The sequence below is a fragment of the Patella vulgata genome, chromosome 9, assembly GCF_932274485.2.
Source record: "Patella vulgata chromosome 9, xgPatVulg1.2, whole genome shotgun sequence".
NCBI classification, from domain to species: Eukaryota; Metazoa; Mollusca; class Gastropoda; family Patellidae; genus Patella; species Patella vulgata.
Window position 1 is genome coordinate 22,816,877 of NC_065887.2, and position 140,493 is coordinate 22,957,369.

Below are 140,493 nucleotides of genomic sequence, written 5' to 3' on the forward strand. Positions count from 1 at the left end.
ATAAGATGAATGATCTTTAAGTTCACGTACAGTATCATAGAAATATATAAATATATATTTCTATGTACAGTATAGGTCTACGAATGACGTCACAGCATATAACGTCGATAACACGTGTATTGTTTTTTCATTGAAAATATACCCACACCGGTTCGCAGAATTGCTGCTATTTACTCATTTTACGCCTTCGCGTACTATTTTATGTACCCATTTACACTAAATAGGAAATATTTTTTTCATGTACTTGTTCTTATAATTCTTAAAAAATTGTTTTAGAATTTAATTTGCAAAAGTAAAAAAGTTAATATTATGAGGTAACTGACTCGCTCCTATGTCATCCCTTTCAGTAGTAGTAACGGCCCAGCGAATATTTACTGCTGATCACTCCCAGAGTTTGTTTTTTTATCGCGGCTTTAAAGAGGCATTCGCACTCTAAATGCAATTAAATTTGGATATATTATGTTCAAAATAAGCCTAGCCTCTTCTACTTTGCATAAAATCTAATTTAACGTACACGATGCAAACCATACAGTGAAATAAAACCTGACATGACCTCCAAAACGACAATGCCTTCCGAAACTTTCATCCGGAAGTGTCCAGGGTGATCATAAATATAATCAGAAGTTACATATTTAAATCAATTTAATATCTGAAATATTCTCGTAGGCCTATATTACTATATACATGTATTTTCAATGTTAATACGACTATATACACGAGTCGATTGATTTCAATCGTGGACAAGAAATCCAAGATAGAAATCGAAGCTGATAACACCATTTTAATTAAATTCTAACACCGCCTTTTAATGTAAATATATTCTATACTTCAATAGTAAACAACTCTCTATTTCACACTCCCTGGGAGTATAAATGTGGGAATAGAAGCTCTGATAAGGATTTGAAAGGCGCGCTGCCCCCCCCCCCTACAGTCCCCAGATGTGGTATGTTTAAATGGTATCATATCAATTATTTGTGGAAATCTTATCTATATTGAGAGAGAGGGGAGTGCCATGAAATAAAATGGGGTTTAGCTCCTACTTTTCTGCACCGACTTCGCTCATGTAGACGGGTGTAATACGCCATGCAGAGTGCTATATGAGGGACTTTTTGTCCGGGCAGCTGCACTGCGATCTACTCTTGTTTCGAATTCAAACTGGCAATGGTTCTTTTACGTGTACGCCAACTGGACACAAATTCGGTTATTTCCGGACTAACATATGGTATATGGGTCTTTAGCAGTGTTAAAATATTGAATATAGAAGACGAAAATTGTTGAACTTTAGCTAAAATGCAGGATTTGGAAGCGGGGGTCCCGTACATTGTTTTACGCCCCTTCTGAAAGACTAGGCACGAACTTCTCGTCAGCCCCACAGCCGACACTACTGAAATATCCAAAATGACAGATATAAAGTAATTGACAGGCATACAGTGCTTATTTACAGTAGATTTTAAGGTCACGAGATGTAAACAGGGCTAGGGCACGTGATTGTTACCGAGGATTGTGGGTTACGGTTAGGGTAAGGCTTAGAGCTAGGTCTTGGGTAAGGGTTAGCGCTAGCCCTGTTTACATCTTGTGACCTTGAGGAAATATGCAGGTGGCCTTGATAAAGAGATCTAACCGTGAAATATGGATATCTCTTTGATAATGCCAACTTCAGGTTTGGTCAACGGTTACGAGATGTAAACAGGGCTATAGCGCTAATCCCAACCCTAGCCCTGGACCTAGCCCCAGTGTTTACTTTAACCCTAAGCTACAATCTCTCCAACAATCACGTGCCCTAACTTTATTTACATCTCAGTGATCTTGACGAAAATTGAGCTGGCCTCAAGATTCAGCCGTCAAATGTCAAACCATACTTCCGGTGTAGACTGGGCTAACCTGGGGTGAGCGACTAAAAGTATTTGGGGTTTTTTTTACCTATTTTTTTCCATTTTAGATTTTAAAGAATATATGTGTTTAGCTCCTTTAATTTAAATTTAAAGTCGGGTATTATTTTCATTCCGCGTATTCTAAAGGTCACTCCACTAACGATTAAAAACAAGTTTTACACGTCCGTTGTCCTGAGCCTGTGAAAAGAGCGCAATAATACAAACGCCATGATAATCAAATCATTTTAAAAGATGTTGTGGAATTGTCTGTATTTATCACGGGTCTGTATCTGACCTGCACATTACTGGTCGATTGTTGGAGTCACGATTGGCTCCGTGAGTATAACACCCTCATTGACCAGGAGGTCCAAGGTGTTGGCTGAAAAAGCTCTTTGGAATTTCCTAGATAACAAACCTCATCTCTCAACCCTCCGTGTTTCGAGATAACAGATGGTGCTATATAGTTCCACGTAGCAAATCCCAACGCAAATCACATCGGGCCTCAGTAAGCAAAATTGACAATATTTTTCATCAAAACAACGATTGATTATTGTTATTTATAATAGTTCGGCCACATCCAACTACAATTAAGTATATAGTCCTACCTGAAACGGGTATAAATCATCGTATTTAAAATCGAGGCGTTATAAGCCGTTACTAGGAACGCTATTTTTAAACGGAAGATGTATGACGGTGTATGTCGGATTAAAACAATTTAATTTAAACGCGAATATTTTGAGTTAGGCGATAGTTGTGCCACTATATTGGTCTCTGTAAGTTTAATTAGTCATAATGGTATAAAATTATCTTATTTTTAAGATGTTACATGCATTAATAAAGAAACTGGGTTTGTCATTTGGAACTAAAGGCACCCAATCGTAGCTAAAAAAAATAAGCACATCAGTATATCTCAAAGTTTTTAGTTACGTACTCGTAGCTAGAATTTCCCGGTCTGGTTTTCCCCTTATCTGTAGCAAAGGGGGGCTGGCCTCGCAAGTAAAATCTTATAGTTCTTTGGATGGGGGTTCCGCGTTAAACATAATTCATTTGTCACTTTGTTACTTGGATTTTGTTTACTGTGAAGATCTCCAATATTGTGCTGGAAAAGTCTAGTCATGCAGAAGCCATATTGACATTTCAGATCTTGTATTCTTCCCTGTTCATAAAAATATGTATATTTTTGTTTACCTGAACTAAGGGGTACACTAAAGTATTAGTGCCACTGGCCATGCAATTGTTTAATTAGTCTCAACATAATCAAAGAGTTTCCAAAACACGTAGCCCATTTCAATTTATTTTCACTGACTTTCGTGGCTGTATTACAAAATATGGCAACAAGATATAGTTGGACGACCATTTCGTGATATTGTTCATAGAGTGTGTTTTGGGGTTTAGCGGATGTGCTATTTTACATATATTTAATAAGGCGGTCCAGATTTCCTGTCGGCCATATTTTGGATTGAAATGGAAATTAGAACCATAAAAATAATATTAATTCTACATAATTTCTATAGCAGCCTTTGTTGGACAATAATTGTTTCCAGTTTCGTGAGTAAAAGTTGGATCACCCATTGATAATGTTAACCTCCCATTATGTGGTCAATTTAAACCATGAGATGCCCAAGGAACCACTGTAACATAGTGTGAAGAAAGTCCTTTTCATTTTAAACTTCATAAATTACATCCCCGTTCTCCACGGGGCAATATGTCAACAGGAAAAGTGTAGGCATTGAATATTCATCATGCACAGCATCATCACAATTGTATAATACAATTGAAAACAAATACTGAACTCGCGCCATCGGGTATAAAATGAAATGAAATGGGTTCAACGTCCTACCACTCAGGCATAGAATTGACCTACCATGGGCGTGGATTTAGGGGGGTGACGCCCCTCCCCCTTGGAATCGGAAGGGGGGGGGGGGGGGGCGAATAGGTCTCTCCCCCCCCCCCCCCCATGATTTTGATCGCCAGGACGGATTTTCAGGTTTATATCCACAATGAATGTCCCGTTCTGAAGGCTACCTAACCACTGCCTTGGGTCTCGCCACAGTAATTCATCTTCACGATATCTTCCTCCTTAATTGTAGGTAGTAAATTTTACCATATCGTCATCATATTACCCCTATAGTGACAGTTTTCATCGAAATACCACCGGTAAACTGTTCGTAATTATTATTTTGGTTTGGTAATGAAAGGTTCCAGGGTTCGTCCGCCCCCCCCCCCCCAAAAGTTATGACACATCCACGCCCCTGTGACCTACACAGCAAGCATAAATTAATGTGCTACTGCAACATTAAAGTTTCAAATGAAAATCATTCCCAGATTTTTATATTACTTTAATTTTATATTTATCATGCCCATCCCACCCCCACCCCATCCCATCCCGTATACGCCTTCTTACCCTCACCCATACACAGCCTCATGCTTCTTATATTTTCAATAAAATAAGTATGACCTCCCTAAATTTTTTGATGATTAAGATTATTGTTAAGATCTGTAGATTTAAACTCAAAGCTAATATTATATATGACTAATAAGTTTATAAATAAATGCTATGTTCATATTTTATGAATCTTAATTTTCAAATAGTCAGATAAAGGTGTAGGCCCTTATTATCTCAAGATAAGAATTATTATAGTTTGGTAAGACACCATATACATTTCGCAACTTCTGGTTAACTGGGCTTTACTTTTATTTATTTATTTTTCATATACCAGTTCTTCCCTTACAAAGTGAATCGTTTGGCCCAAAGAAGCCAAATGGACGGAAAGCGATATTTTACCTGACCATATAGTCTGCCAAAAATAGTTCTAACCAATCAATAATAAATGTTCCATATATGGATAATAATAACACCCGACATCCAATCAAAATATAGTAGCTATTTCGGGAGACGTTTGTATTGATAGATACTATTGGCTAAAAGGTGACGATATATGAGAAAAGAAATTTGATTGGATGGGGTGATTGCATTCTCACCGATGCGAAGTATCTGTCATGCATGGCGGCTCGAGGCAGACGAAAAGAGTGTCGATATCGCGTGTGGGTTTGTAGGAGTATTTTCATGAATGAGCGAATATAGAACTAGAAACCACTTATATGTATAAGTTTAGTTGACAAAAAGGTACCGGTTTCAAAACCCGGTTTTTAGAAAGTGACAGTCTTAAAAATGGATATTTTACCGAGTGGAAACATATTTCGGGAACTGCAAGTAGTCCATGATACGGGCTATTTTTCAGCTCAACCATCGTTGGAGGACCGATGGCAGCAGGTTTGTACGCTTTTTATGTCAAAATTAAAAATATAACGTGCATAATACAACAATAAAGTACAGAGAACTGATAATGGTTTAGACCTAGACAAAGTCGATAAATACGCTAACCCGTATCGAAATGTCAAACACGGAAAACAAATTCTCTAAATTGTCGATTATTACAACTAAGCCTATCAATCGGCTAAATTTCCTGAGTGACAGACATGAGTCACACAACATTTGGCGTACAAATCTAACTAATAAGAACAACATAGCATGTTTAATGACATATATATCCCCGTTTGACTAGATGTTAGCATCACTCTTGATATTCTAATATATACTTCTTTTATACATGTATGCATGAAGTCGACTTCTTGCTCCGCTTGTAGACCAAAGAAAACGAAGCAAGTTTATAGCTAGGGTCTATCTGTCAAAGCCTTCACACTGTGTGTGTGTGTGTGTGTATGTACTTGCAAGGGCTTCACGTGCTGTTAAATTAGCGGAATTCCTAACTCCAGGAATTCTAAAATCTTCAATTTAATCTCACAGTGAAAATGGCCACTGTCATGGTAAATGATCGATACCATTCATGCCTGATCATCCATTTAGGAGATAAAAGTCTAGAGTTCCCTGCTAAATGATATTTCATTAAGGGTAAAATTAACCAATATATGTACATTTAACATGGTAGCTATTGGCATCACAAAACTGCTGGTAAAAAAATTGTTTTGGCTGTGTATGTGATTCAGGATTTCATAATAATATTTAGTTGTTCTAAATATTGCAATTAATATGAATTTAAAGTTGTGGTCTATTACAAGTACTGCACATTTGGCGCTCATGATTTATAGAATCCTCAGGCAATACAAATTTTTATGTACATCCAGTATTGCACCATGATTAATATAGCTGTGGAATGCAGAGATATTAGCAATAATGTAGTAAAGATATTGCACAATTACTAAATGTGAAACCACACATCCTTCCAACAGGTACATGTACAAACCAACTTTGCACAGTTCTTTTTGAACATTTATTCAACATTTGCTGACAGTCCTGTGCAACATTAATCCATTCCACTCACCATCAAAAAAAGATGACACAAAACCAGACAACATACACTGCTTGCACAAATATTTCACATCAGTCATAAAATATATATCCCCAACAAGCAATGTCCTTCATCTATAATTATTATTACAATGGCCAACAGTACAGGCTTGTGTTTGGAATGTATTATTATGGTGTATAATTACGGATAATTAGTCAAACATCCTTTCATTATATGTTATAGTATTATATAATATAATATAAGGATGGTGTTGTTATATGAATATGATATATACACCAGTATACATGTAAATGTATCATTATCTTGACTTCCCAGAATATTTTGTTCATTTCTATAATATACAATTCCTAATTTGGTGTTGATAACCATGATATTGTCTTTGAGTTTGAATTATGAAGATAAGAAATATTGGTATAATGATCTTGCTGCTCTTACATGAACTTGAAATTTTAAAAGTTACAAATGATGGGACTAAAAATAAGAGCATACATAATTTTAAATATGTAGAAAAGTACAGCTATTATACATGTACTGTATGTAATGTACATGGACATACATGTAGATATAGGCCAGACTAGATCTATATATTGTCAGTATATGTTATGTATATACTCCTAGTGTTTATTATATATAGGATATTAAACACTTGAATTGTGTATTTCATGTATAGATGTTTATGACCTCTAATAATTTGATATGATATTGAACATTTATTTTGAATATCCAGTTATTCACATATTTTTCATGACCCTAAAATATATGAATTGACTGATAGTGCAGTAAAACTAGGATAACATACCGGTAATAAGGTTATAGGCTTTATACCTAGAAACGTGGAGTATTTTAAGTCCTATTTACATTAATAAAAGATAGTGACAATAGAAAGAATTTTACAATATACAGTTAAACAAATGGGCTCGACTTTCCACATTTAACAAAATTTGATTATAGTGAAGCTTGTTCCAGAAAGGGTAAGCATACCCTGTTTCTTTTATGAGACCTGTCACTACTGTGAAAACATTGAATTAATTGATTTATAAATTAATAAAATGCTAAAAATATTTCATTTTAATGCCTTGCTACCGTAATCTGCAATAAATAGAAATATCTTGTTTTCTGTACATGCAGTTGAGAAATTTGGATGGACCTACATGTATCCACTTGAAAATGTACAACAGGTTCCTCATGTTTATATTATATTTAATGTCACACATTGATGTATAAAAAATGCAGTAAAATTCTCCCCAAGGGTTTTAAATACAGTTTTAGTCTGTCCTTTTTAATAATATTATTTACACTCTATATAGCCAGCCATTAGTTATTTATGAGCCAATACTGCCTACAGCTTACAAGTACACAGTCACAAATGTGATCATATTGAGATAACTCTGTCATCTCAATGAAGCGGTTATGTGATTGAGTGTTGAAAACATGGTTAATTGTGGGAGCTTTAATGAAAGGAATAGTTTTTCAAGTTGAGGGAAAAAACCCAACAACATGGAGGTCATTTGTAGTAGGCATTATTTTGTTTTGTTTTTCCATAGTGTACATAGGGGCAATACATAGGGGTACAGTGAATATTCCAAAATATTCTTGGTACAAAGATTTAGACATTGTCATCAGAGTTCAGTTTAATTACATGTACATGTAGAAGAGGTCAGTCTAATATCAGTTTCAGTGGCTTGTTATAAGTTCTTGAGTAGAATGAAAGGTAATAATCACGTACTGTTACTACATGTACAAGGTTTGAAAGTTGTTTTCTGTTTGGCCCTGTCAGCCACCCATTTAATCCACCCTGTCAGTCAGTGTTTTATTGAATATCTTACAATTTTACAATTTTATTTTATTTTACTTTAGATTTCTTTATGAAAAAGACAGGATACATGTACATGTATGTGCCACATGGTGTTTTTTTCACAGCTATGGAATAAAAATTGTGGTTACGTTTGTACCAAAATGTAAGGTTCCTTATAATAGTTTGGTATGTTAGAACTAAACCTCCTGTTATCTGTCAAGTACAGTACCTACCATGAGGTGCTTTTTAATAGCAGCAGACAGTATGATATAGATAATATTACTGAGATCCTAGTTTCTTGTCTAACATTGTATTGGCAGTTTGCCGGCTACAAACCAGACAGTTTACATGACTGAATGATGGACAGTTATAACAGGGAAACGTACAATGATTTTATGAATCAGCTCTTCTGGCAAGTAAAATTTATAGGATTGAATGGGTAGACATCTTATTGCATATCTCTGTTTTCAAATATTTATCACTTTAAGACTTCCGTACTGAAAATTACAATTCATATTGACTCTACAGTACATTGACACATGAGGTATTTGCCATTGGAGCCTCTGGGTGTCAAATTCCTCTATGTAACCAAGATATTTTAGTTCAAATCTAATTTTATAGTACACACAGGAGAATCTATAAACTAACAATATGTGTAGATCAGAAACATTAATAAAACAATGTAGAGTACATGTACATACATGTACATACCAGGCGGTAGCTGTAGTATATAGTATATAATTAGATTAGACATATTGTTATCTCTAGTGTCAACACCTTTCCCTCACCACCCACACATCCTCCAGTCACCAAATCCATAATTATCAGCAACATCAGTATAGCCCTGATCAGTGATTATTTCTCTCTAATGTTTAAAAATAAAATGAAGTCGTTGAGCTAGTTGTTTTGACTATGATACTTGTACTCACTCAATTCCCTCATTGAAACAATTTAAAAAATGTCCTCAATTAAATATAATGGCATATATCAAATAAAATAAATTATCAGTTCTAAACAAAAATGACTTGAATTTAACCACAAAATGGTGAAGTGTCACTTTAATCTGCATTAGCTGCATGTATATCTATTATAACTAGGATGTGTAGAAACAAATGGCGTTAACAGAAATTGCATTGATTTCCATGATGTTAACGGGTGAACTTAGGTACAACCTTGTGCTTCGCGTATTATGCAAGACGACAAACAGTTAGAATCAATAGAACCAGCTTATCAACAGGTTGACTTAAGCACAAAAATATCAATAAAGTCATTGAGTTAATCATGTCAGGCATTGTAAAATTACATACATTCTTTGTGTTGTAGATCAAAATAGAAATGATCTTTTTTGAGCTGATTGATGTACATGAATGTGTGTGTGTGTGTCAGAGAGAGAGAGAGAGAGTGAGAGTTTAACAGACTTCAACACAAACTAGGTCATTTTGGTACTATAAAATGGTTCAATTTTATTTCAATAATATGCTTTGCACATAGGGTTTTTTAGCTGCAGGAGGAAACCGGAGGACCAGGAGAAAACCGATGTATTTGGACAGGTGACCCTACTCCTTGTCACATACAAGCGGGGAATCGAAACCACGCCGCTTGACTTAATTACAGACCTTTTGATTTCATTTGCAGGGGTAAAACCACTAAGTGAGAAATTACATAATGTAGTTAAAACATTTATTATAAGCTTAGTTTGGGGAATAAAAACATTCTGTATATAACTGATGTCAGACTGTATTTGTTGACAAAAGATAGAAATACAACAGTTTGTGAGTATTGATGGGGTACTTCTAGAGTCTATATTGCCTGAGGTAAATAGATTACAATTGTGTTATCTTACAGTTGACATTACATCACAACTGTATTACTACACCAGATCACTTTAAAGATTAATATACACATATACCACTGTTCTTTATGTTTTCAATGACCCTCATTTTTCTTACCTTGGATGGATATCTCAATTATAAATTTTTCCAGATGAGATATTGTCCAAACAAATTCTGATATTGGTCTGAAAACATTACCATCACTGATAGGGCTGGTACAGTGGCACATGGTCACCTTGTCCAATAGGACCTAGGAATCGAAACAAATAATTAAATAAATAGATAACATTACAAAATTGTTTTGGGATTACATACTGAGTGAAATGAAATACAAATGTACTACCTGTATTTGTAGATGTTAGTATTTATAATAAAAATACCTATTTATATATTGGATTAAGTTTGTTTGTATTTTGATTTAATCTGATTTAACATCTCTCTTGTCAATATATCAAATCTCTATGGTCAATATTATTTAAACACCATACATGGTAAGAGAGTAACAATACACTTTAGGTAACTACATGTATTTCACAATTTACCAATATGAAGTAATATTTTATTTACAATTTGCAAACATTATGCAATTTTCAAATTAAGGCATATTTTAGATTTTATTTAAAGCTGACTTGTTCATGAAAGCTAGACAAATAGAAAATTTTAGCTTGGACACATCTAAGACTCTATGTCATAGTTAGACATAATCTATTCTTCAGTCTGTCTTGAGTATTAAATCAACAGAAAGTAATGCCAACTTTAAATGGCCATAACTTATTTTCACATTGATTAAATTTGATGTTTGGCCTGATGCTTTTTGGTAAGGTTACTTTTTATTATGTATGCTCTGAAAGTCTATATTTATCTAGTCTGGAATGTTTGGGCTTAAAATTGAAAATCTCATATTTTTCCAGACAAATTTATTAAGGATTGTTTTGGGTTTGGTATTCTTAAGTAAGTTTACTCCCATCATTTATAAAATTTATATGAATATCAATTTAAGGTGTGTTTCTTTGACATAAGTCATCCTAAATTATATAATATATATGTATACATGTATATCTACTGCTTAAAAATATATTTGCTCAACCTCTTTTCAACATTATGAAAATTTCTATACATATTAATTTTAAAATGCAGGCATTATGAGTGATTCAACACTTGCTGAGTGATGCGACAACGGCTGACGTTTACATCTATTGTACCAGACAACGCCTCGTTTATTGAGGTGCTGTTTTATTGAATTTTGCATAGATACACCTTTTCGTCATAAGGTGATGACCCCTTCATAGTCAGTTTATTAAGTAAATTATGTTTGTTATATGACACACATAAGGTGTCCTCTTTCTATATCTCTATTAAGATACATTTAGGTATAATAAAGCATATCTATATTATAAGGTAAACATAAGGTAGTCAGTTACTTGGCGATGCTAAATATACATAAATAATATTTTCTTGGCTATGCTAAATATACATAAATTAATTTTTCTTGAACACCAAATCCACCTATAAGCATGCTCATAGCGCTTTTGAAAGCAATGTATGGAAATGATCTAATGAATTTGATAGGAACATTCAAGAAGATAAAATTAGTTCAACAATACAGGTTGTATTGTGTTTTTCATGGTAACGTTATATAATCTTTTAGATATTTTTGCCAGGGCAGCTGCATTATTGCAAAATGTTTAGTCTTTTCCAAGAATACCAAAAAGAATAACATTATCAAAGATATTGTTATCGGAATTCCAACCATTAAAACATAAGTATAATAGTTCTCTGAATGTGCAACTACCTAAGCCCTTTAAACATTGATGCATGATATATGTATGTATACGTGTACAGTGACTGAGCTACACATGTGCATTTGAAACATTAGATGCAGCACACATTTATTGATGATCAACTTAAAACATACTGATCAATGTAGTGTACTTACTATAAAACTTTGTGTGATTTGAGTCAGTAAAATATTGATGTTGGCTTTTCACATATCAATATACATGTAGGCATAGAGATGTTTGTATGTTATGACATATTGACACAAGAACTACAAACTCATGCATTTCATCTATTTGAAGAAAAAAAATGTTTAAAGGTCTGTTAGGTTTCTTTTCCTAAGAAGAGAGGGGGAGAAATAGAGTTTAACGAGGACTTGAAATTAATAACCATATTATTTCAGGACTATACAGTAGCATACTGTATTTATTTCAATACTTGTCTTGCAAACAGGGGTCTTTAGTAGGAGGAAATCTAGAGAAAAACTCAGATGTTGTTTTAGATGAGGTCTTTGTTGGAAGCCTTTTCTGATACATGATTATTAGATATATGTACATTGTAGGTCCCTCAAAGTTTATTTGGACATGGAAAGTTGTACCATTATCAGCATCAAATGTTGTCATGAATTGCATTTAATAATAGAATCTGCCTACTGGCCATTCGGAATAATGGCTCTGAATAAATGGAAACTGATCATGGACATTGTACCCTCAATATATAAGCTTGCTGTAAAAAGATTTTAAAATTCAATTAAAGCAATTTACATAATAACCTCAGGCATTTTAGTCCACCTAGATTAAGGTTTGTAGTTGTACAACCTTTAGACCATTACAATCAATATATTGCATATGTTTTCAGTACAACCAATATTGAATGTGTGGCCATTCACCTCAAAAAAGAAATTCCTCAGGTGGTTGATGTACTTTCATTGATTGAAAATCTAAGATATTAAGTTATAAAAAAATTCCAAAGGAAATTGAGTACTATAGAGTGGTATTATCTTCAATCAGTCATGGATGACTTCACTGGTGTAATTTATTTCATGAAGGAGTTTAAAGTTAACCTCATGGATTTTTTTGTATTATATTGTTTATTGTTGGGTTAAAATCAGCTTAATCTCACAGGTTGTGAATTTAGCTTGCAGAAAATCTTCAGAGCTCCAGATGGTTGTGATTGTTGTGTGTATGCTAAATCAATTATTTTCGGAAAAGATCATAATTTTATCTAAGACTATTTGATTAGCATAAATCTTTGGAATATTTTTGGATGGCAACGTGAGATATGTGACTAAGTGTGTTACAGATGTGTCTGATGTTTATTGGTAGGATAATTCCCAGGGGCTGATAAGAGTTGCTACATTATCTTGTTTATGTTGGAGATGCAGCAAATGTATTGTATCACTTTTATGTTCATCAAGTTGGTGTTCACAGATGACTTGCTTCTTAAATTGTCATTTGGGGTCTCCCAGTGGAGGGCTGTTGTGATTGAGAGTAAAAATGATAAAAGGTCAAGGTAGTGTTAGTGTCTAACACCCCATGAACATCTCCTCCTTACTGTCACTTAAAAAAGTTTCTGATTGTGAAATAAGCTGAGGACTCATATCATTTATGATGATAAGAAATATGTTTTTATCTATGTCTAAAGAACTTTTGCATATGAATCTGACTCATTTTATATAATAATACTTACATATTTCTTGTCACTTAAGTTTCTACATAACTAAAGTAAATAAAGGGTGGATTAAATAAACTATTTATTTATATAAGGTTGTTTGAATCTTACAGTTTTCAAAATTAATATTTTATATAAATAAAGGCTTGAGTGCATAGAATATTGACACTTCATATGAATGCAGAGACATGGATTATTGGATTACATGTACTACTATACACATGTTAGAGCATCAACTATTTTAATTGAAATTATAAACCACATAAGATTTGCCATAATGTTATATCTTGTAGATTTTTATACGCCCACATTGAAATGTGGTCGTATATTGTCGTCGCCCCCGTCCGGCGGTCCGGCGTCCACAAGCTCTAGAGGCTAAAGTTAATATCTGATTGACTTTAAATTTATACACGGTGTTTAAGGTCTTGAGACGAAGAAGCCTATTGATTTTCAGCAATTTCCGATAATTACTGCCAGAGTTATGGCCCTTGATCACTTTGAAAAATCTTGTGGACGCTCTAGAGGCCAAAGTTAATATCCAATTGACCTTAAATTTATACACAGTGTTTGAGGTCATGAGACGAAGAAGTCTATTGATTTTCAACGATTTCCGATAATTACTGCCAAAGTTATGGCCCTTGATCACTTTGCAAAATCTTGTGATGCTCTAAAGGCTAAAGTTATAATCCGATTGACTTCAGATTGATACACAGAGTTTAAGATCTTGAGACGAACAAGTATATTGATTTTCAATGAATTTTTATGACTTAAACAGTTAAATCCATGATATTAAAAGATTTGCATACAAAACGTTAGCATGGGGCAGAACTTTATAAAAACCAAACAAATTCAAATAGTTTTCTGATAATTACTTCGTGAGTTGTTGCTCTTAATCAGATTTTAGTGTATTATAAATGTTTCATTACCGAAAAAAGTAAAAATATGCGACAACCCTTGTTGACTGCCCGGACGATTTAGTTGCTGTGGGCGTATGTTTCGTTGCCTGGCAACCTATCTTTGTTTTATGTGTAGTGCGGTCCTCCTGCACTTACTAATACAGTAAATTCTTATTAGGGTTTGCCATAATGCTACAGGAGATCTGCAACATTAAAAAATGTTGAGCCCTTTCCTCTTGCTGGTACTGTATATGGCCTATACTATACGCTATTCAATGTTCTTTCTCTCTTTCGACTGGCATGGTTTCGAATCAGCGGTTGTACGTGACAAGGAGCAGGGTCGCCTGTCCAACCTCATGGGTTTTTCTCCGGGTCCTCCGGTTTCCTCCCACTGCTAAAGACCCCTATGCGCAAGCGAATTATTGAAATAAAATTAAACCATATGTTAGTCCCGAAATGACCTAGTTTGTGTCAAGTGGATGTTAAACCCCATTTCTATCTCTTTCTCGCTTGTATCTGTTGTACTGTCCCCCTAATTTTTCTTTTAATTGAGTCTGGGCAGTTATTATCGGTACACAGTATATAAACCATGTTTCTTATAATTGAATGTTGTTTGTTGTCATTAGCAATTAAATATAATATTTGTATGATAATTATTATAGTAATAATAGTCCAGTAGTTCATTATGTTGAGTAATTATAGGAATACATGTATGACAAAATGAATATCTTATACAAAATCAAAAGTAGGAAGATAATGTTTCGAGATAGGTATGTTTATTGCACAAGATCTGAAATAGAAATCTTATATAAAGAAATGATAAGTATTTTGTTAATGTTGAATATGAAAAACAATAACACAATATTACCACCCAGCTCCATGTAGATGTATTGATATATTAAACTTTTGTCCATTTAGTCTCAGGTCTTCATTAGCCAGGTTGGTGTAGTCTCCGCTTACCATGAAATGTATCTCCAGGCTTATAACTTGATGAGATATTAACAATGAGATAGCAGCCTTCAATGAGAGGTGTAAGATTAACAAATGTGAAAAACTAAATCCTATGTTAAGACATTAAGCTCAAAATGACCACATAAACTAGAAAATACATCTATTTACAGAGAGGCATGTATAATAATATGTTACTTTCACATCTCTTTTCATTTCCTTCAAGGTCTTCCGTGATTTTTTATCTTAAAATATATATGAAACTGTACACACCTGCTAAAAATACTAAATCAAATTGGCAATATACTGAACTCTTACACAGTAGCTTGGCAATTCAATTTTATACAGATCTGTAATTTTGTCTTCCTGCATATGATAAGCAAAATGTTCAATTATTATTTAATGTTGGTTGACATCCTTTGTTGATGCCAAATTCTCATGACATTAGAAATTATCAATGTCTGTTGCTATGATTCCTTAGAGAATTGTCTGAGACTTCGCCAGTCGGTTTTGTATGACTAGATTCAGAATGTCATGGATATAGGAAATGAGGACATTGTTAATATATGATAGACTTCAGAATATAAATGAATTCTCCCACCTCTGGACATCATAATACTGCATACTGGATTATATATCATATACATATAATAACTAGAAATATTTGAAAATAGTAAATGTAGAGTACATGATTACCATATATGCAAATAAAATGATAAAATATAATTAATAAATTTGTATGGAGTTTAACATCTCGTTAACACAATACTGTTGTCATTATTACAAAATGTGCTATGTTAAGCATTTCCTCTTACTCTAATGAACTACCCCAAAACACAGTATTAGAAGGTAGAACCAATCAACTACCCCAAAATACAATATTAGAATGGTAGAACCAATCAACTATCCAGAACAGAATTTTAGAATGGTAGAACCAATCAACTACCCAGAACACAATATTAGAATGGTGCAACTAATCAACTACCGGTACCCAAAACACAGTATTAGGAGGTACATGTAGAACCAATTAACTACCCCAAAACACAATATTAGAATGGTAGAACCAATCAACTACCAAAACACAATATTAGAATGGTAGAACTCAATCAACTACCCACAACACAATATTAGAATGATAGAACCAATCAACTACCCAGAACACAATATTAGAATAGTAAAACCAGTGAACTACCAAAAACACTGAAATGATTGTAAAATTGACATGGAAAAATTCAATAATCAGGTTACCCAATTTTATTTGTAGGACAATCTGAAATCAATATAATCATTCAGTTTACAACCAAACAAGTGATGACGTGAAGTAAAAATAGATATTTAGTCAATATAAATTACATGATTTGAAATCAAATTACTATACTGTGACATAAATATTCAATGGATGAATCCCCAGTTTAATCCAACTGAAGGAAAACTCAAATGTATGCTTCGTCCATTGAATATTTATGATTTCCTGTAGTTGTGATGAGTCACATTTTTCAGCTTCCAACATTCCGTACAGTGATTACTTGACCAGTAGAGATCAACACAAATAATTGACCAGTCATAAGCAGGTAGTTTTATCAAAATAATCTCCCATGATCCCTCTACAATGACCACTACACTTGTCCACTGTTGATTTAGGCCATTGTCCAGCTTTTAAAAACCACCAACATTACAATAGCAGCTTAACCCGGCTTGCACTCATGTTAAATTTGGACAGAAAATACAGAAAAAGCCGATGAGAGGATGAGCTTTGCTTTATTGACGTAGATCTTCCCACAAAATTACAATATATTCCTTTAAAGTGGAGTTCTTCAGGGAATTTATATTGGCTACCTACCGAATACTAAGTGTTTTCACAACTTTTCCAACAACACAGACCAAAAGCTTTGTTCAGTCTTTGTCACTTTTACTTTGTTGTTTTGGGTTAAAGCCAAATATCATACATGTAATTCAATTCATTGTGTATGAATATAACCAGTAAATCTTAAATTTATTGTATAATGGGTCCGTAATTATTAAGAAATATTGGAATAAGACTTATTCACATTTGCCTGAGAAAATGTATTCGGTAGTGATAGTTGACATTATATTACTGGAAGTACGGAAACTTAATCTTTAAATTTAACAAAAGCAACATTAGAGAAGAATTAATAACCAAACAGGCATCATGTTTATTAAGTTCAGGCTTTCGGTTAAGATGAGCCAGTGGAAATTCAAAAGGTCTGGTTCAATTCCAGTGATTCATTTGTGAAAGTTTACATACAAATAGTATTAGGATTGAATGTTTCACATTTTCTGTCACAATACAATAAGTATAAAAGAGCCATTAGGCTTTTAAACACAGTAATTTAAGTTTTTCTATTATTCATATTTTAATGTATCTTAATGTATCGTGTAGCTAATGAGGGGAACTAATCTTTATCTACTATTTATTTTAAAACTACAGAGAGATTACACTACCTCATTTATATAGATTCTATAAAGCCAACATACATTTATTAGCAAGTATTTAATAGTTGATTAACACAAATGGTTATATTTCAAATGGCCAAACTAGGAAAGGGAAACATTATCTGGTTTGATGGCTATTCTGGGTTATATGGTGTTGTGTTTTGTGTCATGGTTATATTCTGGTAATCAAAACTCAACACTAGATCATGGAGTTTATGGGTTTATCAAGGGGGATTATCGTCTTTATGGTTCTGTAAAGGGTTTCTAACACTTCTAGTATAAAATTCATGGTTAGACATTTGCGTTGGCGTTTTTATAGGTTTGACTCTGAAGATTAGATTTTTATCTGAAGAAAAAAAAGTAATTGTAAAAATAATCGACATTTGTTTTATTTGCATTACTGAATAGCTTTCCCAAATGTGTGCGTGTATGGTAGATATATCCCTGGTTGCATGTGTGTAATCTTTAATGGATATGTATTACGTATTAATTAATGCGTGTACATAAAAAAGAGGGTTGGTTGTGAATTAATAAGTTATTGTATATATACATGTATACTAAAGGGGTGTTAATGTGAGTGTTAATAGTTGGGGGAAAGTGATAATAACACCACTCATTTAATAAATGAGCACATAATTTTTTGTTTTGACTAAATATGCAACACTAACTAGAAGACCATGACATATTTTAGTTGGAGTCTTGTAGAAGTGGAAGGAAACTGAACCAATCCTACTTCTTGTGACGTACAAGCCCGGGCTTGTAGAAAACAGGTCTTATGATCTACAGCACACACACACACACGGACCACACAGATCCCCACCCAACCTCCTCTCTTATGGAAGCAGCGAACATTGCTGTGGTAGATAAGATTTGATTGATGTGTTTAAATGATTGTATGGTAAGATTAGACAGTGTCCAGTATGTATACTATGATATGTAATGACCTAAAGACCTGTATTTAGAAGGTGATAAGTGAAAGAGGAAGCCCCATAAATTCTTGACCTTCCTCTTCAAGGTGACATCTGTCATCTTATCTCTGTTGATTGACAGCTTTCTATTAATAGCCTAATACATCAACCTACACTGATAAGTATTTGGAGACTAACATACTTATTTCTTGGTATTTTCCCATGTGCTGTGCAAACTGTAATCCTGCAAGGGCAGTTGAAATTCTTGGACTGATAAATTTCTGTTTTTATTGTACATTATGTGGTCACTCATACAATTATTGTTATTTAAAGTTTCATCAATTCCATTTAGATTATTATGTTGTATGTATTATTATATACTATTCAAAAAAAGTAGGGGATATTTGATTTTTAAGTGTTATTAAAGTCACCTAATGAAACTGACGAAGAAACAAATGACAAAATGAAATGAAGTTCACATTCATCGATTTATTCCAAATGATCATTAGACTAAGTAAGGCACAGACTGACCTTTATAAGGGTAAAATGATACCCGGGGTCAAACAGCAAAGTTACCACAGTATCACAACCAAGTCAGTAACGGGTAAATCCTCCTCTGTTTGCCAAACAAGCATTGATCCGACGTGGCATACTCCTAATGAGACGTCTAAGGTCATTTTGGTCCAGATTGTCCCATTCCTGTTGCAACGCAGCAGCAAGTTCTTGGACATTGGCAGGACGTTGTTGACGTTGACGTAACCTCTGTCCAAGCATGTCCCAGACATGCTCGATGGGGGAGAGGTCGGGACTCAGTGCTGGCCAAGGTAATGTGGTGATGTTCTGTTGTTGGAGGTAACCTGTAACGATCCTGGCCCTGTGACATCTTGCGTTGTCATCCTGGAAGATGAAACGGCGGCCATGACGTCGTGCGAACGGCACAACATGGACTGCCAAGATGTTGTCCCGGTAGTACTGGCCTGTAACACGCCCTGCAACAACATGTAAAGCCGTTCTTCCAGCAACAGTGATGCCTCCCCACACCATAACAGAACCACCCCCAAATCGATCATGTCTGATGACGTTAACGTCTTGAAAGCGCTCGTTTCGACGACGCCACACCCTCCTACGTCTGTCCAAAAAATCAACAGTGAACATTGACTCATCTGAAAACATCACATTGCTCCAGCGTCGATTATCCCAGTGTTGACGATCCCTACACCAACGACGTCTTGCCTGAATGTGATGATCTCTCAAACAAGGGATCACGCGAGGACGTCGGGCGTGAAGGTGACCCCTATGCAGTCGATTCCGAATCGTCTGGCCACTAACTCTCACACCAGTGTCTGTTTGAAGACGAGCGCTGATCTGATTTGCTGTGATGACACGATTTCTCAAGGCCAAGGTACGGATAAATCGATCCTGGGCTTGAGTTGTCGTCCTTGGTCGACCTGAGCGTGGTCTGTCCTGTACAGATTGTGTATCACGGTATCTGGACCATAGCCTGCTTATGACAGACTGAGAAACATTCATCGTCCGCGCCACAACCGCCTGTGTTGTGCCGATCTGTAGCATGCCAAGGGCACGTAACCTTTCATTTTGGGTAAGCCGACGCATATCAAAATTTGTTTTCTGGTCACTAAAACAATTAAACTGATGTTTCCACCCTGGAATTCAATGCCACAATGACTGTAACATTCAAAGTCAGAGTCGTGCAAATCTTGGGTTGGACCCCCATGATGATCCCAAGCATCACCTGCATTCCATGCGGTAGCTATTGGTGCGTTTGGGCGTCACATGTAACTGGAAATGTTTCTTCTGTTAGGTTCTATAGTGACTTTTTTCGTAGTCATTTGCATATTTTAGTATTATGCCCCCAAAATCAAATATCCCCTACTTTTTTTGAATAGTATATCATTGGAAAAAAAACCCTGAATCTTTCAATAGGATTATACATGATCAAAAGATTAGACAAGTCAATACGAATATGTCTGTGTACCGTAGTATGTACATGTATATATTGACAAGTCTATAAAGTACTTCTATTTAACAGATAAAATTTAAGAGTGCATGTTAAACTCAGATTGATATGTATTTGATATGTGCAATAAAATCTTAAATATTTTAATAATTTACTTTTGAGACTAACATGGATATTTTTTGGTAATGTGTGGAATGCTAGTGTGGCTGCATTTCATGTACTCTTCTCTGATTTCAGACTATCAAAAATTATTTTATGTACAGCAGTATGTTTATGTATACAAATGGACCTTTGAGCATCTAAGGCACACTTTTCTAGTCAGCTGCGTGTGAAAAATATATCTCTAGCCATGTTGTAATACATAGAATGTACATAGTATATACAATGACCTGATTTAACCTGTCGCATATAATTCATATTTTATGACAAGTACAATTATATATACTAGTAAGAATAGTACCAGTGAGTGCCACTAGAATCATTATTGACAGGACTGGTCCCGCTTGAGTGACCTTGACAGACAGCTTCCTACTATCCATCACTCAGATACTGGCACTTCAAAAAGATCCTGCATATACTATTTCTATAACTGGACCCACAAAGGTATACTGTGAAAGATGTCAGAGATTGTGACCCATTGCTTGGTCCATACTTATCTCTTTTACTTAGATCTTAATCTGTAACAAAACTTCTCCACTTTTACTTGTACCAGCCGTTTAATACATTAACTATGCTTACTGGACCAATAGATAGCATCTCCTTTTCTCTTTACATGTACATGTACCTTTTATTGCCAGTCAATGGGTTTTCAGGTGGAATCTGTAAATACATGTATGCTGCGTACATGTATCTAAAGAGTTCTACTAAAACTGATGAATTTATAAGATATTGTTGGATGCATGACTCATGAATGTCATTGATGTGATCATATCTTACATATGGAGTAAAAGTAGTTTGTTAGTATATATTTGAACTTTGATTCCACAACATAGCTTCCCCAGTCCACATTCAAGTCTATAAATACATCAAAATTCAATAATTTTCTAGAATCCAAATACATGTATATCTTATTTCTCTGAAACAACAAAAAATTCCTGTACTCTTGATTCATGGGGAAATCGTCATTAAACATACAATTAAACACTTAAATAAAGGAAATTTTCAATTGAATTTGGTAAATACAACATGGAGAATTGTGATTACAAGGGACTGGGTGGGAGTTGCAGTTGATAACTGGCACAACATTATATAAGGTACCCTTATAATTGATTGAATACAGTATGCGAAATGTTGAAATATCATTAAATCCCATTTTCTTCCTCTTGGAATTTGCACATCCTTGACTTTGAGGTTCACAATCCTATTGCTTGAATGAAAAAAGAAAATGCCAAATTTATTTGTGAAAAACTTCCTTTGATACAGCTGTATCTTTAATGGCTTGAGGTTGAACTGGTTATTGGTGTAAGATCAAACATCAAAAAGATTCAAGTCAAGTTCAGTAGTCAATCAATAATTCTCTATCCTAGGATAAGGTGCTGCAGTGTTTGGTATATTGAATATAAAGTAGAACTAACCATCGCTTTATCTCAATTCTTCATCAATATCTTATTCCCCACTTTTTGATCTCACACCATCTTTTTTGTTCACTCAAGCCAATAATTTTCTTTCATCAAAAGGCTAATATCGATTACATATATTCCCCTCTTATATAACTGATTAGGTTATGGACAAGAATTTCAAGAACTTATAACATTTTCATGAGGGGAAAATAGACAATTTAATTCAATTATTTTTATTTTTACACAATGTTCGAGAGAGCAGACTTTTTGTGACATTTTAAGATGTCTCAACTATAACATGTTATAGATGTAATATGATTAGGTTATTTTCTATTTTAGAAATATAAACATCTGTATACAATATGACATAAATTTTAAAGAGAAAAGATTTCAAGCGATCATCAGCTATATCTACCCCTAACATACATGTCTGGTACATGTACATGTATCTAGCTCAATAATGCACTTTAAACATTGAAAAAAGTGAAGCATATATATATATCCAAGCTTTATTCCTGCATAGTTAATATCTTGTTCTATAATATCGGACATTAAAATAATAAATCAGTTTGTCCTCTGAGCAAAATATTACTTTACTGGTAGTATTTGTCACAAAAACTTCACTTAAGCTCTTGAACAGTATTACCGGGTACACTTTGTCCTGTGAAATGAAATGAAATGGGTATCTACATGTATGTATTTTGATATTATGTAAATTCATGAATTTTACTAACAGCATCACATGACATCTGCTGTACTGCATTAAGGATACATATATCATATATCAAATCCCTTGTCTAAATGTAATAAAATAACTGACAGAATATGTCAACACTTCAAAAGCTGTACCTATAGACTATAATCTTATTAGGTGCAAAGATGTATGTCAGATACATCTTATTTATGACATATAGGCACTTAGTAAATATTTCAAATAATGCATGGTACTTGATGGTGCATTCCAACAATGAACTAATAAATTTCTCGTATGGGCTTTACAGTCTGTCCACCACTCAGATTGTGTTACATACTGGTCACTCCAGGTCAGGTATAATTGTAGAAAAAATTATTGAACAGATTCTGTAATAGCTCCCATTTGTCAATTCAGAATTCATAAATATTTACAGATCTACGTAAAATACCTCATAAAGCACACAGAGATGCATCAAATTTATAGTTATATTAGAGAATAGATTTCAAGCGGAGCTAACCTTAGACAGGCAGCCTAAGTTTAGGATGAAGATACCACAGCAATTGAATGAACAGCCACACATCTTTGTTATTCCCCAAGGACAAGTATTTGTGCATATCTTTAAGGATCCTTTGATGTCTACAATTACTATACCGTACACATATATTTATTCATCAATTAATAAAAGTTGGTTAATGGATGGGTATCACTCACTTACCATTGGGCGACAATATAATAATAGTTACCAATAATTGGCATTAATCAAGATATGATGAGTGGTTTTAAATATTTATCTTATGACCAGTCAGTATTTGTTGTCAAAACTCGAGGGAGAACTCGATCTCTTTATTACTGATCACTGCCCATCAAGCATGAAATCGTCTGGATCTGTCATTTATACACAATTCTTATGATCATTTAAGCCTAGCTTATGTCGCCCTACGACGCGATAAAACTTACGGCGACTCGAAATCGGCAACTGGTTTACGATCAAGTGGAACTGATCAGTCGTGACTACCTGGGCGGCCTGAGTGCTCTTACGACTGGTGTAAGTCGGACGGCAACCAGTCGCCGTCTAATCGTCTCCTGTTTCTCTGAGTCGCACATGTTCTACTCCTACGACTGGAGACAACTAGTTGTCCACAGTCGCAAGTGACATGAGCGCAACTACAACTCACTTGAGCCGGTGACTCGCTGATGCAGCCAATAAGATTCGATTATTTAGTCATGTGGTTCCCAGGGGGCGGTAACAACCATTTGGGGATAGCGTGAAATGAGACCATTTTGAAGGTTATCACGTGACGCCGGGCAACATGAGCGTGCTTACAACTATGATCAACTGGTTGCTCATGATTGCGTCCAGTTGTGTCAGTTGCCGTTAGTTGCCGTCAGTTTTATCACGTGGTAGGGGCGACATAGGCTAGGCTTAATACACCACAGGATTCCCAAGAATAATTGGCCAAAAATTCAGACTCCACTTTTGGCAACCTTTAGACTTGGAGTTTCAAAATACGTACCTGGGTATTTGTCATCAGACCAATATGTCAATCAGTGTAGCATTATTAAAAGTAGTAAAATATATTGCACATGTATAAGGCATTTCAATTCAAAGTCTAGAATTAAAAGAAGTCACCAGGTACATGTGTTATGGTATGTCAAAGTAACTGGTGACCCAATCATGAATTTGTATAAGGTATTTCAAAAAGAGTGAGCATACTCTGCCTCCCAGGTGACACACACACCACAGCTAGAAAAATAATATGTACATGTAAGTTGTCTACATATTTATGCAATTCTTCTTAGACAAACTAATGTTTTTGAATGCAGTTAGATGTAAGATAACACTGTCTTCGTAATTTAATTACCGCCTTCATAATTTGAATGGAAAACATGCAAATTTCAACAATGTGAACTCCAACATCATTAAGATGATAGTAATTTATCTTATTTAAACAATACTTATAATGTTTTGTCAAAATTTAATATGAAACAAATAAGTAATTCATGCCAAAAATTGTTCAGTTTTAAATCTTTTCATATTAGCTGTTACATAAAATAAATTATCTTGGGCATATTACATTTTATTTATGAGTGTCTTGTGACTACTCATGTGACTAATGTACATGTAAAATACTGAAATGTAATTAGTATGCCATCCGTAGTGACACTGACATGAAACAATGTAGACATGACACATAACATAAAATCTCTATGTACATTTTAGTTAGATTCAACTTAGTTGTAAAATGCTATGTCATTTTAGTCTATGTTAATAATACACAATAAGTTGTACATAAACATTCACTGTCTCTCTAAATGCCATTCAACTTAATTTACTGTTGATTCAGTGGGTGTTTATAAAAAAGAATATTTAATGCCTCTTAATATGTAATGAATTAATCTCAAGGTTTAGTTCAAGGCAGTATCTTGAGTGTTTGCCCTACCATTATTGTCTACCAAATATTTTTACCACTGCATTTTCATTTTACATCCAATTTATTTCCTGAAGGCACTAATTCTCAAGATTCCTGTTTCACCTGATGTCAAATAAAATATATATAAAACTCAATAGATAAATTCCAATATTTGAAAACAAATAATTACGAAAGAGTTACACAGCAACTGGTACTAGGGCCAAAACAGTTTAATTTTTAGTTCCTTGGAGTCTTGACCAATAAAAGGTTATTTGTGTCTTATGGAAAATGTTTTATTTAGATTTTCAAAACTTGAAAATGTGGAAGTAAAAGTTTTTGAGAAGAGCAACCTGCTATTTTTGTTTTTTTTAGATCATTATTTTTTTCACCCAAGAAATATGAGTAACTATTGTAGTAGGTATTCCCGAATTGGTATGGCCTGATTATAATCAACTGAGATTAGGTTATAGATCTCCATTTTGTGACAACTTGTAAATAGAAAGAAATACACAGGGGAATTTTATGAGCTGAATGTACAACCTATAATCAGATGTATTGACAGGGGTTTGATTATCATCAGTGGGTCGTACTTTGCAATGGTCAGATTAACCTCAACATGACCAGTTGTTGCAGATCAATAAATGACTATTAGAGATTATCCTCAAGGGAAAGGAAAGATAACCTTTTTACTCTTGTACCTTATTTTAAAGTGGTTATCATTGCTTAAAAAAAAATATGTAATAAAACAAAACTGGATAAGTGACTTGAAGATACAGTAATGTCAGTGTGTGTGTGGGGGGTGGGAGTGGGGGGTGGACCCCTTAAAAAAAATTGTAAAACAACACTTTTATGAGAAAAGTGTTAAGTTTGTGTGCTTTATCCTTTATCATCAGAGAGATGAGATGATGATTATAGACTGTAATGTTACAATTAATATTTGTGCAGTTTCATTAAGGGCTGTGTTACACAGTTAGAAATTAAGCCATTGCATATTCTTAACAGGTTATTTATTATTAAAATAGTTTTACCGGTAGCCTTGCTCAACCCAAAGTATAGTCACTAATTCACACACCAGACATAATGTTACAAGAGGGTAACTGTCATCCTCTGTAAACAAACAAAGCAGCTCACATACATTTACTGTAATAGTAGCCTACAGAGTAATAAATATTTTAATACATTAAAATATTATAGAATATGCACATTGATTTGTTTATAAACAGTGACTAACAGTTACCCTAATGAAATAACAGCCAGTGTCTTAATTTGTTAATTAAAGGCAGTATGAATTGCAATTGAAGTTTTATATTTTGGGAACTATTTTATTACTAGATAATAAATAAAAATGACAGGGCTTCTTAAAAGAACTGATGGCCACGGCATGTACCGGTAAACATTTCTGTTAAGATATTGTTAATAAATAATAATTATTTTGATTTATTTTTTATTTTTTCTACACTTTTTTAACCACTAAATATAATTAATCTAGACATGATTAATATTTATCCTTTTTATAGTCTTTTATCAATCAAACTATTTCTTCAACTGTATGTCACTGATCTTCATGTGATTGAATTACAAGATACATGTAATCATACATGATCTTTTTAAAGGTTAAAAATTAATTATTCACCACTTTCCAACCCATGGACTTGATACTAGAATTAACTTGAAACTTTCATAGCCATAGAGATTTCAAATCTTAAATCATAATTTACAACAAAAATAGCATGCACAGGGGCAAACTGAATGAATTCTGTTTCAATTACTTCAATTATTTCAATCACTTGAATAAATTCTGTTTCAATTACTAACTGAAAATGTTCCTTATTTTAAACAAGATTATTTTCTATGTTTTGAATAAAAATTTCAATGGCAGAAGATTATGGACTGAAATCTTGTATCAACATATTCATAGCTATCAACATACTTTAATGGGAATGTACACACACAAATATTAATGATAATAATGTATAATGAACATTAATAATTGAATGACTCAATAATCTGCAATGCCCTCTCCAGTCCCTTTAATAAGAATAATGCTAATGAACATAAAAGGTGTTATATGGTTTAAGGTTACTCATTAATAATCCTGAGATATTATAATCAGTCTGCGTCAGAGCAAAGAAGTAAATAAAATTGATATATCCAAGTCCGTGGCTTCTAAAATTACATCCTTGCCTACTACGCATGCAATTGCAAGTAATACATGAATGCATATGCATATCTGTGTCACTACAAACCCGGGACTGTACAGCGCAGTGGACGCTTACGGCTAGCCCCCGGAACCATTCACTTTTTTTTTTATTTGAATTGTTTGTTTGTGTTTTTCTGAGTATGATGTCTTGTCCGTGTATTTGTTTTTGTGTAAATTTTGTGAACTGCAGTCCCCCTGCACTTACTATTTGTATAAATGGACAACAGGATTAATCTGAATTTTCTAATCTTAAGTATTTGCACTTTGTGATTGATCTTAAACCTCTCGTCAAGAATAGTTACAGGATAGAACTGTTAGTGTAAAATATCTTTCTACCCTCCAACCTTCTACATGATTTATACACAGGATGAATAAATCCCTAGACCTAACCCTTGTATTAAATTGCTCCCCCTTCCTCCGAAAATATATATTTGGAGATATCACCCCTTTTTTTAAGCTAATCCTGCATCAGTTTAGTTGATGAAAAACTTCTTAAAAAACTGTTTCCTGAATTGAGATTACAGAAACTGGTGATGATTCAATGTACACTTTAATTTTGTAAATAGTTACAGACAGTATAAGAGTAGACAAGTTCTTCCTGTTTAATAAAGCATACAGTATCTCTACACCTGAAAATAGCCAGGATGTATTCTGAAATAAACGCTTGTGTACGTTAACCCCATAATGATATATACAGATAGTTCCTAACACCAGGCTTAAAACATACACTGTAAATTTAGCTGTGGTTAAGCCACTAAAATAATGGTCTATTTAGCATTCCTCAACTTTGTAACAGACTTGTGTTGGAATTTGTTATATTTCTCTCTTCACGCACTGACTGCCACATGTAAACATTGCATATCACTGTTTTATTTATTCATTGTTCGGAAATTGTAAAAAATGATATTAAAATTGAACCTGGCACAAAAATAGACATTCACTAAAATACTGTTCTATTTTGAGATTGTTTTTCAAGTTCATAATCAAAGGTAGATTTATGAAGCTGGGGAATCAGGACGAGAAATGTAGTTGTCATTTCCTTATTGGTGAATATTTCAAAGGTGTATTAAAAATGAAACATGAGTAAAAAGTTTATTTGGTTACACCTTTGAATTACACATACTTACTGCTCTTTTTTGCAACTTTACATACATGTATAAACATAATATTAGGTATTGTTTGTCTGTTTGTTTTTGATGGTGAAATTCTTTAAATGTTTACATTTAAGTTATATTAAAAAAAATCATATCCTGAATGCAAAATGGGTGTGGAAGAAAAATGTATGAGCATAATTAATTACCCTTGTTTCATAAACATCTTCATGTTAATCGTGTCCTTTACCGTTGGATGAGAATGCACAAATTTTCAGGTTTTAGTTAAAAAGATGTGTCATTATCTGTGATTTAAATTAAATTTGGTTGTAAGAATAGCATAATGACATAATTCACTAAAAGCTATTGAAAGAAAATTGCCAAAGGGCAAGAGAAAAAAACAACTTTTGAAAAGCTCCTTTCATTCACATTTTGTATACTCGATATGTATTCAATGATGACATGAGTATTTATTTTCTGACAATGTGAGTCACTGTAAATTATGGCGATGTTATAATACCACACAGGTATTAAGAAATGGTGTACAAAAGAATGATTTATTTACGTTTCTCATAATAAAAAAAATAGCCCTTTCTAGAACACCCTGTTGAACTGCCCTCAAAGTGCCTGGTCATATTACATATTTACTTTGTCCATAGTACAAACTTCTATAGTATAATGAAAAGAGTTTTGATGAAAAGATGAACAAACAGTACTCTAAAGTTGTCTTCAAATAATGCCCAAATTCCCCTCTTTCAGATTGTTATGGGACAAATATGTAAATTAAACATGTACTTTATTTACTTACTATGAAAACAGTTTTGATGCTGAATAGGAATCTGAATTAGGTATGTTATACAAAATATTGCTTGTTAGTAGAAGTGTTATTGTACACAGTTATGTACTCAGGATCTTTTTTTTGTATTAAATAACGCCCTAAGATGCCAGAATAAAAGTTAAATATAGAATTTAAGACCATAGGCCCTACACAATAAAAGGTATTTCAAATTGATCATTTCTAACTAAGATATGTCCATTTAAAGTTTGTATTGGTGTCTACTGATTAGACAACTTGATGTGTTTTATAAGTTATAATTAGACAAATACATTAATACCTGTAAATCTATATGTTCATTATGGATTTTTGATACAGATTTATGACTATTCTGATGTGAACAGTCTGGCTTTTGTCTTTAAAGAAATACTATTAATCATAAAAGAAAAGAAACCAGTTATGTTTGCATGCAGATGTAATAAAGCATTGGTTAGAAGACTTCATCGTATTGAAAGTCTTCTTAGTTTGGAAGTTTCAGAAATTTTCATTCTCATTCTCCTCAGTCTGTTAAAGTAGCTAAGTCTTTAATTCAATATCATCCATAGTCTTCGACATTGAAAACACAAATTATTTGTCATTTCACCATTTGTAGACAAATCGTGTACCAGAATGCGTTTCAGCGCCATTTGTAACAAGGGACTTGAAAAACAAGGCTAGACATATCCCACAAGTCATGTCAAACGGTGACGTCATATTCTTATCTGGAGAGCATGCGAAATAAATACTAACGATATAAACTAGCATAACCAGGTGCTAGAGATTGCCATTCGATTGAGACTTCTCGCATATTTCACTGAACATAATTGGTAAGAAGAAATTAGAGTAAAAACTGAAACAATTGAATGTAAATAAGCTTATATACATTCATATATTATTATATGTGCTGCGACCCATTTGTGCCAATTTCTAGGTCCCAAATATTAGCGATTTAGCTCCTTTAAATAATATAGTGTGAGCAACTATGTTAAAATGTTGAAATGTAAATAGTAAGTGTTTGAAGAAACACTTTGGGCGAAGACAACAGGCGATGTATTGTGTCAAGCTTGTTAAGGATAGTAGATAGAGGATGTCCTTTTATCATTTACAATAGATTTTTGTCAACACTCTCTCCTTTCTTATCACTTAATACATGTATGGTACTTGTTCAGACCCCTCTAATTAAATATAGAATGGTGATAAAAAAATTGTTTTGGGAAGGAAGAAACTGTTCTTTAGATGCGTGAACCAATTTGACATGAAGTCTATTCTAAGAGTCAAACAGGGCTTGTAGGTTGTAGATTTATATTGATAGGAAGAACTCTAACCAATATTTTGTTCATTAAAAACTCATGTCTCTTAAACTCTATTATAACTTAAAATCTATATTTCATGACATAGATAAGGCAGGAGAACTGCATAACAAAACAGACAAAACCAGTTTGGATGCATATTTTCAGAATAGAGATACAATTTAAAGAGAGAAAACTTAACAACTTTAATGCATTTGTTTTCCGAATCTAACCTTTAGATGTGTTTTTTTGATTTTGGAAGAGTAAAATTGTGTTTCATATATAGGCTTGTGTGATTAATATAAATTCGGCAATTAACACATATTTACTACTTCATCTAGCCTATATAATACAATGGTAAATGTTTGAATACAGTAGGATATAAATATATCAATATTAACATTCTGCGTTTCTAGATTTTGTAAAGGTCTCTGTGTAATGTGATTCATGGTCAATTTTAGACCAAGTATGAATAACAATTTATCATTGCTACATATGGTGATTTTGTGTTCAGTATACTTTTGTAGATATTGATTTGCTTTGACTTTAAAGATAATTAGAAATAGGTTACTAGTTAAAACTGGTCACTCAGAAAATATTACATTTACTATATATATAAACATTGAGATCATGAAATCGTTTGAAATTTGGCTACATAAAAATAACTGGGACCTAACTACAGGTACAATGAGCATTAGCTTGAATTTGTTCCACCAAGAGCGGCATTCCAGACACACTACAAACCAAACACACTTACACTGTTAAAAAATTGTAATGTTTTCGTGAAAAATAAAATTGTATCAGGCATCTTGTATCCTTATACTGTTCTGACAGAGAAATGTTAAAGATCAAAAAGAGACGCCCTCCAAAAAGCAGTGCCTGGGTTGTGTGCCTCCGCCTTTTCCCACTCTAGCTAGCTACACTACTGACAAGGCAAGGTCTCACTGTAATGCTGGTGGATATCAGTGGGCCAGTATATGTTGCCATCATATATTTTGAAAACATTTTGGATTTTGATTACTATAGTAACTTCAGTTGTTGATAATGATAGATCAATTTTTATCTTTTGATTCTATGAGATCAGTTTGTATCTTTTGATTCTATGAGATCTATATCATACATTTTTCAAATACATACATGTAAAAAAAAAGCAAACACCTAATCAACTATGCACTTATTCAAGTATCCCTGATTATTTTGACCTCATTAACCTTCATTTATTAACTCATAAAACTATATTAGATGTCAAATGTTTTAGGTGGAGACGATGTATTTTAAACCCAGTTTCAATTCACGTCACAATATTAAAAGGTGGAGTGATTTTAACACATTCCTATGAAACTTGGGACATAAAATGGTTTATTTTTATGAATTAAACCTATGAACCGATGTTAATATTTAAGCTTTGAAGGTGGAGTTATTTTGAAATACTCAATCTATAAATGATTTATGATTAACGACTAAAAAATAGATTTATAGAGATGTTTTACTTATCATTTCGTGTAGATAATTAATTTGTCAACATCTTGTGTTTGAGTTATTGCTGTGTGAATATTTTATATCAGGCAATGTTAAAGAGACAGCCAATTGACTCTGCATGAATTCAGTACAAACAACTGGTACAACTTCCTACTTGATATGTTGGTGAGAAATCCATATGGCTGATATTTTTTGTTATACTTAAAATTTTCATGTATAGAACTTTTGCGGAAGAGAAATGGGTTTTTGTGTCAATTTGACATAGCAGGGTTGATTTCAGTAAATCACCTCTAGTACATCCCAGGATTAATGTAGACCATTCAGTAAACCACATCAATGATACCCCACCCAACACCACCTGGTTGATATATAGATAAAATTAATAATTGTAATGCTAGCTAAGATAGATACTTTTTACTATCCAATGCACATAATATGTTATTTAGAACCCAATACACATAGTTAGTTTGAACAATATTTTATTCAATAAACTGTATTGGATTGAACAACAGGCAAATGCCTATATCAGTTATTTACATATAGAACTTAATACACATAAGTTGTTAAGAACCCAATACTCATTTATAGTTAATAAAAACCTAATACACATCAGTTGTGTAAAACCCAATACACATCAGTTATTTACATATAGAACCCAATACACATAAGTTAATACTAAGGGGCCAAAGCACATGATTTATTTGGAACCCAATACACATAATCTATTTAGAACCCAATACACATTAGTTATTAGAACCGGATTTAGTTATTTTGATATAAAACTCAATACAGACCTTATTTAGTACAAAATACACGTGAATTATTTTGTCTCTTTAACTACCTCAATTATTAAGCTGTTTGAATATAAGAAATGAATATCAGTCAGTAAATAATCAACAGAAACTTATAGCAATCAGCGTTGCATCAACATACATAATTTATTTTTTTCTGATCAGTGTGTACTTTATAATATATGATTGTATTACATGTATGTATTTTTTTACTAAAATCTAAATTCTTATGTATTTTGTACATTCAAGATTTCATTGAATACTTGTAAATTGTAAATCTATCCATAGATTTAAAAGGCACAAATTAATACTCCTTACTTCCCAATATTCAAAATTATTCTTGTATTTGAAAGAAATAATGCAAATAATATATGTGCATTTGTCTTACATTGTTGACATGCCTGAGATTCATATGTACTGGCGTATATACTGGTAGATTATATAAATTACTATCCCAAAATATGATGCTTTATTATAGAGATTGCCAAACCTGTAGTCAAACATGTATGTATACTTAACAGGAAACAGACTTTCAATTAACATACACAGTACCATATAACCTATAAAGTGCACATACATTATTTCCCTTACAAACTCAACATCAAAAGAATTTTAAAAAGTGACAAGGCCAGTAATTACTTCCCACAAATTAATAAATCAAAATGTGTTTTTCTGTTAGATGTGCATTATGTACATGATACAGGATAAAATTTTAATGTGCAAAAGTGTAAAACTATAAGGGTTTTTTTTTTTGCTTAAAATTTATCAGGATCTATGGAACAAAACTTTACAAGTAAAGGATGCCTTTTATTAATCATATCACTACACTGTCAAAATAAACATCATATTTCAGTTAAGTATGATAAATTTTATGAAGTGATAATTTTCAATTATTTTATTTATTTGATACATAGTGTATTAATGAGCTGACTAAATTATATAGTAAGTAGATATAGTTTAAATCTGGCATTATATAACCTTAACTTGTACTCAGTTTGCATAAAAAAAATATTATTGCAGTATGTACATGTAATTAGTGAGGAAATACTCTGTTCTATAATATACACGAAATGTTAAGTAGAATTAATGGTTTACTGTGTTATTTTATAGAACAAACCGTAATGGTCTGTTCACATAAGCAGCTTAACATAGCCACTTGATCGCATATGCTAACAGGAAAAATCTATTGGAATGAGGAAAAATTCAGTGAATGAAAGGCCGATGGCATCAATATTGTCAGGAAATACAGGAGGTCATTATTACTTTAGAATATTAATTTTTCTGAACTGATTATGGGTAGTAACTCAAGCTATATGAAACCTGTATCAGACTAATTCTAGTTGATGAATGTTATAAAGATTATATTTATATTGGTAATATATTTATATTGAGACAACCTCAGCATTTGACCAAGCCTATTTTAAGTAGTGACATGTGCTCACTCTGGCATGTAGGCCTATTAAAGATGGGTTGGAGATCCAAAGATATGTTTTTTTTAGTTTGCATTATTGAACCGTAGCACAGTCTCCTGTGAGATGCTATAAAAATATTGATATTGTGTAGAAGACAGTAAGGACTGGAACATATTCAATTAGCTCTATTGATTACATAGAACCTACGACGAGGGATGTTGGCTGAAGTAACCATAACAAAATAGTGAAATGAAGTGGTTCCAGTAGAGTCATGTCTTCTTCTGTACACTCAAACATGGCCGAGATTTGACATGATTTCTTGTGAATAAAGCGGGTCAATACATGAATCAAGACGTGCGTGCCATTTATTTCTGATTCTACCTCAGACAAAAATCCTGACTAAATTGTTAATTAAATAAACGAGAGACTTGACTAGGGTTGAAACTCGATGAGACACTTTGTCAGAAAACTTTTAACTAAATTTGATTGTTCGACATAATATTTTATGATACTAATATTTGCATTCATGAAGCATCCAAATTGGGAAATTGTAAAAAATCCTCCATTATGACCTCTGTATTTGGCCTACTGGTATAATGTTTTGTTTATTTTATTCAGTATACCAATGTTGCCAGTTCTATGCTTTGGAGAAGTGTTTCAATTCAGAATTCATTAATCCATGCCATTCACAAGAAAATGGCTTAAACCAGAATAAAGTTTAGAAATTTGTTGTTTAAGGCACTGTCAATTTTCTGTTGGTCGGATGTGTCCAGTCTTAAATGATTAATCCATGCCACAGACAGTCTCCACTCTAGTTACAGATATTCTGAATTGGCGCCTTAAGAGTGCCTGATACTCCTGGTATATTCTGTGGCACATACTGAAGTCTCTAATAGAATTGCTTTTCAAATGAGATTGGTGGAGTCTATTACTGGCTGATCTTTTCTCACCATTCAGTTTTGTAATATTATCGACAACTCCAGACAGAGGGATTTACAGTCTTTTCAAAAAATCTATTAATCCAGTTTGCTGGACATTTCTTTTCTATCTTATTTTTGATACAACATCTCACAGTTTCTGATGTAGACAAAATGTAGAAACTGGTTTTGAGTGGTTAAAACTTCACACTCCATATTTATGCCAATTTTTCTTGTTTGTAAAATTGATCCACAAGACAATATCCATCTCCTTCTAACAAGTGTTATCAGGTATTCTGTAAATAATAAGCATTACATGCATCATGGATGATACCCGAAAAACATTTTGTACCTAACTGGATAACTTGATTATTAATTCAGTTCATTTATAGGGGTTTTTTTTATTGAAATTATATCAAGATGTTTAATTGAATCATGCGATTCAATATCATCTTTCTTTTTCTTGACAAGCCCAGGGATTTTAATTGGCTTATTATTGTCGGCTTCAGCCACTTGATGTTTGAAAAAGTTGATTGATACATGTAAAACAATGAACCGGTCACTAGCAATGCTAGATTTAGTTTTAAATAGCATATTACAATCGTTTCGCTTTATCCATTGAATAATATAAATGAGGACAGTAATTTATTCAGGAATATTACTGACGTGGACTTCAAGCCGGTAGTGAATTAAATAAGGAACATTTTCAGAAAGGTGTATCCATTTGTTGTTATTTTTGTGGTAGTCACATATATATATATTAGCCTATTCAGAATACAACATTCTCCATAACAAATTACAATGTACTAAGAATTATTTTTGTTGACTAGTTATATTAATGGGAATGGCAGCTTGTAATTATGATTACCCTTTTTCCTACCAGGACTTCATTTGACCCAATTCTGCCTGGTTTGTTTCAAAATGGATTAAGAACCCTGGACAATCGTATCAGTGAACTAATTAATAACAGTATATTTTTAGTTATTGATTGAAATTAAAAGTATAGATTGGTTTTATTATCTCAGGTGATTCTTGACAATTCAATCTGTGACCTGTTGGATGCATAGATAATTTTATAACAGTTTATAAACTAGAAACTATTATAAACTAATAATCATTAAGCAAAATAAATAGGGCACTGCCCTTTTTTTACTGATTAGTTTACTGATTCTTATTGAAGAATAGAATAACTATGTTGCGGTTGTCTGATATTTTTGTGAGTTTAATCAGGTAGTAAAAAATCTGTGTTTACGCACATCAATCATCTGGGACATGTTTAATTAGGGCAATATTTCCAACATTTTCTATAGGTCTCTTGATTTACTACTCAATCTAACTGCCGAGAAAATAATAAATCTCATTCATTAATAGTTAATTCCTAATTTCTCCCCACCGGCATTCTAAATAGCTTAAATCGACAAGATATTAATCAGCCTCAGAACTGGGTTTGAACAATCCAGAATGCGAATTGCACAGTAGACAAAAAATGTGCAAGTGGCATTTATTGGTGGTAAGCATGGCAGAGTATGTTTGCCTATGTGATACCACTTAAAAACATTTATACTAAATCATCATTCTTTGCATGAAAGACATTTAATCAATTTTAAGGATAAAACTTACTAATTTGTTAGTCTCGGTAGGTTCTTTATTTGACTTAATTTGATTTTGAAATTTAAATTGTAATTAAGATCTTAGAAATAATTGATTTGTCAGTGAGACATTTTGTGTACATGTAATGAATTAAAAGATACTTCTCAGATTTTGATGAGTGTATTACAGTAGGTATATTACCATGAAGTAAAATGATACTCTGTGAAACTAAAGGCCATGGTTTATACAGGTTGTTATTGATTCATTAAGACTGATGTAAAGGTTGACAGTAGGGGGATGTTGTCAACAGGTAATAACAGATAGTATTCAATAGGTGTATCAGTTACCTTTACACCTCATTACTTCTCCTTAAAGCCTTACCTTTAATACATGTGTTGTAAATAGTCATAGGATATTGTTATTTTTCTCTCTACAGCAGTGGACATTTTTGAAATGACAATACCGAAATGAAATGAAATGAAATGGGGTTTAACGTCCTACTGTTCTGCTCCTAAACTGGGCTAATGAAGACGAGCATATGCCATACAGTGTGCTATGAGGGAAATTTTGCCCGGGCAGCGGCACTATCGCCTACTCTTATATCAAATTCCAACTGCCAAGGGATCTTTTACGTGCATTCCAATGTATACACGGGACCTCGGTTTTTTGTCTCATCCAAAGGGCTAGACAGCTGTCCTTGTCAGGCTCTCCGTCCTGCATCACTGACAAGGGGGAACCACGCCGGAAAATCTGGATGAACTTTCTCGGCCAAAGCAGGGATCGAACACCCGACCTCCAGGCTAGCGAGCCAGAGTCTTACCCACTTAGCCGAATGAAGAGATTCTGATCTTTTGAACACCTTTCCTCTATAGTCAAGGGATTATCTTTAAAATATGCTAAGGAATTCTGTTACTGGTACATACAGTATCAAGATGTAGATATACATGTACATATTTGTGATGGGGGCAGTATTTGGTTATTCCTGCGTCAGAACAGAATTAATTGTACATATTTGTGGTGGGGGGCAGTATTTGGTTGTTCCTTTGCATCAGAACAGAATTAACTTCTGAATTCTGACCAAAATGTTTTATACTGCTCTTTCTTTCAAAATGCCATAGCTCAATTAATTTCCTTGATGAGCCATTTAGTTTATAGAGACATCAAACTGTGTCTCATCATTGAAATCTATTCTATTTAAATGTCGAAGAGGACAATCAATTACTCTTTTTTCTTGATGTCAAAATATCATTTGATCTTGGGTTTGTTTGATGGGGCCAAACTTCTATTAGTAAAATTCTCAACAAAAGATAAGCCATGAATAAAATTTGATTTTATTTGGAACACAATAGGGAGCTGTTAAGAGTAATAATACAGGTATTATGATGGTCGCCAAGACAAATCTTGTGGTGCACATATCAACTTTGATCCCAGCATCCAAAATCCTCAGCATTGTCACACACTGAAAAAATCCAAGCATAATATTGAATCTAATGCGACTATTATAATTAGTTTAGGACGCATTTCATTTCACCAAAAATCTTTGCAAAATGTCCTTGACAAATATATAATAAATGGTCATTGTGTAGTTGTTTTAGGAATACTTTTCTGTTTAATTCTGTTTAATCACCACATATTTGACCATACAATGCTTCAAGATGTTATCAATTTCATGTCTGAGACATCAGACAAGAAAGTCAACCATTAAATTTCTGCCTTCAGTCATTGGAATAATACAAATTGTATAACTGTCTATAGTCTGGAAATAGAAATCTCACAGAGGAATATTTGAATTCGTAAGAAATTGTGGTTATTATTAGAAGATTTACCTTATTCTATGTAATAACTTGCCATGTTGTTAGAGTGGCTCCCGATGGTATGTTGAATACCCTTTGGCAGGAAGTAAGCTTGCACATCCAAGTTAATCAACTGTTATTGCTGTTATTAAATGATGGTGATTTAAAGCTGTTGACCATGTTATTGAATCTTATTACTTCAGAAAATGAAATCTGTTATGTTATTTAAGTTGAATTGTTCTATAATCCCACTATCTAATTTGCGATTTGTTATAATACCTGCCCCAGTCTAGTGAGAGAAATGAAGAACCACAGCACTTATTATCTCAAGTATGGTATGTTCGTTTTGGATATTCTAGTATGATAATTAAGAAAGGTCTTCGAAATATTGATCAATATCAATGTTTACCTGATGGTTTATAATATCAATATTAATTATTTCAAGTTCCACTCAAGAGTTCTATATGAATAAATTTAACCTTTTAGATATTGATCAAAAGTAACTCTCAATAAACTTGTATATTTATGAGATGCAGAGTTGAACTTAGAAGATTAAGCCTTGAAATCATTCAGATTTTAAAAAAAATATCATTAAATTTGAAAAAAAAGAACAAGAATAAAGGTATTTTGGAAAGAGTTTGCATGTGCTTGTTGTATTAAGAAAGTTGAATTATATCTAGAACTGGCAGTCAAAAAATAGAGGAGTTAGTGATGCGTTACGCATCTGTTTAAAAATGAAAATTTGGACATGAATTGACCATTGCTTAATACCTAGACTCCCATTTCCAAATTACCGTGTTCAAGTATATTAACTCGTGTTTAAGTGAGCGATAGTTTTTCAATGTGAGAATTGACCAGTGTTTAAGTAAATGATACTTCAAGAGAATCGTTAGGCAATTGTAATTACAAGATAGCTAGAGAAGTGGACTCAAGTGACTTAGTGAACAATTGTTATTACAATAATTACCAGTGAAGCAAAATAAAGTGTCCATGAAAGATCTACTTTAAAGACTGTGATTTTTGTACATGGTCAACCCAGTCAATTATTATTTATAGATTTCAGCTTTAATTGGTCACCAAACGGTTTCTGTCTGTGTCAGTACATTGTATATCTACCGTAATCAAGGTCTTCTGTAAGATGTCTCGATATCTCCAGGTTATTTTTGAAATTAATGCAAATTTTCCCAAAACAATTTATTAGAATGCCATCGCTGTCTGAAATGTGATAAAGGTAGCCATTTATAAATTCACTTAGAATCAAGTAATTTTACTGAAATTTTCAATTAATTCATTTTGCATTAACTATTTTTGAACTGTTATAGCACGGACGGCAATCTCTTTCTCCAAATCTTACATAAGGCATCTTTAATTGAGTTTTCATCTCTATTTTTAAAGAAATACATTCTGATTGGTTCATGAAATATTGTAAATAGAAAAGAATGTGTAGGAGAATTGAATTTTGAATGTTTAATCTTCGCTGCAAAGTAAACAACCCATAATCTTTAAAGAATTGGTAAATAAAGACGATGGGTTTCATTTTAAAATGTTATTTTGAATGTTACCTACTATCGCCTCCTCTCACTGGTGTATAGGCTTGGTCACACAAACACAATATACACCTAGGTGGGGCTTATTTTAACAGAAATAAAGCATAGACATACAACTCCCAGTGACTCATACATCGAAAATCCTAAAATACCGGTAATAATAATACAGAAACATTTTCGTCACTTATGAATGAACAGAAATTAAAAACCTAGTAAAGATGAATACACAGCAATGGTCGATTTTAGAAGTAATGATTTATTGCTTTTAAGATATTATCGAAGGAAGCTTGTATCTGGGATGTTTTAATAGTTCTAGATTATTCTTAATAAGATGGTACTCAACGATAAGATTTTACTTACATAAAAGCATTTTTTAGATACGAAAATCAGGTCACGTCAAGTGTTTAAGCAATCATCATCATTTTCACACTCAATTGAAGTCTTAGTGTGATAGAAATATAGATGAAAGTTATGCTAGAATGACTTTGATATTACAATTATAACAGCAAATTAACCTGGCACAAATGTACACATTTAGTAAAAGATTTGAGAGTACTCATGTTTTTTTTAGGGGAAATAAGGTATTTTAATGGCAGAAAGGGAACATTAATTGTAACGTAAATGTCAAGTAACTTAAATTATGTCAAAAAGGATTGCCTTTTTATGATTTAAAGAAAAAGTTATTTAAAGTTTGGAAATGACACTTTTAAGATGCTTCAGTAAACACAGACAGTTGCTATCAAATTTCTGAGGTGAAAGGTCAAGGAAGTTGAAACGGATCATCTAATAATTTAATTATACCATCATAATATGTTATATAACATGAAAATCTGCTTATTCACTTCAGGACATTAGTACTTACGTAATTTAAAAGTTTTATCTAATACTTCGGGTTATTTTGAGACATATTATCTATTACGGGTACTCAAAACCAAATTGAAACTATCAAGACACCTTACACCATAATACATATAGTAATATGAGGTGTTTCATAAGGTCTGATATTGTCAATCATACTAGCTACCATTGACATTTCTAGCTTTTGATACACATTGTCTCTACAAATTACAGACATTTCAATCCTTTCCTCACAGAAGAAGTTGTCCCACACATGTTTTTACATCAGTCATAATTAATTATAAAACAAGATATATATATGTCTTAACACTCTGCCTGTCATATATCTAACAAATATTTATTAATTTGTCAAAAGTAAACAAACAATGATACATGTTTAATTTTAACCAATTAATTAATGCCACCCCATCTTGACTTTTAAGTCATCAAATGGTACACGCGCTTCAAATATCTGTTTTAGTCTAGATCAATAGACCAATATCCTAAGGACTCGTCTAGTCCCAAAATTCATTTTGTAGATATGGCTGGACTGGATGATGGAGTCTAACCATCTGATTAACTAGAAGACATTTTGTCTGCCCCCTCTCCATTATGTAATGTAATAATGCATTTATAGGAAGCCTGTAATCCTGCATGATTTGCTGCTCAGTCATGCCAGCAAACAGGATGTTCTATTCGGAATGTCATTCTGTTAGATACAGATAAGACATGTCTTAGTTCATTGATTCACTCATTCTCCATATTGGCATTACAAATAAAAAAAACATGTTGTATTTGACATGGGTTTGTACTAATGGAATGTAAATGGTGAAATGAGAGTAAATAACATGGTGTTTAGAATTGAAGCAGAATTGGCAAATATTTCATTGAGCTAATATAGTCATTGATTTGTTGCTGTATTGATGGGTTCAGGGATTTATTCAAGGATGAATTGTGATAAACGCTCAATAATCAGTTATTGTCTGCCAAGTAATTGATGCTTTTACTAACGTGATTACTCATGAAAACAATTGTCAACAGAATATTTGTATTAAATATTTGTATGTTTGTATGATTTGTAATTACTTAACAAGCTGTTGTAGGATTTTAAGTGGTACTTTGGTAAATAATACTATTTGTGTTCTGTGAAACATTTAATATTGTTCATTTTTTAAGAAACCATCAGGTTTAACACCAGTAATTAGAAAAATATTTGTCAGTAATACTTAATGGTATGACATAATTGATAAGTGTTCTTTCACATATCTTTACTGACATCATATTGATAAATATTTCTCATTCACATTGTGGCCGCTGTCTTGGGGTTATCCACTACCAATGGCCTTTGGAGTTCAGAAATCCAGATCTGAATCATTGCTCTGGTTAGATAGAAATAGTTACATGTAATATTTTCATGCATAAGACATAGATAGTTATGGCTGTTATGCATGATGCAGGATTTGAATGCTCGAACATATCCATTACTAGTTCTCATTTGAGGCATTCACATGTAGCTAACATATTTTTTAGATAACACATGCTTACATTTTACAATAGAATTTGCTTATCAGAATTGTTAAACTTTAATGCCTCAAATAACATTTTATGTACCTGGTCATGCATCTTGTTTATTCATTTTTTAAAGTAGAAATCAATTGAAATGTCACACAGTATAATAAGGAAACTTGATCATGTTTGAAAAAAAACCCAATAAAATTTAGCCACCAGAGAGGATTGTTTGAGTTTATTTATTGTTTTATTGAATATAAAATTTATGCTTTGCTGAACACAAGATCTTTTAATGATTTGTTTGAAAGATGGTCAAAATTGAGATTAAGAATTTCTATTGGTTCACACTACATGTACATGTACATAGCAACATCTTTGATCTAACATGTTGATAGATGAAAGGAGAAGGTCTATCTGTAGTATAGACTGGGTCAGCTTTTAGAAACATTCAAAGTGAATTACAATGTACATATTATTCCAAAATTGAAAGAATTAGCCCATGTGACCTCTCTTGTAAAAGTGGATTCAGGTAGCAGTTTTTCTAACTAATGTTAGAATATAGAACTAGGTGAACGCTATTGAAAGGTCTCGTATGACAAATATTACTTACCTCAGAGTCTGATATCAATGATAAATTTTTTTGAATTCGATTATTTAAGGCCTAAATTAAATAGAGCAAGATAACTAATTAAGTACCTGAACTATACCTACATTAATTATAGATTAAGAAAGTGGCACACCTATAGAAGCATAATTTTTAAAAAGTAAGCTGCTAAAGGTTTCCCAGTGAGGACCGTTTTACAAAAACATGGATAATAATAAAGACTGTAGATAAGGCCGAAAGCGATTAGAATAGTTCAATAAATTGCCAACTCAGCAGGTTTCTATCCAAATTATTAAAAACAAAGGTCACATAACTCTAGTCGTTAATTCATTAGTTGTAATACAGAGTTATTTATAGTTATATTATATTTATTAAATCAGATACTGACATTTAAAGCACCATAGTAGATAGGCTACAAGTAGGTTGAAAATGCAATGAGTCAAATCATTCTTATCTTTAAATGGCAAAATGTGCAAATTTTAGTGAGGTATGATTTTTGGAATTGCCTCGTGGATCTTAAATCATGGGTTCGATCCCATACTTGTTTTTTGGGGGGTTGACAGCATAACCTAGGGGGTTTTCTCTTGGCACACCACTTCTAAAGACCCTTGCAGGAATTATTGAAATAAAGAATATACTACAGACGGAAAATCACTCATGAAATTTGCTGGAGCAAAGCAATGTCACAAGTTCTGATCTCACCATGTTGGTATCATTTTATGCAGGGATTTCAAGGAAAATTGACAGTTATTGAGCTAAATGTGTTTAATTGTTCTCTAATGTATTTATATAGGAGATTAATTAATAGATATACATTCAGTTAAATTAAATAATAACATATTTCCTCCGAATTTAAGAGTAAGGATACAAATTAACTCACAGAATGTGAACAATTTATTCATTGATATTAGAGCTGATCTGGGTTTATACAATGGCAGTAATTCTCTTTTAGTGATTATTAACCCCCAGTAAAAATTAACTTTCAATTTTGTTTAAAGTTGTTTAATTGTTATAAATAGGAAATGGATTGAATGAAAATAAACATTATGTCAATGTGTATTTACCAGATGCATTGAATGAATACCAGATAATTCCATTGAAGAGTAGAGGGATTTGTAATTCCAATCTCCTATTTATTCAATTTAGGATACTGTGTATACAATGTATCTGTAAGCTTATATTATGAGAATTCTTTACTTATGTTAACAAGAGTAGAGTATATATATCATATTTAGACAGTCAAGTTATAAAGATGTCATTAAATATTTATTTGAACATATATTATATGTTTCAACCTAGTGTGTCATAATGTAGATTAGATAGATAATAAAATCTGTTAATTCAGAAACTCATGTCAATACTGGTCTGGAATGGTGAACCCAGTTAAGTCCAGCGCAGCAACTAATTCAGACCATTGCATTCAAACATTTTTTGGTGTGTTTATTTTTTTGTAGAGCAAGGTGGGGACAAATTTAATTTCTTTGGTTGTAATGTGAAATTTGTTCCGGACAACTGCATTCTGTTTACACTTCAGAGAAGCTCTTTTGATTCAGAAATTTGAGGTGCATTCATATGAAAATGTCCTTCCTGAATCTGTTGAAAGTCATTTACAAACGTACTTGACCCATACTAATGTTTAAACTGAGGGTTTAAAAAATATTCTGCAAACTAAAAACTGGACTAAATTGTCTTATTTGAACCGTAAATTAACTGAAAGGGTGCACATCTCAATTTTTACTGGTTGATAGCTTCACTTTTCCTTTCATTAGTCATATACCTTCCATACTTGAATATTTTATAATGCATATGAATAACGGACTATTTAAAATATGATAATATTAATTCACTATCCATGAAACATAACAACATAAACAGCACTATAAAATCTCTGTCCAAGCAGATCAAACAGAAAAGATTAACTGAAGTGGATAATTTACTCTATATAACTGTTCAGTGGTCAGTGGACTGAATCGTTTTTATTGCTGACCGCTCCAGGCTGAATGTTGACCCCATGCACTACCATTAATAACAGTTAATCTTTGAATTGAACATGTACATGGGGGGGGCTTCATGTGAATTTTCGCCTATCCGGATAAAATTATATATAATTAATTTCCTAATGACATCCCATCATTTATAAAACTAACATTCTGAAAATTGTAGGATTCTTTAATATTGGCTTTAGTTCCTAAAAATGTTAATTTACATAGTCATGTGTACTACATTTAGATAATCTAATTATGAAAAACAAATTCTGCTCAGATCTACCCAAATTACCCTTATCTCTGTAATTTGGCATGACTGTCCTCTAATTAAATACAATTCAAATAAAATGTATTGCCAATAGTGTGAATAACTCAATCAATTGGACATTGCATTGTAATATCCTATCCTGGTCAGAAGTATGGTTATGAGGCATAGTAAATTAGCAGACCAATAAACAGAGAAACCAACAGGACCAAGACATGTTCTGAAAACAATGAGTTCATTGAAACCTTGACAGTATGAAGCATGGCTAACAGCCAATTCCTTTTAACCAGATAATTGCTCAATTATATGACAATTTATCAGGAACTAAACAAAGGTAATGAGGTTCTACCAGATTACATTTTGACAAATAGCGTAGAAGACTTCATTTTATCTACGATAGTATGTAGCAGGATATAACAAGAAATTAATTTGGTATTATATTAATTGTATTCAATTTATGTCACATTTTGTCAGAAATCATTTTAATTTTATGCTGCCTAAATATATTGTGGTTCATTCTCCTGATTTATTGTCATGTGTATTTTATGCTGCCTTTTCTTAAAGTGGGTGGCTAAGTGGGTAAGACGCTGGCTTGCTAGTCAGGAGGTCGCCTGTTCCATCCCTGCATGGCGAGAAAGTGTACACATTGGCATGCACGTAAAAGATCCATTGGCAGATGGAATTCGATATAAGAGTAGGCCATAGTGCCGCTGCCCGGGCTATTTTTCCCTCATAGCACACTCTATGGCATGATATGCCAGTCTTCATTAGCCCAGTCTGAGTAGGACGTTGAACCCAATTCATTTCATTTTTTTAAAACTGTGTTCACATATGCGTTCTTTCTCCTACAATGTTTTTCTAGATATCATAGCCTAAACCCTAAGGCAAGATGACCAAGTTTATTGTGGTTGACCAATTTTTTAAAATCTTTATTTATTCAATGGGTGATCATTTGAAGTAAATTATTAAGTGGCCATTCATCAGAAAATCTCTTATTTATTCAAATACAAAAGGACAAGAAAACTTTCAAAAGACACGACTCTTTGATGGTGAAGTAGGGACTATGTTGTTTTCATCTTTCTGTATTTGATGATGTTTGACTACTGCCAATATGTTTCTTTTGACCTTAAAGGGGACTGACTTGGAAAAAAGAGACAAATTCTGAAACCAAGTTTTATTCAGATTACATCCCTTGGTTTAATGGGGTTTAACATCCTACTATTCTGCACCATCCAGGCTAATGAGGGGAAAGCACAATTGAAAATCCTGGGGTATTTCCCCAGCCAACACTGGGATCGAATCCTACACCCCTTGGTTTAGTGAGCCAGCATCTTTCTGAGCCAACACATCCCCCATCCCTTGGTCAATTACACCTACCAATACTTTAAAACTTTATAGTTTAATGGTGCAACATGCTAGATTGTTCACATATATCTCAAATGTTGAATATGTGCACTATTTGAAATGTTTTTGATACAATTTTTTGACTGACACAATTGTACTATCACTTTAGCTCTACACTTGATTCATCCTAACGCATACATGTAGGCGTGATAATTGAGACAGGTGGGACAGTAGTTTGTTTGATATCATCTACAATGTATTCCATGTTTTACCATATAGTGATGTATCCTTTTTATTGATCTCTTCATTTAGCCAAACACAAACAAAATTTTAACAAGTGCATCCAATTACTTTGTAACTGTCCATGTGTCAATAAAAGCTATGTAGAAATAAGGTCAATTACAAGCGGATCGAGTCCAGCCTAGTCAACAATATTCCTAACTGTCAATTTTCTTCTATTATTGATCTTTTTGATGAATGACTAACAGTGGAGAGGAGGACCAGGATTCTAAAGCCAATATTCCTGATTTCTGAGATTCTTCGTATTAAAACAATTCTATAGGTCAGAATTCAAGAGTTCTATGAATGGTGATGTAAACTGAGCTTATTTTGCCAATATTCATGATTCTAAGAGTTGTTTCTAAGAGTTGTTGGAGTCAGAGATGATGCAAACCACAATTCTAATTTCTGAATAGTGATACAATAACTCTTTAGCAGTTTGCTACAATAGTTGGATTTGTATTCAGAGAAGAGATTACATTATCTGCATTAAACATCAATCTTTTATGTATTCACTGTGCCAGGAATTAAAGTATTAAAATGTAGATGTATCTATTGTGTCTCTGTCACATTGAATTAAAGTATATATTTATTGCATTAATTTGTATGCGTAAAGTAGTTTTAGCTGTAAAGTAGTTTTAGCTGTGTGATTAGGAGGTAATTAGATAATTTTAAAGGAACAAGTAAATTTGACAATTCCAATTAGGTATATCGGATGGTAGGTTCTGTGTTTGAAGTAGGGTACACTTCTCCTGTCTAGAACACCTGATGCCACTTATTGATTCAGAAAGCTCAACAATTTGTTGTACATGTTATTTTATTTATAGCTGTAAGCATCAGTACATGTACAATCGATATAGAATAGTATATTCATATGTATTCAATATTGAATTCTAACACTATTGTGTAAATTCCCACTTTAATTCCTAATGTTTAAACAATGGGTGTGATATAACTTTAATTGTTGTTTCTCACTTATGATGTACTTTATTTTGTGTTCTGGAAAAATCGATATTAATTGTGCCATCATTGATTTCAAAGTAGCTTAAAGCCTATCAATATTGATTATGGTACAATACTATTTGTTAAGGGAGAGACGGGGGTTGTTGATGTTTTTTTTTTTAAATTGCTGTTCAAACTATTATTGATACATGTGCAAGTAAATAAATAGAAAGTAAAAGTCTAAATAATGATTGGTTCACCATGCCATGTTAATATCTGTTTTATAACGGTAAAGGTATTTCTTGCCACATTATATTATACTTTATATTCTATTGTCAAAGTCATTCACACCTAGACCTATATACAATTATTATCAAATACAAATGTACTTTTCACATTTTAAAGGAACACAGTCATGTCAATCCTTTAACTTTTGATTTAAAATCGACAGAAGTATTTTCACCTACATGCATTTCATTGGACAATGCAAAGTTTCTGTAAATATTAACTTATTGGTCTAAATAAAGCATAAATTTATATTTGGGTTTATATTCACAGCATAGGCGTACAGGGAAATTTTTGACTGGGGGGGGGGCGGTGGTGGTTGGTGCCCAAAAAATGTAGTTAGGTTCTTAGTATGTTACATAATAATAATAAATTCGCTGTTAAATTGGACACATTCAAGAACACAATATCTTTTTTTATACAACTTTTACAAAATACAATTGTGTGCTCAAATTTTCCCAGCATTTGGTGCCCAAAATGGGGGGGGGCAGCCGCCCCCCCAGCTCGTACGCCTATGATTCACAGGGCAAACAAGGCTGTCCATTTTTTTCAATTTCCAAATCTCATAATTACCGTCAGAGTTATTGTCCTAGATAACCTCGAAAACCTTGTGTCCAATGTGGCTTATGCTATACACAGTGTTTATGTTTATCAGATAAAGAATTATGTTGATTTTCACAAATTTCCAATTGTCCTTGATAACACTCAGATTTTATTGCTTTATATTGTTGAGCACTGGTATCTTTAAAATATGTTATAAAGACCAACTATTAAACATTCCTCACATAATACTGTAGAGTAGAACTAGTACAGTTTATAACACATACTGAATCAATATGTGACCTGAGGGAGACGCCACATATTTTTATCAATTTTATCTCAAAATAATAATGTTTGACACTTGATAATAGATTGTTTTTTAATGTTGACCTATGTCAACTCTCAAAATTTTACTATAAAAGAATAAATCGGAATGTAATTTGTACATACATGCCAGTCATATTTATTAATTGAGATGCATACCAGTCATTTATTACTTATAGTATATTTAACCTATATAATTTGTAGATAACTTATTATACATAAATTACTATTTGTTTTAGTGGCATCAGTTATGTGTGAAACAGTTAAAAAACAGTTAAAATATCGGAATACATGATTTATGATCTAACGTCATTCAAATTATGAAGTATATCTTAAACCAATGTGTCAAAATCTATATTAATCCATTTTGTTCCCATGGAAATGGTTAATAAAATGAATAAAAAATAAATGTGACCTTGTAAAATGACCCCTGCATGTTAATGTGAAGTTTATATAAAGCCATTAACATTGTCCCTGGCAGTAAATACACCATGGTTTAATGGCCAAGCATTAAAGGACTATTCATACAGATTCAAGAATATATTGTTGATGGATGGCCATTAAAGCTGCAATAATGCTATGAACAGATTTAGTATTTAGTAGTACCTTTATAAAATGACAATAGTTGGATGTTTATAAGCCTAATGTAAAACACTGAGCTTAATGGTGACTTGCAATGACACAATTTAGTAGAAACCATATGATTATTTGTGTCGAATAAAATCATAAAAGTAAAGCCATATAATATTAGAGCTCATTGGAAACATCCATACAAATACTAAAAACATTGATAACATATCATCTATATCATGACAAATTTGTTCTTTTTAAAATACTGTACTGAAAGTGAATAGTTTATTGATTGTATGGCCTTGTATTTAGATTGTATGTTTAAAGTGTTCCAAGTATTAAATAATATTGATTACCTAAACCTACATGGCAACCTATTACAGTATTACACCTACATGTATAGATTGTATACAGGTCACAATTCTATGGAATACAATTACTGCTTTTTACTGAGCGACGTTTCGACTAGGCTTCTCTAGTCATTATCAAGCTATCATAGCTTGATAATGACTAGAGAAGCCTAGTCGAAACGTCGCTCAGTAAAAAGCAGTAATTGTATTCCATAGAATTGTGACCTGTATACTCTAGTTCAATTACTAAATGCCATTGAAACAATGTATAGATTGATTAATGTTTAAACCCAACTTCTCTAGACAACTGTGTTCAATTATGAGACATCAATTTATATGCTGGTACTGTTATATTTAAATGATGGTTTAAATCTAAAAGCATGGAATTTAAATACTTGTCTCTTCAGAAAATGAAACTAAATAAGAGTGATAAATATTTGTGATCTGTTAAAGTTACATAATAAACAGTCCTGTTAACCTCCCATATCATAACTCCCACTTGAGCTGAATTCTTGTAAATATGAGCAACACCAATCATTATATAAACAGCTCTTACAAAAACACAACTGATTTTTCAAATTGAAATTTAACTTAGTTTACATTTAGTTTTGTTACACACTTTTAAACATGTTAATAGCAAGCCAAGCTATTCACAAATGACTGGCAAAAATAAGTTTTTAAGTAACAGATATTACACTCAGTTATCAGACAATCTCGATTTAATTTCAAGTAAATTATGTTTAGGTGTACATTTAATTTGCTATTCTGTATAACCTGCCAAATTCTTAGAACAGTTCTGTGTCCAATTATAGCTATACAGCTTTTTGAGTTGGTGCATACTTTTTATTTTAAAAAAAAAGGAAGTTTTTCTTTAAAATTCTATATTAAATTGCAAATATCAGACATGTGGTTTTCAAAGCAATCTCAATTACATTATCAGTTAGACTGATCTACTATTGTGTAATTAGATAACAAGGTAATTGTTAGATTATATGGTTACCTTGTAACTGATTGACTTTCCATTAGAAGGATAATCACTCAGTAATCCTTTCCATCAGTATAATAGATGGAGAAGATATTATTGACCTATGTCTAACATGTATAGACGACCAAAAATGATTGATGACTGAAATTGATCAATTTGCAAGACATCAATAACATGATCTTGTTTTCTCTCTTTTATAGAATTGCCTGGAAATGGAACGCTACTTAAAGAATGAACCAAAATTAACGTCATTTAAGAAGATTAATTCTGAAAATGAAAGGCCATGGGATCATATTACAGGTCAAGAGAGATCGGAAGCGTGTAGTGTGGTGTCGGACGCGGAAACCGGAGATACAGATTTAGATCATGAATTGGAAGATATTCCAGAAGATGAAGATGGTGAATGTGATAGTGGTGACGAAACAGAAACTGATGAAAAATTAAATAATTTTGCTCACTTAAAATTGGATGATCATCCGTTTGATACCGTTAGTTTACATAGTTTTAGTTCAGCGTCAAGTGGTGTATCATGGGATAGTAATATCAGCGATCCGCCCTTATCACCAACAGTGACAAAAACTCATGACCCATTCGCTCTCAAACTTGTTGCTCAGAAAGGCCGAGACACATATACTGTATCTGCCGATATCCTTCATAAACATCCTAGATTTATAGTGACAAGTACAACACCTATACGAAATCGTCCTCATAGTGCACAAATACAACGACCAACCCCTAATAGCATCCCTAGACGTATAGAAGTCAGTCCAGACTCACGGAGAAGAATTCACAATTGTCCTTATACGGGTTGTAAAAAAGTGTACACTAAAAGTTCTCATCTTAAAGCTCATTTACGAACACACACAGGTATGGTATAGTGCTTTTATATTCTGTTTTATTATTGTATAGACCTAGTAGTTATTGTAGTAAACTGATAAAAATTCATAAATGATTATATTGAAAATACTGATGTTTCCAACAACTCAGGATTTAGCAACCATTTAGGAAACAACACTTAATTTCTATATGTGGACCAGAGTTACAGTTAACTGACCATACCTGCTCAGTGTTTGAGAATACAAGAGTTTTCAATTGTGACCCATCATCAATGAATCCTAATTTATGGCTAGGAACCACATGTACATTTGAGGTAATCCGAATTTCCTAAAAGTTAAGTTGACTGAAATTTCAGACCATGGAAGAAGTTAGAAACGAATTGAAATACAAAAAAAAAATAATATTTCAAAAATTCAATCAATCTCTGTTTTGGTAACAATTAGATGGAATGAATTAGTTCACTTACAAAAAAAATATTTTAAAAAATAAAATGATGCCTGAACAATCAGATATACAGTTACATGTAGAATTATCTTTTCTTTTTTTTTTTTAAAACAAGGGCAGAGATCATTGATGTAATACTCTTAGTTTTCAAAGTGGTTGTAATGAATTGATTAACAATCTGACATGCAGTAAATCAGTAAATTATATTATCTTGTAAAAAAAGTCTTTTGAGTCAAGAAATGATGTATATCAGGAGAATATCGATTAGAAATCTTGCTTTGGCTAAGTTTATCCATGATTGTGTATTCTAAGACGTTACTCGAACACTAAAACCACCATCAATCATGATCACGGGGAATTTATTCCACAAGTCAGAACTTTAATGTATCTTTCACGATCTCCTGTTTGGTTATTGACTATCTAATAAATCCTAGACTAATCAGACACAAGTAATAACATTCAGTGTACTAGTATGTCAGTCTGTAATATCAACTGTGATAACCTAGTCTACATCCTAAATTCTTTTAGAGAAGTTTTATATGTTCATTGTGCATTTTTGTGATCAAAAAGGGTAGATCCACCTTGGGCTGATTTGTTGAAAGGAAAGTAATAGTAGTTTAACCAAAGGTCAGGTCCCTGGAAGTGCGTGATTTTGACATCCCCTGAAATTATGAATTGAGATTAAGTTCATTGACAACAAAGCCCCATCCTGGCTACACCTCTTACTGGCTTGACCGGGTCTACATCAGACCTGGTTGACCAGGACATATTCTGGTACTTGCAGTGTTAATTGATTACCCTTGCAGATCATCTTTGTGTGAAAATTGAATTTTTTTTATTTTGCCCCTTACTAATTTGAAGAAAAAAAAAGAATCGAATGTTATCAAAATGACACTTAATGTTGAATCAAACCGGTCCAGCCCATACACAATAAGGCACAGCGTGGCTCTAAACCAATTAGACCAATTACTCTCAATTTGGCCCCATGCCCAGGAAGGCCTGGGCTACAATAAAACTTCCTTCATTTCACTATACTGATCTTAGCTGTGAATGTGGGGAGCCCGCTAAAACATTTTTCATTTGGGCCCTGCAACTCCTAAAGCCGGCTCTGCATAAAGTCAGATACTTTACTAAAGATTTTTTATAGTAATACAAGGTCAGACTGACAATACACATACATGAATAAAATTAGGTTAATTTGTCAACTTGAGTAGGCCACGGTTTCCTTAAATATGATTTATGGGTAATTGTACAATTATTCTGTTTTATTTGAGACTAACACATGGATAATTTCATTTTAAACACATTTTGGCATAACGTCTCTTCTGAAAAAATCCTGACTATCCAAATGTCTGTGTATTTTCTTAACCAGACTAGTTTATTGGCTTTTATTTCCGGATATTAGTAGCATTTTTTGTTATATTAATACATAGTCTGATATTAAAATTAAAGATCTGCTATACTTCTTAATGTAAAAGTACGAAACAGTTTACCGGAAGCAAGCAGGAAATGAGATTTTTCATATTTAAGAGATGATTTATCAGTAAGAAAACTTTACACATTTAATCAAAGCATTTATTTTGTTATTCTTTATTACATTGGATTGTGTGAGATTTCTTTACAGTGATAAAAGTGAAATAGAAAAATCTTTTAATAAGATTTATGATAAGCTACTTTAAAATCAGTTCCACACAATTCTACATTGGTTTACATTCGTTGTGAAACTATCAGTGTTAATCCATTTTATAACTTCTACTATTTGTAATATGTTCTTATTAAAACCTATAAGCCTACACACCCATCTTCATTAGTCCAGTGGTTGCAAAAAATTAGGACGTTAAACCCCATTTCATTCTTGGTTATATAACTAATTTACTTATTTTATTATTAAAAATTAAATTTCGGGAAATTTTAAATTTTGTCCACTGAACCCCTTGAAAAGGAATATAAACTAAAATGACTACATGTATATATCTCAGTGAACACACCTGATCTGTACAATTAAATCATGATATAATTGTTTATTTACCATGCCTGACTTTTAAGTAAAATAAAATTTCTACTTGCTTCTTGATACTGTTTGGTACTTCTGCATAAAGACATATTTTGAAAACGGAAAAATATAATTTAAAGAGTTTGACAGCTAGCTCTCATGAAATTCACATCGGATAGCAGCTGACTGTGAAATGTAGGATGTATAATTATTATATGACACTTATTAAAATAGTAAATAAAATTTGGCATGCACATTTTGGCTTTGTGTGCAAGAGTCAGTATTATTCAGCACATTTTGAATAAGGAAGGTTGTAAAACATTCAACCATATTCTAAAGCACTTATCAAAAATCATTTATGTGATAAACGTCGAATCCATATTCTGGTCCTGCCATCTGTAGTTGATATATGTAATACCGACTCTCATCAGTGAACAGAACAGTTCTCCATTGCCTGTGTTGCCAGTTCTGGTGTTGTTGGGCAATCTGTAAATGTTCATGTCGATGGTGAGGATCAGTCCACGGTAAGGTCTACAGCAATGGATCGGCGCACTGTATCGGTATTGCTGGGTCTTCCGTATGTTCCCACTGTCTGACGTGCTGTCTCAAATGCCCATGTGAAGGGATTCTGCATGTGCTGTCGCACAACATGGCGGTCCTGTCACCTTGTGGTAACTCTTGGTCTACCAGTTCTGGGGCGATCATCTGTGGTGTTGGTGGCCCAAAAGCGTTGCTGAAGCCTGTAGTTCGTCCGAACATTCAACTGGAAGTGATTGGCAACGGCTTGGGCAGTGTGGCCAGCATTGAGTCTTCCAAGCACCTGGTTCCTCTGAGCTGTCATGAGTCGTGGCATGTTGCTGACGTTGTAGTGGGAATGATTCAACCAGGTATAGGGGTGCATTTTATAGGACTGTTTCCGGTGAACAGCACGTGCAGCATGAGTTACATGAAAATCAGAAGTCAGGATGCGTTTTTGAGAACATTTCCTGCGTTCAATTCTGTGTTTGGGAAGGAGCCTTATTGCTCAGGTCAAGTTGGAGATGTGGTCACAAATATACAATAAAAACATTTGGCAAGTTTTATGCAATGTGTCTATTCAGAGTAACATACCAACCTGACGTTTCTTTTGCTGCTTAGGACACTTACATTGAGTGTGCAAGTGGCATACCTCAGTACATAGTAATTTGCACTTTGTACATTGTACATGTACAATAACTATTGCTCCAAAAAGCTTTCTACGGTGCAAAATCTTTGTATCTTAATTTCTATAGGCATATAGGTTTAGATTTTTTAAATAGACTTATGACGTGAGGAAAAAACTCTAATGTTTTTCAGATTCAATTTGAACTTATATGTTTATTTATCTATGTTTGATATAATGTTTTAATAAATTTAGAACTAAACTAATGACTCTCGTTATGGTTCTGAATGTAGACTGCAAGGCACATGTAACCATAAATTATACAGTATGGTACTTTATGAAAAACATTAAATTGGTATACAAGTTTTTAGAAAATTTATCTTTGGCCAAATCTTGTCTTCTATAACTATGACTCTCTTAAATAGAAAATACTTGAGTATTATTATGCTAAGTGTAGAATGAGTCACGTCTTGATATTCTACCAAAATAAGTGCTTAGTAAATCGGAAATTAATCTTCAGAAAAGGCTTTTCCATGAAAAAGTCACATTTTTAACATACAATAGTATTATTCTAAATTTCAAATCTAATTTTAACTTAGGTCCACAATGTTGAATTATTCTGAATGATTATTTGTTGAATTTTGACTTTTCTTTTAAAAGGAAATATGACGTTAAACGTACACACTAAAATATCATTTCTCACCATATTAGATCTCTTTAGACTACATATATACAGTTTACTTGGTCAACCCCATACAAAATAAAGAGTCAAATGAATAAAATGAAATAATTTTAGATGTAATTTCAAGACTATTTAGAACTGAATAAAAGTACACTTAAACTAAGATGAAAGACATTCAAGTTAAATCAAGCCAATCTGCCATGAAATATAAACAGATATTTAAGGTCAAAACAACCTGGTCTTTTTTGTCATCTATATAAATATTAATTAAATTATTAAGTGTTTGTATAAGAATGTTCAACACTGGGGTACATGTATGTATCTATACCATGAATACAATAGAAAAATCCAGGGCTTGGTTATATTGGTGCATAGAGGGGTTGGGGCGAATTGTGCAGCACTTTTTGTGGCGTGGTACTTTTGGGCTAGTGCATTCAAAAAATGTGGCCTGACACTGTTTTATTTTTCCATAATACACTGCATTTTGTTTAACATTTTCAATATGTTTGTGTATTTTATGTGTTGCATTTGTCAAGTCTAAAAACATTTTCACCCCACCCAGCTTTTCATTCTGCCCTTTTCTTCATGTTCCTTATTGAATACTGTTACTTGATTGATGTGAAATAAATACACTAAATGACATATTTTGATTTGACCAGAGCATATAATTAGTAACAATCTAGTATTACCAAACTGTGTTATTGTTTTCAAGGATAATAAAGACCACACCCTGTCAAATCCATATAGATATACTGACATGCTTCTATATGAATAATATACAGTCTTCCTAGTTCATTATTATTATATTAAACAAAGCAGTTTTATTCTGTTCTTTCTGTTCTTTCCATCATAGCACACTGTATGGCATATGCCCGTCTTTAGCCCAGTCGGTGCAGAACAGTAGAATGTTAAACCCCATTTCGTTTCTTTTAATATATCTGTCTTGTCTCCCTATAAATTCTTTAACAATACCCAACTTACCCCCCCACCCCCCACCCCAATCTCTGTGTAATACATTATATCAAATAAATGAAAAGTATATGAATGTCTAGAGATTTGTATACATATATAATTCAGTAGATGTATGAGAGTTTAAAGGGCTTGTTTCCAACACATCAATTAGTATTACATATATCCCTTTGATGTTGTGTATTAGCCATACAGGTGTAGACCATATATATTTATTAATCGGCCTCAAAGGAGCAGTTGCAAGATTTTAGAGGATATATGAATGTGTATTGTTTATCTTGTAAATCTGTAGACTTATGACGTAAGATTATACCTAGATAAACACGCCTATTGGTTTGTTTATATTACGCTTACTTCATATTGTAACATGAAGCGTTTAATTTATTTTCGAGACTCTAGTATATATACATTAAACTGACACTGTTATATATATGTCGGAATATTTATTCACAAAATTGAAATAGGCTTTTTATAACAAAAAATAAAAGGAAGCCTGGAGCTTAAGACAGAAATGAGACAAATAGGTTGTGAGTTAAAATTGATATCTGTGTGTATATGAAGCAGATTGGTCTCTACCTAATAATTACATTAATTTGTAATATGTAATTAGATTGGGTGGATCTAAATTTGAGTTGTCAATAAGTAGTCTTATAATTGAAATAATCGAAAAAAACTGCATAACATGTGAATATGAATATGCAAAATTCTTCTTTTGCATTAAACACGTAACCATAGAAATGAAAATTAGTATCCTTATGTTTAGTCTCAAAATAAATGAATTGTTGGCCAAATCATCATTCTATAACTGTTTTTGATATCATTTCAGGTGAAAAACCATATCATTGTACATGGGAAGGCTGTGAATGGAGATTCGCAAGATCTGATGAACTCACACGCCACTACAGAAAACATACTGGCGCTAAACCATTTCAATGTCGATATTGTGAACGGTGTTTCTCTCGATCAGATCATTTAGCACTTCATATGAAACGACATGCCACCATGGATCTATAGCCGGAACTACACAAAATAAGCCAAAAGAACTGACTATAATCAGATTTAATATAACTAAGACTAAATAAGTTGCCAGTATATGACATAATAACCAAATTGTAGATATATATATGTAATATATAGGTATATAAAAGATTTTGAAGACTCAAAGGATCCAGGCCGCCGTTCCATATGGTTCCACTTTATCGATCCAAGACTCGTGAAATTGTGATGTAAAACCTAAAATATCATTTTTGTGAAAAAAGACATTCCTTGTAAACTGATATATCAACACCACCATCCAATCATATTCAAGGTTAGAAAATGAAAACATAGTTCATGGGATATCATTGGAATATATTCAACCAATGAGTGTTCAGCGTTTCTTGTTAGAAAAAAAGTCTCCTTAATATGGCAGCAGCAAACATATAACAACATCTAGGCCTGACTTCAACAGTTTGTCATCAAGAATGAATGATGTGTATTACAAATGAGAAAATACTTTGTATTGTTCTTAGTATAGGCGTAGGGCTCACTTTCTGCCAGACTAAGATTGACTTCTGGTCAGAGATACACAAACGACTGACTGTCCGGTTTAGGATTACATGTGTACAGCCATCACAGAATGTGTGCTACTACGATCATACAAATCAATATTGTTATCGCAATCTTATACACGATCAATTTTTCTACGCTTCATTAATCGTAAAGGATCATTTACTAATCAAGCTTTGTACTTCTTTTATATGAAAATGTCTTATAAAATACATATAAATAATATATCGACTATCATACCTCATTGTTATAGATACGTATATTATACCTATATATCAGGTGTCTTGAAGGATTATAACATATTTCATGTGTCAAACTGAACAATGTATGATATTACCTAATAATGAAGGCAAATTTCACAATTTGGTTGATAAGAAAGTAGCTGATGAAAATTTATTTTTGGCAATCCAGGGTGTTTACAAATTAATATTCCTTAAATTTAGCCTTACTGGTATATTATTTTGAATAAATATCATACTTTGTTCATACTTTTTGAAACCTGAAAATGTTAATGTTATTGAGACACAATATAAACCTATATAAATTGTATTATAATGGTTTAGTTGGTACTCTAGGGGATCTTGCTGCATTTTCATTTTTGTCTGTGATAATAAACATATCTTGCCTAGTGCTAACTCATGCAGCAATATCCCAAATAATCCCTGTCAAATTATCATTTAATCTTTCTATACATTATAACTCTGCGCAATTTTTAACGTCATTTCTATCCGGACAACAATTAGCTTTGAAATGCACGTGTTGAAATGGCATTATGGACAAGCATGTCATTTCAAAGCCATTTGGCGTCCATGCCTATCGTTTTAGGTTTTTTATGTACTTTTCTTTGCAAATATATCTACGCTTAGGTTTAACTTATCAAATTACTTATACTAAAAAAAATTAATATTTAGACAATGTATAATTTATTCTATTTAGGTATGTAATTAATGATATATTGAATACATCATGGGGTTCCAGAGGGGGGGGGGGATATGAGGAGCTCAGATTTCACAGATAAAAGAATAGTTATAAATATATTTTATAAAGAATGATCTAAATTTGCTCCATGAATTTGAATTATTATTTTGAAATTCATGATTATATCCACTCATTTGGCAATTATCCTCTTCACTCTACTTCCTGTGGACCTCATCGGTACTCAGTATAAGACATTATTTTAGGAAAGAATTACTGTATTTCTAAAATATTGTTGACATACATCTAAAGTCTTTGATCTGAAATTTTACATTGTTCTCTACTTATATTTTCCAACTGATTTTCAGGGCAAGACTAAAGTCTGTCCTACAAGAACAAATGATAATTATCTACTATCAAACTGTGAATTTGGTCACATATTGTAAAGATTTACGCTAAGTTTTTGTTAAGCTGCTGATCTATATGAAGCTCTCTTTTATATATTCCTATTATTTATAATGTTATTGAATCTGTGATGTAAAACATGTCTTCTCATCTATTAATACAATAATACATGTTGGTATTACATAGATAATCAATCTTTTGTATTTAAAAAGCATTATGCTTAATATGCTTCCAGAAATACTTCTTAATTGAAAGAATGCTTAAACCATTTCAAACAACTTAAAAGTTAGAAAAAAAAAACCGATCCCCAAATTAGGCTGTTGGGACTTGCAGAATCCTCTAAGTTTTTTTAAGAAGATGATATAAAGGACAAATTGTCAAATTCTTACATCTCAAATTTTAAGATATGCTTTACAAAATAACAATTGTCCATAATAAACAACCATTCCGCATGGAAAACATATTTTTGTTAATTTAATGCTATCGTTATGTTTGAAATTGGTTTATTATTATTATTATTATATTATGTGAAAGTTGTTTTTAAATGAAATGATGTTGTTTGTTATTTTGTTATGAAAGGCACACAGTAATAAATTACATTGACTTTAATAAAATTAAACATGTCATAGGTCTATAATAATATCTGAGGATGATCAGCTTTACTTACAACCTTTTGCTGGGATTGGAAAATGATCGAAGTGAAAGTCCTGTTATGGATGTTTCATTATTCTGATTTCATCCTTTTATTTGTATAGACTTCATGAGAAAGATGAATTTAGGATTTTTTTTTATGTTTTATTATGATTATAATAATACAATAATTAATGGATATAATGATATTAGTTTGAATTTATTATAAAATCTTATGAGGTAATTTGTACACAAAGTTGTTAATCAAAAGATATTCTATTTATTTAAATGTGCTGTATATTGACTCTAATTGTTATAGATTCTAAATGTTAAAATGTATTTGATACTTTATTTAAGATCTGAAATCATGGTTATTTTGTGCTCTACAAGAGTTATTCCCCCTTTCTGCCTATTATTGCCTTTCTAGAAGAAAAGTGAAGTTTTAGTTTTTGGACAAAAAATTGCATTCTCGAATTAAACTAGAAATGAACAATCATCAGTTTAAAATGTTATTTTGCATTTGTAACTGAATCCTACAAAAAAAATACAAAGGACATTTAAGATGTCTGAGCCGTCCTTATTCCTTATATAGAACTAACTTCAGGTTACATATTATGAAGTATTCAAGTTTTGTAATGTAAATAAGTATAAGTGAAAGCTAAGATCTGTCCTAGGTTTAAGTGTATAATCTTGTAAAGCATATAATGTACCATGATTATAAAATAAGTAAAGTGCTATTTATTATTTATTATGTGTGAATGGATATTGGAGATCATTTCCATGACAATTAAGGCCTTTAACTTAAATATATGCAACCTTTATATCTATATCCTATGTAATATGATCAGATATATTTCTTTGACAATTTATATTATTTTACCCATACAGAGTGACTTCTTATTGTAGAACATTTTTTTTTAATGCCCTTTCCATTTTGTTATTTGAACCTTTTGTACTTCCCTTCCTTGGACATATTGAAATAAAAGTATACCATATGGTAGTCCTGAAATGATTTTGTCGAGTGGATGTAAAACTCCATTTCTTTCTCTTCTTCTGGATATGTAGATATAAAATCAACAACAACTAGACACCTACCCAATCCCATATTTTATAGCAAAGAAACAAATGATATATTTCTCTTATTCTATGTTTTTGGATAAACCTTATTTAATTCTTTGTAAAAGTAAAGTAATTGAAGGAAATAAAGGAATCTGATCATATTCGTAGAAATAGGATATCATACTTCCCAATATGTCCATCTTAATATGGGAACATTTAACAAACTGTGATATTAACCCTCTATACACCAAGGGCACTGATGACATTATCTATATTTCGATTGTGCTGGGTATAAAGGGTTAATGATTTAGAATCAGCCTGTGTCTTTGAAACTGTACCTCTTTTATTTCGAGAAGTTGTTAATGATGTTTGAGTAAGTTGATAAAGAGGTACATCTTTTGATAAGAGACACTTATTGGGCTGTTTGATTGAAACAAATCGTTATTCCAGTGAACATCTGTGTCCCTATTTATATTTATTAACTCTTAAAAAGTTATTGTCTGTTAAGAAAATTCTTAGAATGGACAAAAGTGCCAGTATAGTTAAGCATAGAAATTTGGTTTTGTATAAAAGTGCCAATAGGCTATATTACAGCATAGAAATTTGGTTCTATAAACCTCTTGATCTGACCAAACAACAAAATCTGAGCATTGAAATGTCAACAGTCCTTAGAATTTTGTGAGAGATAAAAGAATTTGAATGACTTAAAAATTAAAACATTTTATAAATATGGGCCCAGTTTTGGGGGTTTAGATTTAGGATTTGTTATAATCGAACTAAAGCCTTAGAAATCATGTTTTGTCCAAATAGTGCCTTTTAATATAAGTTAAGTGTTGTTAGATGTTTTTTTATATAAAAAAAGTAAACACAGTTAACACTTTTATTCTTCCGGAAATATAATGACACACTGGTACGTTAACTTACAAGTCCCAAAAGAGCGAGTGATAATATCAATAAAACCAAGAAGAATTGCTCAAATGTGTTAATGTGTCACTCCAATATTAAAGTGCAAATCAATATGAATTAAAAATATTATGGTGTCATTCTATTTCCTGAAGGTTTATCATTTAAATGCTATTTAAGGGTCGAGTGCAATCTATGATGCATATAATTTGTCTGTGCATCAATGATACAGGTCGCAAGTTGCAATGTGTTGAATATTTTTATATAGGAGATTCCACGCTGATGTGTGACATATAGGTATATCTAACAAAAGTTTCTGGGAAAAAGATTGAAATATATTTATAGTAAAAAAAATGTAGATAATAGTAAAATTTTCAATTTCGAAATTGAAAATATTTGGCAGATATTTGGCATGTAGCAGAGGTTAATATATGACATATCTGATTAAAAAAATTAAAATTTAATGTTGGTATTAATGCCACATCACTGTGACATCACTGTGATCTGCTTTGTGTCAGGTCTGACAGCTTCCATGTTCATGTTATTGTCTTTCGTCGTTTGCCCAATTTTTGATACTTGCTGTATATTTTGGTATGACAAATAAGTTTATTGAAATCTCATTTTGTAAATTTCTATATAAATGTGACAGTTTTTCTATGTACTAATATTGTAAACAGCTTTTTGTCTATTTGTATATAATATATAATGTTGTTGTATATAATCATATAAAATAAACCTCTATACAAACTAATATACACTTTATTATATTTTTCTTTTCTGGTGGGAGTGGTTCAATGTGGTTGCACTAGGTTGGGCTTCATTCAAGTTTTGGTGTGGGCCGAAGGCAACATAAGGAGAGCTAACAAACACGGTCACTTCGATGGAGGGGAGGGGGGGCAACTGATCTGACACATGTGCCTTTGTCCGTATGATCTGTCATTGAGTCAAGAGTTTTGATCCAAGGTTTCTACAGGTTATTTGGTTTCATCCAACAACTGATTTATTATGCATACAGGACTACAGGCATACTGATCAGCAATGAATATTCACCAGGCTGCTATTATCACTGAGAGGGATGACATTGGTGCAGGTTAATTAGTTCTCAATAGTAACTTCCTTCTATAAATTACATTCCAGATAAAGGTGTTTGAAGTATTTCCCATTTAGTGTAAATGGGTATATAAAATGAGTAAAAAGGCACCATTCTACCAGGACTAGTTAACACTACACTACCGTGTCTTATGTAAACAATGCACTCGTCATGGAGCCAATGATCAACGATGTGTGATGTGACGTCACATGTAGAAGGCATACATGAACATATAAAGGTCAGCCATCTTGTACAGAGGTATAAGAAGGCTTTTTCGCAATACCTCTGTGAAACAGATTGGACTACAGGTCCTTTGAATATCTTAATACAGACATGGTCGGATTAGAAACAGTTCCTTATTGCTACCTAGGGGATTGGGTGGCCGAATGGTTTAACACTCAATGTCTGTCATTGAGTCAGGTGGCATGTATTCGATTCCCCACTTGTATGTGACAAGGAAAAGAGTCGCCTGTCCAGCCTCGTGGGTTTTATCTGGGTCATCCCAAAGCTAAAGAAATCCACAGGCAGGTGAAATGATAGTAACTTTTTTCTAATGGTGAATGCTATTCACTACATAATTAATTGATGGAGATCACTAATGTTTGGTTAGTCGCCATTTTTGTTGTTATGAATTTACAGCATGTGAGAGAAACCTACAGTGTCAAGTGAGCATTAACTCCATTGCTCTACCATTGCCTCGTTGCTACAGTAACCGTGACTCATCGCTGAACCAAACTGTTCTCCAACGTTGCTGTGGCCTTACCCTGTGTGTCTGAACCCATTGAAGTCGGATGTGATGATCCTGGGCAGGTCTGGTCACTCTTGGTTGGCCCGAGCGTGCTGAACCTTGCTGTTGGTACCAAAGGCAAGAGATGGTACTCTGGGAAACATTCAGCAGCCTGGCTACATCTGTCTGGAAGAGCTGTCTTAGTTGTTTTGATGTGACGAAAAACTGAGGTCCCGTGTATACATTGGCGTGCACGTAAAAGATCCCTTGGCAGTTGGAATTTGATATAAGAGTAAGGCATAGTGCCACTGCCTGGGCAAAATTTCCCTCACAGCACACTGTATGGCATATGCCCCTCTTCATTAACCCAGTATAGGAGCAGAACAGTAGGATGTTAAACCCCATTTCGTTTCGTTTCAGACATGGCATCACTTGGCTCATTGAGTGTCTACTGATTTTGAAACAGAGGACCCTGGGATTTTACAGGCCTTAGATTTGGGTTTCATGCGAAAAGCGTGCGAATTTGATAAAAACAAATTTTGGCAAGACCAATATCCTTACAAATAAGGTTTATGGAAAAAATGATGAAAAATGGGCTATGCATTTCTTTTTTTTGAAGAGTATGTATGGACTAAATGAGAGTAGTTTGGAAGCAACGTTGTATTGAAATTTTCCTGAGCAGCAGAGTCAGAATATAAAATTGCTGGTAATTTTAAGCTAATAAACAAAGAAGTGGCACAGATTTAGAGATAAAATTGATATAACACAACACAGTTCTATGGATAAACGTCGTGTGTATATAATATAGTGATTGTTATCCATAAAACTGTGTTGTGTTATATTATGTTCGATCGATCGCTAAATGCCATTCAAAGAGATAAAATTGAGTTATTCTACTGACATTATAAATCCTTTTAAAGTGTTAAAACACTTGTCACTTCAATAAGAAACTAATTTGTCACAAGTATAAAAAAAAAGTATAAGCACTTTAAATGTTCATAAAATGTACTAGTGCTGTATATGTAAATTTTAAGCTATTTGGCTTTGTTAGAAAGTGTATTTAAAGAAGCTAAATCTCTATTCTTTGGCAACTAGAAATGGGCACAAATGAGTCACAAGCATATAATAATGTAATATCAATGTATATAAACTGATTTACATTCAGTAGTTTCTGTTTTTACTGTAATTTCTAATCAGTTATGTTCAGCAATATACGCAATATACTCAATGAGTCCAAATTGAATGGCAATCTTTGGCGTCTGGTTATTCCATTCTACACTGATAGTATTCTTCTGTGGGATATGTTAATCCTCGTTCATCGAGTCAATAATTACAAATGGCGCTCAAAAGCATACTAGCACGCGATTGGTGTGCAAATTTTAAAATTTTCATTTTGTCTTAAATATTGGATATCAGAAGCCCATCTTTTTATGCTAAGATAACAACATCAATGTTGATTTAAATTGCCTTGTTAAAGACTTTGGATGATATTGATTAGCGACTTGCCTCCTTTAATATTTGTTGTCATGATTGTTTTCTTTTAAAGCAAATGATTTAAGGCAGAAGCTATGTGTTTTAACAAACTAACTTGTAACTTCAGGGATATAAACATAGGGATATTGTTTTTATTATTCCACATTATACAAATCTTTAAATTCCTACTTTATTGGGTAGGCCTTATTTACAATGGTCTGTTGTAATGTATAGCATTGCCATCAAGAAAAGGTCTTCATACTATTCAACACAAATAATATTGTCCTATGCTAATATTACCTCTAAATAGTCTTTAATTGTTCAATAATGACTAAAAAATAGTAAAGTACAGTCTAGACTAATACAACAGACTGGTACAAAAATATTGAAGTGAATCCAAGAAGTTTGATGACTAACCCAATAGATTACATTTTTATATTCACAGGACTAAATGTGGTGGGAAAAGATTAGGGTTTAATGTGTCATTAACATTTGAGACTAGCATAATATAATGTAAAACAAGTATGTGAATTTTTCTGGCAGAACATAGCTGTTTCCTCTTACTCTTTTACAATTTTTTATTTGACAATTTTCAAGAATCAAATTAGAAACAATAATGACTGTAGTATTTCATCTACTCTTTTTTAAATTCTATCTGCCAATGTTTTTTCTTCCTAACAAAACAGTATGACTTGCTTTTCATTGTCAGTTCGATTATCTTTTATTTATTATTGTACTGTTTGTTTTGTTGGGCAGTTCATCTGGGTTTAGTTTAATTAAACCACTGCAGTGTGCAAGCCCAATAAGATGTCTGTGATATCACTTATGTGGAAGGAGACCTTACACAACCAATGTATTAGTAGTAGCTCAATAAGAAAATATAATGAAAAAAAACCCTGAAACACCTCCACATATTTTATGGGAGTGTTTGTTACACAGGTTTCACACCTTATCCTTTTCTAAAGGTGCAGATTATAAATGAAATACTGTATTCATAATAAACTGAATAGGTTAATGGTAAAATAAACTGGGTGTCAAGCATAAATGATGGTAATGGGAAACTGCGTTCTGAAAAGTATGTGATAATACACATCTGGTTAACACAATACTTTGGTTAATTTGATACTAACATTAAGTCATTCTTTTATGCCTAGTGTTCCAGACTACTTCTCCTCAAATTCACCTTTCAAGCGCTGTTTAGATGAACATCAATGCGTACACAATTAAACCAGTGTTTTTATTCTGTCTCATCCAAATAATCAGGCACCCCATATAACAAGTGAGAACCAGTCTTCGAAGCTCTTGATGAGGTTGACACTGGAAGTTGAGTGTCGTACATTGTATTTTCTTATAAACACTCAACCAATGAAGTAGCCCCATATTGCATATTCAACCCTTAAAAATCATTCATTCATATATTAATTATTTGAGACTAACATAACATGTGCCAAATGAGTGGATGAATTTGACTTGTGTTGGATGGAAATGAAATGAAATGGGGTTTAACCACCTAACTTTTTGCACCGATTGGGCTAATGAAAAGGGACATATGCCATACTGTGTGCTATGAGAGAAACTTTGCCTTGGCAGAAACGCTACAGCATTCTTTTATTTTGAATTCCATCTGTCAAGGGTTCTTTTATGTGCACGCCAAGGTGTATACAGTACCTTGTTTTTTTTGTCCAATCCAAACAACTAGACAGTGCATGCCAAGGGGGAAATTGCACTGGAAAATCCTAAAGAACTTTCTAGGCCAACCAACACCAGGTGCATACCTAAGACTGTCTGATAACCAATCAAGTGTCTTACACACTGTTTTGGCTGGACATAGTGCCACTGCGGTCCCTGTTTTGGCTGGACATAGTGTTTCCACCTACTCTTCTCAAACTGCAATGGCAAGGGCTCTTTTACATGATAATTTTGTAATTGACAATTTTTATTTTCATCATATTGTGGTCATCAATAGTAAATTTCAATTGAATTATTCTTATGACATAAAAGAACAACCCAGAACTCAGGATTATTGATGGATGACTGATGGCCAGGGGAGTACAATATTTGTCCTGTACTCCATATTAAAATAAAACCCAACAAAAATAAACCATTTAATTTTCTTTAAATTAAAAAAATAACACATTTGGTTAATTATTAATAGATATAACACAAAATATATACATGTATAAATAATATCACTATATAATGAGAATATAGTTAACCTTTTACAAAAAAACATTTTTACAATCATCAAATTTTAATTTGTTAGTCATAAAGTCATAATCTTAAATACATCATTCAACGCAAACATTTTACTATCAGTAAAAGCATAGATAAATGCCCGATTGTCCATGATATTGTCAACAAATCCCAAACTCTGTCCCAAGTTTTAAAAGTAAAAATGTGAACGGAAACATAACTCTACAAAACTTAAGTTGTAATTAGATTCATAAATTTTAAAGTAACCAAGGAATTGAAGGATATAACTCTGTGATTTGCAATAAAAAATATTCAGAATTTACCCTTATGATTAAATAAACAATCATTGCAAAACTGATAAAAAATCTGTTGAGAACACTGATCTGTAGAGTGTTCACCAGAAAGTTTGGACAGACAATAGATGGAGGTGACAATAATATACATCCACATTAAATGTGGGCTTATAAAAACAACATATTTCCTGCATATTAATATGGTTAATACTTCAGGATTAACTGATGACAGCAAAATACCTACTTAAGTGTGGGACAAATTCAAAAATAAACTAGAATGTCATTTATAAATCTACTGATATGAACAAAATGTAAACAATACAACTTGTCATAAATTATTTCAAATAACTCTCTCAAATATTTAGAGATATACAATAAATATATTGTGCTTAGATTAAAGATGGAAACATTTTAAATTAAAACCAAAATGAGTGGTGTTGCATGAGACTGATGTTATTGGGGCCCAAACAAATGTTGGTGTAAATTCTGGAAGTAAAATATCAGAGCATAGGAATCAAGTATCATTCACCACTGGGCAAAACATTTAATATATACTGAGACACAATGAAAATGCACTGCCTTTATAAATAGATGAAAGATATACTTTAATCTTGAAGATTTGAATGTAACATTAGATCATGACAGAAACACAGATCAATTCTCTCAAAGACAAAAACAGTATGAATTTGACAGAATAGGAATGTTGAAAACCATGATTTTATGGTGCAGACATGGGATATGAAATATGGCTTTTAAAATGCTAAGGACAGCAAAACTCCTACAGTTCTGTGGAAGATGCAACGATATGCAAAGGTTGACACCTGAACACTGAGAATGTGCCATTGTGAATACCAGAGTCACTGGAAGCAACATTGCAATGAGAGTGGAGAGGATCCCCCAAGCAGCCAGTCAGAGGTTTGTCTCCTCCATGCGGCATATGTGGCTGTTACAGGTGGCTCTGTTGGTTCTTGTTGATTTTCTTTTGACCTTAAATATCTGGTCTACAATCATGCTAAAAATCACATTTCTGCTTCAATATCTCTCGCCAGCACTTCCGGTCAAATCAGTGTTGCGTCTTCATTGCATCTCAGTATATTTAATATTCATTACTGTATTCAAGATGTCAGATGGTCCTGACTTTAAAGGAGCTGTACTAGATTTCATGGGACATGTAATAAATATATGTTGATATATGTGGGTTTAAATATGAACATTGAATATCAAATTGTAAAGACATATAACTTATATCACTTGTGCCAAGTTAACGGCTCAAAATAAAACTCAAGCACAACTGATTCGAATTAGTGGTCAAATACACTGTCTAGCTGACAAATTCAGCCACATGAGGTAATCCCATAGTAGAAAGTGATATCAGGTGTTCCCGAATATGCATACATGCCATGCTCTTGCCACTGTCATTATGTTAAATGAAATAAATGAGTATGATAAAACGGAAGCATTAGATTGGACTGAATATTATATTAGCAGAAATATTGACCAGAATTGTATAATAATAGATCGTGATTGCTACCCCGCTTATAAGCCCATAAGCTACAAATTTCTCTTCACCAGCCATAAAAGCAAGTTTTAAATAATAATGGACATAACTCTATGGTTGCCTGGGATTAAAAAAACTTTGACCCAGATGTAGTCAGTGTTTTATTCACTAAAGTATTTCTGCTACAGCTCCTTTAACCTTTTGAATCCATATCATTTTACATTTACATTGTGTAAAAAAACTTTTGGCCATGTTATTTACTTAAATGAGGTTTAATATATTTGGCACATAATTTGGCCTACAATTTGATTTGACATTGACAGCATTGCAGAAGCCATTTCCACTTTGGCATCAAGAAAGGGTATCGATATGTTGATATTACCACATCCATGTCTGGTTCTTCAACAGGTAATTGTATTTCAATAAAAGTCTATTATATTCAGCTTTGACAACTGGTTCGACCTCCTCCTAGTTTCATTTTTAACCAATTATTTGGAGCAAAACATGTCACTGTAAACTCTCGTGAATAAGGTCCTTGTACTCGTCCTCGACCCTAAAAAATATACAATAAATGTTGAAGTGTAAAAGATGTAATTCAATATTTTAAACAATTTTTTTTTTCAAATCAGTAGATATACCACCAGTAGATGAATTTATCATTTTTTGCATATCTGTCTTCAATAGCACAGTTGGTTCAGAAATATAAGGTGTTGAATTTCTTTTATTCTATTTGCATATGTGAAGCATGCTTAAACATCTAAAAGTCAGTGGAAAAGTTTACTATAGAGGATTGTCAATAAACCCACACGACTCTCGCAATGCACAATTGTCTATAAACCCACATGACTCTCTCAATGCACAAAGTAAGTTCAATAAGGTTTTGTTGTAATGTGTCACTGTGCTGCAGTATGACCACAAGTCAATATTTTACACACATATGGCGACCCTCAGACAACTATCCAAAAGAAAAATCTCCAAAAGTCTATGAATGGGCAAACTACTCCAACAGTCTTAATTACCTAAAATTTATGCATTTGAGATCTAAACATTAATATTAAAGGAGTAATCCAGTGGTTGTCATTTGTTTATATTTTATTAATTATTTAATATTTAAAATTAATTCAGAAATGCACAAACTAAAATACAAGTCATTTCAACTTTCATTGGTAAATTAAAGCAACTTATCATCATTTGAGGGATTTCAAATCTCCGGCAAACTACAATATCAGTCCAAAAATGGTTAAATTCTGTTCCTTATTTACAAAAATATGATAAATAATAAACTTCACAACATTCAGCATCCTGGGCAGATGATATAAACAAACCATCTATATTGTTAATTAACCCTTAGTTTTGTTAATAATGAAAAATGGTATTGGCCTTCTGGCACACTTACGCTGTACCCAATTAAAATAAATATTTGAATTACTGACATGCATATTGACATGTAGGTAACAGAAACCCCCACCTTTGTAAAGTGATACACTGATCTTAAGTAATAGTATTCAAGGATGATTTAAAACTATGCTGGACTGCTGGTATAAGACAACAGAGCTTTTATAAAAGAATGTATAATGAAATAGGAGGTACATTGGAGCCATAATCAGCCTGTATATATATTTACATATATTAAACAAAGAACCTCTTGTTTACAACATGAATGTTACACAAAATTAACTTTTGTTCATTCCTCGACTTAGTTTCATTTAGCAAGCACATAAAATATTTGTAGTCAAACTGATAGCCAGAATAAGATGCATACTAAATAGCAGGTACAAAGCAATTTACAGCTAGACAATATCAGGCGCACATAGGTATTCAAATCCACATTCATGTCTCGTCTATTTAAAGTTTATCAGTTGTATTAAAAACAATTAAGACAAAATTGTTTATTTTCTTTACCTATTCACTGTCTCTTATCTCTTTTGGCTACATGCTGTTTGTAGAATTCATTTAAGAAATGAACTCTTTTTTTCAATTTTCTGTAGAAAGTGTTGTTTCACCCAGAACTTGTCAAATTCAGAATTGTTTGATTAGGGGGAATAACCGTAGACAATACATAATAAATTGACCTAATTAACATATTATACAAACAACTTTGGCAAGTAAAAACAGGAATGTTGAATATATGATGAGATCTGAGATTCCTTTGATATAAACATTTCAGCACCAACATGCCAGAATGTATCTACTTTGGATGGGATGAAACATAGCATGCACATAAAAGAACCCTTGACAGTCAGAATTCAAAATAAGAGTAGGCTTTAGCACACTGCTAACATTTGCCCATCTTCATTAGCCCCATTTCATTTTATTTAATTTCAGCTAGAATTATTGCTTCCCTCTAAGGATTCCTATTAGTCTGGTTGGAGATTCTGCATAGATAGAGCAGATGTGGCCAATAAGAAACTGTTATACAGGACCTACATTCTAGTGAAATTTTTTATGTTAAAGATTAACTTTGTGGACTAAGCTTTCTCTATAATAAAATTATGACTCCAGTTTAACTAACCCCTTTTTCAGTGCCTCATAGTCAAAATTTTCCTCCTGAAGTTTTATCCTTACAGTTCATTTAGGTCAGATACACAGGTAATTTCATAGGTGACAGAATAGTATCTCTACATATTTGTCTTCTGTTTTACGCATTAAAATTCACATTTGTCTTTTTAAGAATTTAATTTTTGTTGACACTTTGATGCAAAATAATGTATTGCAATGAACACAAAAGATTATGTCAACATGTAAACTTATGCAGTTTTCATATGTATTAATTAAAACATCAAAATATATAACCAAACTTTAATTCATTTAAAACAAACTATAAAATTAATGGTTTTGTGCTACCGAGCCTCAGAGTTGATATCCTAGAAACTTAAGTATGATGTCAAACATTAGGTATGTCTGGCACTGAAAGGGTTAAAAGGTAACATGATGATGAATATGAAATATTAGACTGAAGAGTGGGCAGCAGTTATATTGTACAATAAAATATATTGCCTGGAGGTAAAGTTATAAAACATTGTTCTTGAACACCTGTAATAAGCTAGCTAATTTACAACAAATATGTTTATTATATGTGCTGGTTAGTCTATCTGATGAATTTATGTTTTGTTGGTTTACTCTGTATACAGATTAGCTTCCTACCTTATACAAATTTAAAATTAAAATGCTAAGACCACAGTTCTCAGAAGACCTAATAATAATTTATATAAGCAGAAAAAAAAAGATACAAATGATTAACAAACATGATATACCAAATCAATTGTTTATACTAATAATTGACAGTTGGAAGAGAGTTATGTAAAGATAATGAAAAACAAATGAAGCAATGGAATAAATAAATCAATTCTTGGCTATAATAAAATAAATTCCATGTGAAAACAAGTGACCAAATAGATACGTATATGATGAATTCTCACTCCAGTTTTCTGTGCAAAAAACTGAGCAACAACGCAAGTTAATATTTTGTCAAAAAAAGAGAGGAATGGAATTTGGGTTTAATGTCTTTCTATTTATTTGTTATATGTATATTTGTTGTATTGTATTAATGTCATTTTTGTAATTGTATGCTGCTCCCTGTGGGCGTTTTTATGCAATTTACTTACTTACTTATTCTGCAACAACAGAGCTAATGAAGACAGGTTTATACCATGTAGTGTGCTATGAGGTGAGGTGCCACAGCCTAATCTTATTTTTAATTCCAAATGTCAATGGTTCTTTAAAAGTACCATCCAAATGACTAACTACCTGTTCCTTGCCCATCTCCAATAGAAGGCTTGATCTCGTTTTAACTACGTACATCTTATCAAGCCCTTCACGTAATACCCTGCATATTTCGGCACTAATTTCGATTGGGTACAAGCCTAGCTTGTGAGCCTATCAGATTTCTCGATCGTCGAGAATACCTGTGATAATTGAGTTGCAAAGTTCAAGGTTCATTCAATGTCAAGGTTTCCATGGAGGTGGCGATGTCACAACCTCTGATTGGACGCTACTGCTCAAGTGCCTGTGGATAACATAGCTATAAGTTTGGGAATTGTGAAGTAAACAAGCAACGTCGAGATGTTGTAAAAACTCGCAGTCGTTGCTTCAGGAACATGTTCCTTGCCAGGCAAGTGGAGCTTAACTTTTATTCAATACAAAACGGGTCATTTCACAATTAGCATACGATATACCATTATTTCAATAATTTTTTTGAGCACAGGGCAGCTTTATCTATCGTAGAAAAAAACAGAATATCTGAAGAAAATTCCTACAGGTTAGGCAGGCAAGATAATTCTTGCGTAGCTTGAAAGACAATGCCGAGTGGAACAAAAAGGTTTTAAAATTTGGCCCCTTATACTCCATATATGCTGAGTGAAACTTACTTATATTGAAAGAAAATAATCTACTGAGCACATGTAACAGCTTTCTAGCAAATTTAGCAAATGTGAATGTAGTTTGAACAGCCTAAGAGAATCACTAACTATTGTCATATAGACTGTTCAGACATACTTAATATCCCAACATCCCAATACAAAGCTCATTAATAATAGACTAAAAAAAATCACTTTATAGAATTAATTACATGTATATGGTAGATTTTACCAGACAAAATAGCACGAGGTATGTATAACAATATTATCTATTTTTGCATGGTGATAAAGCCTGAAAATAAGGCAGCTGTCACAGAAATTGTCAGAGATAAATCTCTCTGGTGACTGTCATTTTTTTCAGTGTTCATATGTCATAATTATATTAGTTCAAAACTGTCTGACATTTTGTCAGATACAATTAAACATACATTATGTAAGAGCTAAATCTGCCTATTGCAGGTCTTTCTTTGGGTCTTAAATGTTATATAAACTATTAATTAGACATTTATCAACATAAGACCATAATCAACTCTTGATGCCATCAGATGCTCTGATTTTAAGTAGATTAGAATGGTTCAAACATCTAATGATTTAATTCAAAAATGGAGAAGTGAGGCTAAGACTTGAATGACCAGTACGGTGGTTACAATCAATGCCCACATCCTGTCAAAATTACAACCATTGATAACGTCGCCCAAAATAAAGTAATTTGAATGAAATTTTCAATATATTCATTTTGCATTAGCTATTTTTGAAATATTATAGTCTTTATCTAATTTTTACATAATGCCTTGTTAAAACTGTTACCTGTATTACCTGGTTAAATCACTCAATTAAAGTTTTCAGACCAAATAATGACAGATTCCTTTAAATCTCTATTTCTTAGTTTACCATCCCCTTCCCTTATCTTTAATCACTTCATTTGCTAATAAATCTAGTTAATGAAAGTACTAACCCTATATTCAAAGTATGTTAATAGAGCGTATCTTTATTTCAATCATTGATTTGTGCACAGGCAAATGAAGCAAGGGGAGGAAACTAGAGAATGAGCAACCTATCTCTGCTGACATAAAAGTGTAGGATCATACCCACAACACTTGAATCGATGACCTTTTTCACGATCTAGAATAAATTTAAAGATACAGTTAGAACTAACCTTTTTATCAAATAATGGATGTTGAGAACTTCCAAGTGCCCAGTGAATACTTTTAACTGATTTAGTCGGTGAGAATGTTCTGCTGACAGGCGTGGGTGTTGGACCAGGTGGTATTAATAAATCTCCTCCTTCACTTTCGTATGGACCACTAGCTAATACACTGAAATATACAAAACATACTAAAAATATAAAGATAAGTTACCATGCTATGAAACACCCGACCACAGGTGCTAAGATGTCCAAGCATTTTACAATGGTTGGTGTATATTTATTCATTTGTTGTTAAATGGGGGCATTTACAAAACTGTAAAAACTAATCAAGAGTAATAACCATTTCTAGTTCTGTCTAGTGCCTTCATTTATTATACAGAACATAAACCAGTAAACAGATGGTAACTTTAACTGTTTGGATTATTGAAAATTATCTCATCATCATAAACTGAGAGGCAGATAAGCCCACTTGTCAGTTTGGGAAATGGCAGCAGTCAAAATGGGTTTTTATTGTTAGCTTTAACTCATCGTATTCAAATTCAATCTCATACATTTGTACAAACACCCATAAACTACACTCAGAAAAAAGTAATCTAAATGAAATTTTCAATTAATTTTTTCATTATTGTAAGGAACCAAGATCTTTGGGTTATAAACTTACATTTCAAGTTTCAACAAAATCGGATAGAAATTAAGACCTCTATAGGGTTCACAAGCTAAAAACGTGATTTTTCATACAATCAGGGGTCATAATTCAGGAAGTTACGTTCTGATATGTGCAAATATCGAAAGGAACCGAGATCTTTGGGTTATAAACTTACATTTCAAGTTTTGTCAAAATAGGATTAAAATTGTGACCTCTATAGGGTCAACAACCTTGATATACCATATTTTTACGCTATTTGAGAACGAAGGGCGGCCATTTTGTCTGTCAGTTTTGGGCCGATTTTCACGAAATTCGAACTTGGCCGTCCTTAGGGTGTAACGGTGATATAATAATATGTTTTTTTAAATCGGATAAAAATTATGACCTCTATAGGGTCCACAAGCTAAAAACGCGATTTTTCGTACAATCAGGGGCCATAATTCAGGAAGTTACGTTCCGATATGCGCGAATATCGAAAGGAACCGAGATCTTTGGGTTATAAGCATACATGTCAAGTTTAAACCAAATCGGATAAAAATTTTGACCTCTACAGTGTTCACAAGCTAAAAACGTGATTTTTCGTACAATCAGAGGCCATAATCCATGAAGTTACATTCCGATACATGCCAATATCAAAAGGAACCGAGATCTTAGGGTGATAAACCTGTATTTCAAGTTTCGTTGAAATTGGATAAAAATTGTGACCTGTAGACTGTTCACAAACAATTGTGGACGGACGGACGGACAGGGGCGACGACTATATACGTCCACATGAAAATGTGGGCGTATAAAAATATATATAAACCACACATTTAATTAAATTGGGAATATATATTTTTTTTCAAACAATCTGTTACACTGCTCAAATCATTTTGTGTTAGTGGAATGAACAATTGAAAATAAATATTTAATTGGTTGCATCTAAAACACCATTCACCTGCTTTCCTTCTGAAGTGAAAAAGACAAAAAATGTTATTGATCCCCAATGTGTTTTTATGTAGGCGTACCAGACAAACCTTGGCACTTCCACATGAGTAGTCAAAGTCATTCATATCTTTATACTGGAGGTTTGTTACATATATGTCGATTTGTGGTACAAGGGAAGCAACTCTTTTTCAAGTTTTCCCCATCCCCCACCAACAAGGGAGCAGACCACCAAAATTTCCAGGCAGATTTTTACTGTGAATGTAGTTTATTCATAGCCCTTCTCCCTCTTTACCTTTCACATCTCAATTTTCTAATTAAAATTGCAGAAATGTGTTTAAATTTAAATTTTCTTCCAGGTGAAAAGTCGTCAGAAGGATAAAAGGCTCTTATGGAGAGCTTTAGGGCAGACAGTTACCTTTTTAATAGTATACAACTACCAGTACTTCCAGTTTGTTATCTCAAAATGTTCATCAAATGACAGATAAAATGTGCTGTGATGAAGATTTTGTCTGGGCAGCATTATTTCCACCTACTCTTCACCGAATTCCAACTGTCAGTATCTAATTCTTTTACCATGCATGCCAATGAGTACATGGGGGAACCTCACTTTTCCGTTCCATCCTAACAAGACACTTGTTGAAACATAACAGTGTAATAAACCATTGTAAAATATTATCCATAAATAGTGTTTTGAGTATTAACAAGGGGTCTGTCAGGGCACCACCATATAAATGAAATGAAATGAAATGGGGTTTAACATCCTACTGTTCTGTTCAAACAGCGCTAATGAAGATAGGCATACGCCATACAGTGTGTTATGCAGGAAATTTTGCTCGGACAGCAGCTCTATGGCCTACTCTTATACTCAACTGCCAAGGGATCTTTCATGTGCACGCCAATGTGTATGCAGGACCTTGTTTTTTGGTCCCATCTGAATGACTATACATTGTCCCTAGCCAGGGAACCACGTTGGAAAATTCTGATGAAGTTTCGCAGGCAGGGATCAAACACGGGACCTCCATTTAGCGAGCCAACTTCTTACTTACTGACCCACCATGGCTCCATCCCCAATATAACTTATATAGCTAAACTGCATGGCTATCTTTTAAAGCCCTCATATTTAATACTGAAAGCAGTGTTCATTTCATCAATACCCAATGGTAACCTCTCTCAGATAATTGAACTGTCTGTTTGTGATCTGTTTTTAATCTCTTTGATATGTTGTAGCATCCTTTTTGTAGCTTTATGTAATCAGTTATGAATTAAATATTCAAAGAAAACTTGTATCAATTTTATTTTTAAAATGAAATGAATTAAGAGTAATAGCCATGATGTTAACAGAACCTAAAAGGCTTAAAAATAATGACTTTTTGTGAAATCTTTTGATAATATTTGTGATAATTTTATTACATTTGGTTAATTTTAAGTAATCATAATTTTATTTCTTGTTAAAAAATTATGCTTGATATATAAAAATGAGGTCAATATACACACACTTTCTAAAACCTTCTTGCATACATTTTGACTTTGAATTTGTGAATTTGATATTTGAATACCGGTATATTGAAATATGACATAATAGTATTCAATTAAGTTAACACATCCGTTATCTAGGATTCAGTGATGCATCAGAAATAACATGGTTCAATTACCATTCAATAGATATATCAAGTTCTAGGTTTGTACACCTGTATACAAGTAATTGAATAACAGAATACAGAATATAAGCCAAGCGTTAGTTTAGTTTAATATCTACATGCAATCTGTCAAAAAATCATTAATTCAGGAAGTCGACAGAACATGAGTTTACAGTTGATCTCCTAATTTTCGGCTTGTCAAATAATTCAGCCTTCAGCCATGACTGTAAATCAGTAGTTTTTTAGTGGGATAGACTAACAGAATGGTCTCATTAATGAATATTATCAGTCATTGTTTTTTAAGGCGAGTGATCGCTCTCGAGCGCCTGCCGCTCACCTGAATGTCGACCGAGGAGAGGATTTTTTCCATCCCCTTAAAATTGAAAATCGCTCTCCTTTACAAAGTCATTGGGGGTTTATTATCATTTATCAAACCAGGAATGACCCCATTACATGCAGTTATTGATCTTCAGAACCATTCCCCATACACACAACTAATCACTCTCCTTAATATCAGATCACACTCCTTAATTTTTAAATCACTCTCCTTTATTTCTAAATCATTCTTCTTATCGAAACTGGGAGAGCTTATTTAGGGGAGCGATTTTTTTCAATTTGTTGTTTGAGGGGAGTATTTTTTGGCTCTCCTCTGAAATACAAAAAACAACGACTGTATTATGGTATGTATTAGTATTAAATACAACAAAAAATCTCATACATTAGAATAAGAATACAAATGGGAACTAATAATACAGTTCTGGACATTTTTATTAGTGTCAATACAAACCAAGAACCCCAAGAACCTAGTTGGGCTTAATCACACATCATCATGGGTTAAGTTTGCCAATATCTAACTTTATTTCTCATTATGTTTTAATCTTCTGATCAGGAGAAAATGTATCTTTATGGGGACAAGTAATTATTTTAATTTGCATATGTACTATTAAACTAACACTCTTACAAAATACTGTCTAAAATATCTAATTCTGCACCTTGAAGGTGCACTTATGCCCTCTCTACTGCACCCCTAAATTAGGTGAACATGAAAATGTAAACCAACAGCTGCCAGACAAGATACAACCACATTTTGCAAGAGATGGATAGAGAACAAGCTAAAAACCAAATAGATTTTTTGTACAATCAGGGGCCATAATCCAGAAAGTTGTGGTCTGAAATGCGCAAATATCAAAAGGTACTGAGATTTTTGGAATATAAAGATATTTAAAGTTTCATCAAAATTGGATAAAAATTGTGACCTCTAGAGGGTCCATAACCAGTGTATTACATACTTATACATACTTATACGCAATTTGCGTACACAGTGCGGCCAATTTGTCGGGCAGTTTCATTTCGATTTTCCCAAAATTCGAATTCAACCTTCATTATGGTGGAATGGTGATGTATCTAAACAGTTTTTAAAATCGAAAAAACAATTGTGACCTCTAGAGAATCCACAAGCTAAAAATACGATTTTTCAACCAATCAGGGGCCTAGTCCAGGAAGTTACGTTCGGATATGTGTGATTATCAAGAGGAACCGAGATCTTTATGATAAAAACATATATTTAAAGTTTCATCCAAATCGGATAAAAACTGTGACCTTTAGAGGGTCCACAACCTTGATATACCATATTTTTACACTATTTGTGTACAAGGGGCGGCCATTATGTCCGTCAGTTTTAGTCCGATTTTCACGGATAAAAATTGTGACCTCTATGGGGACCACAAGCTCAAAACACGATTTTTCTTACAATCAAGAGCCATAATTCAGGAAGTTACGATTTGATGTGCGCGAATATCGAAAGGAACCAAGATCATTGGGTTATAAACATGCATTTCAAGTGTCATCAAAATCGGATCAAAACTGTGACCTCTAGGAGGTCCACAACCTTGATATATTAGATGTTTACACTATCTGCGTACAAGGGGCGGACATTTTGTCCGACTGTTTTGGTCCGATATTCACGAAATTTGAACTCAACCATCATTAGGGTGTAACAGTGATATACTAAAACGTTTTTTTTAAATCCGATAAAAATTGTGACCTCTAGAGGGACCACAAGCTAAAAACACGATTTTTCGTACAATCAGGGGCCATAATTCAGGCATCAACAGGAACCAAGATCTTAGGGTTATAAACATGCATTTCAAGTTTCATCAAAATCGAGATCAAAATTGTGACCTCTAGAGTGTCCACAAGCTAAAAATGTGATTTTTCGTACAATCTTGTGCCATAATCCATGAAGTTATGGTCCGATATCAAAAGTAACTGAGATGTTTGGGAGATAGACCTATATTTTAAGTTTCGTCAAAATCGGATAAATTGTGACCTGTAGAGTGTCCACAAGCTAAAAACGTGATTTTAAGTACAATCCGCGACCATAATTCATGAATTTATGGTCCGATACATGCCAATATCAAAAGGAACCAAGATGTTTGGGAGGTAGACCTATATTTCAAATGTCGTCAAAATCGGATAAAAATTGTGACCTGTAGAGTGTCCACAAACAAATTGTGGACGGACGGACAGGGGCGACGACAATATACGTCCACATGAAAATGTGGGTGTATAAAAATGGGTGACAGCAACAATATACACATTCATCCATTAAACTAGGCCATATTAAAAAAATATATAGAAATCTTATATATGTGTTGATTTTGTTCATTTGTATAACCCAATAATGTGACAAGCCGTCTGTCTGCACCTACCAATACTTAATCTATAAAACCAATTTAACCCTGGATAAGACCTCACTTACTACATTGACTCTAACCTTAGTAAATGACCACAGGACACATCTGTCTCCAGCACCCATAATGAGAAAACAAAATATGCTGAATACAGATTTTCTTTAATTCCAACAATCGGTAGACTTTCATATCTCTAAATTTGCCCCTTTATGGTACCAAACCCCTTTCCCGTTATAACCCATCAATTGGTTGAAATTTATTAAGCAGTTGTGGAGGAGTCAAAAGTTGTCGTTTTAAGATCTCCCCATCCCTTTCCTCTGAACGTCATTATAGCAAATCTAAATAAGTGAACACCCACCCAAGCAATATATCTTCCAACTTTGGATAAAAACCCTCAAGTAGTTGAGGAGAAGATGAAAATGTGTGCAAATGTCTAAATAAATGTATTCCCTTTTAAAAACAGATTTTAAAAAATCTGAACAAAATAAGAACCACTCAATGAACATGCCTATAATATCTTCTTTATAGTGATCAAGTGTTTCAGGAGAATATGCTATTAAAAGTGCCCTCACTCTGACTTCTGGGCCAGGCAATTTCATTTGAGCAAATATAAATAAATAAACACCACCCAATTAAATCAATTCATATCCAATACAAAAAAAATCTCAGCATATGACTGGCTAAAGCTCTCTTGCCTATTATGTGAGATAAACAAAACAAGAGTGTAAGTGTGTTCAATAACACTGACTATAGTCAATGTTAGTTTGGCAACTACTCTAAAACCATACCTTTGGTACATGTCCAAATCATCTGTATCTTTATTTAATGGAATTGCTTTCATAGTGGGAGTAATGGCAGCTGTACGAAACTTGGGTACACTAAGATTAGCCTGTCTATATTGTTGAGCTACTGTTTTAGGTGGGTTTACATAATGTTTTCTTATCTCTGGACCTAACTCTGGTATCCTTGAAAAAGAAAGAAAACAAATGATCAATTCATTTGATTTACTTTTGGCGGATTAAATGCAGCTACGGGAATACCTATCATTACAGAAGTAACAAGGAAGACATATGGAGCAGAGTATTCTTACTAAAACACTCCCACACCCTTCCTCGAATTTGTTTGGAAAAAAGTACATGTACTATTACACTAATTCGGTATAAATTTGAAAGCCTTATAGAATCAAGTTTATTAAAATCTTATTCAATTCTTTCTCAAAGAAGCAATGTTGTTAGTAATTCTTTTTATTCTTCTACTGACTGACTATTTAATTTTTCTTTTATTACCTTATTATATTTTCATACCCAAACTGTCCCCATAATCTTGCTGAATAGTAAGAATCTTCATAATGTCTTGAATGAGGGCTTGGAGCATCTATTCGTGGTAGACGATAAGGTGTAGAAGATTTTCCACCAATATCTGTTATATCAACTGTCATTACATCTTGAACACCAATAAAGGGTAGACGCTGCTTGCACCATCTGAAGTGAAACATTAGGCTAATTGTGAAAAAGAAATTACAAATGGAAATTTGTCATTGAAAAACTTCACACATGAATATTTTTATAAACATTTGAACAAAATTCATTTGTTTTGCAGTAAATTGTCTCTCAATACAGTTAGATCAAAACTTGTACGTGCTACTTCAAGATTCTACATTTTTAGTATCCTCTGCCCTTCTCCTTCATTAGATAATGATTATAAAACTATCTATGTCAGATATTATTATGTCAACAAAAAATGTGAACAAATGACAGAAAAATGGGTGACAGCAACAATATACACATTCATCCATTAAACTGGGCCATATTAAAAAATATATATAGAAATCATATACAGTATATCTGTAGATTTTGTTCATTTTTATAACCCAATAATGTGACAAGCCGTCTGTCTGCACCTACCAATAATTAATCTATAAAACCAATTTAACCCTGGATAAGACCTCACTTACTACATTGACTCTAACCTTAGTAAATGACCACAGGACACATCTGTCTCCAGCACCCATAATGAGAAAACAAAATATGCTGAATACAGATTTTCTTTAATTCCAACAATCGGTAGACTTTCATATCTCTAATCTTTTTAGTAGCCTACATTGCTTTAATTTATTGGTCAATAAAACTATAGACTTTAATTCATTAAAGCAGCACTCTGCCAGAATATTACTAATCATTTTTCATATTCAAATTCTTTAAAGCTGCACTCCATCAGAATAACTATAATCATTTTCATTATTCAAATTTTTTAAAGCTCTACACTCACGGGCGGACGGGCAGACCCATTTCGAAAGACTGAGGACAATAAAGTTTTATGGATCAATATAAGTTTTGGGGTATTTATGGATGATATGTACTGTGGTTGTACTACCTTAGTTCCAGTTAGTTCTATCCCTATTTCCCCATTTGATTTGCCGAGAAAGTTCATCTCGATTTTCCGACGTGGTTTCCCCTTGTCAGTGATGTAGGGCGGAGGGGCTGACAAGGACAGCTGTCTAGTCCTTCGGATGAGACGAAAAACCGAGGTCCCGTGTAAACATTGGAATGCACGTAAAAGATCCTTTGGCAGTTGGAATTCGATATAAGAGTAGGCGATAGTGCCGCTGCCCGGGCAAAATTTCCCTCATAGCACACTGTATGGCGTATGCCCGTCTTCATTAGCCCAGTATAGGAGCAGAACAGTAGGACGTTAAACCCCATTTCATTTAATTTCATTTCCATTTGATTTGCATACTAAAACACAACCTGGCATTTTTGCAGACCCAGTAAAAACTGAAACTTCTTCTTTCAAGCTGACAATTTGTAAAATTTTAGTACTTTGATTTGTTTGTTTGTGGTGGGAGCATATAAACAAAATAGAAACTTGTAGGGGATACTACGACTTTAATAAGTTAATAACTAGTCTATATAGGTGTATTGTACATGTATCTATGTACATATATATAGAGAATCTCCTACCAGTCTTCTTTGATATCAAAAAAGACGAGTAGGAGATTTTATTTATCACCCAATCCGTTCTTACATGCACAAATAGATAAATATAATTCTTTGCTGTAGATTTAACTTTTACTGAATATTATGGCGTAGTGATACATCATTTTTTGACAGCAATTCAACCATTGCAAAGTCCTTTATATTGACCCAGTGTTTCCATCAAGGTCAATTGAATAACAATAGTTCATTTTTAATATTAAAAAAAGTTACTTTTAATAAGAAATGAACTGTTCTTTGAAAATAAAAAAAAGTAGTTCCTTTTCAACTGACCAATCAAATTCATGTAAAGCGATATCTCCTAAGGAGATATCGCAGTAGATTATGAAATATATCACACAAATGATATCTACTGTAGAATGTATTATTGGGTGATAAACTTTACTACTTGTTTCCTGTTGTACAACAACCTACATGTATATCAACTTGTTTAATTATCTTAATACTTAACTTATTCAATTACCTTAAGGCGCTGATCATTATTTGCAATTTTTGGATAATAAACGTTTGTGTCTATATATAGTGTGCTCACAATGGGAGCAATGGCATTAATTCTGGAAATAATTATCATAAATTGTTGAAAATCTATTGGTATATGCATCTCATTGATCTACACAATTCATCTAAATCAGACAATAACTTAATTCCACATCAGTACTTACAAGATGATAAAAGGTTATCAAGGGCAATAACTCTGTACTTACGTAATTAACAGAAATTTAATAGACATCTCAGTCTTTTTTAAATTTGGCATCAAACTCAAATATAACAATGCCAAATAACAGATTATCTTTGGGCCAGGAACTGGGGCTGAAGCGCGACCCATCTTGTTGTTCTTGGAGATAAGATTCTTCGAAAAAGCCTTAGGATCCCACCAATTTAAGTACAAAGAACATGACACATGGAAGGCTTGTTCCTTTGACAATTGTGCATCAATGGTGTCATGATGCCAAGATGAATGCAATGATGTGGTTCCTGATCTATAGTATGCTCGATAAAAGATTTTTACTTTTGGTTCTTGTCTACATGTACATTGTATCTTAAATTTATTCTGAAGGACAGTTGAAGTACGGAGGGGAAATTGCTTTCTGACTATTAATTGATTTGTTTTTCCATAAACTGAAGGCACAGATAGAGAAGAAATGTAGTAGTAGAACAACTGGTGTTTTGTGCGGCTTCAATACAGTGGTAATAATGTATAAACATATCTATGACTTATAGCAGAAACCTTATCACTACTGACTGCCAGTAGATTCCATATTCTCTACAGCTGTAAAACATGTAGTCTGGCATTCTTTAAAGATTGCAATCTGTTCTCCAGATTTCACTAACAATCTAACTGGCCTTAATCTGTTTCAGTGAAGGCCATGATCTATTGAATTCCAATACACAATGGTATGGTATCTAAAGTGGTAAATAAATATCAAATGGTATCTACATATTAATTATGGTTGTATATGTCTACTATGTTGCATTTTGACACAGCAGCTGTGGATATTTACTACATATTTATCCTTTATACCAATGAAAGCTTGTGCACAGTGTGGATGCAACTTTGTTGGCCTGATGTATTGAATTACTTCTGTTTAATAGTCTAAATTCTTTTATCTAATGGGAGTGGAACAGAGACAGAGAGGAAAGATATTGTTGAGTTTTCATTCTGCATATGTAGCGAAACATCTTGATTGCCTATCGTCAAGCAAATCTATCCAATGTCTATCAAACCTACCATTTGCCAATGAAATTGACAATAGCCTACCAAAGCTAACCATTGCCTAGAAAAGTTCCCCATTTCTAATCAAATCTATTCCTATTGCCAATCAAATCTCCCAATTGACTGATTTGGAAGCTGGACACTTGGCACGAAAGAAACATCACCAGACCTTATTGTCAGACTGATATTTAGAGGATTTTCTATACACTTTACACACTTTGCATGTTTTATCTTTTTGAAAAGTATCGAGCAATCAAACGGATTATCTATACTTAGTCTAAGCAGAAAATATTCACAATCGATCTCAGTCAAGGTTTTGAAGTACCTGGTAGTGAAACTATACACTAAGTTTCATCACTCTACATCAGTTAGATTAAAGTTATCTTGTCCCACAGCACTGACTAATGAAATTGCTTAAATCTACTTAGCTTTAGCGGAAAATGTTAATCATTGAACTCAGTCAAGACATTCACCTTATGAACATCTATACGCAGTTTAAACATTCTACCTCAATTAAAAGAAGAGTTGTTAAGTTCCAAAGTCTTGACCAATCAAACTGCTTATCGCTACTTAGCCTAAGCAGAAAATTCTCATCATCACTCTCATCCAATTAGAACCATAGTTATCAGGTTCCAAAGTCTCAACCAATCAAATTGCTTATTTCTGCATAGCCTTAGTGGAAAATACACATGATTGAACACTATCGAGGCACTTACCTCAAATATGTCTACACCAAGTTTGAACATTCTACCGCAATTAGAAGGAGAGCTATTGTGTTCCATTCTCGACCAATCAGATTGAAGTCTCTGATTGGCCTATGCAGAAATACTCATCATTGAACTTAGTCAAGACATTCACCTTATGAACATCTACACCCAGTTTAAACATTTTACCTCAATTAAAAGAAGAGTTGTTAAGTTCCAAAGTCTTGACCAATCAAACTGCTTATCGCTACTTAGCCTAAGCAGAAAATTCTCATCATCGAACTTGGTCAAGGTATTGATATAATGAATCTATACTCTGAGTCCCATCACTCTCATCCAATTATAACCAAAGTTATCGGATTCCAAAGTCTCAACCAATCAAATTGCTTATCTCTGCTTAGCCTTAGTGGTAAATGCACATGATTGAACACTATCAAGGCATTCACCTAATATATGTCTACACCAAGTTTGAACATTCTACCTCAATTAGAAGGAAAGCTATTGTGTTCCAAAGTCTCAACCAATCAGATTGAAGTCTCTGATTAGCCTTAGCAGAAATGCTCATTATCGAACTTAGTCAAGGTATTGATATAATGTTATCATGTCCCAATGCATCAACCAATCAAATTGCTTATCTCTGCTTAGCCTCTGAACAGAAAATGCTCATATTCGATCTCCATCAAGGCATTCACCTAATAAACACCTACACCAAGTTTGAACATTTCAGCTCAATTAGAAGGAGAGTTAATATTGTAATATTGTGTTCCAAAAAGTGTGACGGACAAATGGAGGGACAGACCCATTTTAATAGTCCACTGCTTTCTTCGAACGGCTGGGACAAAAAAAAAAGTTCCAATGTTTTTTTTGCGGTCTACGTCAGGAATAGAACCTAGTCCAGCTTCCTAACCTCAAATTTGGCGCTGAAAGAGCCACCAGAACTTATATTATGTAATCTATAACATTCTTGTCTGGTTATTTGATATGAATGCAAAGTAAAATTAAATCATATTTTACAGAATGATAAAAAGACCTACACATATTTGAGCATCCGTCCCCTATAAGGGGTATCTGCTGACACCAATACATCTGGTATTCTCGGAGATGCCAGATTGTTCGTACTTCCAAATGAAACATGAAGATCAGGTAAACGTGCAGATGCCATATTAACTGAATTTAATGTCAAGATCAGCTGTAATTTCTGCTAAAGGCAGGCAAAAGAAAAAGTTTTTAAGGTCACAGAAGCAGCAGCTGTAATCAGAAGTCAAGACTCAAGAAGTCTTTACAAAAGTAGCTTAGAGATGTTTTAATCCAAACAAAACACTTAATGCAGATATATTTTCTTGCTAAATGTCAAATCGACTAGAACTACAATTAATATCTTCATCCACCGTCCAAATATTCTGTTATTATTTTTAATCCAAGAAAACAGAAATTATTCAAATTTATAGAACATCTACCCACTTTGGAAAATATCCTCTTAAAATAATTTGCCAAATTCTTGTATCGCTGTATTTTATTTCTGTTTTATATTAGCTATCAATTTGCTGCTCTATACAATAATGTTATTGATTTTTGGTTTGTAGTCGAGCATACGCAGACTGTTTAGATGTTGTCTAAGTGCCTTCCAGATGGTTTATTAATAAGTCCTCTACTTTTGACACAATCTTATCATTAAAAACACAAATTAATGATCACATTATTCAACGCAAAGGATTACTGCCTATAACCATCATCATCGAGGCGGCTTTCCTTAAATCACAGGGTAAACAGCATATATAATGCAGAGCTGCTTTTGCAACTTTTGCAAATTGCATACAAATTAAAATTACAAAGTATCTAAAACAAATTCACATTGTATATCTTTTCAGTCTTTTATCAAAATTGATATGAAGAAATTCACTACATACAAAATTTAAACTATTCAGTAACACAGTTTTTAAGTCTTCACAACACATGCTAAATGAAATATGAAGTCTTTATTTCTCTCAGTAACACAGATTATAATAATCTCTATTGTAGGTTTGATTAGCACTATGACAACCTTAAAGTAAGACTCTTTCAGTAGGTAAGTGTATTACATATAACTGTAAGATATAATTAACCTTGACATTGGGCAATAGAGAGCTCTCACTTGAAAAGTTTTCTAATCAGTAAAATTTGGGCATTTCCTTAACCAAAAATATCGTTTGCATTGTCTAAATTTATGATCCAATTTGTTAGTGTTTTTAACACAAAAACGTATAATCAAATTCTATTTGTGATAATCTAAGTAAAACATTTATAAAATAACTTCTTTTATGGAATGTAAACTGAGTGAGGTGCTAATTTCTCACCTATTTCATTTTATTGCTAGTCTATCAGGATTCGTAAATAAATATGACCATAACAAAACACAGCTGTATACTTAAAGATGGATTAATTCTGCCTATCGGAGGTCTTTACTTTTACTTTAAATGTTATATAAATTATTACTTAGAAATTTATTCACATGAGATGCCTATAAGTAACTCTCTCGGATTCCCAAAATTTAATTGGATTAGAACACCTACTATATTTTAAAATTTGGTGATAGAATAGATAATCGAGACTAAGTCTCGATTGTTAAGTACCGTTGCTATGATAATGAACAATCTACACTACAAACTTCAAACACTGATAAATTCAATCAGAATAAAGTAATTTGAATGAAAGTTTCAGTATATTCACTTTACATTTTCTATTTTTGACTATTATAGCAAGAACGGTCAGCTCTTTATCTAAATCTTACATAATGTATTTTTAAAGGGGCATTATGGGAGATTAGATAAAGAGTTGACAGTTAAAAAATAAATAATGCAAATAGGATATGCTGAAAATTTCAGTCAAATTTCTCCACTCTGAACCAAGATACATGTATTAGCTTTTGAATTTTAGGCTAGCCTCAATCGTCATTACTAAAGCCGGTACGATGAAAAACAAAGTCTTGATTATCCATTTTTACATTTAATTATTTTTCAATAAATGTATTGCAATCCGCTAAATATCATAGGGTAGCGATGGCATCAAGAGCTGATTATGGACTGGATAAGTAAATTAATGCCTAATAATTCAGATAACATTTCAGGCCTAAAGAAAGACCTGCTATAGGTAGATTTAGCTCTTGCAGAATGTATGTTTAATAAACATTAATTTAATAATAAATTTTTTCCTAGTCCCATCTGATTTGTTATTGTTTCCATACAGACATCTAGCTGGTACATTTCTGGTGTCACTTCCAGACTTTTAGGGCACAATATCTTAATTTTTCACAGCTCAATCCATATTAAAATGTGCTCAGATAGATTATATAATATTTAACTAACATTTGATTCAAACAGAATTAAAAGAGGCCCATCAAAAGGTTTCAGTGAATTTTATAGGTGGCTTACTTTGACCATAACCTGTGCAGAGAATACTGAATGTTGACAAATTTTCAGTTCTTCATATCTTTTTAAATACTGAACAGAATTTAAACCATTCCTTTCACACATCCAATGTTCACAACTCCAAGGCTTTAATGATCAGATTGACAATTAATGATTATTGCGATATATATGAACGTTAAAAAAATGGAAATAAACTTTTTCATCCGTGTTTCAAGTACTCTGACCTAATTCATATTTAAAGAACAATATTGATGTTAGCCATTAACACACATGTGATAGAACTGGTTAAACACGATCCAAATATAACTTCAATACAGAGATCATTGCTACGATAACAAAGATTTGGAGAAACGGAAGTGATGAAAGCAAAAGGAAAACACGAGTTATCCTTCTATATAACTGACTGAAGTAACGAGCAATAATAGATACACAGGCAAATTTCTGCTCACTAATAATTACTTCAAGGACCAAAGTTGTTATATGAGAATGTGAAAGGATATCTGATAATTCAAAAAAGTAATTGAATGTCACTAGATAAGGAAAAGGAGAAAAATAGAAATAGTCTGTACATTCCCTTGTTTTTATTCATTCTATTCTTAATAAAAACATGGTAATGCACAGAATTCTCTTTTCTAGTGACAGTCAATTTCTGTATATTGTTTGCTCTTTTGTGTTATTTGATATTTTATGTTTACAATATTATACTGTTAATTCCAGACATCCATCTTGATGTATTGAAGGAAAATGTAAATAACTAGATAACAGAAAAATAGAAATAGCCTGTACATTCCCTTGTTTTTATTCATTCTATACTTTTTTCGTTTTATCTAGTGAGTCAATTCAGTCAGTTATATAGAAGGATAACACAGGTTTTTCCTTTTGCTTTGGTCACTTCCATTTCTTCAAATCTTTGTTACGCATCTATGTTAGCAATGATCTCTGTGTTAAAATTATGTTTGGAACGTGTTTAGCCAGTTCTATCACAAATGTGATAATCGCTGACACCAATATTATCCTTTAAGTTTTTCTTAATGAGTACTGTATACATGGCCATATGAAGAGTAATATTTTAAATGTACATTAAGCAACAGCTAAATCTGCCAATTGTAGGTCTTTCTTGAGGCCTGAAATGTTATCTAAATTATTAATTAGACATTAAATTAACTTATCCAGACCATAATCAACTCTCGATGGCATCCTTAGCCTGCGATATTTACTGGATTAGAACCAGGTCTGCTGCTTCTGATTAAATAAAAAAATGGATAATTGAGACTATGTTTTTTTATCATACCGACTTTAGTAATGATGATCGAGCTAGGCCCAAAATTCAATCGCTAAATACTCTGTTCAGTGTGGATCAATTTGACTGAAATTTTCAGCAAATTCCCATTACGTTATCTAGTTTTTAAGAGCGTGTCCACGAGAAAACCATGCAGAAGGTGCTAAGGCTTCAATCACAGATTTTGACCAAATTTGGTTTATAAGTTGGGATAGTGACAAAACACATAAATGTGCAATATTAGATAAATCTTTCAATTCCTGACTGAGAAAATTGAAAAAACATTTTTCATATGGTGAAATTGCCAAAATCCATCTTTTCTCAAATACCAACTTTGGCAAGTCCTTACACCTTTACTATACGTAGCAGAAAGACCAAACTCACACAGTTTGTAGATGACTCAGTGCTGTTACCACAATATTAACTTCAGACGATTCTGGCGAACGAGATCTGTATACGGACTGGATATCAACGCCTGTCTAAATTCCCCATAGCTACTTCTTTCATGGGGTGGGTTTAAAAAATTTATGCTCACGTGAACAAGCAACCTCCCAACATTTGATACAAAAAATAAAAATGACCAGAATCGACTTGACAAAAACTAGATAAAGGAAACAATAACCCATGAAATTAATCTGTAATTTCCCTATTTTGGAGATAATTAACCGTAGTAGATAAAAAAAAACCTAACAATTTGTTTTCCTTTTCATTCATATGGTGTTTACTACCAGCCCTAAAATACATTAGTATCTGTTTTATAAAAATATCTTGAAAAAAATACTTTCAAAGGCCTGTAATCATTCATGGCTCATCTGGCGTCGACGGGAATTGGCTTCCGCAGTTGTCCACGAGCTTCCATTGGAGTATCGACATGCTCAATCTCAACAAACATATCCATTACTCTCAAATAGACATTATTTTAAATAAAATAATCCAACGAAAATGAAAAATTCACCGAGTTGCTTGTCCCAGGGCCCCAAGATCCATGTCGTGGGCCCTGTTCAGGGGGTCGCCTAGGGCCTCTCTTATTCTAAATCCGGCCCTGAAGGTGCAGCTGACGGTGCCCGAGAGCTGTAGCTACCATACTACACTGGTCAATGTCACCCACTTCGACGCAAGGCTTCATTGCCGTTAATATTTAAGCTTCCACATTTCTGTATTGTAGAAATCAGTGGATGTGTCCCAAAATGAATAGTGGAAACATGCTCTGAAATTAAACATTTTGTAGCCATTTTCGGTAACCTGTTTGAAAATAAAATCTTAAAGAGACAATACAACAAATGTTAAAGGGACAATACGACAATATCAAATATACAATAAATACAAATACACACTTATATAGAGTGCAACATGGTACAAATAATGGCTATGGATATGATGAAAATGTATAAAAGTCAAAAATTTTATTTCTCTAATTAAATTTGCAAAAAAATGTATCACAAAAGCTTATTTTAGCACTTTTCAATAAGCTGTATATTTTAAGTATGTTGCATTCCGGTCATTTTTTTTACACCTATGGATACTATGTGCTTAGCACTTCAAAACCATCCAAAGAAATTCTACTTGTGACCATGAAAGAAAAAGTTACAGTGTATCTTTTTCTGCACTATAACAAGTCCACACAAAATTAGTATGTACTGATTTTATTTTTTCAAATTAGTGCTGGGGTGGAAGTTGACTAGCCGCTTTATCAGACAGGATCAAAATTAGAAGGTTGCTATTCCACCATAGAATGCAGTCTGTGCTTAAAAAGGGTGATAAATACACATGTGAAAACCGCAAATTTACCCATAAAATGAATAATTCCCGTACAGTCCTTTAGAGCGACACCAGACTGTAACCACTTCAGCATGTTACCTCTTGCCCCTAGGGGGTGTCATACCATAAGTTTGATCAAAAACTTCCGACCCCCCATCTTAGCACTTTTTGCGATTTTTGCATGGTCTTCTCGCGGATACACTCTTAACTATTATAGTGAGAACTACCAGCTCTTAATCTAATCTCCCATAATGTATCTTTAACATAGTGGAAGAAACATTCTAGAACATTTACTGATCTATTTTGTGTTCACATTAGCAAGTTTACTATAAAATAACACATGTACACTGGTACATGTACTTCACACAAAGAATTCATCATATATGATCGAAATAAATAAGTGGCATGATATCGATGAATGTGATGATTTGAGGCACCATGTCACAGCAATCCGGAGTGATCAGAGATCGGATGTGACAGAGTCCACTGTAATCATAAAGATGGGTTGGCAGGTAATGAAACATACGCCCACAGCAGTTAAATTGTCCGGGCAGTCAAAAAGAGTTGTTGCATATTTTTTACTTTTGTCAGTAATGAAATATTTATAATACACTAAAATCTGATTAAGAGTAACAGCCCATTAAGTAATAATCAGAAAATCATTAGAATTTGTTTGACCCATGCTAATGTTTAGTATACAAAACTTTTAACATCATGGATTAACTGTTCATGTTATTAAAAATCACTGAAAATCAATATACTTGTTCGTCTCAAGACCTTAAACTCTGTGTATCAATCTAAAGTCAATCAAAACAATTATATGTAGGTGTAAACATGGGGTATGAACATAAAATCAATCAGATGATAACTATGGTCTCTAAAGCATCCACACGTGATCAAGGGCCATAACTCTGGCAGTAATTATTGGAAATAGCTGAAAATCAATAAGATTCTTCGTCTCATGACCTTAAACACTGTGTATAAGTTTCAGGGGCTGGGGGGTTGGATGGCCGAATGGTTAGCATGTGCGCGCTGTATCATAAGTTCTGTCATTGAGTCTGTCCAGCCTCATGGGTTTTCTCCGGGTCCTTCGGTTTCCTCCAACTGCTAAAGACCCCTACACGCAAGCAAATTATTAAAATAAAATTGAACCATATGTTAATCCCGAAATGACCTAGTTTGTGTCGAGTGGACGTTAAACCCCATTTCTCTCTCTCTCTCTCTCTCTCTCTCTCTCTCTCTCTCTCTCGAGTGTCCACAAGATTTTTCAAAGTGATCAAGGGACATAACTCTGGCAGTAGTTATCGTTGAAAATCAATAGGCTTCTTTATCTTATGACCTTAAACACTGTGTATAAATTTAAAGTCAATCAGGTATTAACTTTAGCCTCTAGAGCTGTACTGACTGACGGACGGACAGTGGCGATGACAATATACGACCAAATTGAATTTTGGTCGTATAAAAATAAATTGCAAACATGGTTGATATCTAAAAAAAATTGATCTTTGAGCATAAATAATTATATTTTATACATGATTAAAGATTATTACTGACAGTATTCTATATACTAGAAGGTATTATAATATATACAAATAGACTCTACAGCTGTACCGACTGACGGACGGACGGTGGCGATGACAATATACGACCAAATTGAATTTTGGGTGTATAAAAATAAATTGCAAACATGGTTGATATCTAAAAAAAATTGATCTTTGAGCATAAATAATTATATTTTATACATGATTAAACATTATTACTGACAGTATTCTATATACTAGAAGGTATTATAATATATACAAATAAAAAATGATCTTAGTTCAGAAAATCACTGAACCATACAAAAAATGTCTATAATCTTATATTCTGTTGCACTGAATGGCCTTTTAGTTAATTTATAATTAGAATCATAAAGATCATTGTCTACTGTATAAATATTTAAATGTAGCTAACGTCTAAAGATTCCTTAAAGGGACAAGTGCATGTTTTTATCATCTTGATTCCAAATTTCTGATTGAATTCTAAAATTTAAGGAGCACTTCCAGATATATTTTGGATTCCATGTGTTAATTGTTGTCCCACATTTCATCCTTTTAAGTGCATGGATAATATGTCTATACACTTTATACACCTTGTGCCTGGGTCATTCCAGCCACCATGTCATTTAAGAGTTATAAGGGTTTTGTTTACAAGGCAAGGCACACTTACATCTACTAGAGAGAGTTTCAAGTCTACTTGACACAGACTAATTAAATTCTGAGACTAACATATGGTACAATTTTATTTCACTAATTTGCTAGCTAGCTGGTGGTGTCTCTTAGCAGTGGGAGGAACCACTTGATGACAGATCCTATGATCTAAAGTGCATACATTAGACCATTACCACCCACCCCCGAATAATAGAAGATACATGTAGTTGTAACTGGGCATAACAGGTGGTGTGATTAAATCTCTCAATAACGTAAATAAGCTGTTTTATACTAAATTGTGTACATGGAAAATGAGGATACAAGTTGGTTGGGGCACATTTAAAGAGACAAATTATCACATTCAACTAAAATATAAATGCTATATTAACCTTATATAATTTTTATAATTAACCTTATATTATTAATGTTCTAGGCACTGACCAGTGGCCGACTTATATTTATATAGAATGAAGCGACTTGCATAATTAATGTGTAAGCCTCATATGGATACAGGTATGAAGAATCTATATTGTAGATCCATTTCAGTGTTAATCTTACTTGAACACATGTGATCACCAGAAATTGAAAATTATTTTATTTTTTTACTGAATGCTATAAATCATGAAAACGTTAATGCTTCTTTAAGAGCCTTAATCCCTAACTCAAAATTAATTCATGACAATGAAATTCGGTTAGGCCTACACTGGAGGTCTTTTAAGAATACAATAGTGATATAGACTATAGACTAAAATGTATACTATTACCGTTTTGTTACTACATGTGAGTGCTATTATTTCAACAAACAATAACTTAGTATACATTTATCTATATGACATGTACAAACATAACATGTACTTGAATCATTTAGCCAACTTGTTTAGAGGGTATTTAAATGAGAGAGAGAGAGAGAGAGAGAGAGAGAGAGAGAGGTGGGTTCTGTTGGGGAGACTAATCTCTGTGGTACAAGTTAGAAAGATCAAACAAACTATTATGTACCTTAGCAGATTAGCAATTCATGCAACTAAATCTTCAGTCATATTTAATTTTATAAAAAGGACTCTTGTTCCATTTGAAGATCCAAACAAATAAACCTTTTTTTCAAACTGACCACCATAAATATTTGAAGACATAATAATTATAAACAATTTTTGATGTTGGGTTTTGAATTTCAGATTTTATACCAAGCACTTATAAACACATGAACTATTATTTGACTGAATGTCAGTGAATGTATTAATTCCTTACAAATTTTCTTTAGCCTAAACCTTCCCATAGAAGCTGTAAACAGTAGCCTACCATAATAAATGTATAACAATAAATAAGTTATGAAGTCGACAACCAGTCGGGGATTAACCATTAAGCACATTATGAATTTTTCTATTAAGTCTGTATTTCTGTTCAGCGGGTATTACTCCATTTTCTATCAAAATATAGACGAAATTATCATGCTTCTAATTTTACCACTAATATCCATTTTTAGTTAATACAAAAAAAAAATGAATTTGGGGAAAAAATGGATTTTAATACTAATAGTAAAAATTTTTGATTTTAGAAGAAGAGTTATTAAATCTAATTAAAATATTAATACTATTACAATAATGATGGGTTAATGATATATTTCAAACTTGGGAATACAACAAGTTTGGAATCTGGCATAAATATAACTTTTGTTTTATTTCAAAAGATTGAAATTTATTTAATTTATTTTATCATCTGTTCTGCATGGGGGTTTCATTGTCCAATGGCTAGTACACTTTCCATTTCACATAATAATATACACTATTCTTAAACTGATACAAATTTACCCTTCTAATAATACACAATCATTAAAAATATAATTTATATACGGTACCAGTAGGGTTAATAGACTGTTAAACAGAATAATTAATTAAATAACCTCATCTTCCAAATGGTGAATAAAGTTAATTATAAATAAAACTATTTATCACATTTAATTCTGTGCTGTATTTTATGTTATAAAGATATAAACTGAAATCTTTTCATTTATTTACCTTTTTCTTTTTTACTTTGTTGGCACATTTATTTCATTTTTTTTAAAAAAAAATATGAATATAGAAATGAATAAAAAATAAACATAAGTTCTTTTTACCTTTTTCTTTTATTAAGTTTGACATTTGGCATCATAAACATTTAATTAACGCATTTCAATCATGGTTGCGTCCTTCTAATCTACTTTTTAATACTATTTCTATCCGTTAGTTGTTAACGCCAATCTGTCACACCAAATATTGACGTGCGCCATTTTGAAGTCCCGTTTGATCACGTGCTTTGGTATTTGAACATTTATTTTAAAGGGACACTTTGCTCAAACAAGAATCATCCCATTCTACTTTTTTGTTGGGTTTTTTTTTGTCAAGAATGTGTTTTACTTTACTGTATTTTTTTGTCAAGAATGTGTTTTACTTTATTGTATTTCTTGCTGAATTTAGCCTGACAAAGACAAGATGAAATTACTTTATTCTAAATTACAAGGGATAACTCATTCTAGACAAACCACATGGTATGAGGCTCTACAGTATTGTTAAAAATACATGGTTTTAATTAAAACTTGGCAATATATGTTCTGGAATAAATTCAGATAAAAAGAAAAGAGATTCAAAATAACAAACTGTTTCACAGTGGTAATTCAAAAGTCCAAACTGATCAGCAGTAAATCTTCGCTTTGTCGCTAATATTGCTGAGAGGGATGACATTGGAGCAAGCTATTTTTAAATTATTAGAAAAATAAATAAGGGTATTTGAAGGATATCTCTATAGAAAATATTTCCTATTTAGCATATATGGGTAGCCTGCATAAAATAGTATAGGGAGGCGTGAACATTTGATTGGCTAATTCCTCACATCAACCAGAACTTGAGTAATATAACAACTTTTCCAGATCCTTGGGTAGTAAAGATAAGTAAAATAACATGACACTTTATTTTGACATGAATTAAATAGGAGTAGCTAGTATGTACATGCAGCTCCTTTAAATGTTATTGCTCAGTTACATTTTTTCTAGTAAATTCCTGTAACAACTTTTTTCTATATACATGTACATGTATTTACAAAATGTCCCTTTAGAGTGCCATCTCTGAATCGGTCTATTTCTTTTTTCTCTATGCACACAAAGCTGACTGACAAAAAAGCATTGTGTGCTACCACATTTATTTATCCCCATTCTTTTTCTGGGTATTTCTTTCAATAATAGCCCAACTGGTTTGTCACTAAGATATTCAGATAAGGCAACTTATATTTATGACACGTGTGATAAATGTATGCTTTGCCTCGGAGCCAGGGCTGGGGCCATTACATTGCCTTACATTACCATTCCCATTACCTTTTAAATGTAATCATTACAATTACTTTCTCATTTTTAGCAATGTAATTCATTACCATTACCCATTACATTGAAAGTAATTAATTACCATTACCCATTACTTTATGACTATATAAATAAAAAAACATTTATCATAGAAATTAAAAAGACAACCATATTTTTTTGCCATGAAGTACCTACAAAATCAAACTCAAACTAATCCTTGATTCACTTAAAGTAGCTAATTTCAAGTCTCGGAGCTAATTTGACTCAATAAGTAAGGCGCTGGCTCACAAACCAGGAAGTCCAAGGTTTGATTGCTGTGTTGGTGGATAAAGGTCCCACGGATTCTCCAAATTGATTTCCCCTTGCCAGTGATGCAGAACGGAGGGGCTGGCAAGCTGGAATTCGTAATAAGAGTAGGGCATAGTGCTGCTGTCCAGGGGAAAATTTCCCTCAACACACTTTATTGCATAAACCCATGTTCATTAGCCCAGTCATTGCAAAAGATAGGTTGCCAGGCAATGAAACATACGCCCACAGCAGCTAAATCGTCCGGGCAGTCAACAAGAGTTGTCGCATATTTTTACTTTTTTCGGTTATAATACACTAAAATCTGATTAAGAGCAACAACTCAGAAAACCATTAGAATTTGTTTAGTTTTTATAAAGTTCTGCCCCATGCTAACGTTTTGTATACAAAACTTTTAATACTGTATCATGAATTTAGCTGTTCCAAGTCATAAAAATTCATTGAAAATCAATATACTTGTTCGTCTCAAGATCTTAAACTCTGTGTATCAATCTGCAGTCAATCGGATATTAACTTTGGCCTCTAGAGCGTCCACAAGATTTTTTGAAGTGATCAAGGGCCATAACTCTGGCAGTAATTATCGGAAATCGCTGAAAATCAATAGGCTTCTTCGTCTCATGACCTGAAACACTGTGTATAAATTTCAAGTCAATCGGATATTAACTTTGGCCTCTAGAGCGTCCACAAGATTTTTTGGCAGTAATTATCGGAAATCGCTGAAAATCAACAGGCTTCTTCGTCTCATGAACTTAAACACTGTGTATAAATTTTAAGTCAATCGGATATCAACTTTAGCCTCTAGAGCACGGACCGACGGACGGAAGGACAGGGGCGACGACACGACAATATACGACCACATTTCAATGTGGGCGTATAAAAAGCATTTCATTAGCCTTGGACAACTGTAACTCAAAATGGTAATTTCTTGATTCTATTTACATGTTGTTGATATGTTGGGTGATTCTGTAGCCTGTTTGCTGGGATAAAGACCAGAGTATGCTCATCGAAACGTCACATTGTATTAAACTCAGTAATTGTATATCCATAAAAATATAGATATCTTTTCAAAACTATAAATGTTCATGTGCAATTAAATAATATGCATTATTTATTAATTTTGCGACTCCTGAGGGGGACATCAGCCTCCCTATTGGCCTATTGATGAAAAAGGTTGTAAAAATATATATTGTCAAAGAATTAAATACAAATCATAAATACATCTATTTATAATAAATTGCTTCTTTCAATGTTCCGTTCTTCAACTAGACCATTGAAGTTGTTTTGGCACATTTGGAAAAATGATTTATTTAAAAGTTAATACTCACCATGTGATATTCCATCATTAATCCATTAAGAAATCCATTAATAACTTCTTTAGTCACAGAAATAGCACATCCTAACAGAGTTTAATCTAGCTATTAATTCATATTATCCTTTACATATTCTTTGTGTGGAGTTGAATCTCCAGATGCTGAATTAAATACTCATATTATTTACAGCATTTTGCAAGTTTTTCTAAGGACTTGTTTTTAGTAGGTCCGTTAAATATTTTTTATTTAAACATATTATAGAAATTGCCGGATTTACTTTTAGCTTGACAGACTGAAGCCCAGGGCCTCAAGATCTAGGGAGTCAAGGCTTATGAGCCTTTCTTGCCTGCACTGCAGACATAATCGTAAACATCTGTCATCATCATCTTCATCTTGTTTTAAAAACACACTTTGATCTTTCTCTAGTCATGAGGTTGGGTGATTGGAATAAGAACAGGGCCTCTCTTCATCTAAATCCAGCCCACATTATAGATGACACCAAATATAATGCCCAGGAAACCCAGTGTTGCAAACTCGAAAAACATGGTAATGATCCAATCGAGTGGCTGGATTTGGGGGTTGGTTTTAAAATATTCAGATAATCCCAATCTTGTTTTTCTAGTTTCTCATTATAACTTCTTAGACAATGAGCTGAAAAATCCTTGTTTATCTCAACATAGCATAATATCTTATAGTGTCCTCATCAGAATAACATAATCTTTTCAAAATTTGTAGCTGAGCTGGCAGAAATGTTCCTTATCATCAGTTTGTAAACAAACTTGAGCTTGAAAATGTGAAGACAGAAAGAAGAATTTATGAAAATAATTTACTTAGTTGCCTTTAGAGGCATAACAAAATGTCCATTAGGTAAACCTGGCTTCTATCAAGGAAATGGCCCTATCCATTTTTAACATCATAAAGGCCATTTTCTTCCTCAATTATTAATTTACCCCCCAAAATAGTTTATTGATGTTGAGTTTAATTGTTAACCTAAACTTTAACATACTGTTTAAAGCTATTTCATTTTGAATTTAACAAGAGAACAATACATGATAGTTGTATGCATTTCCAACTAGTACTGTCTGAGCCACGCCATTTGGGAATCAAAATTCCATATACCAGAACATAGATTGTGTCAACGTCTTTATCTATCCATGTATTGAAAATCACTTGCAATGTCTAAGAAAATAACCATTAGTGTCCATTTAGATTCTTTCAAGTGTGGAGAAGCATGGTGAGTCAGTGAGTAAGACGTTGGCTCGCTAACCTGGAGTTCCCCTGTTCGATCCCCGAGTTGGCCGAGAAAATTCATCAGGATTTTCTGACGTGGTTCCTCCTTGTCAGTGGTTCAGGACTAAGGGCCTGGCAAGGGACAACGTATAGTCGTTTGGATCGCTCGACAAATACCCATGTCCCGTGTACACATTGGCGTACCCGTACAAATTCCAGATTTAAGCTTGGGAGGTTTAAGTGAAAATGATGTTGTTTTGTTGTCTTGATTTAATAATGTGCAAATTGTAATTGAAATTTGCGAAAATTGCCAAGTTACATAAATATTTAGAGATGTTTTTCCTTGACAGTTGTGGTCCTAAATACATAACCTTTGACTGGAAACCACTGTTAAAAATATAGTTCTTGCCAAAAACATAAATTATGAGATGCCTCCTACATGAACAAATTTTAAGGTAGCCACCATTTATTGTACACTGGGAATATGATGAATGAACAAGCACTTTCATTACAGGCAACATGTATGTAATGCATGCTCAAGAAATCAATGTCAGAATCTCTGGTTGAAGATAAATAATTATTCATTGATTGTAGATTTATAAAGCAGTTTGAGTCCATAATTATATCCTATGGGCACTATAAATTTAACACTTTCTGATAAAAATAAGTTTTGAGGGTTGTACAGATATCTTATAACATTTTTGACTTTTTTTGTATACCTGACTTTTACTTGCTATTGCTGGTTATATATATTCAAGTGATTAAGTACTCTACTCGAGCAATTCTAGATTTGTCATTTAAAACAGAAGTTTTCTAATTACAATTTAATTTAATCATTAAAAGGCAAACAATATGAGTTTAATGAACTGAGTCAGGTAACTGGTTAATGTTTCCATATGTTGAATTTCTCGATGCTTGTATGTTAATATGTTCATTTTTTTCATTTAAATACAGATATATATATATTTGTGTGTCTTGTTCAAAACTTTATAGTTACCCCAGTCAGCAAAGCGAAACATTCTTGAATTCCAGGTGGTCTATAAATGCATCATTACATAGCAAATGTCAGTATTAATGAAAAACTCTTTCTTTTTATTACATTTTTATTTTTAATTTTTTTTTTACATCATGAAATTTGTATCATAACGCCAAAGAAGAGAAAAAAAAATAAACGCACATTCAATCATTTTTATATTATACATGTACAATTAACAACCGTTTATTGGCACCAGGGCTCTCATATCAATGAATTTTGCTGGTCATGTCCTATCCAATAAAACTAGCCATCACTATTTCAGTGAATTGCATTTATTATCTGTTTACAAACTCACAATAAATGCTTAATAATAATCAGTTGAAAAACCACTTTTAATTATTTGGGTCAATTTGATAAAATAAAATAATACAAGCAAAAATGTTTGACTTTGAAGTGAGAGCCCTGATATGGACTAATAAAGACTCTGCTATACATTTACATGGAAGCCTATCACAAAATATATAAATATTTCTACAAATACTACATGGCATCATGTCAAAAAGAAAGATTAAGTTTAATATGACACATAAATGATACACAAGCAACAGGCTTTTAAGATTCTCATATATATTGGTGCTTGAAGATTTGAATTCATCCTCTCCTAAAACACATAACACACTACAAAGTGTTCTTTACTCTCATAATAAAAAAAGTAAAATAAATATTCTGCCAACAAATTTGTTAGGGCTACAAATATTTTACCTCACACTATTCTATTAAGTATTTCCATTAAAATATTAACTCTGATATTTGTTTGGATAGCTATTGATTGCTGTATCAGACTACTAGATTACTGTACATTTACTTACCTACTGGATGGATGCGGTGCAAATTGTTTTCTTGCATATTTTAAAAATAAATCATAAGGGCCCTGTTTCGTGAAGTGTACATAAGTTACGTTCAAGTTCAACAATAAATGTTTGATTAATGAGTGATTTCGAAACGTGTCCCTCAACAATTCTTACATTCACTGATCATAACTAATTATTACCCTGATCTTGGAACAATTTGGTCTATCAGTTTCTGCCTATAATAATTCTTGTCTAGTAATAAATCAACTGAGATTATAATTCATTGATGTATAATACGTACAAATGATCCATATATATTTTTCAAAAGGTACATTCAATCATCAAAAAGAATGAAAATGAAAAAAGAAAAATGAAAAAAAAAAGTCTGATCTTGACTTTTGCAACCTGTCAAATAATGAATATCCAACTGTTTAATTACATACATCTAAATAAAAGATGTAAGTTGGACTGGCTAAATAACATAAGCAAATTTATACGAGTCATTTTATTATATATATATATATATATATATAAATGACATAAATTAAGCATGAATAAATTCATCTCATTCATCATTTCATATTTTACACATTTTTTTTTGCGAATTCAAATTTGCCATAATTTCATAAATTCCATCAGGCAAAGTCAAAATCAATTTAATTAAAGATGCATTATGTAAAATTTAGAAAAGGAGCTTGATGTTCTTGCTTTAATGGTTAAAAAGTAGATAATGAAAAATGAATATATTGAAAATTTCATTCAAATCAAGTTATTATAAGAGAAGTTATGACTGTTGAAGATATAACATAGATTGTGTATTATCTTAGCAACGGTACTTGACAGCTGAAGCTTAGCCTTGATTGGCCATCCGATGAACTAGAGAGTTGATTATAGGCTTGTCATGTTAATTAATGTCTAAATAATAATTGATATAACATTCAAAGCCAAAAGAAAGACCTGCATAAGGCAGATTTAGTTCTCACATAATGCACCTTTAGGATAGTTTTCTATAAAACATGAACTGCTAAATATTGAGTTTGGAAGTTTGTCTAATTCTATGGACTTTCCAATTTTTAAATAATAGGAAAATTTGGTCCATTTCTGTAATAGGCACTATATCATTAGCCTATATTCACATTTATTTTAAACACATCAGAGTCTTCTTCTGAAGACAATGTGCAGTAAAAAATATTTTCCATAGGTTTAACATTTTGAAAGCATTAAAGTGAATTAAAAATAATATTACTCCATTCCAAAAATACTTATATGCCATTGATTTCAATTTCAACATAATAAACTTACTGTTTAAGATTTACATAACAAAAACATTTATACATTATTTATACATTTAATTCTTCCATCAATAGTTTTCAAGTTCAAAACAAAAATTGTAGTTAGGCCTACATACATAATTCTGAAGATTCAAATATAACTGAAAACTGTCTCAAAATTGTAAGAAATTCTTACTGTATAGAGTCACTTCAGAAAAGATATTCCAGTCACTTTGAGTTTCCAGGACAAAATGTCTGGATTTTTCTCCAACAACACAACTATGTAGTAATCCAATGACCTTGACCTTTCTGCCAAGAAAATGATGGCTGGTTTAATCAGGCACTGGGAAGCCAGTAGCATATCTTTGTGTCCACTGTCTGGCCTGACGATCGTGTTCTATCCGATTCTGTGTGTACTGTGTAGCGATGCTACCGACTAAAGGATCTGCGGGATTACAGTCAGTAAGAAGAGAACATATGGATAACAACACTTTAGAGATGGTCAACGCTGGGCTCCAATTTTCTTTTAGAATGTCCAAACATATAGCACCCTGACTATTTATATTACAGTGATAGATTCGGGTCTTAAAACTAACCTGAAAGGCAACAACATAAATAATTGTATTCTTTTGGATCACTCAAAAAATCAAGTATGCTTGATATTATTTAATCAAAAGTAGATTGGATGGGTTTTTTTTTTCACACTTCATTCTAATCTGACAAAAAACTAGCTGAAGGAAATTTGTAATCTGGACATGTTTTGTTGGCATAGAAATACCATTTACAGTCAATTAAATGTTCCAGGCATTTGTTTTCCTTGTCAATCAAAGGAGGTTTTTTGTTTACTATACATAATTAGAATATTATGCAGAATTTTCAGTATCAATGATTTTAATTGGTCTTTAGATTTGGCCTCAACTAATCACACACAGTACTACATATTACAGAACTAGTCAGATAAAGTCAGGTCTTCACAAGATGATAGCATTTTAATACATGTAATTCTAAACACAAAATAAATATAAATCTATGATGACATTCATTGTTATCCAGACAGTCTCAAAAAAGTATTATTTTAAAAAAACAATCAAGGTCTAGTTGTATGGATTACCATAAATGCCAAATATGTTAGATTCATAAAAATAAATGACATTTTGTAAGAACACTGCAGTGGTTTAGTTGGATGTCATTCATACTGCATTTGTTCAGTCATTACTATAATGTCTGACAAAAGTATTATACACACTCCAACTTGCTTTAAAGTTAGTTGTATGGATTATATATAATATCTGCCAAAATGTATTACATCTGTATACATTAAAATAGCATTTTGTTGTATCTAACCTTCAATACAACTAAATATAAAGGGTTTGGACAAAGTCATATTAATATATACTGCTCTTGTTCACATCAACACATATTGAAACATAAGACTATAACAGACATAAAGTAATATAATTTATACCTTTGGGGGTTTAAATGGATATTCATGAGAAAAATGGATGTCCAGAAAAAACACACCACCCTCATAAACAGAGCCATGTGGTCCTAATATGGTTGATGCCCATTCATACATATTGTCACCTTTTGGTCCTGCACTGAAATATAGAAATGAAATGGAATTTAAAATCTCAACAAAGTAAGACTAACACATCAGACCTGATGTGTCCACAGTCACCCATTAGAAAAACATCCACTAGATACACTTAATCCAAATTGTCCATAAAACTATTCAGACTTGGAAAAAATTAAATTCATACATTATTCCTATGGCTGAATCAAAAACACTATCATTGTATACATAAAATATCATTTTTCTAGAAAGTCTGTGAGTCAGTTTTGTTTTTACCATAGATTGGCTAGAAATAATACAGCCTAAAAATGTCTACGTTTGTCTACTAATTTTCCAGATTTTAAACGGGAAAGCCACAGATCATCAATTGAGTGATTTCGAACCTCTTGCAAACTACAATATTGTCAAAGTTGAATCTCTAACTAATAGGAATATCAGTCCAAAAATGCTTCAATTCCATACAGTACTTACAAAAATGGGGCAATATTCATCAACTTCTGCAGATGATAAAAAAAAAAAGCCAGTGCCACCTATATGTATAAGTATTGTTGAAATGTTTAATGGACCTCTTTTTAATCTGTTTGAACCCCAGTAATAAGACTATCTACCATTGATACAAGTACATGTTTGGACCCCAGCAATAAGATTATCTACCATTGATACATGTACATGTTTGAACCCCAGCAATAAGATTATCTACCATTGATACATGTACATGTATTTCAGTTTTGTTTTCTTAATTAAATGTTAAATACCAATTTGAGTGCATTATAGCCTGGCCCGCGACTGTACAGCGTTTGTTTGTGATTTCTGCGTAAAATGTCTTGCCCGTATATATATTTTTGTGTAAATTATGTGTGGTGCAGTCCCCCTGCACTTACTATTAGATACTGTCCAAACAAGAATGACCATACTATCAACAAGGAACCCTCAATTTGTGCTGTCATCGGCGTCATCTTTGAATTACATGTATTGTGATGTCACAATTGTCCAGAAAAGTCCCTGGTTCATAAATGCACACCACGATCAGTGGCGTCAAACCCTCAAGTTGTAATTATTAACAATAGACTGTGTATATGTTGTGTTCATACTGATGAAGCCTGACAAGGTTTGGTATTTAGGTTTTATAAGTCTGGCATAAGATAAGAGAACATTATCAATACAGTTGTCATTCATATCATTACCATCTGTTTTATCAAGAATACTATAAGAAACTTAAACTAATGCACCTTCACGTAAACACACCAGCAGTATTTATAATTTTGGTTAATCCCAATAGAACAAATATAGAAACTATCTACCAATATTTTTAAACACTATAGCCTACACTAGCTGAAGTAACCAGGATGTTCACTGCATGAGCACTAGGTCTAGCCATTCCAAATTGATTGTTAAGCACTCTTTGAAGTTGCTGATCATCATCATGTAACTCTTTTTTAATAGTTACTTCCATTAAAATAGGATGAAAAATACAGATTCTATTGTGTTCAGACGCAATTGTGGATGGACAATATTATTAAAACCAAGGCAAGGTACGATATAATTTTAATTAGAATATGACTAAAGATGTTGTTCACCAGTACCTGGGTTTATGCCATGGTTTTTCCTTCAACATAATGCACTAATTAAAGAGTCTATAATATACATCATGAGTCAAAGGTTACAAGAGTGCTGTACTATTATGATCGATGTTACACTGAATAACTGAAGGCTAATCATTAGATCAATACAGGATAGATGACATAACTATACTAATAGTCAACATAATATAAACTATCTGAACATTGATTTACATTCCCCAATACCAAGCGCATATACGGGATTTCCAAAAAGGGTAGATTGGGGACAAAGTTTTTAAACGATATTTAAAAATATGGACGGCCTATGGGGGATGGGGGAGGGCTATGTTTTTTGCAAAACCACATTTAAAGAGAAATACCTGAAAATAAGCTTATTTAGATTTTTTTTTCTTCAGTTTGGATGTGTCTGGTTTAATAACATATTTATTGGGTTGCATTGCAACTGTATATATATCTCTACAAATGTAAATTACATATTTTCTGCTCTATCACATAGAAAATGAAAAGTGTGATATTAGGTGTTCCCGAGTTCATGCAGAGAATGATTCTACCAAAAATCCCCAATATATATTCCAGCTTGATTAAAGATACATTATGGGAGATAAGATAAAGAGATGGCAGTTCTCGCTATAATAGTTAAAAACTAGATAGTGTTAAGGTAATTTGCTGAAAATTTCAGTCAAATTGATCCACTATGAGCCGAGAAAGAAGCGGATGAAAGTTTTGCATAGTCTTGGTCATCATTACTAAAATCATTAATATAAACAGCATAGTCTCGATTATCCACTTTTTTTTGATTTAATTATCAACGGCCGTTAGCGGCATATATGAATCTAATCCAGCCAACATCGAAGGCTAGCCTTGACATCGAGAGTTTATTATAGTCTGGATAAGTTAATTAAAGATACATTATGGGAGATTTTTACAGAGAATTGGCCATTCTTGCTATAACAGTTCAAAAGTAGATGATGAAAGAAGAATATTTTGAAAATTTCAGTCAAATTATTTTATTCTGAACATAGTTATCATTGTTGTAATATTTGACTAGAAATGGTAGTGAAATGTGCCTTCACCGTGGCTGATCGTTTGATTGACAGGCGTTAACTCCACCTACATATCTCGATTATCAAGTAAAGTTTTCAATGGCATGTGGAAACGCTCTACAGCGGCCTCGCTAAGTACACTCTATCATTTAGCCTCGATCTAACTGACGTATTCTCATCAGGATGCGCCATATTTGAATTAATTGATAAGTGAAATCCTATTTAAATCCGAGCTGTAGCCGAGCCATCCGTGGGTCTACAGAGTTGATTTTGGGCTTGTTGTTTAAATAAAGATCTAATTTATAATTTCTATAACATCTGAAGCCTAAATTAAGACTTGCAATAATCAGATTTTGCTCTTGCATAATGTATGTTTAATGTCTAATTGATAATTTAGGTAACATTTCAGGCCTAAACAAAGACTTGTAATAAGCAGATTTTGCTCTTGCATAATGCATGTTTAACTGGTCATAATGTTCATGGTTTTTATTCCCATATTCCTTGTCATACTCTAGCCTTGACTAGGTAGAACAGGGCTTGTAAAATTCTTAAAAGTTTTTTGGGACCCACACCAGGATTGAAACTGTGACCCATGATTAAATGGAGTAATAGTTTGGACTTGGGTTTTAGAAGCCCAAAGCTATTTTGTACATTGTAAACAATTTTTATATTGTCATGTCGACGTCACATCTACATGTATGATGGATTTTTTAATATACAAGTATGCTAGTATGTATATCACTCTTACTTGAGAGGTCATGGAGAATAATGATGGTGGGTCATATTAATAAAGACAGTAATGGATGTAAAGAATAGACAGGTTGCCAGACAACGAAACATACGCCCACAGCAGCTAAATCGTCCAACAGTTGACTAGGGATGTTGCATTGTTATTCTTTTATAGACACTGGTATCATTTTAATACATATCAGACAATAACTTTTGTTAATTGAGCACTTACATGGTTCTACAATGTGAAACACAGGCAAAAACACTTATAACTAATTAATTGAAATTATTGAAATATGAAAGACTTTTCCATTTTACCAATTTAAATAATCCATATAAATTTCATACAGATGGGATGATAATAACTTTTGTCATGTGAGTGTTCACAAAGTTTTGCAAAGTGAAACAAGGGTCATAACTTCAGAAGTAATGGAAATAATTGAAATGTGATAGGCCTCTACGTTTTACTACTTTAAACAAGCCAAAAGTGAGGCTATGTTCCCGCTGAAATCCCGAAATAATAGATGAAACATATTAATTAATTGCACATATTTTTTTTTCAAAAGTATCGGGCAATCAAACTGATTATCAACTATACACTAAGTTTCATCACTCTCTATAAGATATAATCAAAGTTATCTTGTCCCAAAGCATCGATCAATGAAATTGCTTAGCTCTGCTTAATAACTGAAAGCAGAGATGTTATGTTCCAAAGTCTTGACCAATCAAATTACTTATCGCTCCTTAGTCTAACCAGAAAATTCTCATCATCGAACTTAGTCAAGGTAATGATATAATGAATCTATACTCAGAGTTTTATCGCTCTCACTTAATTATAACCAAAGTTATCGTGACCCAAAGCATCAACAAATCAGATTGTTTATCTCTGCTTACCGTAAGCAGACAATTTTCATCATTGAACTCCATGAAGGCATTTACCTAATGAACGCCTGCACCAAGTTTGAACATTCTACCTCAATTAGGAGAGTTACTGTGTTCCAAAGTCTCAACCAATGAAATTGCTTATCGCTCTGCTTACCCTCAGCAGAAAATGTTCATTATCGAACTTAGTCAAGGTATTGATGAGATAAAACTATACACCTAGTGTCATCACTCTCACTTAATTAGAACTATAGTTATCGTGTCCCAAAGCATCAACCAATTGTTTATCTCTGCTTACCCTAAGCAGAAAATTCTCATCTTCGAATTACGTCAAGGCATTCACCTAATAAACACCTACATGTACACCAAGTGTGAAAATTCTAGTTCAATTACATGAGAGTTATTGTGTACAGACATCACAAACAACACAAATATCAGATCAAGTGAATGGATCTGGGGTCTAAACGTAAGAACCAGTGCGCTGTATAATCCCGGGCCTGTAGTAATACAGACTTGACTCAAAATATAATACAAACTAACAATAACAGAAGCAACTCAAGAAAAGATAGGTTACCAGGCAACAAAACATAGACCCACAGCAGCTAAATCATCCGGGCAGTCAGCAAGGGTTGTCACATATTTATTCTTTTGTATATGTAATGGGAGCAATTACAAGACATTGATATCAACTTTATACAGATTGGATGATAACTTTTGTCGTTTGGGTATTCACAATGTGAAATCTCACTTATCTACATGTAAACATATGAATTTAATACACATCGGATGACAACTTTTGTTTATAGATCGTTCATAAGGTTCAACGAAGTGAAACAAGGGTCATAACTGAAATTCAATAGGATTCTTCATTTTACTAATCTAAGTCATGAATATAAATCTACATGTAATACAGATCGAATGACAACTTTTGTTGAAAGAGCGTTCACAAAGTTCAACATGGCTGAATGGTTAGCATGCGCGCTATATCATAAAGTCTGTCAAGGAGTAGGGTCGCCTGTCCAACCTCATGGGTTTTCTCCGGGTCCTCCGGTTTCCTCCCACTGCTAAAGACCCCTACGCGCAAGCGAATTATTGAAATAAAATTAAACCATGTTAGTCCCGAAATGACCTAGTTTGTGTCGAGTTGTTGTTAAACCCCATTTCTCTCTCTCAATAGAGTGTCCACAAGGTTCAACACAGTAAAACAAGGACCATAACTCTAGAAGTAATTAACGGAAATTGCTGAAATTCAACAGGCTTCTTCGTTCGTTTTACAAACCTAAATAATGCATATAAATTTAATACAGATTTAGAGTATACACAAGGTCCTACAAAGTGAAACAAGGACCATACATGTAACTCTAGAATTAATTAATGGAAATTGTTGAAATTAAATGGGATTCTCCGTCTTACTAATGTAAACATTGATAAATTCCAAAAAGATCATATAATAATTAAGTAGTCTGTAGAGAGTTCACAACAAATTGTGGACGACAGATCAAAGGACGGACGGATGGAGGCAACAGCAATATACAACCACATTTCCAAATGGGCGTATAAAAAAAGGGATATTTCCTAAACATTGTATCATACTAGTCATGACCGGCTATGTGCTACAAGAAATCTTAATAATTCTTATTATTGAAGGGAAAATACCTTTATAAATAACCATTTTCGTGAAATCTAGTAAAAGACTTAGAAAATTAAATGCCTTTCTGTAATAATCAGAAACACTGACAGAACAATCAAATGATTATTGTAGACTGTAAGAGTATTCACAATAAATTGTGGATGACAGACAGACAACAATATACAACCACATTTCCATATGGGCATATAAACATATAAGATATCAAAAACTTAAAAATTTCATTACATTTTTGTACATTTATTTAGCTTTTTTTTTAATATATTAGGACTTCCATCTCTCCAATATTTTTGTTTACAACCATGACATTATTTGAATGAAAATTTAAGAAAGTAAATGGCGGAAACCACACTGTTTGATCTGCATAAAACACTTTTACACAGCTGGAATTGGCTATAAGTCTAAGGTTGCCTGAAAATCCTGTAATGGCAGTCAAGACAAAGAACATAGCAACTTCTCGAGCAAGACAAATTTTTGATTTAATTGTCTAGAAAATGACAATCAGTGTATACTGTATAGCCAATCTTTAGACTATACTTCGAGAATAATTAGAACAATAAATCCAGATATAAATATTGACTGGCGATTCTGTGATCTTTAAGAGAACATTTAACATGTATATTGATATTTATAAAGTTCATATATTATTTATCTCTGTTATATTTAAAAACTGACAGATTTATAACTATTCAATGGTCTTTATACGATGTCATGCAGGAGTGGTCCCCAGTGATAAATAGGGGTTATAGGTCAATTTATCAAGGTCAGTGTTACTACAGGTACATATATAAGACTTATCTTACAGTAAAATCTAATGAATCACAAAAGTATACATTATAAACTACTTAAAAAGGTGGAGTACAGGATTGGCATTTTTTTACAAAAAAGGTTTAAAAAAAGGTGCAAAATATATGTATACTTTTTGGAACTGGATAATGGATATGAAAATAGGCCATGACTTTGTTCTGACTCGATTCAAAGACGTATTGTATTCCTTGACAGTAAAGATGCCAATTATTCAATCATTGATTGGAAAAAGTATTAAATTAACAGGAAAAATCATAGCCACAAAATATTATTAGTGGTGATCATCTACAAGCTGGAACCAAAACCTGAGGTCCTGTGCATAACATGCAGCATGTTTAAGATCCCCTGAATGTTGGAAATAAAAAGAAAAGTAGGCTGTAGTACAACTGCATGGAGTTGGTCTATTTTCGTTACCTTGGTTAATACAGAAAAATAAGGAGTTAAACCCCTTTTTTGTTACCTTTGCTGGTGCTCCAAATGAAGCTTATTTTACAAATTTTAACATTTCAAAACTTTATATTTCTACTAGGTTCCCTTACGACTAACTGAACAATTCCAGCAAATATTTCAAAAGTTCTAGCCTGCATAGTGATTACCAGAATTGTGGATCGAATGAGAAAGACTAACAGATAGACTGAGAGATGGACGGGGGATACAATAATATACCCACACAAGAAAAGTGATCTTATAAAGCCTTGTGGGTCAAATAGATTAGTAATTATACTCAAAGGTACATAAATCTAAATAAAGTAATATTAAGGCTATATTCACACTGAATTTAACCCAAACAAATAGATTTAGTTTAATATTTGTGTTAACACTGACAGAATTAGCATTTAAGTTAGTAGACAAAATGATTAGTCAGGAACTGTGCAATGTCAGGTATTAGTGGATAGTACAAACTGTAGGTATATATATATATATATAATAGAGTTATGGTAACATGGCTTGGACTATGTATAAAGATGACAACTACAGATAAAAGATGATATAATAAGGTTATAATGTATATGTCTTATCAACTCATGATAGATAATAATATACATATATATATATAAGTTGCATTCTATTCATATACAACTAAGGTCGGCTATAATTACGTAATGAATTGAAATGACTCTTTACTTGTATCATACAGTAATCTTCATTACGATGGTTATATTGTAACTGTGCTTGATAAATTCCCAAGACTTTTCTCGTTCCATGTGGGTATTAAAACTCTGGACATTTGGGTTAGGAGCCCAAAGGAAATTGTTATTATTGTACATAAAGAATTGCTATAGCTGTACATGTGCATATGAAATACTTATTGTTGTATGTACATGTACACCAAGAATCTTTACTGCCAAGAGAATATTCCACTTCTCTTATTGTCTGCAAATTGTTCAGAAAAAGAATCTTAGAGTTTGTGGCATGGATGGAGCTGTGGTAGCAGGGGTGGATTGGGCCATCGGCCATTGCCCGAAGGGCCGGCCGGACAAAAAATGAAAACAATAATTTTGTCCAATTCGCCAAAAAAACCTTTTCTGCTGAACATTATATGGGGGGAGGGGAACCAGCCATGGAGCGATGATGATCATGTTGTATGTGGCCGGTGGCTTTAACGGGTCGCCATTCCATCACTGGAGTCTGGAATGGGCTGGTATAATAGACTTTCTGGGCCGGGTGGGATTCACCCGACACTGTCGCCTGCAAAGTTACTAATTATTAAGTCATCTGCACCCTGTTTGTGGGGATACGCCAGAAATGTCTGCCAATGGTTCGTAACTCCCCCAAAAAATTCAATTTTAAGGCCTCAGCAAAATTTGATGATAGCTGGTCTGCTGGCTGAATATGAGTGCGAGACGATTTTCTGAGGCTGGTGTTAAACATTCCTTGACATTTTTATTAACTCGTTATTTTCAGAGATGAAATTACAGAATTGGGATGTCGGGAATGGTCTCAAATTGCGGGAAATGGCCTCCCATTATAATCAGATATGCCACCAAATCGCATATTTGAGGTTCATTTTTCAAAATTTTTCCAGGCTTCGTGGGCAGTAAAAGAGGCCCAATCCGCCCTTGTGCGGTAGTCAAAAAGTTATGGTACTGGGTTGATCACCAGATGTTCCCAGGGTTCAAATCCCAGCAAAGGAAGAGAAGATCCTTCAGGATTCAACCGATCTAGTTTAAATTAAATAACAAATTTGACATCTCATTGATTTTTTCACTACACTGAAATCTAACCTACTTTCTATCACATGTTCAACCAGACACAGTTCTATGTATATTAACCAGTCATAGTATAACTGAGATCATATCAGAGATCATATCCCACCCTATACACCTGGGTACTAAAATTCCCTCTATACAAATACAGACAATTTGATTAACAGTAGTTAAAAAGATAACAGGATCTGAACACTGTCTTCAAAGAAAATATGTCTGATGTCAATGTGGTAGAACATAAAAAAACAAAAACTGAACTAATTGACATCTGATTTCGAACTGAGATTTTTCAAGCCCAGTCAAGACTTCACACTTGTCACATCTGCCTCACTTTTTTTTTATCTAACCTACATTTTTTTATTTCAGCCTACCATCATTAGTTTGCTTCAATGTATTACAGTGAAAAAGCTTAGTGAAATTTTGGTTCTTCAAGAGTCCTACATTTTGATTGTCTGATAGATAGTGCATGGTAATTATCTAATATAAATACTCTGTGCAACCTCTGGACAATAATTATAACTTATGACAATTCAATATGTCACAGGTTTATCTTGGATAAAACAACCTGGTAAATAAAGGCATTTTTTTCATTTTTTAAGGTAATAGTTGTAGAGTGGTAAGATCAAGAGCTCCTTAAAGGGTGGGGGGATTAGGTGGCCAAGTGATCTAATGTTTACAGAGAGAGAAAGTGAGAAATGGGGTTTAACATCCACTCGACACAAACTAGGACATTTCGGGACTAACATATGGTTCTTTAGCAGTGGGAGGAAACCGGAGGATCCGGAGAAAACCCACAAGGTTGGACAGGCGACCCTACTTCTTGTCACGTACAACCGGGGATTCAAAACCAGCGCGCACATGCTAACCATTCAGCCATCCACCCCCCACCCTAATGTTTACAGATCATGGGCTTAATATTTATGCATGTCATGAGTTCTATACCATGTCTGTACATGACAAAGAGTAGGGTCACCTGTCTAACATCTTCGCTTCATTTGGGTTATTCAGATTAATGAAATAAAGATAATCTGTATACATTAGTTCCAAACAAATGACCTGGCCCCAGTTTCACAAAACATTCTCAGACTTAGTTAAGAATTTACTCAAATTTGTTTGCCTTTATATTTTAACTAAAATATAGCCCTTTATAAAACTTTTGTTGTTTTAATGTATCAAATACAACAATAAGAAACTACGTGAAAAATGTTTGTGTTTCTGGATCAAAGATATTTCTCATAAACAGTGATTGAAAGATGAGTAAATTCTTAACATTAGTCTGAGAATGCTTTGTGAACTCTGGACCTGGATTGTGTGGCGACTCAACTCCATTTCTCCCTCTTTCCTTATGGAATAGAATAAAGATTCATGGTCTTGACAAAAAGAAACACTTTAGGCTTGATAATCCAGGTGATCTTTATATCAAATGAAAGGAAAAGTTGAAATTAAAGGGACCATCCCAATTTTAACAGACTCAGAAATGAAAGAACGTGTACGTATGAAATTTAAGCTCCAAAATATAGAGGAATGGTGTATTTACCTATCTCAAAAATTTAGCTTAAAATATTGAGTTCTTTGAACGTGAACGTCAAAACCACTTATCCGGACACGTAACCCTTTTAAAATTTTTGGTCAGTTTTTTCATTGGATGACCAGCTAATCTTTTGCCATTCCTTTGGAGGTCTAACAGTGCATGACCCACGTGCTGTACTTGATAACGAAAGGTAAATTTCACCTACATATTATTTTTATAAAATAAAAGCCTGGTTTTATCCAGACACTGTATTCTACAGCTTGGGACACCGGTCTCCATTTCCAGATGAAGACTGGCAGGTTTATGGTGTTTGAAAACATATCACGTATATTGAGTTAGTTTGCTCGGCCCTATGGTAGAAGATTTTAAGGGCTTTTAACACAAAATCAAGCAGTTTTATTCTCCAAAATATAATCGAGACTGGCCGTTTAACATCTGGTCTACAACACCATTGTAAATTTGTAAATAAAATCCTTGGGGGGTGGGGGGGTCTCTTCCAGTGGTAGAACTAGTAAGATATGGTCAAAAGCTTTTTATAAGTTAGAATCAGTGTCTGAACAGCAAAAGATGATTTGCTCAGATGACTATCATGATATCTATGAGAAGATTAATCTGTTATAAAACATCATATTGTAAAATAATAAAGTATTTTTTCAAAGGTCTGCAATGTTCGTGCAGTATGGTTGTCTACAATCGTAGCAAATTTAGAAGTTCCTTTAGAATAGAATCATGATGAACTGTATAGACATAAAGATTTTAAGCTTGATCAGCCAAACAATAAGTAACGGCTCAGGAAAAGTTGAAGTTACATGTACCATCAATTGAACCCTAACAGATTTGAGGAATGTTTCACTTAAACAGGCATTATGCAAGAGCTAAATTTGCCTATAGCATGTCTTTCTTTAGGCCTAAAATATTATTTAATTTATAAATTAGGCATTATTTAACTAAGACCATAATTAACTCTCGGTGCCATCGGATGGCTGCGATATAAGAAGATTTTCATACGTTTTGTTGTCGACACGGTTACCGTAAAAATGTATAATCAAGACTTTGTTTATTATCGTAGCAATGGTAGTAATGACAAACGAGGCTAGGCTATAATTGTATCGCTGATATCTAGGCTCAAGGTGATGGAATTTGTCTGGAATTTTCAGCATATTCTCTTTTCATTATCTATTTTTTTAACTATTATACATGTAGTGCAAACTGGCAGCTCTTTATCTAATCTTACCTAATGCTGCTTTAAGTCCAGTATCAACACTTTGCACATTTTTATTTCATATTTTGAAGTTATTCTGTCAAATCTGTTAGCAGCCTAATGAAATGAGAGTTTAATGTCTCATCAATACAAAACTTGTCATTTTGAAACTAATGTATGATTTTTTTTTTCTATGCTCACATGCGCAATGTTAGCAATGATTAGTTTGCCAACATTTCAAATAAAGCCAGTAATAATGTTGCTACCCTAGTCATTTTTTCCCAACTATAAACTATTTTCTCCTGCTATGATAAAGTATAGATGGATGATCAACCATAATCAAATAGCCCGTTCAGACGCTTAAGTTGAACTGGTTTAAAAACCCTGGGGATCGTTAAACCAGTTTAACTTAAGCGTCTGAACGCACATGTGGGGCAAATAAACCAGTTTAAAAACCCCAGCTCGCGACCTGTCTTCGAGAAGGCTTTTTATTTCAAACTGGTTCATCTTAGCCGCCTGAACGGGTTGGCTTAAAAACCCCAGCTCCAGCTTGCTTTGAGCATGCGCAGTACGCAGTAAGTTACATTCCTGTGAAAATATTGGGGTCAGACTGTGCCAATGTTATCTAAAGCGTGCGAGAACCGAATAAAGAATATGAAGCTACCCATGCGCAATTAACTCTAACCTCCGACCGAAGAGGTCAGAATAGTTAAACTGGTTTGGCTTATAGTACGTGTGAACGCAACACGATGCTGTCTTAAAAACCCCAGCGATTATGAACTGGTTTAAAAATAAGCGTCTGAACGGGCTATTAGATTATAATTTGATGTGGTTAGTTTGTTAGTTATTTCAATTGATGCTAATAATAATATTGCTGCCCTCCCAGATTTTTCCATATGTTAGGTAACTATTAATTTGTAAAGCTGTGATGATTAATTTATCAATTAGATTTTGTTGTGGGATTTAATTAATTTGAAAACAGATGATTAATATCCTTTATTCACAAGCATTGATCAAATTGATAATTATGAGGGGATTTTTTTTTTTATTAATTTTTGATAACCATAGTGACTAATATGTGAATAATGTTGTTGTATTTGTCAATTACATAACTAACTTAAATCACAGCATACAAATTTCTATCCTTATTAATGACAACAATTAAACTGACATCTGCTTTTTTATAATTTATATTTTCTTAATGTATAATACATTTCTTAAAAAGAAAGAAACAAACAAAAACTAACCTGCAATTTGGAGGTGGGTCCAGGGTTATATCTGCCAACTCTTTCTGAATTCTGGAATTTTAAAACAATGTGACACAGTTCATAATTCGTAGCCAAAAGTAGGGTATAACAAGTACTAACATTTATATTACCGTGTAGTCAATATGGCGCTATTACACTATGACCCCCTGCATAGATATATGTTACCTTCCAAATTCCACAAATATTACAATCGAAACCCCAACAAACTGCACCTTTTTTGAAAGCTTGTGTTGAGATCTATCCACACATGTCTTTATTTTCCAGATCTGACATATAGTCATTATATACGACCATTTCAAAGCTTATATGCAAATTAGGCAGACGTACACATTATAACCCAATGGATGTACTATATCAATGGTTTGCTTTGTATAAACACTATACACTGAGTACTGGTACGTGAATAAATGCAGGGATGGTTGACTTCTGTATGCATTCTATTATCGAATTTTTCATCAGAAATAATTAGCCGAAATCGTCTTACCTTTTGAGACTCGTGGACATGGCTTTAGAGGTTTTAATTGATGGGGATTTTAACGGGGTTATCGTCGTATTTGTGTTATTTGAAGCGCGGCTATTTGACGGACCATCCTCTGTAGCTCTTACTCTTCGTCCTTTGCCTCGGGTGCTTCCATTCTCTGTCGACATTACCAGAACCACAAATAATGGTTACTTTCAATAAAGTAACCACACACAGAGAAACGTCAATCTGTAAAATATACACAACGAAAAAAACACTCGTAAAATTTACATAAACTGGTTGGTTTATATCGACTTGTAAGGATATCTTACCGAGATATTTTGCTTCACCGGATGATTTTCAAACATCGAGTGTATAATAATTGCTTCGGCCTCTCTCTTATAGACCTGATCTATTGACGTTTAATGAATTCCTCTAATTAAAAAGACCGTCAAATTAATAGCCAAGGCACTTCAGTGACAAAGAAATCGGTTATATTACCGCTATCAAAGTACTTGGCAAATGTATTTCTCGGGTTATACGAGGCAAGCGGAGGAGAGAGGCCTGAGCGATATTTTTCTAACAAAGGAAATACGAACTGACCACGCTTAACTCTCCCTTTTTACGAATTACACACACTTTTAATTAGGATAGGATAGAAGTAGTGAATTTTTACCTGCTCTGTATGATGGTAATATGTAGCAATTCTGAGTATATTGTTTAAATCCGAGCAATGATTATTGAGTCAATACGCGAAACACAAGCAATTTTACTGCAGTCAAAGCTTACGCTGTTCCAATCTCCTCCCCGGGTAACAGCATTAATTTCTACAAGGAATATTCACTAAAATCCGCGTCCATCGCGATTTTTGTCTTTTAATTTAATACAACAATAGCCTTAAACTCTCTAAAGAGCTCCCGATAAAATATATTCTGTGTCCGTGGGAATTAATATTTCACCTCAGTTCATTTCTTTTCTTTGCAGGATATGAAGAGATTAAAAGGGAGGCAAAAGTATCAGCGGTATTTGATGCTGAGACGTGAATTATTGCATTTGTTATAATTAATGACACGTTGAAAGGGACAGGGCACACATACACAATACATAATCTTTGATATACATATTAAAAACAATAAATTTACTGATACATTATAAATATACATCGACGATATAGACACACAGACTGCGGCCGTCCGATTTGTATCCAGAGATTACCGAGTGTAGCCTACATTTGTGTAAAAGGTAGACAAGACTAATCCACCACCAATTCGAATCCAATATCGAAATATAAGATACAGTTTGATTTATGTACACCGAAGAAGCCTACACAATTAAGATGACCATGATTACGATTAAAAGAATGAACAAAGAATAAACAATACTGATTCAATAAACAGGATTAAACGCAATACTTTAAAAGTACATTAAAGTACCAGTTTAAACGATATATTCCACAGGACGGTGCACGGTGTGTATCAGTGTATTTATTTATTTATATATATAATTTTGGGTGGGAGTGGGGTGGGTGTAGATACCAAGTATATATGCATTATGTATATACCAAGTTGAGTGATTAGGTCACACTTACATGACTTACAAATCTTTTTATAAAGCAACCACCCTGTTTAACCCTAGTAGAAAATGACCATCATCAAACTTAGTCAAAGGTAGCCTATTGATTTACAGGGCCGTAACTAGCTCAGAACAACGAGGGGGGCGGGAAGTGTTCTCGGGGGTGCTGTAATATTGACGGACAATGTATATCTATTTTTTTATGGTTGAAATTTTTTTTGCAGCAGGGGGGGGGGCAAAGTCCCCCCCCCCCTGCGCCCCTCTAGTTACGGGCCTGTTGATTTAACGAAACTATATAGATCATGTATTATCATTCTATAGTATCTTAATTCTACTTAACCAAAGAGGAAAATGCCCATCATTGAACTTAGTCAAGGTATAGGGAAATTACACATGTTTCTTCACTGAATTTGAATTAAAGTTGTTGTGTTCTAAAAGTCTTGACCAATCAAGTTGCTTGTCTAATCAAGTAGACCATAATATGCATTATTGAACATAGTCAACGTATGGATGTAATGAAACTACACGAAGATTCGTCGCTTTCACCAATTAATTGCATTCAGTAATACGAATTTCTCGTACAAACCAAGTCTATTCTTCATGAAACTTTATTATACTTTAAAGATGCATTATGTAAGATAAAAAAACCCTTACTTTTCTTGTTATAATAGTTCAAAAAAAGATAATGCAAAGTGGATATATTGAAAATTTCATTCAAATTACTTTATTATAAGCCAAGCTATCACTGTTTGTAGTTTTGACAACATGTGTGCATTGATTGTTTATTACCGTAACCATAATGCTAGTCATTCGAGACACACTTTTCCATTTTTAAATTAAATCATTAAATGGCCGAACCGTTCTAATCTACCTAAAACCAGAGCCATCAGATGGTATCGAGAGTTGATTATGGTCTTGTCATGTTAATAAATGTCTAATTAATAATTCATATAACATTTAAGGCCTAAAGAAAGACAGAAAGATTTAGCTCTTGAATAATGTCGCTTTAATGTAAAGACGGCTGTTATTATGTAGTTAAACATACATTATGCAAGAGCTAAATCTGTCTATTGCAGGTCTTCCTTTAGGCCTGAAATGTTATCTAAATTATTAATTAGACGTTAATTAACATATCCAGACCATAGTCAACTATAGATGCATCGCTAGCCTGCGATCTTAAGTGGATTGTGAGCCGATTTACTGCATAACTTTCCGTCTCGATTTAACGATTAAATGGATATTCGAGACTATGCTGTTTATCGTACTGACTTTAGTAATCATGACCGAGGCTAGGCAGAAATTTCATTCGCTTTGTTCTCGGTTCATAGTGGATCAATTTGAATGAAATTTTCAGCAAATTGCCTTTACGCTATCTAGTTTTTAACTATTATAGTGAGAACTGCCAACTCGTTATCCAATCTCCCATAATGTATCTTTAATTAAAATAATCAAAAGTATTTAATTAAATAGCGACCTTTACATTCCAATAATACATACTTTTAAGAACGACACGGCTTGATGTGCCTTTTAACCCCCAAATATTCAAACAATTACTAAAAATCTGCCAACTTCATGGTACAAAAAGTATATTTTCAGATAGAACAAATGATATAAAGTAATTAAAATATATAAATGGGGGCGATCTGGAGAAGCTGCAGTGCTGCACGGGTTCCCAGTTGTAAGTAATACTGTTGAGAAAGAAAGCGTCGTTGGCCTGGCTAAAAATTCACTGAGATACGTCATCCATCGCCCATGCTAAACTTGGGCTGCCTGTCTACAGTTAGCTCCGCTTGAGAACAGACAACTACAGACATTTCTAGCCCTAAATCGACGATTTTAGTCGAAAACACTAAGAATAATTCGAGAATTTTGTTAATTATTTAACCTAGCATTAACCATTCAGCAAAATAAAAGATAGGTTGCCGGGCAACAAAACATCCGGCAAGTTAACAAGAGTTGTCGCATATTTGTTCTATTGTTGGTGCATTATTTGAGACCCAGAAATTGGCCCAGATGGGTCGCAACGCATATAATAATGTAATCGGATTGTATATAAATGATTTACATTCAATTGTTTTCGTTTTGACTCTTGATTTCAAATCAGTTATGTCCAGCGAAATACGGCATAAGTCTCAACCGAATAGCAATTTCTAGCGTCTGGTTATTCAAGTCTATTGCGCATGCACTCCAGATAAGATATGGCGTCACCGTTTGACAGGAGTTGTGGAATATGTCTAGCCTCGTTCTTTCTGGTCACTTGTTACAAATGACGCCGAAACGCACTATGATACACGATTCGTGTACTAATGGTAAATTTTTTATTTTATCTTAAATATTGGATAGCAGAAGCCTATACCTTTTTCCGGTAAAATCACAACATCAATGTTGATTTGAATTGACAAATAATTCGTATTTTCAACGTGTAAGACTTTGGATGATACTGAGTTAGAGACTTAGCTACTTTAATATCATGGAGTTAGCTGTTCAAGTTATCAAAATTCATTGAAAATCAATATACATGTACTTGTTCGTCTCAAGACCTTAAACTCTGTGTATCAATCTAAAGTCAATCGGATGATAACTGGTCTCTAGAGCACTCAGAAGATTTTTTTAAAGTGATCAAGGGCCAGAACTCTGGCAGTATATATAATAAACGGAAATTGTTGAAAATCACTAGGATTCTCCATCTCATGACCTTAAACACTGTGTATAAATTTAAAGTCAATCGGATATTATCGGAAATCATTGAAAATCACTAGGTTTCTTCGTCTCATGGCCTTAAACACTGTATAAATTTAAAGTCAATCGGATATTAACTTTACTCTCTAGAGCTGCGGTGGGCAAACCTTTTAGGTGAAGGGCCAAACACAAAGCGATCAAGGGCCATAACTCTGGCAGTAATTATCAGAAATGGTTGAAAATCATTAGGGTTCTTCGTCTCATGGCCTTAAACACCATATATAAATTTAATGTCAATCGGAGATTAACTTTAGCCTATAGTGCATCCGCAGGATATTTGTCGCAAAACGGTTCCCCACATAATAGGACCTTATTAGTGATTTTGTAATCTAAAAATCTATAAGTTTGTTTCATTTCGAAAGCTTAATTTTTGTACGGTAAAGTACCTATCATTTTTTTCTTTAATGTATATTTGGGGACACCATAAACTTTTCAGAGCTTTTGACTTCTGAAGCCCCCCCCCCCCACAGCACCACTTCAAACATCGAACGGTACCGTATTCCAAAAATGGCGATATCTGTGAAATTTCTTTATTTTGTGTCGAAATTAATTGTTGATGTGTTTAAACTTCTTCCAATCAGCTAGTTCTGGTACCGCTGTCCATATTATCTATTATATAGACAAATGGTGGGAAATCCTGTATGTTCCAAGTCAAGTGATTGAGTCACATTCTGCACAAGGCTGTCAATTCCGTCTTTGGAGTTAAAATCTCAAAACCAGTCAAACAAGACAACAATCAGCCTAACATCTCCCACCCTAATAAATAGATGACACTCGTTTAGGACTTACAAATATATCTTTTTATAAAGTATCGAGCAATCAACCGAGTAGAAAATGCTCATTATCGAACTTAGTCACGGTATTGATTTAATGAAACTATATAGATCATGTTTCATCACTCTCCCCAAAAATGGACTACCAGAATCCGATTCTAATCCTACGCACGCCACTGGTACCCACATTTAGAAAAGTCACCGATTTTCTTCTACTTTACGATCAAGTAACACTGTATTTTATTTCTTTAAAATTTATACCAACATTTTTTTTAAAAACATTACTCGGCATACATCCGGGACACACTAGGCTCCAGGTCCCTGCACAAGTGGCTCAGCTGCCCCCTCTCTCACGGGACTGCATACACAATCACCTCATCTGTTAACTTGTCCACATATTATTAAACTTTGAAATTTGCAAGTTTTTTTTTATATTGACCATTATAGGCCGACGGTGTCTGAGCCATAGTTTAAATCAGCTTCTATTCTATTTTCAATAAATGGCAGTACTTATACATTAGTGGGGGGTTGGATGGCCGAATGGTTACCACGTGCGTGCTGTATCATAAGGTCTGTCATTGAGTTAACTTGCGTGGTTTCGATTCCCCGGTTGTACGTGACAAGGAGTAGGGTTGCCTGTCCCACCTCGTGGGTTTACTCCGGGTCCTCCGGTTTCCCCCCACTGCTAAAGACCCCTACGCGCAAGCGAATTATTGAAATAAAACTGAACCATGTGTTAGTCCCGAAATGACCTAGTTTATGTCGAGTGGACGTTAAACCCCATCTCTCTCTCTCTCTCCCTCTCTCTCTCTCTCTCTCTCAGTTAGTGAGTTATGCATGTATTTTGTGCTTTGTCATGTTAATAATAATTATTGACGCGTTTGAGATGTCAATCAATATGAAAAATTCCACCCAAAATTTGAGTTCTTCTCACTCGGTCCAGTCTATGAAAAGTGGACAAAATCCGATAAAATCAGTAAAGTATCAGGTAACATTTCTATAGACTGAATATTAGTCGTTCGGATGGGACGAAATAAGAGTAGGCATTATAGCGCTGACGTCCGGGCACTGTATGGCGTATGCCCGTATTCATTAGCCCAGCCGGAGCAGAATATTAGGGCGTTAAACCCCATTTAATTTCATTTCATTTCAAGGGCCGAAATCCAGCACAGAATGCCAGTATATACGCTTATCTGTGAATTGGGTAATTATCACGTCGCAACATAATTGATTTTTAAATGATATACTTCAAACGCAATGCACCCGACACGGGAAATTATGTCGAGAGATCTCAAACCGTTGCGACTGCCACGCATTCCACAAAATGCACACCAGAATTTGATGAACGGTACATCCCACATCTTTTAAAATCGATAAAACAAATACACAGTTGATGAATGAAAATGGATATATCTTGTTAAGAATATAGATGATGTTATATTGACTGAAATGAAGATGTAGAAGCCTATCAGATAGATATAGTTGGCAACCGTGATCAAGTAAAAAAAAGGGGGGGGGGAATACTATTTTATCTTGATAACTCAGCGACAATTCGATAAAGAAGAATAACCGTATTCTTTGAAAATTATTTGATCGCCCGAGGAAGACCGATTATAATTTTTAATTGATTTGACAAATCCAGTGAACTGTTGTTCCGTACATTCATAACCAAACTATTATAGTTAAATAAATACATCAAGTACACTTCTACTTAGATGTCTAAAACAAAAATAATCATTGTACCAATTGTATAAAGAAGACATTTAAAAGGGCATTGATGATTTAGGGAAACTTAAGATAATTTACCATTGATTTCAGGTTCCAGTACAATGCCAATGGGAATATGGGAATATAATGAATGGGAATATTAATTTGATCTTAAAATATTGTCTCGTTCAGAAGATACCGTCAAAAGACTTGATTAGTACATTAGTGCAAGTTAATCCATGTCCATACCCCTCGCAGTGTTTCCTTTAACCCTGCTGTAAAGGATGCAAATTTCTGTTCCAAATTATGACTGGTCTACAGTCCGATTAACAACCAATCGCTAACTGCGTAACAATATCGTTACGATTTAAACAGAGCTCCAATTTTGACTCACGATTTTATTATGCCCAATTAACCAGTGCATATCAGAATATTGCAGACAAACTAAGTGTGTGACAAACGAGGATATCAACACAGTTACAATGTAAACAATACTGTTTGGAGACGAACAATACTTTCACCGTTTTTAATACCTTAAATCACAGTCCAAAGTTTTAGGGAAGACCCCAGAGTAAACGAAGGGCTGTCATGTGTACTTGGAATAGATTTGATTGAACGGGAAGAATAAACACATTCCCCCAAAATCCCAAGTATCAGAAGCTAACCCAGCAATGGTCAAAGAGGTATTTCTCGGGCCATTGCTTCAGGAATATGCTCCATGTCGGGTTTGGAAATAAACATTGCCCGGGTACTCGGATGAAACACCAAGTTAGCATATCTGACCCATGATATATGTTTGACACTGGTTGAGCATTATGATTATGACTATGTTGAAAACACGGTGGACGAATCCATTTCCAGTCTCCTGCTTTCTCCGACAATAATTAGACATTAATGACAAGACCATAATCAACTCTCGATGCCATCATATATCTTCGATATTAAATAGATTAGAACGGTTCAACCAAATTTTGATTTAATTTAAAATGGCGAAGCGAGGCTTACTTCGAACAAACAGTGCGGTGGTTAGAATTAATGCACACATCTTGTTAAACCTTCAAAGGCTAATATCTTCGCTCACAATAGGGTAACGTGAAAGAAATTTTCAATATATTCATTTTGCATTATCTATTTTCGAACTATTATAGCATGAATGGGTAGCTCTTTATCTAAATCTGACATAATGTATATTTACGCGGGCCATTTACATTTTTTTTTTCGGGGAATTAGGTGATTTAGCAACATTAAATATTTATTCATTATATCAATATGACTGCACTAGATACCCAGGACTAAGTCGATTATTTAGCCCTGTATAGCGTATTGAATGTACGATTCTCTATTACTTTTTCTAAATTATAATCATCCCCGGGAATGTGAATGTAATCGCTCCGTCTCTGTACTATAACCTCCAATAGCGACCGCTCGACAAAGAAAGATACATTTTCCAGCGATTTAGATTTGTCAACTAGTGGCGGCGCCCAGATTTTATAGAAGCCAAGTCTTGGGGGGGGGGGGATACCACGCCCTGCCGCCGCCACTTTTTCAAATGAATGGAGTAATTGGCTTTAGCCGTTTCTAGTATAACATGAAGTGATATCATATAAAACCGTTACAAAAGTGTCACAATTCTAGAAACCCGCATTGCTTTGATCTCGGACAATTAGGGTCGGGAATAGGGGGCATGTGCGAGAGTCTGACGGGCGGAGGGGAGGGGGTTGGTTGCACCCTTTGGGCTGCGAGAAAATATCCAAAAATTTGATATCAGGAAAGTGGTTCAATATAATCGTATTTATATGGTTCTTCAAACGAAATCCCGCTCTATGCTCACCTGAATTCCAATCAAACAACCAGTCAGACAGGTGATACAAAATAATGATGTCCGATATAAAACCACGTTATGTCAGAATTGCTATCCCTAATACACCAAATCCTGGATCTACGAGTTAGTTGACTCCTTGCAATGGGTCTCGGCAGGACTATTTTCAATGTACAAAACATTGGGGTTTATGTTCGGGTGAAATAATTCTTATAGTGTCAGCCTAGTTGGAATATTGGTATAGCACCGACCCTGAACACACCACGGTATGCAATTTCATACAGCAAATTATATGAGCTATCAACGTGTTAGGAAAATTGACTTTATGAGGACGCTACTTTAAATGGTATAATTGTTTGGCTATCATTGTTATCATACAATGCTCCATATTTCCTCCTTCAGTGATAGGGAAAAATCAATGAAAGAATTATATGTTTAGTAGCTAACTGTAGCTAACACTACGAACACATGTCGGATTAGATGAACTCGGCGTTTATGTACCGACATGGATACATACATTAAAGAGACATTACACGAACTAATAAATTTTTAATTTAAAACTGAGTGCTCGCTAGTAAATCCTGTCGTCTCTGCTTACATGTACGCCAGTCATAGCTTTAGATTTTATGTACCTTCTATCTTGAACAGAAATTGAATCAAGTGGGATTTAACGTCCTACTTTTATGCACCAACTTGGGTGTAATAAGGCAGCCATCATGCAGTGCTATGAAAGACATTTTCTCTGGACAGCGGTATCTTCGCCGACTCTTCCTCGAGTTCTATTATGTACAAGCCAAAGAGTACACAGGTGGACGACGCACGACTAGACGCTTTTCCCTTGACTAAAAAGCCCCGCGGAACTTTCTCGGCCAACACCAGGATCGAAACCGGAACCTCGTGGTTACCGAGACATTGTCAAATGTTAATGTTTCGTGTTAAGTATATTATCAATCAATTCAATATACTGTCAAGAATTAAACATCGATCTGGTGTAATCGTGCATGAGGCAGAGGGGGCTTATATACTGACGCCGGAACACATCGCTTAGCTTTGGTAGTTTGGGTTATCTCTGTTGTGTATTTTTGTTGGGTGATTGTTTCTGAACATCTGAACCATTCACTTGAGACAAGTTTAAGATTGAGACAAGGGTTAACGTTGCCATGACACTAACCGCATACTCAACTTACGCAGTCTTTCTACAATTAGCTCCGTTTGAAAACAGACTCTAAGCTAGTTGACCAACGTTTTAATTCCTAACTCGACGATTTTAGTCGCAAACCCTAAGTATACTTCGCGAATTGTGAGAAGGATTTATTTCGCTTCTATTTAATGCACAATATAATCCACGATTCAATCGTAGCGTGAATTGTGAGAGTGGGAACCTAGTCTTTGTGTGTATTATAAATAGTATACTAATTTTTAGATATTATGGCCATTCAGGACAGAGATCTATTCTCGAAGTAGTCTCTGTGTGTAGAATGCTCTAACCGTTAACCCCCCCTCCATATAGGCTAACGAAGACGGACATATGTCATACAGTGTGCTATGAGGGAAATTTTGCCTGGACAGCGGCACTACGGCCAACTCTTACAGAGGCGGATCCAAGGGGGTGGGGCGATGGGCGCCCCCCCCCTCCTAATTTTCGACAGGGCCCTTTTTTACTGCTGAAAGTGCCTTTTCTCAGACCCAAATATACTATTCAAAAAAAGTAGGGGATATTTGATTTTTAAGTGTTATCAAAGTCACCTAATGAAACTGACGAAGAAACAAATGACAAAATGAAATGAAGTTCACATTCATCGATTTATTCCAAATGATCGTTAGACTAAGTAAGGCACAGACTGACCATTATAAGGGTAAAATGATACCCGGGGTCAAACAGCAAAGTTACCACAGCATCACAACCAAGTCAGTAACGGGTAAATCCTCCTCTGTTTGCCAAACAAGCATTGATCCGACGTGGCATACTCCTAATGAGACGTCTAAGGTCATTTTGGTCCAGATTGTCCCATTCCTGTTGCAACGCAGCAGCAAGTTCTTGGACATTGGCAGGACGTTGTTGACGTTGACGTAACCTCTGTCCAAGCATGTCCCAGACATGCTCGATGGGGGAGAGGTCGGGACTCAGTGCTGGCCAAGGTAATGTGGTGATGTTCTGTTGTTGGAGGTAACCTGTAACGATCCTGGCCCTGTGACATCTTGCGTTGTCATCCTGGAAGATGAAACGGCGGCCATGACGTCGTGCGAACGGCACAACATGGACTGCCAAGATGTTGTCCCGGTAGTACTGGCCTGTAACACGCCCTGCAACAACATGTAAAGCCGTTCTTCCAGCAACAGTGATGCCTCCCCACACCATAACAGAACCACCCCCAAATCGATCATGTCTGATGACGTTAACGTCTTGGAAGCGCTCGTTTCGACGACGCCACACCCTCCTACGTCTGTCCAAAAAATCAACAGTGAACCTTGACTCATCTGAAAACATCACATTGCTCCAGCGTCGATTATCCCAGTGTTGACGATCCCTACACCAACGACGTCTTGCCTGAATGTGATGATCTCTCAAACAAGGGATCACGCGAGGACGTCGGGCGCGAAGGTGACCCCTATGCAGTCGATTCCGAATCGTCTGGCCACTCACTCTCACACCAGTGTCTGTTTGAAGACGAGCGCTGATCTGATTTGCTGTGATGACACGATTTCTCAAGGCCAAGGTACGGATAAATCGATCCTGGGCTTGAGTTGTCGCCCTTGGTCGACCTGAGCGTGGTCTGTCCTGTACAGATTGTGTATCACGGTATCTGGACCATAGCCTGCTTATGACAGACTGAGAAACATTCATCGTCCGCGCCACAACCGCCTGTGTTGTGCCGATCTGTAGCATGCCAAGGGCACGTAACCTTTCATTTTGGGTAAGCCGACGCATATCAAAATTTGTTTTCTGGTCACTAAAACAATTAAACTGATGTTTCCACCCTGGAATTCAATGCCACAATGACTGTAACATTCAAAGTCAGAGTCGTGCAAATCTTGGGTTGGACCCCCATGATGATCCCAAGCATCACCTGCATTCCATGCGGTAGCTATTGGTGCGTTTGGGCGTCACATGTAACTGGAAATGTTTCTTCTGTTAGGTTCTATAGTGACTTTTTTCGTAGTCATTTGCATATTTTAGTATTATGCCCCCAAAATCAAATATCCCCTACTTTTTTTGAATAGTATATGTCCGTTCCCAACCCGTTGCAGGGATCCCAAATGACTCAAACCATCGACTCAAACACACCAGTCTGGTCTAATTAATGCTTCAACTTTCAAACGAATTCTTATTGTTTAGCTGACGGTGCCCTAATCTTATATGATAGCATCTTGTGGGATCGGCGGCGTATACTTCTATAATACACTCATGCCCATCACCGACGCGCATTAGTGCAACTGATGTAGCATTGTTTCATGTGTGGACAGTACAAGTTACCTTAAATAGTGAAGTGGCTAGGGAATAGATTCGTCTTTAGTCCCATCATAATGCCTCGCTCGCCTTGACAATTTTCGAGTCGCGTGTTCAACTGGCATTTTTGCTCGATTTTAAGGCTCTTTTGCAACGATTTCAGAACGTTTACTTAGACGAAAATATCAGCCAAATAGCTCTTGGAATGGCTACAGATGCAGGAAATGACGGATAATTTTCTTGGAGGACCCCCCCTCCCCTCTCAGCGGCGTGCCGCGTCTCCGCGGTCAGTGCCCCCATTTTGCGGCGCCTCCCTTTTTAAATTCCTAGACTCGCCCCTGTCTTATATTGATATTTAACGAACAGTATTAAAGATATATTATGTAAGATTTAGATAAAGGACTGGCCGTTCTTGCTATAATAGTTCAAAAATAGATAATGCAAAATGAATATATTGAACATGTCATTCAAATTAGGGGGGTTGGATGGCTGAATGGTTAGCGTGCGCGCGCTGTATCATAAAGTCTGTCGTGGTTTCGAATCCCCGGTTGTACGTGGCAAGGAGTAGGGTCGCCTGTCCATCCTCGTGGGTTTTCTCCGGGTCCTACGGTTTCCTCCCACTGCTAAAGACCCCTACGCGCAAGCGAATTATGTCAACAAAATTAAACCATATGTTAGTCCCGAAATGACCTAGTTTGTGTCGAGTGGACGTTAAACCCCATTTCTCTCTCTCTCTCTCTCTCTCTCTCTCTCATTCAAATTACTTTATTCTGATCTAAGATATTAGGCTTTGAAGGTTTGGAAAAGTGTGTACGCCGATTGTAACCCACCGCACTGGTTGTTCGAAGATTAGCCTCGCTTCACCATTTTTAAATTACTTTAAATCTACTTCAAATCGGACCTATCCGATGGCATCGAGACTTGATTATGGTCTTGTCATGTTAATAAATGTCTAATTAATAGTTTATATAACATTTAAGGCCTAAAGAAAGAACTGTAATAGGCAGCTTTAGCTCTTGCATAATGCCTGTTTAATAATGCGCGACATTTACCGTTGTTATTTCTATTGTAGTGTTTCTTCGGTTGGCACACTATTTTGTCAGCGGATTAACAGCTAAAACAAATAATAGTCCACAAATGCAAGGGTTCGGCGACGTGAGCTCAATTTACCCTTATGCATGTATATATTTGGAAGACGGTATTGTACTCTCTTTTATATTACTTGTGACTGGTGTTGTACTCTCTTTTATATTACTTGTGACTGGTGTTGTACTCTCTTTTATATTACTTGTGACTGGTGTTGTACTCTCTTTTATATTACTTGCGACTGGACTTATCTGAGGGAAGGGTAGTTCAGCTCTGAACTTATAGTCCAGGAGCTAATGACAAAATAATATGGTCATCAGTTACAAAAGGTTTGACCCCCCAAATTCGTAGCAGGTGTCCGTACGAGTAAAAATCAGTTGGTCAGATCGGGCACTGCTGAGGCGTATAGCCGCAGCAGCACCTTAAAGTAGGCCCTGCTACGAATTTGGGTGTTCAAACCTTTTGTAACTGATGACCATATTATTTTGTCATTAGCTCCTGGACTATTAGGTCCCATTACATGTACAATGTACAGGGCGAGTGTAATGAGACCTAGTTCAGAGCTGAACTAAGGGAAGGGTGTATCTTGCTTTGATATTTTGGATGATCTGTGTTGTAGTCATGTACTGTTATGTAAAGTGATTTTACAACACAAGGTCGTGTTTGTTTTTTTTTAAATTAATAAACGCTTATCCACGGGGTGGGTTGACAGATGGCGTAAATCAATGGCTATGTGTGGTTTAATGGTCGAGAGCAAGACATTAAGTATATTGATACCTCACGAGGGCGTTAGCCCGAGTGTTGTTTAAATATATTACACAATATCTTAAGCTCGATACTTATTAAACAACTTAAAATACAGACACTGTGTCGCACGTGCATTTCAATGAAATACTCACGTGAGTCCAATGTTTCACCTAGTATAAATAATGTACGATTGGCAAGTTGGCCATGTATTATTTGAAATAATGGTACGCCAACATCAAAGGATGGCGTCACGTCAATATTTTAATAAATGTCATTCTATCGATCGGCGATGATCACCAATGTAGCAGTTGTTTAAATGTTGAAATAAAATCAGGGTTGTTTCCCTTTAATAAGAAATACCATGAAACATTGAACAGACTGTGGATATTGGTTTCCAATGTGAAGATAAATTAAAATACTAAATACATAATCTATTAATTAAATAAAACATCTCTGGCCAATTTGTGATTAAACCAAAAAAAATTATGTCTGTGTACAGTACTTCCATAAATGTCTAGTCCCTCGTATTCTCTAAACCGCGGGGCGTGGAGTGATGGGAAGTAGTGGATGTTGTTCCATTTCAAGTACAAATTATAGCCGACTGATTAACTTTACGTGTAAATCTAGTGCTTGCATTTTAATGTGGTCAAACGGTTGGAAACTGAAAAGATAGATTGTCAGTAAACGAAACATATGCCCACAGCAGCTAAATCGCCCGGGCAGTCAATAAGAGTTATCGCATATTTTTACTTTTGTCAGTAATGAAACATTTATAATACAGTAAAATCTGATTTAGAGTAACAAACAACTCATTAAATAATTATCAGAAAATTATTAGAATTTGTTTTGCCCATGCTAACGTTTAGTATACTAAACATTTAATATCATGGATTTAGCTGTTCAAGTTATCAAAAATCATCGAAAATCAAGACCTTAAACTCTGTGTATCAATCTAAAGTCAATCAAATGAAATGAAATGGGGTTTAACGTCCTACTGTTCTGCTCCTATACTGGGCTAATGAAGACGGGCATACGCCATACAGTGTGCTATGAGGGAAATTTTGCCCGGGCAGCGGCACTATCGCCATCTCTTATATCGAATTCCAACTGCCAGGGGATCTTTTACGTGCATTCTAATGTATACACGGGACCTCGGTTTTTCATCTCATCCGAAGGACTACTAAAGTCAATCGAAGTGATTATATATATATATGCGTAAACATGGTGTATAAATATAAAAACAATCAGATGATAACTATGTTCTCTAAAGCATCCACACGATTTATTAAAGTGATCAAGGGACATAACTCTGACAGTAATTAACGGAAATCGTTGAAAATCAATAGGATTCTTCGTCTCATGACCTTAAACACGGTGTATCAATTTAAAGTCAATTTGGTATTAACTTTAGCCACTAGAGCGTCCACAATCAATTGGGGTATAAAAAGGTAGGGTTTATATTACTTGATTACAGCTTGACTAGTTTTGAGAACGTCGCTAACAACATGTTTGTTTTTACGCAGGTCGAGAGATGAGGTAACTCACCACAACTTGGCATGTAAATACAGTAATAATTCAGTTCAAATTAATATGGTGCTTTGCACAGACCAATTGGAACTTGGTATATGTGTGGGTCGGTGGTGGAAAGAGTGGACTATTGCGTGTACTTAGATCATAATGACTTTCATCTTCAAAAGAGGGTTTGATCTGGATTTAACTCTGTACATTTTCTCAAGCCTTTCACATAATACCCTGAATATTTCGGCAGGAAACTGATCCAGCTTGGGAGCCAATCAGATTCCTGGATCATCGCAGATACCAAGTCTCGCGCTTTCCAGCTGTGATTATCGAGTTGCAAAGTCCAAGGTTCGTTCAATGTCAAGGTTTCCGTAGTGGTGGCCATGTTTGATTTGAGTGCGTTTGTGTCACATCCTCTGGTTGGACGCTATCGTTCTCGCGTCTGCGTTATAAGGAGATAATGGCGGTCGTTGCTTCAGAACATGAATGCCTTTATCTATGTAGGTCAAGTGTTTGATCCCAAGTTTTTGCCGACAAAGAGTAGGGTCGCCTACCTAACTTCATGGGTTTTCTCTGGGTACTCTGGCTTCCTAACACTTCTATAAACACCTACGTGTCAATGAACTACTGAAATCGCCCCTAAACGAATTCTAGGCTTGCACATGGATGATTAACTCCATTTCTCTCCCTCTCATTGAAACTCAGTTTAAAATAAGAGTATTCTTTTCCAATGGTAATGATTTCACCTCCCTGTTCAAACCCTCTAAAAAAAAACCAAAGAAAGATTATATATAACTTTGATGATAATATGTTTATTTAATAGAAATGAAATGATCATGGCAGAAACATGTACAATGCCAGAAAAACATTTAATACATGGTGCGGAAAAAACATTTTCAACTAGCCTTTATTTTAACAGATTTAAGATAGACACCACACAAAACTGAATATAAGCACCTGAGGAAATTCTGTAATCGTACCAAAAAATCTACCTTGTCTTTTCTCTTTAGAGAACAATTTTAATTAGTTTACTAATTACATGTTTAACAATTAACACATACACAAGTGCATATATAATAGATATATCTTTTATAGGGTGATCTCAATTTTTAATAAAATTAATCTATTTCTGATCATAAATTAAAAACAAAAAAAAAAAAATATTATGAAACACGGTTTCATAATAAAGTGAATATTTAATTCAGGATAGTTAATTTAATATAAATATTTACAGCCAAACTTTTCACAAACTCTAACATCTCAGTATACATATTATAATATTATTTAATAAATATTGCACTTTTATACATTTTAAAATATTCCCTGACTACATACACACACAAAAAACAACATAATATCAAACAAAAATTAAATGCACCAAAAGACGATAAGTAAAGAAAACAAAAAATGCAGACGTACAAAATTCACAATAAGTACTTGTACCATTTCGTTCTTTTCATCAATTGATCAAAAATAACCACGAGTCCATGTAAAAAACAGGTTTAAAATAAGATATAAAATTATTACGAATCTTTGTAACAAAACGAATACAAAATGTAAAATTAACGAAATCTGTGTTTTACACAGTTCTTAAATGTTGAAGATTCGAGAAATAATAATTCTCACAAAATACAAAAACAACTATGGTAGAAGTTCAAGCCAATAAAAGAGGAAAAATTGACATATTTAATTTTCTGCGAGGTGCTAAGCGGAAGTGAGTAGCAGAAAGGAATAATCTTTCTTCAATCTATCTAAATGATGTGTTATAGAAAGGGAACAGATGAGTTTCAAAGAATGATATGGCAGTTCAGTAATTTACCCGGTCTCAAAAAATTATATTTTTATTTTATTGCAATAATCAATTATGAATTTTACATATTTAATTAAGGACAGTAATTTAAATACCAATTAAACTCTCAATTTTTGTTAAACGAAGAGTAATTATTATTTCCCTGGATTAGGACTCATAAAACATGATGCATGGTTGATGATCTCAAGATTATCATATTATAAAAAATTCTGTAAAAAGACTTCTAATAGTTCTTTTCAATTTTTACAATTAGGCCTACTAAAAAAAAAGGCCCATGCCACATTAAGGGGAAACTCCGGTAAATTATATTTCACACTTGTTGAAAATTAATGTTTCTATTTTGAATATCATACTTTGGCAGTTTTATATGAGATTAGTGGAAGCGAAATAATTTTAAATCTTTATTTACATGAAAAAGTGTTATTGTCAACAAACCAAAAGAAATAATGAATGAAGAAAATTGTCAAAAACCATTTCTGATGAATTAAGATTTGTTTTTCTATAGTTTTGGCAAACGACTGGGGCTTAGACGCTCATTTATACATTTCACACCTACGAATATCAAATTAAAAGTTAAGTCTTGAAGCTTAAACCTTTCCGTTTGTTTGCTATTTTTGAAAGATTTGTTGACAACAAACCATGGTTGATTATGGCAATAGGTAAGACATGTATTACTATATATCAATTAAATTGAACAGTATTTTTACATCATAAACATTATACTATAATAGACTTATCTGACATTATTAAATAATATTAATGGTCATATATATATGTACATAGTAAAAAAAAACCAACAACACATTTATTAATATATTAAGTAACAAACTACCAAACTGTAAGACAACCCTATTTACTTTCTCTTATTACATTTCCAAGGTGTTATAGATGTCTGGTAGACCAATAAAAAATGTAAAACCTTTCATTCTAATTGACTTTTTCAACCCAACTGAATTTGTGTAAGGGAAGTAACTCTGATATATTTGCTTGTCGTATGCCCACATGGTTGTACAAAACATTTTGAGACTGGAATTTAAATATCATCAATCCGATTGGCAGTAGTTTAGCAGCCTGAACGTTATTGACTTAATAACACAATTTGTAGTTATATAAGGGGGCAATGAGACAGTTGTCATAAAATTTTAATTAATAGCTTATATTGTTTAGCCTAAACTGTGAGGTGTAGAAATATGGTGTTCATTTGCTCAGAAATAACATCAACGCCACGTGACAATACATGTGTCCAGCCATGGTGACTATATCTACATCATTAATTGAAAAATCAGGAACCTTGATGAAACAGTCAGTTGGTTTACTACTATATGTTAACTATGTAATTTAACTATTTTGACTCTTCCTATATAATTGCATTTAATGATTTAACCTGTGTGAATGATATGGCATGAACACATTTGATAATAAATGGTTAACTATTCAGTTAATTTTCTGAATTAACAAATATAAAATTAGGAAATAGATCTGTAATGGTTTTCCAGATCTTTTTGTAAAGAGACAACAGTGTTACACAAAATGTATACAAATGTCTCTCTCTAAAGTTTGAAACATGACTGGATATGAAAATGAAATATCTGTCAATCATAAATAACATTCATACATTTATATAAAAAGATACTAAACTACTTAAAGTACAGCAATAAACAAATAAACATAAAACACTGTAAATACTATATATTAAATGATATAAATAATAATATCAGCACTATTTAAAACAGAAGGAACTTTTTCTAAGGAATAGAAAATCATAGTTATGCTTTTGATTTCTTCAAACCTATTAATTGTGACAAAGTTCAAGCTTGGCTTTGATAGGATTTCAAATTTAAATAAAAAGACTTTTAAAAGATAAAACTGACAGACATCTTTAAATATTCATAACAAAGTGACGTTTACAACAAATAAATGATAATAAATACACAAACAATGGTGACAGATGAAGATGAATTTGGGCAAATAATATCAATTTGATTTTGATATTGCCTGGGTGATATTATGAATATTCATCAGATGAATTCTATAATTGCTGTTTTAATGTGTAACATGACTAAAATACATTATAAAAAAATGTTTTCTTTTTTTTTTTAAATTACAAAATTTCAGTTTAAAGCTGCAACATATTTTATAAATATCAAAATAACAAAAAGCAATATAACAACAAACAATTTAGTTCCATTCAGAACTGAATTAAAGTGATCATCAAAAATTGTCCTCCTTCAGATGCCATAAAATTAATATATATAATACTGGGGCAAGTTGAGTGTCCATTGCAACACTCTGTATTTGAGTAAGATATGATGCAAAAAGAAACCCCATCGTATTGCAACACCAGCAATACCGGTACATGTATGTGTACACATTCGCTAGTGTATGAAAAGGAGGACAATTTAGATAATCCTCTCTAACTGCTCCAATATAAAACTTATATATAAAACATACAACTTCAATATACATTGGTTGTCAATCATTATAAAATACAAATATTTTATACAAATTAATTATCATTATTTAATACGCATGTTATTTTTCATGCCATCTTGTCAAAAGTGCACCCAGATCTCCAGAAACAAAATTAAGAGTATTTCTTTTATATAAATACTTAGAAATAGTTGTACAATAATTTTGTTTTCATGTAGATATTTAGTACAGTGTTCTTAAAGTAAGTAAATTGATATGTGATAATTACCCATAAATATGTGTATAGGTTAAATGTAGACGAAAGGTTTACATTTGTGTCAAAATCTTTCAGATTAATAAATTATGTACTTATTTTAAAAACTAGAATTGAGTTCTTAGATGTCCCAATAATGTCCCAACAATTATGTTAAATTAGATTCTAAAGTTATTTATTTAAAGATTTCAGACATTCGGGTGTCACAGCAGATTGCTTGTGAATCAGTGGGTTCTGTGTCTTGCAAAAAATACTGTAAAACATGAAATTAAAGTGTTATGGAATGAATACAACGTCCACCAAAAGAGACAACTACAAAGATTACACCTTTTTTTTTTCACATGCAAAAAGAGAAAGAACATACTATTTTCTAGATCAGTTTTCAAAACAATTCTTTATTTAAGTTGTTTAACCAACTGTAGGACAAGAATTGTTTGTAATCATGTCACACCTCAAGACTTCATGCGGATTTCGATTTCTTTCTTAGCCGACATATTTTGCTTTGAAAGTACCATTCACTTCAGATTCTATTTCTACTATTTTAATTGTCACCCTTGGTGGACATTGACCTAAAACCAACAATTTAACAGTCCATAGTTATACCTTTTTATATAAATATGGGGAAACCTTAGCTTATTCGTTAAATATTAATAATATTATTCAATTATTACATCTTTATGCACATCAACAAGTATTATAATATCATTAGGGGTGGATATAAGGGCTTTCAGCCGAGGGACTGTTATTAGTTAAGATCAGAAATAACATAATACAGATGCTTGTATCATAGTGAATCATAAATAAAGTGTAACTTCTTAAAAGAATAAAATGCAAAGAAATAACATTGGGTGTTTTGGCAATGATAATCAAACCCTGCATTGTGCATGATACCCAGAAGTCTAATACCTATATTTAGATCTCAGTGCAGTACCAGTCATAACTCTTCCATTACCAATAAAAATAAAAATAATTAATACTCCACAAATATGTGCTATATAAGATCTTGTACATTTTCAAACATCAGAATTAAATTTGGTCGAAAACTTGTTTTCAGGCTGTTACCTTTTAATCCACCCTTATAAATGAGTTTATATTATTATCAATAATAAACTATGAATTGTATATGGACCCTGTAGTTTTTAAACAATATAACAATACAAACTATAAATTTTACTCTTTATAATATTTTCTTGTCATTTAATTTATTATAGTTGTAGACAAGATTTGATCAAAAAAATCATGATGGTTAGTTTTATGAACATCACAATTTTAAATTATGAA

The 140,493-nt window shown here is 33.4% G+C and overlaps 3 protein-coding genes across 4 annotated transcripts; 1 reads left to right on the forward strand and 2 right to left on the reverse strand.

Annotated features, from left to right (window-relative positions):
• Positions 1-4,864: 4,864 nt before the first annotated feature.
• LOC126831476 (Krueppel-like factor 6) lies at positions 4,865-63,143 on the forward strand. Its single transcript, XM_050561995.2, has 3 exons — positions 4,865-5,145; positions 51,067-51,733; positions 57,759-63,143. The coding sequence occupies exons 1-3, from the start codon at positions 5,044-5,046 to the stop codon at positions 57,944-57,946; spliced, it is 957 nt and encodes a 318-aa protein (XP_050417952.1). The 5' UTR covers positions 4,865-5,043; the 3' UTR covers positions 57,947-63,143.
• A 4,638-nt stretch (positions 63,144-67,781) lies between these two features.
• LOC126831480 (uncharacterized) lies at positions 67,782-97,381 on the reverse strand. Of its 2 annotated transcripts, none has more exons than XM_050561999.2 (5): positions 97,223-97,381; positions 82,358-82,552; positions 81,860-82,036; positions 75,178-75,337; positions 67,782-70,219 (listed from the first exon to the last, which is right to left on the reverse strand). In XM_050561999.2, exons 1-5 carry the CDS (start codon positions 97,261-97,263, stop codon positions 70,106-70,108), a joined length of 687 nt encoding a protein of 228 aa, XP_050417956.1. In that variant the 5' UTR covers positions 97,264-97,381; the 3' UTR covers positions 67,782-70,105. The 2 variants fall into 2 exon arrangements, with proteins under 2 accessions (XP_050417956.1, XP_050417955.1); XM_050561998.2 differs by lacking the exon at positions 97,223-97,381 and adding an exon at positions 87,517-87,788.
• A 4,987-nt stretch (positions 97,382-102,368) lies between these two features.
• On the reverse strand, positions 102,369-120,238 carry LOC126831483 (ubiquitin-conjugating enzyme E2 E1). Its single transcript, XM_050562006.2, has 5 exons — positions 119,987-120,238; positions 119,335-119,559; positions 118,830-118,880; positions 105,847-105,979; positions 102,369-104,977 (listed from the first exon to the last, which is right to left on the reverse strand). Exons 2-5 carry the CDS (start codon positions 119,496-119,498, stop codon positions 104,714-104,716), a joined length of 612 nt encoding a protein of 203 aa, XP_050417963.1. The 5' UTR covers positions 119,499-119,559; positions 119,987-120,238; the 3' UTR covers positions 102,369-104,713.
• Between the last annotated feature and the right edge of the window lie 20,255 nt (positions 120,239-140,493).

Coding starts and splice junctions, on each gene's coding strand:
- LOC126831476 (XM_050561995.2), top strand. CDS start 5,044: ATGGATATTTTACCGAGTGGAAACATATTTCGGGAACTGCAAGTAGTC. Junction 5,146..51,066: donor TGGAGGACCGATGGCAGCAG/GTTTGTACGCTT, acceptor TCTCTTTTATAG/AATTGCCTGGAAATGGAACG. Junction 51,734..57,758: donor TCATTTACGAACACACACAG/GTATGGTATAGT, acceptor ATATCATTTCAG/GTGAAAAACCATATCATTGT.
- LOC126831480 (XM_050561998.2), bottom strand. CDS start 87,644: ATGGCATCTGCACGTTTACCTGATCTTCATGTTTCATTTGGAAGTACG. Junction 82,553..87,516: donor GGACGGATGCTCAAATATGT/GTAGGTCTTTTT, acceptor GTTTCACTTCAG/ATGGTGCAAGCAGCGTCTAC. Junction 70,220..75,177: donor ATCCATTATTTGATAAAAAG/GTTAGTTCTAAC, acceptor TATATTTTTTAG/GGTCGAGGACGAGTACAAGG.
- LOC126831483 (XM_050562006.2), bottom strand. CDS start 119,498: ATGTCGACAGAGAATGGAAGCACCCGAGGCAAAGGACGAAGAGTAAGA. Junction 105,980..118,829: donor GACCCACCTCCAAATTGCAG/GTTAGTTTTTGT, acceptor TCTATATTTCAG/TGCAGGACCAAAAGGTGACA. Junction 104,978..105,846: donor ATCCATTTAAACCCCCAAAG/GTATAAATTATA, acceptor GTTGCCTTTCAG/GTTAGTTTTAAGACCCGAAT.